The 144,179-nt window shown below is 39.6% G+C and overlaps 8 protein-coding genes across 9 annotated transcripts in view; 5 read left to right on the top strand and 3 right to left on the bottom strand.

Moving 5' to 3' along the window:
- Positions 1 to 6,186, bottom strand: part of si:ch211-112c15.8 (tumor necrosis factor receptor superfamily member 1A) — an 11,401-nt gene extending 5,215 nt beyond the window's left edge. The window contains exons 1-7 of the mRNA XM_062426648.1: positions 6,172 to 6,186; positions 4,949 to 5,051; positions 4,845 to 4,859; positions 3,976 to 4,128; positions 3,804 to 3,828; positions 1,165 to 1,298; positions 733 to 909 (exon numbers count right to left, since the gene is read on the bottom strand). Coding sequence (XP_062282632.1) covers positions 733 to 909; positions 1,165 to 1,298; positions 3,804 to 3,828; positions 3,976 to 4,128; positions 4,845 to 4,859; positions 4,949 to 5,051; positions 6,172 to 6,186 — 622 coding nt within the window. The remainder of the gene's footprint in view (positions 1 to 732; positions 910 to 1,164; positions 1,299 to 3,803; positions 3,829 to 3,975; positions 4,129 to 4,844; positions 4,860 to 4,948; positions 5,052 to 6,171) is intronic.
- A 3,726-nt stretch (positions 6,187 to 9,912) lies between these two features.
- LOC133988199 (zinc finger protein 362-like) lies at positions 9,913 to 20,861 on the top strand. 2 transcript variants are annotated; one of them, XM_062427765.1, is made up of 9 exons: positions 9,913 to 10,008; positions 12,333 to 12,396; positions 12,707 to 12,929; positions 13,509 to 13,613; positions 14,529 to 14,847; positions 15,689 to 15,913; positions 16,574 to 16,652; positions 16,809 to 16,967; positions 18,643 to 20,861. In XM_062427765.1, the coding sequence occupies exons 2-9, from the start codon at positions 12,334 to 12,336 to the stop codon at positions 18,757 to 18,759; spliced, it is 1,290 nt and encodes a 429-aa protein (XP_062283749.1). In that variant the 5' UTR covers positions 9,913 to 10,008; position 12,333; the 3' UTR covers positions 18,760 to 20,861. The 2 variants fall into 2 exon arrangements, with proteins under 2 accessions (XP_062283749.1, XP_062283747.1); XM_062427763.1 differs by having other exon boundaries at positions 12,680 to 12,929.
- A 208-nt stretch (positions 20,862 to 21,069) lies between these two features.
- On the bottom strand, positions 21,070 to 35,829 carry LOC133987328 (coiled-coil domain-containing protein 30-like). The gene is made up of 26 exons (XM_062426647.1): positions 35,780 to 35,829; positions 34,783 to 34,988; positions 33,536 to 33,718; positions 33,273 to 33,393; positions 32,782 to 32,972; positions 32,317 to 32,391; positions 31,675 to 31,831; positions 30,330 to 30,445; positions 30,127 to 30,245; positions 29,835 to 30,027; positions 29,495 to 29,593; positions 28,920 to 29,048; positions 28,506 to 28,643; positions 27,979 to 28,157; positions 27,506 to 27,770; positions 27,235 to 27,357; positions 26,516 to 26,686; positions 26,061 to 26,270; positions 25,614 to 25,771; positions 25,303 to 25,468; positions 24,633 to 24,754; positions 24,385 to 24,526; positions 23,659 to 23,795; positions 23,219 to 23,336; positions 22,882 to 22,946; positions 21,070 to 22,667 (listed from the first exon to the last, which is right to left on the bottom strand). Exons 2-26 carry the CDS (start codon positions 34,801 to 34,803, stop codon positions 22,460 to 22,462), a joined length of 3,606 nt encoding a protein of 1,201 aa, XP_062282631.1. The 5' UTR covers positions 34,804 to 34,988; positions 35,780 to 35,829; the 3' UTR covers positions 21,070 to 22,459.
- A 2,281-nt stretch (positions 35,830 to 38,110) lies between these two features.
- LOC133988048 (epithelial membrane protein 3-like) lies at positions 38,111 to 40,610 on the top strand. The gene is made up of 5 exons (XM_062427575.1): positions 38,111 to 38,164; positions 39,114 to 39,202; positions 39,303 to 39,405; positions 39,505 to 39,645; positions 39,980 to 40,610. The coding sequence occupies exons 2-5, from the start codon at positions 39,125 to 39,127 to the stop codon at positions 40,156 to 40,158; spliced, it is 501 nt and encodes a 166-aa protein (XP_062283559.1). The 5' UTR covers positions 38,111 to 38,164; positions 39,114 to 39,124; the 3' UTR covers positions 40,159 to 40,610.
- A 357-nt stretch (positions 40,611 to 40,967) lies between these two features.
- zmynd12 (zinc finger, MYND-type containing 12) lies at positions 40,968 to 46,918 on the top strand. The gene is made up of 8 exons (XM_062426646.1): positions 40,968 to 41,107; positions 42,841 to 42,970; positions 43,423 to 43,594; positions 43,698 to 43,867; positions 44,113 to 44,235; positions 44,329 to 44,425; positions 45,152 to 45,297; positions 46,796 to 46,918. Exons 1-8 carry the CDS (start codon positions 40,968 to 40,970, stop codon positions 46,916 to 46,918), a joined length of 1,101 nt encoding a protein of 366 aa, XP_062282630.1.
- A 4,343-nt stretch (positions 46,919 to 51,261) lies between these two features.
- rimkla (ribosomal modification protein rimK-like family member A) lies at positions 51,262 to 65,563 on the bottom strand. Its single transcript, XM_062427578.1, has 5 exons — positions 64,871 to 65,563; positions 55,994 to 56,224; positions 54,082 to 54,168; positions 52,552 to 52,755; positions 51,262 to 51,782 (listed from the first exon to the last, which is right to left on the bottom strand). The coding sequence occupies exons 1-5, from the start codon at positions 65,031 to 65,033 to the stop codon at positions 51,262 to 51,264; spliced, it is 1,206 nt and encodes a 401-aa protein (XP_062283562.1). The 5' UTR covers positions 65,034 to 65,563.
- Positions 65,564 to 82,066: 16,503 nt separating this feature from the next.
- LOC133988089 (forkhead box protein J3-like) lies at positions 82,067 to 132,266 on the top strand. The gene is made up of 11 exons (XM_062427631.1): positions 82,067 to 82,426; positions 103,521 to 103,595; positions 106,652 to 106,735; positions 112,850 to 112,951; positions 116,698 to 116,856; positions 122,062 to 122,275; positions 125,509 to 125,793; positions 128,041 to 128,142; positions 129,991 to 130,263; positions 130,934 to 131,062; positions 132,148 to 132,266. The coding sequence occupies exons 1-11, from the start codon at positions 82,067 to 82,069 to the stop codon at positions 132,264 to 132,266; spliced, it is 1,902 nt and encodes a 633-aa protein (XP_062283615.1).
- A 3,363-nt stretch (positions 132,267 to 135,629) lies between these two features.
- On the top strand, positions 135,630 to 142,846 carry si:ch211-156j16.1 (uncharacterized protein LOC564557 homolog). The gene is made up of 2 exons (XM_062426645.1): positions 135,630 to 135,786; positions 142,392 to 142,846. The coding sequence occupies exons 1-2, from the start codon at positions 135,723 to 135,725 to the stop codon at positions 142,844 to 142,846; spliced, it is 519 nt and encodes a 172-aa protein (XP_062282629.1). The 5' UTR covers positions 135,630 to 135,722.
- Positions 142,847 to 144,179: the final 1,333 nt, after the last annotated feature.

The raw sequence follows: 144,179 nt of genomic DNA, 5'->3' as shown, positions 1-144,179 counted from the left end.
TCAGTTTTAGGGAGCTGGGAGACTAAACCAACAAACCATTTAGATAAACTATAGTAGTAGGATTTTACTACTTTTTCCTTGTTTTTTACTCAAAATGTCACCATCTCAAATACACGCTCAAGCGGAAATTTGATCCAAAATTTGAGTGGACAACTCAAATTACATTTGGAAAACCCTTAGCAACAAGCTTAGCAACAAAGGATACAGAATGGACAGCCATTTGTGGGCATGTGCAATGAACTGACATCTCCTCATCAGCACGTTAAGAATGTTAAGAGCATTCTGAAGCTTTAGCTTTTGACTAAGAGGGAGAATTTCTACATATGTTTACCCCAGCTTTGGAACTTTGACCATGTCTAACATCGTAACAATATATAAATTACAGAAAATCAACAGTAATAATCCACTACAATGTAATTAATGTATCAAAAGTAAAATTACTCATTATGGGGATCAATCGTTGATGTGTTATGGGATTATTATTACAGATTATTTCTGATTATAATAACTAATTTCAACCCTTTCGTAGAGGCCTACTGTATTTTATATATTAAATTTTAATCCCTAAAATAACTTGTAACTGTCAAACAAATTTGTTGGTGTAAAAAAGTACAATACTCCTGAAGTATAAGATGCATAAAATGAAAGCATTCAAGTAGAGTACAAGTAACTCAACACTGTACTACAATTTATTTGAGTAAATGTACTTTTCTACATTCTACCACAAGTTACCATTGAATTCGGGGTCCTCTGCAGGCGGCGTCATGTCTTTATTTGGGCACCAGCAAGGACAACTATCTGAGCCTCTGAGCCAGTTCCTCATGAAGATGATGGAGAACATGATCCAAAAGAGCACCGCAACTATCACCATGGACAATCCGAAATTCATCAAGATCAAATAGCTTGCTGCTATGGAAACAGAAAAAACATGGTTATAACTTGTCATCAATTCTGACATAATTCTGTCTGGAAACAGTGATGATTAAACATGAGGTGAACTTGAGTCATATTTAAAGATAACTACATACGATATACAACATAAATCAGTTACTATGATAACTAAGTGGTTAATATTAACCACTGACATGAGTCATAAAACTATAAAACCACAGGTCAGCAAGTTGTTCTGTCTTACATCACTTGTTAAAATACAATAGAACTAACAGTCATCTTTAAGTTCATAAACCGCAGGATTCGATGGTTTGTTTGGCGATGTCGTAGTTGTAGGTATGGGTCTAGTTGTTGCTGATATACATTTCCTCTTGCATTCTGGGTTTTTCTTACACTTCTCAAAATCCCTGAAAAACATAGAGATCAATACAGACAACATATTTCAAATCTCACTTTTGTAAAAAAAAAAACGACCTTATGTGCACAGTTACAATCCTTTATTCGCAATGCTACACTGACAGTCTCCACAAATCATACATGGTTTAGTACAGTTTGTAAGGTAACATTTTAGAAAGTCAAGGCCACTGAGAGTTTACCTTGCGAGGCAGGTGTATTCGTGAGATCATAACATCACAAGATCACATGAGAATCAGGCTTCAAGTTATGCGCTTGTGTCCGAACCAATCATCGTCACGAATCCAGTTGCCTCGCAAGGAAAGACAGTGATAGACAGGTGGTTCATCCAATCACCTGCAAAGTTTTGTTTTTGTTTTTTTTAAAGCACCCATCTTTTTCTAAACAACAACTATAAGTACAATGTAAGCATCCACACTTATGAACTATAACGTCTTGTGAACAGCGATGTCAGGGACACACTGTGTACTCCGGCTGTGTCGGCAGCATGGTCGGCAGCATGGTCGGCAGCTAATGAAACTAGATATTGACCTATTACTGCAGTATTTCAGGACGCTAGTTGCTGTGATCATTCAGTATTTACAGACCAATCTGACGTTAAAGTGCAATGTGTAAAGGCGAAAAGACTACTAGCTTTTATTGAGCTGTGGCAGCGACACACAGTATGAGCACTGTGTGTCGCTGCAAAAATTCGTGCAAAATTCCGGAAATTTTCAAAGTTGGAAACTTCCCATGGGATTTAATGGGAATTAACGGAAATAAACTGGAAATTTACAAATTTGTATGTTAATCACATGCACATAGCACATTACTTACTGCAGGGGGGGTCATAGGGAATATGTTTATTTTACTCAACATTTATGTTTTAGTTTTTCAATTAAATAGTTGAAAAGTTCTAATCACAAATAAATCAGTCAAATTGTCATTTAACATTTTTTTTATTAGTTTGCATGCATGTCTGCTACAAAACAAAATGTTTATATTTATGTTTGTATACAGTCGATACAGTTTGTATAAATCCCCCCAAATTTCCATATAATTCCAATAAATTCCATAACTCCCATGAAAAGTTTCCAACTTGGAATATGTCCCAAATTCCCCAAATTCTTCCTATGGAAAGTTTCCAGAAATTTACCAGGAAATTATTTGAAATGTTCCACCCCTTTGCAACCCTAATGAGCACAGCTCTGAAGCCCAAAAGATTCACTAACTTTGGTGTTTTTCCACTGGATAGAACAGAGGAATCCAGGACACTGAGCTTGGTGAGCCTTACAGTGACTTGTGTCAAATATTTGTGCACAGCGACAGCTCTGATGAGTTTTTGGGATTCGAGTGATCATACAGCTACACACTGTATCAAATATTTAAAGTTACCGTGTTCTTTTAAAGGGTTTAATTGAAACTCATCGCCTCGCCCGAACGGTTATGAGTTAATAGCCTACCTACCAGTCCAGTTCAATTAAGCAAAACATTACCGGTAGTTAGCCTACCATTAACCCAACACAGTGTTTCAGGTTTAATATGTGTGTTTTGATGGTATTTCAAATAAAAGTCAATTGAAAAAGATTTGGACTAACTTGTATAAATGTATGTGTTTATAAATGAATAGCTACTGGTGCATTCAAATAAACCAGTATTTAATAGGAAAGCATTTTCCCACATGACACCCCCTAAAATAAACTGCGTCTTATTTACCGTTTTTTACAGTTACTGACAGAGACATATTGGGGGGAAAAAATCTGGAAATTTAGGACAGAATGGCAGACATTTTCCCCAAGCTGAAACCATCCTATGCTGAAAATATATTTTAGATCAAGACAGTTACACAATGAAAAAGAGCTGTTTTATTTATTTTTCTTTGAATGGCACAGTTGACTCTCTAGCTATATCTGAGCCACTTTCATAGGAATTTGAAATGCTTTGGAGAAGTAGTACACAGTATCGAAATGTGAGTCATTGCACTGAAGGACGTCTGTTGGCTCAGAAATCCGACAAAGTAACTGCACACTCTGTTTAGTAGCTCTTAATAATGGTAATATATCACAAAACATTTCATTTGAGAAGACGGAGTCAGTGAAGAGTTGCCATCTTTTCTTGATTGTATGGAAATGGGGGGGGAAATTGTATGGAAGAATACAATTTGAATATTCTACATAGAATATTTAAGTAATAAAAGTTATAGTACTACAAAAAAAATAGTTAAGTATAGCAGCAGAAAAGTAGAAAGACAAAGAGATGGTGATGATAAGATATCAGTACCCCTCCCCCAAAGAAACAGAGCCAGACTTATTACATTGAGGAATACGATCCTTTCCCCTGCTCACGATTTTTTAGAATTTATTACTGCAGTATGTTAATCAGTCTGATTTCTGTCTTCTTTTGTAGTTTTCTACCCAGCGCCTATAAAAACTCTTTAGGTGTGTGCACCCTCCACTCTCTATTCATTTAATAACTTAAACATATCTAGGTTTTATCAGTTTCATTGTAAAATCACTCACCCACAGCTGGAATCTGTCTTTTTACCTGGAAGAAAAAACAAACCATTACCAGTGTGATTCTGAAAAACAAACAAAAAACACGACTTTCTTTTGAGTGAATGTAATTTCTATTTAATGAGCCAGAATATGAATCAATATGGTTGCTGTGAATACTAATATCTCTTTCATTTACCTTTCCCAATACAGGGGCATGGCAGGCAGTTCTTCACAACATCAGGGTGGAACCCAATTTTCGTGTCATTCCTCCTCTCATTGTAATATCTATCTTTACAGTCACACAACACATCACTGGTAGAGGTGCAGGGATGTATTTTCACATCGCTAACTGGGGGAAATTTAAAAACACAACCTTTCTGTCTTAATCCACAGCATTGACACACACCGCTAACAAGGCGAGCACAGGATTTCATTCTGTACAATAAAGTTGGGAAGCCATGAGTTGATTCAAGAATTATATTAATCATTTACCAATTGCCTCAGTCAGCACACAGCTAATTATTTAAAAAAATTATACTACAAAACTATGGCTTTGTTACAGAACTAACCTTTTAGACAAAATCCCATTTAAGATGAGAGTTAACTAGGAGTTACAATGGGAATGGCACATGGGGAATGAATTCACGTGTCGCCATTATCCAACAAAATCATTCATTTCAGATCTACTGTGCAACCTCAGTGAAAAGGACACATACACACTTGCAGACACATACAGAGGGTTTTACATCAGATTTATTTTCACTTCTGTCTAATCTCAAACCATGAGAATTAAAAGTTAATGCAGACTGCGACATATATCTTCATTTAAATAACTATAAACGTTCAATAATGTAATGTCTTAGTAGAATTTGACTTCAAAAGTTCAGACAATATCCTGTAATGACTGTATGTTTATTTTATCCCTAAACTCAATTAATAGTATTTGAACAAGATACTTACGATCGCATGTGCCACACCTTAAGCATTGGCCATTGGTGTTTTCTATAGCTGTGTATAAGCCACTTTCACATTTTTTACATCTGTGCTGTGAACCTTGACAGTTACCTTCGCTATGATATCCTAGAAAGCAGCAGGGAAAGAGGTTGTGTTAACAGGTGATAATGCCAGTGTAACTGTACAACATAAGGGCATTTTGTGTCATAACTTACCAGGTTGGCACTTATCATGACATTGTTGATCAGAACTGGTCTGTTCTGTCCCCTCAGTGTAACTCTGTCCAATGCAAAGGAAGGCAAGTAGCAGTGTGCCAACCTGAAACAAAAGAAGAGGTTATAATAAAAAATAATAATGACCTGTAGTACTGCGAGTAGAGGAAACTGCTGGCAAATCAACTGAAACTCGCTCCCACGTCATACAGCTGTAGTGGTGTAGTAACATGGCTAAATACAACTCTTTAAGTCATTACATAGGTATATTTGCTTATTAATCTTCATACATCTTTGATATCAAGCGGGTTATTAAATATGTATATTGTTCGATTACGTCCTTAATCCAAGGTTTCTGGGATTGTGGTCCAGTCTTTTCACAGATCACTCACACACACACACACACCTTAAACAATCTTATTCACCCATGAAAAAAGTTTTACTGCTACTCAGATGGAGCCTATAAATTACTCTAAACCGTATTAGTCCATGCCCGATGAATATTGATGAGGAATTAACCACTTCATTTGCTAACTGAAAGCACATTTATGATACAGTATTTGTGGAGAATGTTTCTCTCCCCTTTGTTGCCTAAGGGATCTAAGGAAGAAGCAGCTGCATTTTTATTAAACATATAAAATAAAACACTTTTGCAATAGGTACATTTCCAAGCACTCTTCAGTCCAACTGTTCTGCAAGGCCTTAAAAGATGGAGAATTGTGTTTTGACAAAACTCCTGACCTGTAGAGAAATATACTTTTTAAAAAGGTCCTTCCATCTCCGGGACCTAAAACACCATCAAATGGATATTGGCTGCCGAATAATAATATATATAATTTGATAGAGTCAACTCTACATCCTCCAATTAATTGCTACCAGAGCTGCGACAACATTACAGAGAGCCCCATTAATTCAGATACATTGCCCACTACAACTTTTCAGCACTACAACTGTTTTCCAGTGTTTCCGAACTGAAACATTGAACAACCTGAAACCCTGAAATTGTATAGATATACTGTATATCTCTCTTTTACAATATTCAACATAGTTGGCTGCAGATCAGCCCCTAGAATCAAAAACTGAAACGTTTGTTTGATCATTTTCATTCAAAAGCTCCTGCTAAGAATACTTATGATGAATGAATATCAATTCACAGAACTGTCATTAAAACATCCTGGCAACAAACATACAGATGGTCCAATTAAAACATCTGAATTTTTACTTACCAGGACAAAGTCCATGTTCGAAGACTAGACCTTGAAGTGATTAAACAACCAATTTAAGATTACTGTGGGTTTGTCTCATTTGAAACCAAAGTACGATCATCACAACATCACCAGGCGAGGACACACACTCTAATTTTAAGCCATCTGTAGATTTCCTTCAAATCTAGATCATGTTAAGTGTTAGAGGAAGCCTGCGTGTTTGTGGGTTAGAACTGACAGTTATTTGGAGTCTTCAGAGAAATGGTGCAAGGAAGAGGAAATACAATCAGATCACCAAACACTTCTATGGAAAGCCACCAGTGTCGCATTCAACAGGCTTTTAGTGCAGTCACACGTCACTAACCACGTTCCCCATGCCCTGTGATACTAGGCGTCATGACAAGGCATTTTATGGACACCTGGTTACATATGTAGAGTCAATCCAACAACTCATCCTACCTACAAGTATTGTCTGTGCCATAGACCCTGATGAGTGTGATTAAGGTAGTTTAGTTTGCAGAGCTTCACTAGCTTATTGTGCTACATATTACAGCCTCTTGACTCTGTAATACATTATAAATTCTCAAAGATCTTCAGTACAAAGTCAAGAGGTTGTGATGTAGCAGTCGATGGTGAAGATGATAAAGGGTTGCACTGGTGTCCACTTTCCAAGCCCCTGGACAAAGAGTGTGGGGAGGAGGTGGTGGAGGACATGGAGGCAGCACTGTCAACCAGCATCTGAGTCTCTAGGCGACATGACAGGCATGGAGGACTTGAAGGGTGGCACTGACAGTCAGGGCTTAGGCTGATGATATGTGGAACCAACCAACAAAGAATCCAAAACAGCTTCACTAGAGCTAAAAATCCTAAGTTTCAAGATTTAAAACATTTGAAACATACAATCCAAACCATGAAAACAATTTTTTTTAAAAGCTATGAATGAATTCTTAACCTGGCACACATGGTCACATTTTGCCTGACGCTGTTGTGAACGTTTGTGAATGAAATGTGAACAGTGCCTTGGTTACTGACACATGACAGTGTCAGTAACCGAGGCACTGTTCGCATGTCATACACACCCACACACAGTGACACAACTGTTGGTGGCAACGTCAGTGAAGTTCATCTAATTCCATGTAGTTTAGACAGTGTCAGATACAGGAGTTTGACGTAGGTAGGAGTGGTGTACCGACAAACATTGACAATGACATTCTGTAATGGTTCAAAAATAGTTCCAAAATTAAAATTTGTAAAGCATTTTGAGCTAGTAGGACAGGTGAAATATGAACACATTAAATATCTTAGTTAATATAAGACATGCAATGATTTTCACAGAAACACGCTGAGTCAATACTGATGTACAACAGTATTTTATTAATATAAACAAAACAGAAAAAAGGACCTACTCCTTTTCAAACATGTAATATTTAATTTATGTTGTTTGTGAGAATTTGTTTATTGAGTTTGTTGTATAGATGTATTGTTTATTTTATTTTATGGTTGTTTTGATTTGGGTTTTTTTTCTTTTGATCTTGACTTGACACTAATCTAACCATCTGATGCACTTTACTCCAGTTTTCATTGAGTAACATAATATGAAATGATTGTCAGCTGACACTGAAATTCAATTAGCATCCGTAGGCCATTCCTTTTAAGAGGCTGACACACAGATTATACATACAGATACATATATGACACTTTTTTATAGATTTACATAACACATCCCATAGTCATGATGAACACACATATTACATATTGTCCTCTGGATTCAGATGTCAATGAGCAGCACACTGATCTTGATTAAGCAACAGGACAGACTGATGTATAAATGAATTCTTCAGCCTGTTTCGTTTAAATTGAGGGACTATCAATGTATTATTAAATTGCCTATAAGGGGGAAGAATTTGGTATTTGCAATTTTAACACATTCAAGGAGTCAGAAGAAATAGTGTTAATAAGTCTGAGCATGTTCTTGTCGTGAGCTACTTGAAAGGAGTGTACCACAGGTTGGATAATAACATGGGCAACTCTCACTACTCTCTCTACTAGCAATCTACATGTTTTTGTGCAGAGTAATGCACCGCTAACATCAAACATGAATGGGCCTAAATAATGAAAAAAACCTGTAATGACCAATGGAAATTAAATTTCTTTAACACACTGCTCACAACCAATTAAAAGACAACATACATAGTTATGTTGCACAGTGGAACTAGAGAAGTATCTGAAGTGCTTTTGCTTTCCAGGTGGATCTTTAAATTGGAAGAGCAGCACTCTGTCACATCAATCTGCTATGGGGACTATTTACTCCACAAAAATTGATTTAAATCAAGTTGATTGAAATCAGTACCAATAAATTGATTATTTTCGATGACAATGATCATTTTCTTGATACTTCATGGTACTGAAACTGGACTGTAGTGGAATTACATCAATAATTGGGATAGTGTCTCTACTAATTAGTTAAAATTCTGATTCTGTTTTTGACATGTTCACTAAAGACTATGTTAACATGATGTTACACCAATAGGATGAACAACGAGTACAAAACAATAGCACCTGACAGGAAGGAAGTATTTGTTGAGCTCAAGTTCAAGAGGAGTCTAGACACCTAAAACCAGACATCTGGTTGATATGTTGATGTTTATGTATGGATGTCTACTTGATAGGCCATTTTTCAACACTATTTTAAATGTGAAGCAGTTCCTCACTACACAATGAAATACCTGCTTTATTTAAATAAAGTCACTGAATGCTGTTAAAACAATGTCTATGAATGTTCATCTAAATTCTAAACCATGTGTTTATGCAGGAGATATACTGTATGTAACCTGAAATTTAAAATAAAAACTTTCACTTTTCAACCAAATTTAGCCCAATTTTAAGAGCCCAACTGTTATGTTCGGACAATATTATTGGCCGATATTGGCTTATACCAGATATATATGGGTGGATATGTTGTCCAACACATGCAATATTTTTTTTAATATTTTAATTCAAGTTTTTAATTTCAAGTTTGTTTTATTTATAGTTATTCATAATTATTAAATTCTCAGTTAAGTTTACTGTTTAAGTGCACTGATGTCATTTTGAACATTAAGTTTATAATTCAACTGTAAAATATCATGCCTCCATTACATATCTTTGTCACAAATGTGATGTGAACTTTTTGCCCCCTAATATCTATATTGGCATGAACCAAAAAATCCAGTATTGGGATGCTCTATTCCAGACGTCTATTTTGATGCAGGTGCATTGACATTTTGAGAAACTTTGTATTTGAACTCCACAGCATTTGTCTGATACATCAGACAAATGTTTTTTCTGGTTTATATACAAATGCATTGCTTCAGATTAACAATATGTAAAGTAAACACCAGGAGCAGATAGACACGAATGCATCAACACTCTAACTTTGACTCATTTGACTCTTTTTCCTTTGTACTTATTGTGCAGTGACCACGTCACGTCAGTGTGATTCATAGTAATATAATGGAGTTACATTGTGATATTGCTATTTCAGCATTTGATTTCTACTTCCACCCATTGAGAGCCAATCCAACCCAAACACACACCGAAAAAACGTTATCGTGCTTTTACAGAAATACACTGCTCATTAAACGTGAACAAAGCATTAAAAATAATCCAAAGCAACATCGAAACATGTTCCTCTCTGTTTACGTGTGTGTGTGTGTGTGTGCGCGCGTGTATGTGTGTACTGTACTGAGCCTGCAGCAGCACCCAGAAGTGAACAAAGCGACCCGGAAGCGGTGGTCCGACTGGAGGCAGGCAGAAAGAACATCAACCTTTTATATTATAGCTGTGCTCGCAAGACAATATCTGCAATCAGGACACAAGGTATTTGTGCATGTCTTCTCGCCTCTTCACTGCTGTGCATTTGTCTGATAAGCGATCGACTCCCAGATGTGCGTGCATTGTGCACAAAAATGCAACCGCTGTCCTTTGATTCGTCCAAAAGTTGCAGAATGTGGAGGAAAAAAAGGCAGCCTAAAAGTGAAATTTGGTTAAGATGGCACAGCGTGTTTCTGCTGGCGAAACATTGTGCGCCGGTTTGATTCTGACCTTAACGCGTCGCTACGGTTGTTTTTTGGTGGTGTTTGGGTCGAGCCTGCGTCTGGTCCGTTTCCGTGCTGTTTTTTTGCAGGGCATGGTTGTTGTAGGAAGTGTCAGTTTTTTCAAGAGGTGGGGAGGCCGGGCTATTCAAACCTGCAATTCGCCGTAAACAATCATTCATGCCATTGACATGATAAACACACCTTTGTGTCGGCTTCGGGCCCCCTCTTCTCCTCCAGCAGCCTCCTCCATGACAACACGTTCATGCTTCTAAATTTTTTGGGGTCTGCAGAATATGGCGTCCCGCCTTATAAAAATAAGGCTGCCATTTTTGTTTCTCTTTTGTCTGGAAATGTTTTAAGAAAACTGTCTGAGAATGTCTGAGTCGCACCGGGAGGCTCGATGCGTAACAATCCTGAATCGGTGCGCTTCCAGAGAGGCTCTGAGGCTGCAGACATGTCCGAAAAGTCAAAGAATGCAAAGTTTTTTTTCTTTCATTGCGTTAATCTGAGATTTAAAGCGAGGTGCACTTATTTTCAGGAATTCATTGTGAGACAAAAGGAACAGAGGAGCCAAATGTCCAGACTGCGCGGCTCTGTCAGACCACAGCTTTCTATTTTACGAGTCTCTTTATATTTCTAGTTGACATTTAGATGTTTTGCCTGTGTTAACTTAAAACAGCATGGCTAATAGTGACAGTCTGCAGGCCTGATTTACACACAGCTATTAGCATGAATGTAACACAAGTTCATACACAGTTAAAAATGCATATATCTTTAAATAACACTTCTCCGTTTTAATATAATCTTCACTGCAGATATTTAATACATATATTTTTTTAAATATCTTAAACCCTGTTCAACAAATAATTTTTGACTCAAGGTGAGTTTGCTCAGTTGTCATGGAGATAGTTCATTTGACAAAATCCACTGAAGAAGGCAGTGAGATGCAGATGAAAGCTGTTGAAATCTAATAAGTGAACCTTGAGTGGAGATGTTGTATGTCAAACTATATCCAAGGTCAAGAATTGAACTTTTGAAAAATCCAGTTTTATATCATTTCAAATACCACCTTAAAAGTATGTATTACACCTGCCTGTGGTAAAAAGGGCCAATTTTACATTAAGCAGACATCATTTACACTTGTCATAAAAATACTAAATTACCTTTATTTGTTTTAAAGGGAAATTAAACAATGACACATATATGTCACTGTCCAAGCCTCATTAATAAACAATTAGTAACTACTATGTAGCAGCTTATTGGAAAAAAATCCTTCCATTGTGCCTTACTGTGCCATTTGTGGACTGAAACCTGCCTGCTTCTAAGCATGGGCCATATGGATTAAATGATCTTTTCTGGTGTAATTTTTGTCATAATTTTCATCATATTGACATACTGTATAATAATATCAGAAAATTAATTATAAATATAAATATATATGTATATACATCTATGGACAATTTCTGGTTTATGCAGCAAATTAAACTCCTGACAAGTCAAGATATCTCATAGGGGGAAAAAAAGAAATCTAATATTATCATTTATCAGTCCTGTTCATTGATTTGCAACACTGTCTGCAACCAAAGATATTAAAGGGAGAGTTAGTATGTTATAAACTGTATGGCAAAGTATCTGACAGTTGATAAATGTATGTTATATCATGGTATGTCATCATGTAATCCAACCATACCTGTATGAATTGTCATAAATCTGTCTAAATTTACTTTACCATTGGGGTTATAAATGTATTATTACATTTTCGGAACTTGCTGTTATCTGCTGTCACCAAGTTTCAAAAGTGATTTGCTTATGTGAATGTGGTGGAAATTAATGAAATGTATATGCTGTATAGTGCTAAAGGAACATATTCAATTCAACAGAAAGTCTGTGTTTTAAATATGCTTTGAGTGTCATCATTTCCATCTTCACAGTGAAAGTCTGTCGTTATCTGTCACATTGACCTCCCTGTCTGTAGTTTTTTATCAGAATGTTTAAAGACTTGAAACTTGAAAAACAATGTCACACCTCCTCCAATTACCTATAACCTTATTCATTTAGAGTAACTCACATTTGAATGTCACTGAAACAAGTGTTTTTTTCTTTCAGGATGGCAGAGCCCCGATTTAACAACCCGTATTTCTGGCCGCCCCCTCCATCCATGCCAGGCCAGGTAAGTCCACTTGTAACATTTGATTACTGCAACGTTTCCATCTTTCATTGCCATTTGTTTCCATGTGTGAATGTCTTTTCAGCCATTCAGCTGTCTGACAACGAAACAATTACTCAGAATCTGTCACATTCTTCTTGTAGATTTAGAAAAACATAAATAAATAAATGTGTACTATGTGCTGGTCAGCCGGTGTTTGCTGACATGGGATGTGTTTTTGGGGGCATGAATGACATTCACACAAGGTTGCTGTTTTCTGTTGAGCATGACCCGTTAACCCTTTCAGCTGGATAACCTGGTGCTCATTAACAAGATCAAGGAGCAGCTGATGGCCGAGAAGATACGACCCCTGCACCTGCCGCCTACCTCCGCCCAGTCCCAGCAGTCTTTGCTGGTGCCCACCTCATCCCCGGATGGTGGCACACAGCACGGCATGTCAGTGCAAAAGCCTCAGCAGGTGCCGGGCCACCACCAACAGCCACAGGGCTCTGGACAGCCAGACATCGCTTTGCACGCCCGCTCCGCCTCCAGCTCTGGTACAGTCTTTACTTTGTTGTTTGCAAGCCTCAGTGCTGAATATCAACACTTTTTGAGCAGAGACCCAAATGTGTCAGTAGCATCAAATAAAAACTGTCAAGCTTGGTCAAATGTTTAGACCTGTTTACTTTGATCAGATATTTTCTGTTTAAATCAGGAATCTTTGCTAATTTTAGAAGGTGTGTCAAGACAAAATGAAGTAATGATGCACCAAGAAGTTTGGCATATTTTGTTACATGAAAAAAAGAGATTTTGTGAAGAAATAGATTTATAGGAAGGTATTAAAAAAGGGTAATTGTATAGGTAATGGTAACAAAACTCTGATACCAGTATAGGAAAAGTTTCAACTTTATCCAGCCCTTATTTGTAAATAAATCAAATATTGAATGTGAGGTAAAGAGCTTTTTACTAACATGCATTTTAAAGGTCTGAGGTTTTGTTTTTTTCATCAAATACTTTTAATTATTGCACTGTGCAGTATTCTGAAACATGAGCTTGATGCACTATAAGGTATGTCTGTAGCAAGGCATTATTTAAATTTTTTACTGATTAAACTCCCATCATCTCACGACTTCCAGATGGAAATATGGACGATAAGTCAGCTGTGAAGGCCAAAGGATTGTGGGAAGACTGGCATATGAGACAGCTTGGTGAGCAAGCTGGTCGGATCAACCATCGCTCAGGTACTGTGGTCTTTGCCCCTTCGTAAAAAACTGAAAATATTAGAGCTACAAAGTCAAACACATGGAAAAAAATGGCAGCCGGTGGTGTAGTTAAACATGACAGCAGTGGTCTAAGTTGTACTGCCAACATATCTGTTATGGTAGAATATATACAGGCACACATGAAGAGACAACTAATGGGACATACTGGTGCAAAGGTCATATGGTAAATATTTGAAAAATGTTTAACCACACTAGAGAGTGTAACAAAATTGGTCTTTGAAGGTTAATATGAATAATTTATGAATGACATTGCTTAAAAGCAAAATTTTGGAACCTTCAGGAAACCTCACCTTACGTATGAAACAAATGTATCTGTCTAACTCAAGTGATACATGCTAAGGACACTCTCATAAACGCTTATTATACCATATCACTATTTTTTGCAAGTTTTAACCTATTTTTCTACAAACAATGTATACTTCATCACAGATTATCATTTTGAAAACTATGCTGCTGGATTTTAAAAACGTCCGCGTATATTTTCGACCATAACCAACCTTAAAACTTTGTAGAGTTGTGGAATCCCTCACAGTGAACATCAAGTCTGCTTTGATTTATTGCAGATCGATTTCCATGCAATGAGAATTTATCTAGAAAAATATTAATGCAGCAACTTTCATGACTGAGCTGCTAACTAATGTTCATATGATATGCAAATGAATGGAAACCAATGGCTGCCTGAACAGTTGGAAATATTCACTGTAAAACTTAAAACCATGTAGCACATGTTTAAAAGGGGTACTCAGAAATGTAACGTTAGTGTGATTGCAGTTAAAAAGTCCTTTTTAAAAGAATCAAAAGCCTGTCAAATCATTTGTAGTGCTGTAGCAGCTGGTATTTCTGTTAAAACAGTCCTGGGTCCAACCACCGCAGGTCTCGCTCCTTCATCCCGACCTGACAGCCACAACACCTCAGAGGCTCTGACCCCCACAACTCCAACCTCCAGCAGCCAGATCCGCCTGGGTGGAGCCCCCTCTGTGAACATCATCTCTGGGCTGGCTAGTGGTCCTGGGATGGACCACATGAAGGCTGGAGGCCTGGCGGGACTGTTGGGCCCCCCACCCAAGGCACCAAGGGGACGGAAGAAGATCAAAGCTGAAAACCCATCCGGTCCTCTGCTAGTGGTGCCCTACCCGATCCTAGCCGACCAAGGCTGTGTCACTATTGCACCCAAGGAGGGCAAAACCTACAGGTTGGATGCTGGCAATTGCTACTGTTGTTTTCAGGCTTCAGGCAGATGTTTTTACCGCATCACAGGGGGAACGATATTTCCTTTCAGTGCTGGCCTTGAAAAGCCAATTCACAGATTTAATTGTGGTCTCCAAAGGATCAATAGGCATTTGCTTGACACAAGATAAGTTTTAAGTTGGCTGCAGATGATTGAGAGTGCTCCCTGTCACAGAGACATCAATATGAACCCATCTATCACCCAATTGGATGAATGCCTCATTTAATGGACAATCAATTGATCTTTGCTTGCTATTATCACTGGGAAAACATGACACATGTCTCCTTATGGGTTCTGAATAAGATTTAGGTGAGAAATAAACCACAAAGTTGCAGAAATATGCTTTCTTTTATATCTATAATTCCTGTTTAGGATCAGGAGTTTTTAACACAGTCACTTCATCGCCTGAATGGTATGGCTTCCAGCAATTCTCGGCAGTTGCTTTGACAAAATGTTGTAGCAAAACTAAGCTTGCAAGATTTACACTGGCTTTGTGAGGATCACACAATGCAGTAACTAATTGGATCCTAAAGCATTACCTACTGTTTTTAATTTAATCTAGAATGAAACTCTGACATCCACTGGTTCTCAGTGCCACCTCTGATTTGAGCATACAGCAAATCAGAATTTGCAATGTTTTTCTTTATTTGTTTTGAAAATAATTAAAGTGGTCTTTGAGTGGGGGCAGCGATCAATTAATACTTTCAAATGTTAATGCGCTGTGGAGTCTCCTTAATGTTTGAGACTGAAACTGCCTGATCTGATTATTTTTCTGCAATTTTGTGTCCTTTTTATTGTCACCAAGATGCAAAGTGTGCCCGCTCACCTTCTTAACCAAGTCAGAGATGCAGATCCACTCCAAGTCCCACACAGAGGCCAAACCACACAAGTGTCCCCACTGCTCCAAGACGTTCGCCAATGCCTCCTACCTGTCCCAGCACCTGCGCATCCACCTGGGGATCAAACCCTACCACTGCTCCTACTGCGAGAACTCGTTCCGTCAGCTGTCACACCTGCAGCAGCACACCAGGTCGGTCCAGCTGTGTACACAAAGCAGGGCAAGTTATTGTTAAAAACAGCCACTGCAGAGCTACTGCTAACTCACTTTTCGCCTTGAGCCGATTATTACGGAAGTATATTGCTGCCATACCAGAAAAATAAAAAATCTTCTTTATTACGTTATAATGTGAAACTCAGACTGTGATGGCAGCTCTTACGTCAGATCAATGAATGAATGACCCTACTTTAAGAGGGTCGGACTCATTCATCCTTCTGTATACAGAAGGGTGAATGAGTCAGACCCTTCGTATACAGCCCCATGCATTTTAAAATCCTTCTCAGTGTAAACATACTTATCACAGTATCATCCACTGTGCTCAATAACAGCAGGATCTCTTCATGTCTCAACCCAAACATTAAGTACAACTTAAATCGTGTGTAAATGAGCCACATTCCTGCACACCATTTCCTCAATCAAATATCACGTTATAATATGATAAGTTTCACGTTATAACGAGATAACGTGATAGGTTTCAGGTTATACCGTGATACTGATGCTTTTTTATTTTTTTGGCATGGCAGCAATACGCTTCTGTAAATTATACTGTACTTGGACAACTGAATTTAGTTGGAGTACAGAATACATTGTGGATTCACTTTGATAAATTAATTGTTTGTTTTTTTGCCACAGAATCCATACTGGCGATAGGCCTTATAAATGTGCTCATCCCGGATGTGAAAAGGCTTTTACCCAGCTGTCTAACCTCCAGGTCAGTACATCGTCGTTATTACTTACAAGAACTGTTCATTTACGCAGGTGTAGACGACAACTACAAAAACAAAACAAAAAGTAACTTAATTGCTTTAACTGATTGCTATTACAACACAAAAATTCAGATTTTTGACCCGTGTTTCTTTCCCTACAGTCTCACCAGAGGCAGCACAATAAAGACAAGCCGTATAAATGTCCTAACTGCTACCGTGCCTATTCAGACTCAGCATCGTTGCAGATCCACTTATCAGCACACGCCATCAAAAACGCGAAGGCCTACTGCTGTAGCATGTGTGGCCGGGCATACACCTCAGTGAGTAAACCACAGTTTATCTGTATGTATCTTTAGCTTGTAGCTTTTTTCCAATATGTCTTCAGACAGGCTGTTGTATGTGATGGCCTTTGGTGATAATTTGTCTCTCATTACCTGAAACTAGATGTGTTTCCTGTTTTTGATTTTTAACAGTAGGCTACAACATGTTCTTGCTCCCACTCAAACAAACAGACAAGATTTGACTTTTGTGGTATAGGGGGTCTACCAGGCGCTAATTTATTTAATAAATTTGATTTTCTCACTACCACCTCCCATCTCCAAGTATTGCTTGAAGCCCAATGTATCACTATAGTGCTGAAATGACTGATTGATTGATGCAATCAACATAAAATGACCAGCAATTATTTTTATTATGGAATCTTTTTTATTTTTATTTTTTTTTAAGCACAACATTCACTGGTTTCAGCTTCTAAAATGCGAACATTTGCCTTAGAACCCCTTCCTCCAAGTGTCTGGGAAAGATATTTGTACTGTTGCAAGATTTCTTACATGTCTCTCAGTCCCTTTCACCTGCAATATATTTTATATATATATATGTATATGTATGTTGTGTAGTAGTAGCTACCGATCTGTTGTGGAAGGAGGATTTGCACGTGATTCAGAAAAGCCTCTCCAGCATGAAATTAGCAGCACCTGTGCACCCCCTACTGAAGACATGTAACTGCAGCTATGCTTCTATGATAGTAAACTGTAACAGGCAATGCAGCAGAATGGGCATTTTTGACACTTTATAGACCAAACGATTACTTAACATACTGGCACAGTAAATTTGGAAATTCAACTGTGGTTACTGATAAAGATGAAAACTGGCTGTTGACCAATCTGCTGTTTTAATCCAGGCTCCACTGACAGATTTCTTCACCCAGTCACATTTAAAACAAAGCTCTTCACACAGGACCCTTCACACCCCCACCATAGCTCATTCCAACTCCTCCCATTAGACTGTTGTTATAAAATCCCTCTGGCCAGGGCAAATATATTTAAAAAAAAGTCATTCATTCCAACTTCTGTTCACATGATAAACAAGCCGTGAAGAACAAATATTTGCTCTTTGGCATTTCCTACACCGCCATTTACTTTTAGTGACTAAAACGTCTGCAAAGTGAAGATAGTTTCAAAATAATGCCATGAAAAGGTCTTATCAATTAATATCATACAAAGTGCATTAAAAAACATAAATTAAATCAATATTTGTTTTGAGCACACTTCGCCTTTAAAACAGCAGCAGGTCTGCTCGGTACACCTGAACACAGTTTTTTAAGGTACTTCAGGTCAGTTGTTCCTGCATCTTGGAGAACTTGCCGCAGTTCTTCTGTGGATTTAGGCTGTTTCAGTCGCCTCTGTGTTCATGTAATCCCAGACTGACTCATGATGCTGAGATCAGGGCTCTGTGAGGTCCATACCATCTGTGCAGGACCCATTCTTCTTTATGTTGCTGAAGATGGTTTTTTATTACTCTAATCACCCATCAGATGCCTCTCTGGTATTGATGGTATTGTAATGATGGATAAGAATCTAAACTGTGTATGTGCCTGTTTTTGTTACACGTATGTTTTTATTCAATGTACTGTATACACATTTAGACACATTTTCATTGCCTTTGAATTAAGTTTTTCTGGTTCTAAAAATGGCAATTTCATTTTGTCTTTCGTAGGAGACCTACCTTATGAAGCACATGTCCAAACACACAGTGGTGGAGCACCTAGTGAGCCACCAGTCGCCCCAGAGGACCGAGTCCCCCAACATCCCCATACGCATCTCCCTTATCTGAGCTCCCAGCTGCTCAGCAGCAGGTCAGATCAAGAGTCTAGGTTAGGCTGGAGCTTATGAGGCCCTGCACTCACGGCCATCTACATAAGGCTTACATTAGCATTATGACAGCTGACATAAGCATTCAGTGCTAGATTCAGTAAACAGGCTGCCTCCATCCGTCTTGACACAGGTGGTCTGTCAAAAATGAGCACAGCGTTATTTTGTGAATGTAACAATACGGCTAGATGTTGTCCGGAGGATCGAGCGGCAAAGAATGTCTTGCGTCAGATTTAATAAGCACTTTCGTAAGCGTCATGTAAACTGCCGGATGCATTGGCCATCAGAAATGTTTTAGTTTAGTTTTTTTTTTCTTTCCTCTTCCATCAAATGGGTTTCCAAAATGTGCCAGATGATATTTGCCCTTAAAAAGAATTGAGAAAGTTGAAAAATTGTTCACTGGGTGTATTCTGGAGACATCCAAAGATAATCTTAAAGCACTTTTAGGCCTTGTGGTTTTGGCTCAAATTGTTTAAATCTTGTTGGATGAAAAATGCCAAAGGGCATTACTTGTGGCAGCTAAGAGTACTGACTGTGTATAAACAACAGTCTTTTCTGTTACTTTCTTTGTTTCACTCACATTTTTGTGTAAGTACACATTTACAGGGTCATCTAAATTCGAAGAAAGGCAATCGGTAGATGACAATTTAAACATTAATGATTGTATTAAGAAGTTGTATTATTGACTTGAGGAGGTAAGAAATAGAGCAACAAGGAATAGGGAAGAAAGATGAATGTTTTTTGTTTGTTTTTGTTTTTTTGTTTTGTTTTCTTTTCAATATCTTTCACTCCATATTTGACTTCAACTTTATGGCACCTTTACGATCATACCATATGATCAAAGAAACACTGCTCACGACATTCTCCTCACGTCCCAGTAACCAGTGCCATATGAACCTTGTTGAAAGCAAATCTTATAATAATATGCGTCTGTTTTTTCATTTCAGTTAAGCTTTGATTATTTTTTCGAAGTATTAGTTGCAGAGGTTGAATACATTGCACATGTACCAGTGCCAGCTCTACTCTACTCAGCCCTACTTTTAAATATACTTCAGCTGAACTTCTATTTTACTCGAGTAGTACATTTTAACCCTTACCATTGGACCAAAATGTGAAGTTACTGTACAGCTCTGACCGTGTTAGGAGTTTTTAAAAAAAACGTTAATAAGCTTTACCCATTTGGAATAAACTGCAGTATATGTCATATTCCATAGTCCTATATTATTAGTTAATGTGGAGGTCATGCTTCTCCTTTTTGATTTTTTTTCTTATTAGTATTCTTTTCATTGTACACAGTATTGTTTGTTGTATTTTTACTGTAACGTTAACCTCTGGATGGTACTAATAGGGTACCCTGTATTCTTCAGGGCACTTAAGAAAAGGTGCTACGGCTAGACATTACGATGGAACTGAGAATAATGTAAAATACATATACAGTATATAGTATGTTTTCAAAAGAATAAAAACTTATTACTCAAGCCACTGGCCTGAAAACAGACATTTACGCCAACAACAGACCCTGCCTCTTCAACTTACTCTCTCTCTCTCTCTTTTGAGATAATGGGAAAATGTACATGTTGCTGTACTGTAAAACATGTTACTCATTTATAGTACCTATTTTTAAGTTTTCATAAACATGTTGTTTGGGTTTTGAACTTACTGTAATTATTTTAGTATATTCGTATGTTATTAATATTCATGTTTTATATCAGTTATTTACATGTAAGCCTTAACTGTTTTATCATCCTGTTTCCATTACTCTGTATTGTGTTCTGCAGTATTCAGTCGTGTAAACATTTTTTAAACATTTTTTCCTTCCGCATGGAGTTCCTGAGCTGTAATCTGTATGATAACTGTTTAACCCATGTTCTCTATGAAAAAAAACTATTGCGTAGATTTATTACACTTTTTCCTGTCTTGCATTGTGGTTTCATATACAGTTTCTAAACAACTAAATATGCACAGCCAAGACTGAGAAGTTAAACTAAGGGTTATCAATGTTTAAAAAAGGAAAAAAAGCTTTGTATCTTTACCTTGTTTAATAAACAGACTGTTATAAATTCATCATTGCTTGCTTGATTTGTATTAAAGCTGTTTAGGACATGTCCATTACCTGCACACAAAGTTTGTTTTTTAAGAGAACATGATTGAGGGGAAAAAAATCAAGCATTGTGGTTGTGATTTATTAACCTTTATTTATGAAAATAGTTTGTTTAAAAATCTATTTACAACAAATTTCAAAGGTTCTTGTCGGTTAGATCTCAGGTGACATGTCTCGCAAATAGGCTTTTATTAATTGACTTATTCACGCAGCAGCAAGACAAAGTTAAACACTTCATCATTTCAGGCACATCGAAGACAAAGTATACAATAATTTCCACAGTGTATAACTATTAATGCAAAATTATAACAGTGGTATGAAATAGAGTGCATTTAATCCCATGTAACAAAACAAACATCTCTCTCCACTAACTCTCTTTATGGCTAAAATATTTTCTGATTGAGCCTGCCTGGAATAAACTATTGAGGTTGACCAATGTAAAAAAAAAAAAGATCGAAACACAAACTTCTATCTGCACCTAGTGCCCATCCAGCAGCTTGCTCCTCATTGCTCTGTTATACCACACTTGTGGTACAGCCTCTCAGACACCATCGGAGGGCAGCACAGACACCAGTCTTTTTTTATTCGAGAAGGCCTTTTTCATTTGAACTCTTATTACTATTTTGTTTATGCTGTGTGTTCTATGTCATTAATACTGCAGCACTTTGTATTTCACTTTGAATAAAAAGTGCAGTACAAATGAAATGTATTATTATTACTATTAGTATTATTATTATTGTTATTAAACACTGGAGGGGCTTAAGGAGTGACCTCATCTCTGATCTCAGAGAAGAGCCCAATATTTACACTGTGGCCTAGTTTACCACAGTCTTCACACATTATCAATGTTTGATATATCAGCATGGATTTATAAAAATGTTGTTTGATGGTTTGAGATTTGTTTTACTTAAAAAAAAAAATCCATAAACATACAATACCATAGACATTTTTTTTCATAGAAAAGACTGTCAAGCTATACATTTAACTGGGGGGGAAAGGCGCACCATTGATATCCCACTTTTGAATTCCTCTGCTACATTTTCCTGAATGTAAACAAAGTCACAAGTAAAACTTGTTATAAAGTGCTCAGTTTAAACTAGTCAAATCTTACTCATGAAATGTCTTCTTGACATTTACTGCACTGGCGTGATATACATTGTCCTATCATGTAACATTAGATAGAAAAAAACAATAAAAATCTTTCCCATAAGCTTTCAAGCTTTAGCTTTAGTAAAGTGATGCAAACAATCGATCAACTACTCAGTCACAAGCTTCGTACATACAAACATGATTGTGCCACATTTTTAGCTTCCAAAACTAAGGACTGATCAGGGCATCCTGTTTCCTTTAAATATGTCATAAAAGTATTTGATTGAATCTTTTTTACAAATCCCCCAAAACACAGATATCACCCTGAGCAGAACTGCAGTGGAAGCCCCCTTTGTATTATTATTCTTTTTTTTCAAGGATTATTAGCAGCCTACATATCCTTTCACTCCTTTGTTCTGATTTTTGTCTCCTGTGGAGGTGACGGATGTTGCAGTACTACCAACTCATCCTCTCATACCTCATCACTGTTATTAGCGTTCCCTTCTGTGCCTTTGGTGTCTGGAGGAACAAATGGGGAGGTGACATTCAGGTAGCCCTGCTCTGATGGCTGTTGTGCGGACACAGATGCTCGAGTGCTGTCCACCACTGCACGATCGGCAACCTTCACACGGCAGATTGCGTCCAGGATGTCCAGTGGGTCGCACGAACCTGATGTCAGACTGGCGATAACAGAGTGGGGAGACATGACAAAAAATGCACATACAACTACACTCCTTAATGTAGTCAAACACTACGCGTGTGAATACTTTGGAAAGAACACAACAGAGCTTTTTAACACTTTTTTCTTTTAACAAAAAAATTAAGGTAGACCACAAATAACAAGTATAGTGATTGTTTTCTAACAAAGTGTGAGCTTTCCTAAACTTGCCTTACCTTAGCGTGGATGTATGCAGGATGCCGTCACAGAGGCTTTCAGAGGGGAGCACTTTGTTGGCATTCTGTTAAGCATTTGAACCATTAAACATCAACACACATTGATTTTCAGTAAAAGAAAGGACATGTCACCCATTTTACATTCAGTCAAACCTTTGTGAAAACTTCTATTCTTACTATAGAAATATTAAGCATCAGCAGTGATAAATTGAATTCAAAATTCTTCATCTTTAATTGCTTATGTTGTACAAGCCGTTTTAGAAAAATTAACCATGTGAATTTTTGGGTGGCATGTCTCCTTAAGACTTCAGGCATAAAGATCTTTGCGTGGTGTTACCTCCAGGGTGTAGAACGACTGAATGTTCCTCAGGGTGCGGTCTAAGGAACTGACTTGATTGGACAGCTTCAGCGTTCGATCCTGTAGTTGTCTGTTTTCCACTTCTAAAACCTTGACCCTGGAAAACAGATTAATGTTCACTTGCGCTCACAATATCAATATGTCTTCACCAGTGCATGTAAATGATCTCTATTTCTTGTAGAACACAATAACAGACTACACAATAACTTCAACAACATGAATTACTGCAATGATGAGATACATTAGTTATCTTAACATGCAGTATGTTGATTTGATATCCAATCCTAGTACTTGATGTCCACTTGGGGAAAAAAGTACTCTACTTAACGAAATACTTAAACTGCCAACTCAAAAGAAACAACTGTCAAACATCTGATCAGCAAGTTTTTGTAATTTGTTAGTGTGATTCTGTATGATACCTGTGTTGAGCTGTGGATGCGGCCCTCATGCCATTGCTGCCCATTTCCTCTGCCTCACTTATCTTCAGCGACAACACCCTCTTCTCCTCCAACAGCTTCTCATTTTCCTCCACCACTTTATGGACCCTCTCCTTCTCCTGTAGGGCAAAGTACATTTTAGAAAAATCAAGAGAGTGATTGAAGAGAGCGGGTGGCACTGGTGAGAACAAAGTCGTGAATCAAACAAACAATGTTATTTTCTGATCGTTTCACAGTTGTTATATTCTAAAGCACAAATAAACACATCCACAAAACCCCGCAGGACAGTGCCACATTGCTGGATTGTGTGTGAATGCAGAGCTTCACCCTTTCCACTCTGCTCTGCCTGTGTGTACCTCAGCCCCACCCTCGGTCAAGCAAACACACAGACCTGAAGCTCTTTATACATCCACCAAACAAAGACAGAGGCAGAGTGGAGCAGAGGAGAGATACAGACACAGCGATTTAACCTCGTCCTGACCTCAAACCCTGTGTGCTGATACTAGCTGATCTTGAACAATCTTGCCCCAAACTGTGAAAACTATTTTGTGCTTTAATAACTAATTCCTACTTTCATTTCAAGAAAATAAGGACAACACAAACATCTTTTACCGAATATTTAGAAGCAAAAGGGACACAAGCAGCAGGAAGTGTTGCACCTGTTTCCATACCATTAGTGACATAATAACTGTATAGTGACATCATCACCTTGTGTGTGATGCTAGAGGCCAGCATCAGGTCGTTCTCCAGTTTCTGAATGGTGCTGTCCCTTTGTGTAGTGGCTTTGAGAAAGGCCTGCTTAACCTGACGCAGCTTAGTCTTGTGCTGACTCTGCTTTTCATTGTACTTCCTGGTTGGAGGAGCAGAAAAGCATGGGAAAAGCAACCACATCTCTATATCTTCATGTTTCCTAATTAGATTGTGCTATGTCCTGTACATGTGTAGGTGTGTCTAACCTGACGTGTGTGTCCAGTTGGAAGAGAATCTGCTGCAGCTCGGCCTGCAGTCTGTCATACTCCTGCTGACTGGCTGCCAGGTCCTCCTTCAGTCTGTGGCTTGATGTCTGGCTGTCTCTCGCCTAGAGGATACATACAAAACATTGATTTAAATCTAAATTCAAACTGGATAAAACACATTTTTAAGCTTAAGGGGACTTTTTTTTAATTGTTTAAAGCCCCTATAAAATACAGTTCGAGCCACAATACACATTGTAAAATGTGATCAAATTGAATTGATTGAACAGCTTGAAACTAGAAGTATAAAGTGACAGAGCTCATAGACTGTATAAACATTGTTCTTGATATGAGCTGTCAGCATAACACCTCTGAAAAAACAAGGTATCCCTTAATAAAACACATTTAATACATGATGAGAACTTGTGCTTTGGAAATACAAACTTTTCAAAACAGGGCGGAAAAAAAGAAAAAAATCAACTGCCCACAAAGATGTGATCCCACTGAAAAGCCAAGTAAATTCTGAGAAAGTATCAATGGATACAAGTTGTAAATCACATCTGATCATAATCTCTGTGAAACAGACATATTAGGAGTGTGAAGGATGCTTCAGGTGTCGAAACACCCTGCAGTATTAATGACATCTGATCAGCTGTTGTACACTGTTCCACACCTCCTCTCTGGTCTTGTTAAGCTCAGCCTCCAGGATGGATAGACGGGTGTCCAGCTGCTGGGCACGGTGACTGAGCTCTGCATTTGTCCTGGTCAGAGACCCCTCCTTCAGCCTCAGGGAGCGCACCTGCTGCTGCAGCTCTTCCTCACGCTGCTCTAACAGCTTCCTGAAAGAAGAATGGAGATGGATGGAGGGAGGGGAAAAACACTTCTATGTGATGTGAATCAGCTATGTTCCCTAAAACTTGCAATGTTGGTTGTGACAATTTTTTCTACTAATGAAACTAAATCAAACTGGGCAGTTTGTGTAACCTGGTGATGTGCTCCTCCTGCTGCTGGGCTCTCAGGGCTGACAGGGTGTCAGACAGATCCCTGCTGTCCCTCTCCAGGCGGCTGCTCTCACCAGCCCGAGCTTCCTCCATGCGCAGCTGGTGCTGGGCATTCTTAAGCTGCTGTTGCAGCTCCAACACCTGCCATCACAACAGAGACACAGGCTTCAATCAGTGAGACAGAAATCGTACCACAAATAAAAAAATAAAAAAAAGGTTATTTGCGATATCATATCTTGTGCTGTGCAGCATTTTAAGGACATAGGAAACTACACTCCAGTATACAGGCTTTCATTCCAGGCAAAGACTATGACAGGGGATTTCACCGATAAGCAAAACCTCAACCATAGAGGAGGAACTAAAATCACCTGAGGCTGAATTGGTCTAACCATAGAAACACCAGGCAATGATTTCTTGCCACGCCACTGACCTTCTTGTCAGCAGCAATGAGCCGTGCCCTCTCAGACTGTAAGTCCTCCTGCAGACTGGTAGTGGTGCTGCGGTTTGTGGAGTTGCGTGCCAGATCCAGCTCCAGTTCCCTGATTCTTTGCTGCTGATGTTCAGAATCAGCTGTCTGAATGTGGACGCTCTGGTCCAACTGGACCAGCTTGGTCTGAACCTGCTTCAGCTCTGCACAAAGCTGAAGGAAGCATAATGAGTCAACAGAACATGAACATAGAAAAGGATGCTGAACACCAACATAACCCTAACCCTAACTATTCTATTTTTTGAATAGCGTTTTTCTTCCATGTAAACATTTTTATTACAGTTTCAGTTACGGTTTGCTTAATATAATTAGTAATCACAGTGATTAAGTCATAAGTGTCAGATTTAAAAAAATAAAAAAAAACGGAAATTCAAAATGTGCTGTAATCAAATACCAACTTTGAGTTTTTCCTGGTCCAGCAGGGTGTTGTGTCTCTTCATGTCCATGTTCTTCTCCTTCTCATAGCGCAGCTCTCTCTCTGCTGAGGTGAACAGGCTCTGCACCCTCTGCAGGTCCTGCTTCATCTGTTTAGCCTCCTCTGCCTTCTGGCTCATCACTAAGTCCTGGGACTAATGAGAGAATCAAGAGACAGGACTTTGTTATATTATGCAAAAGGAGAATACAGATGTATTCATGTGGGCAGAAGTGTCTTCAGGTAAGATTTTTTTTGGCTGTTATGGGATCATCAAGTTGATCCCATGTACTCTTCATAACTTTATCTAAGAGTCCAATTCTGTAAAAAGCATGATACATCATTGGAACCGGGATGCCTGAAGCATTTGTGTAATCCACAGCATTTATCACAAAATATGTGAAAGAGAGGAAGATTGCCAGAAATGCTACAGGCTAAGCTGTATTATTGCCACTTCATTCAGATCACAGATTGTCAGTGACATTAAAACCATCATAAATCATATCTCAAATCGTCTATTAACCGAAGTATGAATGCACAATGAAGCTTCCACGATACGAAGAGTAAAGCAATAAAAAGCCAATCATATAATAAACTGAAATTTAATCTACTGAATACATAAGGAGATGTAAGAGATTTTACACTGAGCTGCAGAAACAGTATGGCTGTTTGGGGATGCTAATGATGTCTTAGGATAAGATGTACCTTGATTCGTGCCTGGCCTTCATTGATCTGAGCCTGCAAAGCCAGTTGGTGCTGAGAGGCCAGCTGCCGCTCCTCCCCCAGCTTGGTCTGCAGATGATTCAGCTCCCGCTTCAGACATGAAAGCTATGAAGACAACAAACACGTAGCATATAAATCATGTATGATCCTGGCAGAGGAAACACACAATTGCCTTCCTCTATAAGCAGGACAAAAATCAAGATTATCTACTGAATGGTGTCTTTGAGTTGGTGGCAAATGAACATGCAGTTACCTGATCCATGCACTCATCTTTAGTCCTCTCCACTGGACTAAGCCTAGACTCTGTGTGAGTTGTGAGCAAGTCCGACTTTTGGTTTCTAAGTGCTTCCTTTGTCGAGGAGAGCTGCTCTTGATGCCACTGGAGCTGCCCCTTGAGCCGTTGTATCTCGAGCTGAAGTCTCTCTCTTTCCCCCTCAGCCACTAGCTTCTCCTGGAGACTGCTGCTCAGTTTGGCCTGGAGCTCAGCAGTCTGCAGCCGCTCAGAAACCATTTCCTCCCTGCAAAGTAAGTACATGTATGCAAAACAAGTAAGCTCTACTGTGCCAGTCCTATCTTGTGAGTGGCCAAGAAACAAGATAGAAGTACCAGTTGCGGCATTGCTATCATGTCTTTCCCAGCACTGCTCCATCTCTATTTCAACCCCCAGGTTTCAAAAATACATCTGCATCATACTTTGGGCACTATGAACTCTAAACTGACAACAACCTAAGTGTGTTGTGTGCTGTCTGGAGGCTGCTGAGTTCCACGGTTAGCCGGTCAGCCTGGTCCTGCAGATGGTCAACCTGCAACTGGTTTTCCCGCAGGTCCTCCTGGGTCCGGTTACTGTCCTTGTAGTGCTCTACTTCACTCTGGAGTCGGCGGTGGGCGCGCTCCATCTGAGCTACCTGGCAGACAGAGAGCCAAAGACAGAAAGATGGCCACAAAATTATTTTAGTGGTGTAAATTTCAATACAATGCAAGTTTTAGCAAATCATGTACATTTGCTGTGAACTCATGTTGAGATATTTTCATGTTGTCAAGTAAACTTTCCTTTATTAACACTGAATATACATATATATTATATTATGTTCACATTTTAACATTCACTTCACAACACTTTAACAACTGAAATAGACCTATTAAACATTATGCTCGACTAGTCTACTTCGTACTTTTTCCACTTAAACCTAATTTTTATCTCTAATTAAATATTTTCTGTAGTTTATAAATATTCAGACAATAAACAAACAAACCTTTTCCTCCAGAGTGGCCTTTTCCACCTTGACTTGGTTGAGACTCTTGATGAGTGTTTTCCCTTGTTGGCACTCTGTCTGAATACTGTTGACCTCAAGTCTCAGCTTCTTCAGCTCTCGCTCACCTATCTGCAAAGCCTTGTATGTATTCAGAGTGTGGAAAGTGTGTACTGTTAAAGAAAATGTGTAGTTTGTAATGGGTTATAATTGACAACTATCACACATCGCATTCGTTTATTCCATCCCTGTCAAGGTTGCACATGTTTCCAGTGAATATTTTTATTTATAATGTGACAAAAAGCATCAGGACAGAAATTCTTGAACTCTAAATTGAATTGCACACGCTCGTGTAGCTGTGGAGTTGTTATTCTTTCTGCAGAGTCCGTTGAAGCATTAGATATATGTGGCGTTTACCTCCTTGTCTTTTTTAAGTGCGGCCTGGGCAGCACTGAGGTCCACCTCCAGCTGTTTCCTCCACTCCTTCTCCTCAGTCAGACGAGCTTCTAACAGAGCCAGTCTCTCCTGGCTGCTGTCCCTTAGGTGCTTTGTACATGGTGAAAGGGGAGCACAAAGGTTGTAAGGTTATACGTTGAAATGAAGTTGAAAATATATAAATTTGAAGTCAATTTAATCTTCACACTCTGATGGTTAATGTTTAACATTATTACTGTTTTTAACATTTAACTTCTATGTATGGCAATCTCAGAGGAAAACTTTGTAAGAATTTCGTTGTATAGTAAGACTGGTTTATATTTTATTCTATTTGAGTTGAGAGAACACTTTCCTCAAATTGTATACCCGTCTTGATCATATTATTGTTCTTGTGCTGCTTATAATACATAAAACATTCTCCTTCAGAGGGAGCTTTACATAAATCATGTATTTAAGTTTGTGCAGTTGAGGTCATTGTGTGCCCTGATTTTTCTCGCTACATTGACAAACTGTGTAATTAACACAGAGGAAACAATGATTATCAAATTTTGTCTTACCAGCTGTAAGTAGGACTCAGTGGTTTTGACCTCTTCTCCGTTCTTTAACAGTTTTTCCTGGGTATCCTGCTTCTTCAGCTCTCCCTCCAGGCTTTTGATCTGCACGATCAGTTCACATCATTACTGAGACTTTAGAGAGATGACCTTTTCCAAGCTAGGACCTAGACCAAATTATACTGTCTGCATTTTTCAAATCAAGGACAGGCATTAATTCATATCTGCTTAACTAGCTCTCTTCAACTTCTCAGGTTTCAAAATCAATGTAATTATTAATAAATAATCCATCAGTCCAGGTAATACTCATATAGATTGAGAGGAACAATTGAGTACTGCCCATTACCCTCCTGTGCAGTCCCTCCAGTTCTCCCTCATGGCGATGTCTCTCCTCCTTGCTGGCATTCTGAGTCTCCCCCAGCAGGGACTCCAGCTCCTCGTTCCTCTCTTCCAGCTCCTCCTGTTCCTTGCGTAGCCTCAGGAGTTGCCGTTCCAGCTCCCTCACTTGTACAAGCCTGTCTTCCATGGCTGCACGACATCTGACAGAGAATGATGATGATTTACGTCAGACTGACAAAGCCAACATCAGTTCATCACTGTATTAACCAGGATGCAGTTGTTGAGGAATTAAAATGTACCGTTTGTGAATGAGATCCTTTTCTGTAGCTGACAGATCATTTTGTGGATCACTGCTAATGTTCTTGTCTTTTCGATCTTCTTTGGCAGCAACATCTTTGTCTATATCATTCCTTGCCAACTGGACAAACAAAACAGCAGACAATGCCAAGCTGCAACTTATCGAATTTGTACAATACATATAAATCATACATAAATGACAAACCTGGTCAAGGAGATTGTTCTTCTCAGACTCTATAAAGCGCACTCTCTCCCTCAGAGCTCTGTTCTCTGCATCCAGTCTGTCATTTTGCTCTTTGGCTCTCTGCAGCTTCAACATATCTGCGCAGACACAAAACCATTACCATGAAGATATAAAATATATACTATATATTAGACAGGATTTCTTTTCTCTTGGCTTGGCTTTCTAGACCGTTGACAAGATTGTAATTGCGTAGTAATTTTGAAAATAAATGCATACACAATGGCTGTCAGTGGGAGGTGGCAATTGTCCAGAATGAGAAAGAATGAGTTGCAGATTGTCTTGTTTAGTCCTTACAGCAAACCATATAGAGCATTTTAACTAACATACATTACATCAAGCCAAATCATGAATACATGTGGCAGCTGCTTTATGATTTGATTGAGCCTCCTGAGAAAATATGAAGATTCAGCCAAAATACTACCAATATGTCCAGGGAAAATATCTCTACATGCACCAGGCTGATATTAACATAAGGGAATAAATTAATGCCATATTTTCAAAGTGCAAGAACCAGTGAACATGCACATGTTAAAGTAAGTAAATCAACCAAGTAGTGAGGCAGTGTCACTAGCAGTAACTTATATCTAAATAAAATGAAATTACGATTACATGCAAACTCAACACAGCGAGCAGAATCAGAATCAGTAATATCCAAACCATATTCAATCCTACTGAAACAATGAAATGCTTCAATGCTAACACAATTTTAGAAAAGTCCAAACAATGTGGCCGGAGTTAACATCCCACACTGAATGTCAGTTTTTAAATTCACACTCAAATCTGTCTCACCACTGTGTTTCAGTTTGTCCACTTCCTTCCTCAGGTTCTCTACTTCTTGGACCGTTCCCTGAAGCTCTGATCCTGAGATCATAAGCATATTTTAATAGGAAATATGCTTTCTGCATATTTATGCTTTTTTATATGCTGTTAATTACTTCTCTCAGTTTGCCACAATAATACACTGAAAGACCTGACACACACTAACAGAGAGTGAAGTTACTAAGTTACCCTATATTGACATTTCAACAGAGGAAGAAATAAAAACTGGACAGACACAACACCACTTGTATGTGGACAACAAGCTGGCTGGACCTATCTCTGGGGTTGCATGTATAAATCTGGGCATTCCTGGTTCACCATGTCATCATGTGTCTTTCATTACAACCACTCAAGCAGCAACGATATGCAAAAACAAAATGCAAAATTTGAATTTAAATGTATATAGTCTTTAAAAAATATTACATAAACATCTAACTTAGACTCATGATTCTTTGAGGGACACATATTGCAAGTCTCTTCAACATACCACTTGGGTCTAGGTTGTTATTTTTAGCAACATCCAGCTCATTGTTGAGTCTTCGGATATCCTGATGAGCCATCTCCAGCCTGCTAGACGCCTCTTCCAAGTCCCGCTCCAACCTCTGGCGCTCACTTCGCTCATGGGAAATCTCTTCACTGTGGGCCTAATGTAAAACAATAAGGCATAGATGGTTAAAGTGGGAGAAGTATAGCAGGTGAAAATATTGGCAGGTAGACTTGGAGGTGCAAGTGACCCAGCATGCTGTTGTCAGAGACATGCAGTTTGAGGGTGAGATTCATCATTATAGCAGGCCTGGAGAGAAGTGAGAGCAATAAGTTAATAACTTGTATTTCAGCATTACGATTCACCTGCAAAAAGAAATAACTGGGACAAAAAGTATACATGCTGTTACCTGTGGCATGCCTATCCACCCTGTGCCAGCTTGCATCAATTGTTAGAAAATTACATAACAGATATGTTAAAAAGACATGCAGTGTCGTCTGTATCATGGTGATCATGCACACATCGTCAGCATGTTATTTTCAAAAGCAGTACCACCCTGAAATGAGCCAGTAGTGCCCCTGTTTGGCTTTTTATCGCAACACCTGTGTTAGTTATGTTAGTTGTAGCCATGAGGAGGGAACCTACAGGGGTAATATTGTGTTTGCTCTGACCAGACCTGCGCAGCCCAAACAGCTTCTTCCATGGACTCTGAGATGAACCCTGCTGAGAGGAAAGACCAGTGTGTGCAGAGTCACACCAGACAATAAATGAGTAATTAATAAAAGTTATTAAGCACAGAGGAGGAGGAGGAAGGCACCACCCCAATTTCTTCCACCAGCAGCACAAACAAGAGACAGAGACTCACCTGAACAAGATTATGTGGTCTCTGCATTTGCTTAGGATGGTTAATCATTACATTCCACTACACATGAAGCCTTTAAAACAAGTTCATTTGAAAGTAAGTATTAACAGATACTGTAAATTCATTGTTCAAGATGATAAAGTATTGTATTTTAACTGGAAGTCTGACTGACATACTATATTCACACTATCATGTATGGTTCCTTTCCTGATAGGGAAATAGTGGTCTGATGTAGGTCAGTCCTTTACCTGGAGGTGGACCTCCCTCAAGTTGTCAGAGAGGCTGTGACTGTCCATCCTCCTCTCAGCAGCTTCCAGCCTCTCCAGCAGTGTGGCCCTCTCCACCAGCAAGTAAGCCACCTGCTCACTGGGGGTGCTCAAGCCCATCTCCCCAAGGTCCTCCTGGGCCAACATCTCCGCCAGCTCTTTGCTCTGGCTCTCTGGAAGAAAGGGGAGTTTTTACTGGTCAGTAGTTTGACAGGCAGGACTGTGAAATAACATTGAAGATAGGATAGAGGAATTAGAAGTATTGTTGTATAGCAGCAGACTTAGCATAAACACAATTAAATATCCAGCTGAGAGAAGCTATGGTTTTACATACTACAGATTTTAAAACATACAAAGGAATCGTAAGCTAAGGTGTGTATAAAATATTCTGCTAAGGAGTTCTGTGAAGCCAGACTAGGCTGCAAACCAAAAGAAAGAAAGCCAACAATGCACTCCAGTCACACTGTATTCACCTTGCTGTTGTCTGATCTGGTGAAGTTCTTGTCGCAGTTGTTCATTGTCTCTTTCATAGCCCGCAGTCAGACACTCACGCTGCTGCAGCAGCCCACGAATATGTGCAACATAGCTCTCCACCTGACAGACAAAAACACAAATAAGCACAGTAGTTCAAATGAAAAGGAGAAGCACAGTATGTCAATCATTCACAGTGTGGTCAAAATTTCTGTGACATCAACAGCTGGTGGACTGAAACATCAAATACTTCAAAACGTCTCACCTCCTTCATCTCATTGGCCTGCTGGGTACGTACAGTGTGCAGCTCCTGGGTGGCGGACTGAAACTTTGTCTCACTGTTGAGCAGCTGCCGCCACAGGTGACGCTGCCGCTCATCAGGACTGGAAGCTGGAGGCAAACCATCTTCCTGAAGCCGCATAGAAATCCGGTCGAGCTCCGTCAGCACCTGAGGACCCAGAAGAGTAACTGAATTTTTTGTGTCAAGATAATATTTTTTTATTTTTTTTTAAATATCTATCTATTTATCTATCTATCTATCTATCTATCTATCTATCTATCTATCTATCTATCTATCTATCTATCTATCTATCTATCTATCTATCTATCTATCTAACAGTGTGTTAAACGTATATTAAGTTAAAGCTCATAGGACTGTATATAAGGTGAAGTAGCTCTCAGTGCTGTGTTGAAATGATCTGCCTTTTAAGCTCATCTTTGAATAAGTATACAGTTTGTCATTTCAAAGCTTTGTTAATTGTTGCATATGTGTCATATTCAAAGCTGGATATGCACAGCATTTCCTGAACTTTTGTATGCATTATGCTGTTATATACTTCTATATGCTACTTTTAAAAAAAATGTGTCACACTACCACACTTGCAAAATGAAAAGCTAAATATATTTACTTGTGAATTACTTATTTTTATTAAAAATAAAAAAGATTTAACAGTATCCTGTAACTACAGCATTGACAAAACTGTTCAACATCAAGGTTGTCAGTCTTGCTGAAAAGTGATCCGTTTGTGGGACACAACATCAGAGTGACATGCCAGCACTACACACCTGTTGCTGAATTCAATACTGTACATTGTAGACTCTGTAACCTGAGTAGGCCCCCTATGAAGCAGTAGACGACCACACGAGCGGTCACTACTCCAACAACATGCAACGTATTGTCACAAGCTCGGTATCAAGTCTCACGTGCCTCTTGTACTTAAACATCACAGTAAATGGTCTATACGCTTACCGCCCTGAACCAACTGACTGACTACAGGATCAGACATTTACAACAACCATCCTGGTAAATGATTAAAGTAAATAATATATAGCTGACAACAAAGTTAAAATTGACAGCAGACAATTTGGCCAGTGGACAACAAGCTTTTGAAAAGAAGAAAGTAGATTGTTCACACCTTGTAACATAAATATTTCTGCTGTTGACCACTGGCACTAAGCATTTGTGACTGGTGTAATGTTATCAGTAAGCAAATTAACAACTATGAATGTTACCTCGTCATGATCCATGGTCATACATTAAGCTGGATGAAGCTGCATCTGTGAGTGATGACTGCTTCCCTCAGTGGTGAAAGTACTGGCTCCAAACAGCAATATAGCCAAGCATCTTACAGAACACAACACAGTAGATCTTCCAACATAGTCACTCCCATTGTTGCTGAAAATTCATCCATGACAACGTCTCCTGTCATTGACATCCCCTGTAAAAGATGAGACACTTTAGAACAATGCTGTCATGTTAGGACCTACAGCCACAAGCTTAGAGATTAGACTAGGTGCTTCAGCTTAGACATGTACGAGTACTGGACAGTTTAACAGCTGAGTTACATTGCATCATCTGTGGCCATGCAAAACTTCAAGCTGATTAGCTATGTTAAACACACTGCTGCTTTATCATGAGAAATTTAGCATGGACAGCCAAAGGGGTATCATCTCTATCTTATATGAGTGGGTCCTGCATTTGGGAATCCTGCCTTTAACAGCATTAAAAATATGTAGCATTTCTGACATTGCGAACAATGTCGCTAGTTTACCTTACGTGTGGTTAAAAATATGTATTTTACAGCAAAGCATTCTCTCCAAAATGTCTGACGAGGAGGAGCAAATGAGGGTTTTTGTAGGGCAGCAGCCACTTACATTCCTTTTGGCCACGCAAACTCACTAGTCAGAAAGAGGTGTTAAACTAATAATTACATTTTTGCAAATAACGTATTGTTATAATAAGTACAATTGGTTGTAAATAACCAAAACTAACAACTGTGACAACCTGCAGCGCTAGCTAGTTAGCCAAGTTAGCTCCAAAGTTAGTATACTTCACGGTAAGATACGCTAGCTCGCTAACGGTAGCCATAGCTTACTCCATTGGCCGCTTAGCAGCAACTGGTGAACATTTAACGCCTTCGTTGTGACAACTGAATACTTACGTTTAAACGCTAACTACTATGCAGTGATGGAGTCAAGTTTGAATTGAGTAGTGAACGTTTTAACTCACCTATCAAATGGTAAAAGCAACAAGAGAGTCAAATGCTTAGGACAGGCGTGGTAGAGTGAATTGGCTTCTACGAGTACCTAGGCAACGGACCGTACCATTCAGGGGATGCAGGGGACAGGCAATCCCAATTTGGTTGCAACTAATTGGTGTTAATGGTGTTCGTTATAGATTTTTAAAAATTCAAGAAAATATGATTGTTGCAAATGACTAATGAGAAAACTATTTGTCACAAGTAATAATCTTTGAGTGTGACTAATCCAGATTGGGTTGATCTGGGGTTTAGTTTGTGGCAATCAAGCGTTCCTAAAGAACATCTGTGTATCATGCATAACATGCTGTATAAACTGTACTTGGTGGTTTACCATCGATTATACAGCCAATGGTATCTACTGGGCATTGCATTTGGTCTTTGGCGAAGATTTTCTCAACAATTTATGGATGCAAACGCCAGGGGGCGACAAATTAACACTGCCTTTTTTGTATCTGGCGATGCTGGAGTTTTGTTATGATATATTTAGCTCAATCGCCCTGAGATATTTTATAATGCTTTCGTTTCAGAATTAATTGAGAGATACTGGTGCTAATAATAAAATATCAAGCAGATTCTCAAATTCTTTAATGATTATCTTTTTTTTAATAACCTAGATTTAACCCATACATGCTGTTTGGGTTAAATGTGACCCATTTTTAAAAAATTGAAAGCAATTAAAAAACACTAATTATATTCTTTAAGCGTGAATATATTAAAATTGAAATATTTTTAAATAAATCTATTTTTGTGCAATTATACATTTTGTGTTTATTGAAAGGGATTTTAAAGTCATCAGAGGAGGTCAAATCAAGGTAAAGAGTGGTTATGGGGAATCTTGAAACAGTGAAACTACAGATTGCCATGTGTGTGTTTCTGTAATTGGGACAGTGGAGATAGATCTCAAGGGGGAACTTGACACTGCCATGAGAACTGCAGGCATTCCTACCATATGGCTACATTAACCAGGGTTCACACCATAGACTGTAGGTTCACACCCAGGCAGGCTCCTAAAGAGTTTAGGTTTTACTTGAAACAGTAATAAAAACTGTGAATAGGCATGATCAAATGTGGTGTAAATACAGTAGGGTCAAAAGGCACCTTGACACTGCATCTGCATCTGAACCTGCAAACAAGCCCATGCAAAGTAACAAATCCAACCCATCAATTTCCTGGCAACCAACTATTGGTTGCCCAACATAGTCCTCCCTATAGTCAAAGGTAGCTTTGGTAGACGGAGTGATTTGATGGATCTGTTAATCCAAGATGAAAAACAAGGGGCCAAAAGAGAGGGAGATACAACTTCTGTAGAATCTGCACAATGAAAAAGGACTGTAAAAGTGATGTTTTCTGTAGTTTTGTTTGTTTGAAATTTGCAAACCAGCTTGTTGTTTTGGTTTTATTACTAATACACTCAATGCAGAATTAATTGTGAACAAGCACATGTTTATTGGTGGTTTTAATGATTATAATGAAACCCACCATTTAAAAATGTTGTTGCATCCTTCACTTTCAGTAATATTCATAGAAATAATTATAGCTGTTATGTTCTCCTGTTGTAGATAACATGAGATCATAAAATAGTGTGACTGTGAATATATATAGATTATCTCTACAAACAAATAGCGTTAAACCTAAAGGAAACAATCGCTCTGCTCTCTGAAACATTAAAAAAGGAATAATCACCCATTTATTCTACATTCCCCAAAGTTCAAAATTTTGGTGTAGGGATACTTACTCAAAAATGACCCACTCAATACTGTGAAGGCTCAGAATATGAACAGTATGTAAGGGTTAAATAATTGATGTTTTGAAACTTGATAGTTAGTGTTTTGCTTTTACCTCCATTGATTCTATTCATGAACTGCATGTTGTGTCCCGTCCAGATGTTCTCCATGTGACCAGCACACTCTGAATACTCTTTATGTTATGCTGTGCAAATGTGAGCTATGTTGCAGCTATGTGTTTATTTTTCATATCTGACCAGTCAAGAAGACCCGGATCATGCATGGATACCATATACTATATGGTAGAATGATCATTATATGCACCAAAGTGCATCCCAAGTGGACTGTTCACAGAGGAGGTATTTTCATGTGGTTTTACGTGCTTCCACTGCCCATGGGTGTGTCCCATTTAAGTCTTTTTTTGGATGGTGATGTGCTGTGGGACTATGAGGCAGAGTCGCTCCACAGAGGAAATGGGCGTTCTCCTTGGAAAGTTTGGGTGGAGTGACCGAGAAAAATAAAGGGGGTGTGGCGAGACTTGAAATGAGAGGACCACCTAGAGGGGCACACTGTTGCAGAGTGGTGAGACTGCCCCAGGGATCTGATTCAGAGGAACACACAATACCAAGGGTAAGTAATGCCATTTTACATGAAATATTAATGAATATCTTGCTAAATCATTGTTCCAGTGGATTCATTTCAAACCAAAAATGCCATTGTGGTGACTCATACATACGACACATATTTTGTGTATCATAGTGCAGTAACTTCTTTTGATGACTTTGCAACAAAACGAAGATGATGGATTTTACATATACATATATGTATATATAAGTATTTTCTGATTTGTTTTGAACCATTTTTTCACTAAAATATTACCTTCCTTTCCCTGTCTTATGATGGATGAAATCTAGTGTAATGATATAATTTGACCCACCGCCCACTCAACTGGACCTCTCCTACAGATAAAGATCTACACAGACAATTTCATATTTCCCCTTTTTCTATTTTTTTCCGCTGCATTTCTTCTCATAGTGAGCTGAAATTACTGGTCACTAGAGCTATGATAGCCTTTTAAGTATTTGCTTCTGCACTGCCACTGTGTGTATAATGTCAAATAGCTTTTAAAGTCACAGGCCTTTCCTCAGACAATTTCCTCTAAGTTTACAAGTAGAGTGGCTATAATGAAATCCAAATGTAAGACTGTTCACCCTATGCAGTGAGAAAAAACAACCATTCAGAGGGGGAGAGAGGTTAATTGGGTAAATATTTTGGCTCCCTTTAGATTTCTATGAGCCCGCCCATGCACAATGGCAACACACAGACCAGTCAGAGAGAAGTTTTAGAAATAACTCACTGCACTCTGTTTTGAAGTGTGGTCTTATGTAACACAGGGTATACTATGTTCAGCTACTCAGACTTTCCATTTTATGTTCTAAGGTAAAACAGAAAAGTTTCCTAACACTGATGTTCACACTGTGGAACCAACAAACATGTTAATTTGGTCACACGCTATTTCTGTGCTAACTGCAGTGTCTGAGGGAACCTACATTTGAACTGGTCTGTTTGTTTCTTGCAGGGAGTCTAGAAATGGCATACCTGCTTATGTTTGTGATCTTGCTGCATCTCATCACACTGGCCATGCTGTTCATTGCAACCATGGAGAAGGTAGTGTTAAAATTTTAGGACACAATGTTCACACACTTTAACCACATTATTTCATGCAACATATCCATCTGTGTGTATCATGTCCAATCTCTCTTTAAAGTCCTGGTGGGTGTGGGATGGGATGGAGAACTCAGACCTATGGTACAACTGTAGGTTTGACAACTTCACAGGAACCTGGTTGTGTGCATCCTCCAAAGAAACTGGTAAGGAGTGACTTCTAATTCTATACCTCAATGAAAAGGGGTTTACATAAACAGTAGTCTACCAAAGGTAAAATTATGAGAGCTGTTTTTCTTTTTCAGAGTGGCTTCAGGCAGTTCAGGTCCTGATGATCATCTCAGTGGTCTTCTCTTCGGTCTCCTTCTTGGTCTTCCTTGGTCAACTGTTCACCATGTCTAAGGGTGGACTCTTCTACTTCACTGGGCTTTGTCAAGTCTTTGCAGGTAACAGTAGAGTGAAACAATGTGCCTCCAGCATGCAATCTGTTAAATAATAGTGAATCAGGTATACATCTGAGGCCCATAGTGATCATACATGTGCCCATTAATGCAATCTATTTTTTGAGTGTCTATATCTGCCATAGACTTTGCATGACATTCAGATATCAACATTTCTGCAACAAAGTTTCAACAAAAAAGAAATATTGTCATGTATTCATGTTGTTATGCCCTCCCTTTGTAGATCTTGTATTTTCACTTTACTGTGTATGATATTAATAAATAGGTAACCTATATGTGAAAATAATACTGAAACAAACATCATATATGTTTTGTTAAGGCCTGACAGCATTTACTGCAGCTCTCATCTACACATTACACAAGAAGGAAATCCTTCCGGACTCCAGAGACCTGACTACAGGGCACTTTGGCTACTGCTTCATCCTAGCCTGGGTGTGTGTCCCTCTGTTGCTGTGTAGTGGGGTCATATACCTCCATCTGCGCAAGAAAAAAAAGTGACCTGAAAAAGGAAAATGTCAACAATATTAGAAAAAATAAATAAAACTGGCCTGACCTCTTGTTAATCAGAAATGGTAATTTTGTAGGCATCTCATCAGATTTCTCACAAATGCCTTTGTTATGCTTTGTTACATGTAATTGTTGTACTGTAAATACTGGAAAATATATTGGACATACCATAGATGAAATAATGGATTATCTTTTAGCAGACATTAATTCTTCGACTTATAACTCCAATATATGCTCATTTTATGTTTTAAAACATTTTTACTCTACATGGTTGTTGTCCACTGCTGTCCTGTGTTGACAAGGGTAGTCGATACCAACGCAACACTATGTATTTTTTGTTAGTATTGTAGTATTGTTTATCTAGAAAAGTGGAAATATATATATTTTTTGTACCTAAAGCTTATCTGTAGAATAAATTCAATAGCTGCTCCTAATAAATACAACTGAAGAAACACAACTCGTGTAATTCCTGTTGTTACAATCAACATCTTCTTAGTACACCCTAAATATTTCTTTTAATAATTACATTTAGACATGCTATTGTTATTAACTACATTTAGAAAAGATGATAAATGACCTACACACGTATAGTTGTTATTGTAATGTATTTGTACCACATCTGTTCTTGCCATTTAGACCACATTTTCAGGACTGTACCAACAGAGAGGGAAACCTATGAGGTCGTTGCCAAGCGACCGCAAACTTAGAATTCCTCAACAGGTAGCTTTAGCCTAGCCAGTTTGCTCATTTTATTGTTGAAAAAGTGTGTTAACCCGTCACAGAAACGACTGCTTGCGATAATGGAAGCTGAACCTCAGGATGTGAGGACAACATCCAAGATTATTCCTCTTGCGTTGCCCAAGGGAACGGAAAAGTTGTGTGAACTTTGTCAAAGAAGAGCGCATCTGCAGTGCAACTGGTGTCGGGTCACCTTTTACTGGTACGTCAAGACTGGTTTACCCTGAAACCTCCCGGTCGCTATATGGCTGTTTATTTAAAAGAGCATAACCTACCATTTTTACAAAATAGTCTGGTGTTAAATATAATCAACCCATTTATACGGTTTGGACGCTAGGTGGCAGCGTTTACCATGTTTCTTGAAAGCAAAAAAACAAAACAACCCAGCATGAAGAGCGCTCATGTGAATGTGTTGTCAGGAGGGAGAGGAGCAGCTGGATATGAAATTACCTCAACGGGTTTTTTTCATGTGTGCATGTGACTGTTAGGGAAAAGGCTGCCCTTTTCCGACAGTATGAGTCAGTCAAAAACAACCTTTTAATGTGAGCCAATATAGGCTTTGGCGTGTGGACATCACAGCAGAGGCATATTGCAGAACATAAGATGGTGCTCGTTTGCACAGTGGGGGGAGTGAAGAAGAGCATGTGGTGACATCCTGTAGGGATTTATCTAGTCTCAAGGGATGAGGCACCAAAGCTAGCCTTTGAAAGAGAGCTTACAGCCACTTATTGTGCTTCCTTCACTCTTTGCCTTAACTATCACACATTTCAGTTAAAGTAAGTAGTAAGTAAAATGTCAGCTTACACACCCTTAAACCGCACCTAAAGGGGGTTTCACTGTTTCATTTGAACTGTACCAAAAGCAATGTTATCAGTTAAGACTGTATTGGGATCCACATAACTCGTTGCCTTGGTAACAACTACTCTTCCTGGGGTAAGAGTTGAGTAAGCTTTTGTTCTTTGTCAGAGCAACATCATTTTTTATGGCTGAAAATAAAGAGTGTAAAGCTATTACATTGTTAGGGGTAAAATGGTTTATTGGATTCCTAATGAGTCATAACATATTACCAAGCTGCTGGCTGACTCGTACAGTCTAATGTTTATGGTGACCCCTTGTTAGGCAGACTGAGTATGTATGCACAGAAGTAGAGACAAGGATGTGCAGTGGTGCTGTGTCCTAAGAAGACCCTTTGGTTTATGTGTGTCTGCACGCTTGTCTGTGTGTGATACACACACACACACACACACACACACACAAGTTATGTCAGTGCTACTGTTGATGTGACGTGGCCAGATCGCTGTCTGCTCGCTTCTCCTGTCTCAGATCCAGAAATACAAACAAACTGAACTGAGTGAACACATGTGCTCCTCAGTAGAAAAAAAAACCCTTAAGGAAAACCAGGACAGTTTCCACACCAGTGTGCAGAAGAGGAGAGCCAGATGAACAAAATTACAGACCAGTTATGTAATGGCATACAATTTAGTATGCCCTCTGTGCACTCAGATGATATTTTCTAGATGAGCTAGACACTGCTTTGGAAACATTAGCAGAATTCAAACCCACTGCTGTACCAAAACATTTCATAGTTAGGTCGATGGGACACATGATCGTATCTGACTGGCAACCTGAAGTCAGTCTTTTCACACTTGAAAACATACTTACCGAGGTACTTATAAGTTGCAGCTCAGCTGTTCAGACCATATCAGGGAAATCAGGTTCTTGTTCAATATCTGAGCCAATATCACTCACTTTATGCCAAGGGGAGAGATTCCATACGCAGAAAAAATGCAGGTGTTACACAAAGCCACGAGGACTCTGTGAATCTAAGGTAGCTGAATGGAGAGAAGGAAACTGAGATTTTGTCAGTTTTGTGATACAATATGATTTAAAGTTGCAGTCCCTTCTTTCATTTGGTCTTTTTTTTAAATTCCTCAGTGATGCAGAGCACCAGCAGGCTGACTGGATAGGAATCCACCAGAGGATCTGTCAGTTGCTTCTTCCCATTCGTACCCCAACACTCTTTAGTCTCCAGCGGGCTGGTCGCATTGAAATACAGCTTAAAAAGGTGAGGATGTACATGAAGTGATGCATTGGGATCATGTATGGTAGAAAAGGTCACATATACAGTGTATCTTGTTTGAGTCTAGTTTGCATTTCTCATTGTCAAGTAAAATGTCAAGAAAATCCTGAACTTTATCTCTGGGCCATTTCTGAATTTTCTTCTCAGAAATGTGTCTAAAGGTCCCAATTCTTTAGTGTTATTAGTGTTGTTCCTTTCCTTTCTTTCACTTTTCAAGCAAGGAACACATTGGAATGTTGGTTTCCGGTCTAGTCAAGGAGCAAGTTTTATCTTATATAATGGAATATGTGTAGAGGCTTATATTGAATATGCCCTGTGGTTGACGTCTGTAAATAGGAGTGGTTGATTTCATTGCCCTATTATGAAATATTCCTGCAGCCAAAGTCTATATCTGACAAATTAACATACTATTACTTTGGGTTTGGCTTCTTATTCAGGCGGAGCTGATTGAAATTTGCAGGTTGGTGGCTGAGAGCAAGCTCTCTGAGGGGAAGCACCAGGAGGCTATGCCTGCTGCCCAGTTCTGCCTGCGATGTTCCATTGACGTGCACGGCCCCAGTACTGTTCAACTGGTCCCAGCCTACTTGCTGCTGGCTGATGCTAATATGGGTGAGGAGGGAGCATAAAATTATATATCCTGCTTGACCTTTCTTTTTCGTTTGTTTAATTAATTACTGTGTGTTTGTGTGTATACATGTGTTTGTGTTTCCAGGTATAGGAAATCTAGCTCTGGTGGCAGAGCTCCTTTCCCAGGCCGAGTGGGCAGTGTTGAAGAGCCCAGAATGTGGTCATGCAGTCCACCACAAGCTGCACAGGAGCCTGGGCCGCCTCCACACAGCGACAGGAAACCTGGAAGAAGCTCTGCTTAATTTTGCAAATGATGTGCGTGTCATAACTAGTAAATTCACCAGAAATTACTTCAGTATATGTTCAAATTTCAAAACTTTTATAACTTTATTAAGACGCAAAATGCCAAAACTCTGTTTCTGTGTTGTCTTGCTGCTTGTAAATGTATTTGAAGATGTGTGCCATAAACACTGTATTCTGATGTACAATTTTCATGTGTCAGGAAATGTAATACTCAACCATCATATCTAAATAGACCTTGTAATTAAACTGATTTCCAGATATACTTTGCCAGTGAGGAGTATGGTCTAGATAGCACAGTCACCTGTCGTGGTTACTTTCTCATGGCTGAAGTGTTTGCCAAACAAGGGAAGATGCCGGTCGCTCGTTCCTTGTACTCTGAGGTAACATAAAACAGCTCTGATGCTATTTCTCAATATGACCAAATCTATTTTTGTTCATGTTTTATGGTTTATTATCCCGTGTTCATATTGTAGGTGGCACAAACTTGGCACTCCCATCTGGCCAAAGTCCTCAAAACCCACATCAAGAATGTCCAAAAAAATCCCAACTTGTTGTTGGAGCCCTCCTTTGGTGCGTATTGTCACATCGACTACATGCATATAAATGTGCTCTTTGCGCCTTTGAGAGCTGCATCCATTGCAGAAGCTGTAGAATGAAGTTATATTATGCCAGAGTGTAAAAGACATGGTAATACAGGTTTTGTTTCAAAGTTTAACAATAAAAATAAGAACCATAAATTTAGGTTTAGTTGATCTATCCAATTCTACCGTACTATTCAAACACAGTGATTAATCAGAAAATGATATCACCAACCAATCATGTACTGCACCTGCTATACAGCAGACAGATCCATTGGCGTATCACTGAAAAAATAAGGTCAACAGTGCTATATTTAGCTGAGCTGTCTTGCTGTGCAATCCGAAAGCTAAACCCCAGATTTACGCTAGTATGCTTAGTGACTGGAGACCACTGCTGACACATCTTTGGCTGTGCAGCATCCGCACCACTACACTGTATGGCAGCTGCTGCCCTACATATGATAAGCCTGTTAGCTGCAATGCAATTTCCCAGGTTATCTGGGATGTGTCATTGGGAAAAAGTGGGGGTGGGAGGTAAAGATGCTCACACAAACTATACAGAAGATACATTTTACATCAACCTTTACATACCTCATTCATGCAGTCTGTTTGAGAGCTGTGCGAATAAAATGCATACTGTAGGGTTTTCACTGTGCAAGTGTGTAATGGTAATATGCTGAAGTACTTATGCATCTTTATCCATTTGTCTCTAAATCAGACAAAGCTCATCTAGTTGAAGTGGACGGGATGTTAGGAACCATTTTGGAGTTTGAGCAGAATAACTCCAGAAAAGACTCAGCGCAGATTGCACTGGTAGCCCACTGCCTGGCCATGCTGTGGTTCCTGGGACGAGATGACCTCAAAGTGAGTCACCTGACAAAGTTACAGAGTTTGACACATTAACCCAGTTCCCCATTTACCTCTTGTGCGCTTCCTTTGGTGTGCCGTTTCCATAAGGGATTATCTTTAATTGGTAAAGCTGTAAGGATGAGGAGGGATTTAGCTGGAGTTGATGCGACTGTCTTAACACTGATTTCTACCTTGGTCTCTAGTCTCTTTGTAAAGACGCTGGACTGAATGAGCAGATCTCTAGTGTGTTGTGCGTGTGAGAGAACAGGGCAGTCAGGGTTTAGTGAATTCATCCATACCACTGTTTACATAGGAAGCGCTGCACCAGACAGGTGACTGCCACAGACTTAAAACCTTGTCTTTAAGTTCAGTAGGTCTGGATGAGATGATATGGCTAAGCACAAGTAATCTCACTGTCACAGTAAATCAGACAGTTACACAACTATAACAGTACAATCTCTTAATGTATTTTATTACCTATTGTCATGTTTTAAAGGGGGGGTTGTTGGGTTGTTGGTCTGGATACTTTTACTAATTGCTACACCAGAGCTCTAAAACTACAGGATGAAAAAAAAACAACTTTTCTCTAAGATCAACATGTTCAGCTGTTTAGGCTCCAGTGCCAAGAGGAGCCAAAATAGTTAACAAAGTGACCTCCTGTTTTAAGTGGAAGCTTAGCCTAGGTGTGGGGGTAATAGGGCTCGGCATTCCAAGATGATGCTAAAGTTAACTAGCATTTTTGCTCTCCACTGTGAAATCTAGGGTATCTGAATCGTCTCCTTCTCCTTATATGTACCGAACTACTAAGTAAAAACATATAACTAGGCGAGTTATAATGACCACTTTTCCTCCGTTTATGTCTGAGTGTGTGATGGTAATTTTGGTTTTTAGTATGACTTCTGCTCCTGTTTTTGTCCATATTATGGTTCCATTTGTGGGTTTCAGTGGTTTAACTGTACTTTGAAAAGTACATACTGTAACTGTAAGGACACAGCTGTTAACAGAAGGATGCCATGTGATTGTGAGGGAATTGTGGTCAAATCTTTTCACTTTCTATCTGTGATACTTGGTGTTGGTTTGTAAAACATTACATCAGCCTTGTATTTATGGTGCTTGAGAGGGCTGTGGGTGGATATAACACAAAACACATGAGTAACAGTGAGTGACAATGCATGTTTCCAGTTTACAAATCCTAAGAAACTAAAGTCATGCCATGAACAGCATATCAAACCTCAATTAACTCCACATCTGCTTCCATCTAAGCATGCATGGTTTTGTTAGCAGCGTCAAACAATATTTTCACATCCTTTTTATTATTTTGTCTCACTTATAAACGATAAAGAAAAGTGTAAAAGTTGAGCAGATCAGGTTGTCAGAAGGGTAAAATGGTTAAGTTAAGATGGCCGGGTAGCATTCCAGTGTGCAGTGATATTATATAAGTCAGCTTTACTCTCCCCGGAGAGTCTAACAGCTGCAGCTGCTGTGTTTGTTTCCGTTTGTGTTTGTGTGCCAGGCACTGGGATTTGGCAGCACGGCTCTACAGGCCAGCCAGCTGATACCAAACCATGACCTGACAGAGTCCATCCAGAGCCTGCTGCAGCTGGTGCAGACAGAGCCACATCCCCGTTGTGACTAGTCACCGTACCTGCCCTGCCCATCCCTCTGCTCGGTAATCTGTTCCAGTAGGACAGGATCTCTTTAACCGCACACTGATTCATGCATGTAAATATGAGGCACCATTGAAATGATAAGAAATAAAAACATTGATGAGTCCAGAGCTAATGATGTCTCATGCTTTATCCAGATGTTGTGAATTTGTACTGTAAGTGGAAAATGAAAAAAAATATTCAGCTGTGGTTTTAACATGCAAGGACTACTAGAAGAGAGGACTGAAAAGTTTTTAAGAGTTGGAATGAAATGAAATTTAAGCAGTAATGGGACTAGACATTCATTTTGAATGACTCATCTTTATTTTAATCTAAAAAAAAAAAGAGGGTATTTACATCATTTTGCACATTTGTGAATTACATGATTTTGGAATCCATTTTGTAACACTGTCAGAATGAATAACAGAATAATGGTGAGGGCATTTGCTAAAACCTTTATTTATGCAATGTTACACAACACGTACCAGTGTAGCAGTCCAGAACCTGTGACCACCTTAATTCTTCATATGCAGATATCATTCAAGATTTCTATTGTTTATATATCAATAGAGAGCTGCATTCACTGTAGCATACACATTGCATTTTCCTCCCCCAAATCAAAGTATATTGTAAACCTTTAAGCAAACCTCAGCTTCACTCTGTTATCAAATGAATCCGACAATTGTGAAATCCTACAAATTATATACAATTCTGAAACATTTATTCTTAATATCAAAACAAAGAATCACTTTTAAAATCATCTCACTACTAGTAGAATTAGTACTGAATTATACAACAAAGTGTTTGTTTTTTGGCATTTAGATTCATTTTTATGTGTTGAGATGCAGCAAAACATGGAAATGCTCTGATTTCCTTGTATTCCCTTTTTCATTTTTGAGCCAAATATACATTAGCAGCAGTTTGGATTTAAATAGTAACCTTGTGCTCTTTTGTGTTGTACACAGTGACCAGTCCAGAGGTCCCTACACATTGGTTTCTGGATGGCCAAGCACCACACAGGCCAACACACTTTTTCATGATACACATGTTTTTTTCTTCATTCATTGAGTCACAAGTAGCTGGTATCCCGGCTTCCATGCTTCATATCCACTGTTTTATGACCACTGATCTATAAAGACCAAGCAGATGAAATCCCATCTGAGCTGAGACTTTTGCTTGACTATGATCCTCATCTTTTTCACTGCTCCTAAAAAGGGAACCTGACAATGAAAAGGCATTTTGAAGATTGTTAGGGCACAGTTAAATGAACCTTGAATGGCTAGATGTGCTCTTTCTGCATATGGATGCTGGCTTTTTAATGCCTGAAAGGATATGTGATCTTTGCTTTACATTTATGTATACAATGTGGAATGACACAGGCTTCAATACAAAGACACAGACTTCAAAAAATAGGGGACGACAACAACTGGAGATAGTTCACCCATACAAGCGTTTATATTGGGATGTGACTTGTTGATGATTGCGCCCACCGGCCTTTACATGTCAGAGGAGTGGACATCAGGGGATTTCACAGTTTGTTTGTTTGTCAGATACTTTCATTTTATAGATACCGGACAACATCACAGTAGTGTAATTGGTGTTATTCTCTCAGTGGAGCCACTGTGATCATTCGACAGCGGACTTCTTAAAAATACAAGCTGCCTTTCCTCTTGTTTGGTGGGTGTAGTTTTGGCACCCTCATGCAAGCCCCTGTTAGATTACAGACAGTTAGTAAAATTCGGCCCACAAAAAAGGAAAATAAAATCAAGCTTCACAGCGGTTTTACTTTATTGAGACAATATTAGTGCACACAAACCACTTTTTTCTTTAAAAATACCATAAATTAGGAAGAAAACAAGGAACAATATAAAACAAGCAAGGAAAAAAAGTGCATGTTAACCATGGTATATACCACATCCTCTTATACTGTAGTTTACAACCTTTTTTTCATTGTTGTTTGTGTATCTTTTCATCTGCCTGTAGGTGTGTGTCATGTTTTTGACATGTCTGTATCTTGGATGGATATGTCGTGCCTTTGGGGGTCGGGAATGAGATCCAGGCTGCTTCCCTGAGGTGTGTTCAACTTGACAAAAACAAAATATTCAACATAATATTTTTGTGTCAACAGAAAGGGTTACAAGCCCAAAACACGGAGTGGAACAATTTAGGATTGATACATTTGTGCTTTTGATCAGAGCTGTAAATGAATCTTAATGAATGGCAGTTACCCCAGTGTACCCCACCTCTGTGTTGATAGTTATTTTAGAGGGTGTACTGGAGGTTAATCAAGAGAACAAAAACCGTAAACTCTTGGCCACTGAAATCCCTGGATTTTTTTTTTCATTTTTTTTTCCTAAGGAAAGAAAAAGTAACATTCTATTCAAGAAGACTGCAAAAATATAGTTTCCGTTTTGTATTTGTACATCATGCCAACATATTTTGTGGGTTAAGATATTCAGTTGCTTATCAAAAAACAAGGTGAAAAAGTAATACCTACAAATCATATGACCAAGAAACTGCATCTAACTGAGAGTTGTTAGCACCCAATTTCAGTTTCAACTTTTTCTAAATTGCAGTTGCTTACAACAAATGTATCCACAATAGCTTATAAAAATGTCAATGTTGGCAGTTATTTCAGCCGTTCCAGTTTCATCAGCTGGATACGAGTATGCACCTTAGCTAATTCACTACCTAAATATTTACAAAAAAGCTAAAAAGAAAATTAAAAAAAATAATACACAACTACCTTTTTAGCTCCTAAACATAAAGGGAAGGAAAAACCTGGTATATCAGGGGCCATTTTAAAACCACAAGGATCCTGGCTGATATGTGATGTATGTTTAAATATCTGTGTCACCCTATGGCAGTGAGAGATCACTGTTTTGAGGTATATTTTGCTTGCAGGTGTAGACACAGCTTTCACACTCTATCGTATGTGTCCTAAATGTGTCATCTGAGCAAGGAAAAGAAAAATGCATTTGTTTATCATAAAGTGCAAGACATTAAATGAATTTTAAAAAGCAGCAGAGTGCTGCCGCTGGTAAGGCTAATCAAAGAAGCTATCAAGGAATGTAAAATTAAAAATCGAGTAATGGCACTCATTTTCATATTCCAGGTTGTGACTCTTAAACAGAATGACTATTTATTATTTCTTCTACCTCGCACTATTTAGGTCAGTTTTGCTTTTGTTTACATTAGCCTGCTTTGTTTATGGTGAACAAGAATTGATTTATGGTCACTGTTAGCACCCGAGAAGATTTTCTGGTGCTATGGGTATGTAATCTAAGTCAATAATATTCTTGTTTACACATGAAAGCCAAATCACTCTAATATCATGTCATGCTCTTATTCACTGTTGATGTAGCAGCCACAGTTTTAAAATCAGAGATCTGTGATGCAAAACTGGGATTTTATGAATTTTAATAGAGAGTTGTTCATGTAAACCTAGTAAAATACAATATGTATACATTCTGTTTAGGTTGGATTTACTTACATGTAGTCATTAACTTTATGTAGTGAATAGTTAATTCATCTCTTATTTCACATATCATGAATCATGAATAGCAGTAAATATGACGTTAAAATTCCTTCATCTCCAGTTGCTGTAGGATGGTCCCCATCCTGTTCTGTGTCCTTGACACGAGCACTACATTTGCTACATTGGAACTGACAGTATAATGTGCCTAGCCTGGGGTTGTGTTCCTCACCCAAGGAGCTAACCATTTGAAAAAAAAACAAAAAAACACTCCATTTTGCCTCCAACCCATCTAACCTGACTACAGTCTCAGAAGGAAACCCTTTTTATGACAACATAGACTCTCCTTTAACTGTTAGCATATTATGAGGACAAAAACTTGGCAGGATTCCTTTGTGGGAATCCAACATCCACCCCAAAAACCACAGTCAACTTTCATCCTCACTATTTTGCAAAATAGATAATAGGAGAAGCCAATTTGGTGATTATCTTACAAATTAAATATCCCACTTTCGCCACCATGCTGCAGTGAAAGCTTAGTTTGGATAGTGGGGTTTGCAGTATGTCAGTAGAGGTGCAAAGAGAGGAGAGTCAGGGGAGCAGCCTCAGATCTTTGATTTTTGGAGGGAGTTAGTATGCGAAGGCTCATGTTTTGGTGTTTGGTGTTTGTGATTGTGTCTGTGTGTGTGGTCTGTTTTTCTCTGCTCTTGTTTTGCATTCAACCTCCAAATGTTTTAATAGCTTTTGGATTGATATGTGTTTTCAAAAGGAATGCATGTTGCCATGCGCACAGGTGTGTGTATGCATGTTTGTAATATGTATTTGTGGTGTTTGTGTGTGCGTGAAGTTGCTTGAATCTCACTCAGTCAATAACTTGATCTCATTGGCAAGAATGGTGTTGAAGTTGTAGGCTGGATCAGGGAGGTTGGGGAGATCAGGAAGGGCGGGTGCCGAGGCCTGGCGGGGTGAAGACTGGGAGGGCTCGGCCAGCTCTGGGTCGCTCTCGCTGGAGGTGGAGCCCACGCTCATGTTACAGACAGCCTCGGGCAGGGAGCTGCCGCCGGTGGGCACAGGGCAAACTTCAGGCTCACTGCTGGTCTCGCTGGTGCTCGAAACAACAGACAGCAGGGACATCTTGCGTGTGAGGCGACTGGGGAGCATCGATAGGGCGTAGTCGGCAACAATGCCTGCCACATCCATGCCACAGGCCTGGTCGAAGGCAATGAAGCCCACGTTGGCATTTGCCTCACAGACTACAAACGAGCCATTGTTGAGCTGCAGGAGGTCAATGCCGCACACATCCATGCCGAGGATGTTGGACACCTCTGTGGCCAGCTGCTTCCCCTGCTCACTCAGTGGGCACATCATACCTATACCACCTAACAATCCAGCAAACAGAGAGACATCAAGTCAATATACACCACAGTCTGTGTCTCATTCAATTCACATTAACTGAAACTGAGCAAAAGGACAGCTTGATTTTCATCCAAATTAGTCAAAATTAGCAGTATTTAAATCTACAATGAGTCACGAGCAATCATAAAATATATATGTTGATTATTTGAGACATCATTTTAAATATTGAATATAGTATCAAATACCACATCACATCCACCTAGAGTCAGCGCAAGTGTCAACATGGTCCGTTACATAAATGCAGATTAATCTGACGACTGATGTCCTGAATATGTCACAGTGCATTACAGCCTCAACTAAACCAAAACTGCTCATGCTCTGACATTGAAAATCAGTCTCATCAGCTGGAAGGCTGTGTCACTTAACATCTCTAGGGCAGAGTGAGGACAAGCTTGTTTATTTGGCTCTGTTTCTAAATACTGATTTATGCAGCAGATGGAGCGTTACACTTGATCATAAATTTGGAGAGATGCTTTGACTGTTAATTAATGTCCTCATACGTAGGACAATCAAAGGGTTAGGCCCATCTATTACTTTTAAGTGTTTAAAAAACATTGACACTGGAAATTGCCCCATCTCTAAATCATTTTACTTTATTATGTAATTAATAGCCAGTTTTAGCTCTCCAACAACAGTAAGTATATAATCAGTATATTAAGAGTAGACTCATTACAAAATTGTCTCATAGTGGTCTATAGTGTGCTAATCTTTAAATCTTGAGTGTGTGCTTACCCAGGGAGCAGTTGCTCTGCATGCGCCCATCGGTAGAGCAGCGTAGCATGGAGCCGATGACACGGCCGCCCACCAGGACCACCCGCACGTCACGGCCATGAGACTCCTTGATATACTCCTGAAACAGGTATGGGGTGTCATGGCGGATCAAGTGACACAGGTCTGTCAGGTGATGTTGGTCCCGTGCCAAGAATACAGCCTTGCCTGCGAGAGGAAAGGAGAGATACGTTGTTGTTTTTTAATTAGCTGATTTTGAAACTGTTAGGATAACTAAACATGTTGACATTAACATGAACATAAGATGCATGCAGGCTCTAATGTTTGCAACACAATAACTAAGGTTAGATAACTTCCTCAAAGTTTTGCTAACAAGTAGCTGCTTCTGCTGACCAAGTGTCATGTCAGTTCCCGTTCCTCATATAATGGATAAGGCACTTCTCTTAGGGGCCAAAGAATTGCTTCTCACAGAGGCTAGAAAATGCCTGTTTTAATTAGCACTGCTTGGTTCAGTCTCCTTATTATCAAGCCCTTTGACCCCTGTTCCATCACCAGGGAAAATCATGTGATTGCTGTATCTGTACGTGCACATTGTGTGCAAGTGATAATCCAAACAAGATGACAAGACAATCCATTTGTCCAACTACAACGGATGTGAAGATGGAAAGTGGCAGGCATTACGTAACACTTCACAAGACAAAAACAAGACAAGCAGGGAATTAATGTGGCATGGCTCAGTGAGACACATGACCACCAACAGTTTGTATTGATGGAACTGAAACACTATTTTGAATGTACACCTAAAAATGTTTAACAATAACAATATGACACATTTGGAGCACATTTCTATTTTTTTTATCTACAACTTTTAAAAAATCTTAATGCTCAGGGGTGCAAGATCTCTATCTAGTAGACCAATTCATACCAAAGACTCTTAAGCTTTTGAAACAGGCTTTTATGTTTACTCATGGAAAGAAGACAAGCTGGACTTGAGCCAGTGTCAATGGTCAACCACAGAGGGAAGGAAGCAACCCTCAAGACGCTGACCTCCATAAAAAGGGCCGAATTAGTGGTTGACCAATGGCTGCTTTCCCTAATAATGTGCTATGATGGCAGCCTGGGTTAGACAGGGCCCATTGTTATTCCTTCACACAATAGCGGAGCCATTCAAGTGTCGATAACTATGAATAGAAAAGGGCTAATGGGTCAGCAGACACTGAGAGTAATCACTACGAATCCAAAACATTCATGACAAGGAAGGCTCAAACTTTCCCCCTGTGAATTCAGGCAGAATGAGGAAACTAGCATCAATTTGTAAGATAAGCACAAAATCCTAGCAGCCATAATGCAAGAATGATAAGCTTCTGTTTTGTGTTGGTTGCAGCACCACAGTCCTAATCATTTAACACTCTGTCAATGAATTTCATATAAGGGTGGACTGAGCTGCCATTAGGGGCCTGCAGTGTGCACATTTTTGAGGTGTGGTGTAGTGACCAGAGCAGGTGACAATAAGAAATAGACTGATTGGCTTACCCCTGTGGCCACGTGCATTCTTCACTACCACTGGGTAGCCCAGCGGCTCTGCTTCGTCAATCATCTTACGGAAGTTGTCATGCCCTCCTGGGAAATGCCCACACACACACACAAACACACACACACACACATGTACCCACACAGAGGTGTAAAATGTTTACAAAAATTGACCTTTTTTTGATAGCATGGTTCACACATTGCAGCTGACTTAGCAGAGTTGGGGGGGGGGTTCCCATAGCAACAGAAATCACCCAAAACAGTGAGGGTGTAGGAGTGTTGTCCTGTGCTTATACTTATTTCCCTGCTAGATTCATGAGATTGGAACTGAGCAGTCACTGAAGGGTGCACTAATGTGAAGCAGCTGACCATATCTGACATTGATTCATAGCGGCGGCTTGCAGCAACGGATGTGCTGCAGCTTTCTCTGCTTTGGCTCAAGAGGCGACTGAAAAAATGCGTAGAAGATACTGAAAAATGGAGGTGTTAATATTAATAATCCATCTCATCTTTTCTACCTGTCAGGCATTCAGTCAAGGGAGCAGATGTTGAACTACCCTGTCACATGGCTTTTTCCAGACGCAGTGATTCACCTATGGTTTTAAGTGAGATGGGGGTGGGGGGTGGGGGACAAAGGAAGAGCGAGAGACAGAGCGGACTCCAAACGTGGGTCTAACAGTGCTGCTGAGGTGGAGAGCAGGAGGCAATGGCGTCTTTTATTTTGAAAAGTCATGAGGTGGCACAGGGTGGGGCATTGGCGGGTTGGGGGGTGTTACATAAGCTCTCCAGCCGCTCTGCATGCATCGCCTGGCCTACTGTGCAGAGAGACGAACGGAATGTAGGCCAAACACCCCCCTCCTCTTTCTTTCTCTCTCTCTGTCTGTCTGTATCCTTCTCTTTCTGCTCACACAAACATCACAGCGCTGTGGACTTTTTGGAAAATAGAAAGAAATATGTGTTGTTGGTTGTCAGCCTTTGTTTGTCTTATAAAATCAACCAGCTACAACAAATAAAAATAGCAGTATGGCTTGTGTTAAGAGCCATATCCCCACATATCCTTCCTTTATCAACAGAATAGGATAACACCTTTAAAGAAATTGTTGATGAATATATGGTTTATTATAGCTGTGAGGATTTAACTGTGTATGTAAACAGGATTTTCTCTCTGTTGCGCTAATTGCAGTAACTGCAGTAATAGTGCTAGCTGACTAATCTGTTATACAGGCACATATGGACTAAAACCTGTGGTGTAACTAATGTGATTGAAATTTAACAAAAACACACACATTTCAACTACTATTCATTTGTAGATGATGTGCTAACACAAATTTAACATTTACATCTATTTTGTTTCCCTACAGTCTTGTACAGTTTGTGTTGACTCTGTTTAACTTAATTCTTAATAAAATACTGAAACACTGACTGTAGCAGCAAGTTTTCCATTTAGTTGTTAGTAAACAGTAAATGTGATGGAAACAATTCACAAAGAAACTGATTCATTCACTTTTTGAAGCTGACAGGGTCTGTGGGACTTAAAAGAGCTTTCTCATTGGGTGTTGTGATGGTCACCTCTATTAGAGCCAGGATGTCTGTGTTGGTTTGTTTGCACATTTGTGTGAAACACTTCTTTTATGTAGTCTGCTTACAGTCTGTGTTGTGTAGTCTGAACAGAGCCCCAAGAGCCCCACATAAGGGACAATGCAGTGGGAACTCTTTGCAGTACGTGTAGTATATGCAGTCAACAAGCAAACTTCATCTAACTCAAGGCTGTTGTACTGTCGTATCAGACATTCAGCTGACTTACTGATTACAGTCATGGAGAAGCACACTACTTCAGACGTCTTAGTTACATCAACAGAGTGCTACCACAACACATCAATACTGTGAAGAAGATAAATGTCAAGTATTGATTTACCGTAGGAGAAAGTGTTAGGAAGAGGCACCCCATGGCCCGCCAGCTCTTGAAAGGTCCAGAACTTGTTGACACAGTTGAGTATGGCCTGAGGCCGGTTGATCAGCCGGCAGCCCATCTTCTCCAAGTGGCGCAGCACAGTGATGTCACTATCTGACTGCACCCAGGGCGTGGGCACGCGCACCACCACCACCTGTGGATAGGATGTCACCAATTCCTGCTCCACTCGCAGACCTGCATGGTGAGATGGTGGTTGGGAGAGTGAAAGGAGGGGTGATTGGAGAATAGAGGGCGGGAAAGGACAGATTAGACAAAAATCCTGTATTTTGTGGCATACAGTCTAGTCTATATTTATACAAGTAAAAATTAAACCGTTGTGCCTGAAACTCATACAGATAACAATTTCCAGTCCAATTCTAAGCCATTAAACAGTCAGTTTGTAAAGCAGAGCCATCAGCCAACATCTGGCATGCCAGGTTAAAGTAACAAGTCATTATTTACAATGTAGCTCTCCTTACATGCTAAATGTCATATTTACAGTAGCTGGAAACACTGTGAAAGGGGCTGGAGAGTTTTTGAGTCCATCAACTGCTGGTGGAAAAGTTGACTTCGCTGATGGAGACTGTTTAAGGACACTGTTCCAGTCATCACCACACAGCTCTGACTGCGAGCTGGCATTTCTACAGGAGCAGAAAGGGACAGCCAGCACCAAGGCTGGGTGTGTTAAGCCAAGAGTTTGGAGCCTGCCCTGGCTGCTGATACGATTATTTACATGCTGTCCATATCCATATACTACTCTGTTGTGCTGCCAGCTCCTCTGTGTGTGGGCCAAAACTCTCTTCCTCTTTGAATGAGAAAGAGATATCCTTGTATACATGCTGGCACTGGCAATGTAGGGCAGTAGGGTAGGGAGAGAAACCCCAAGGGTGCATCTTGAAACTAATCACACATGAACACTTCAGGGAGAAACAACAAGTCTGCACTGTATGTAACAAAAGATGTGTTTGGTTAAGGTCTGAAGTCTTTTCGTTTTAACACAATCTAATCAGCCTTCCCCTAAATGAAACTGTCAAATCAAATTTAATCTGGTGTGGTTTTGTTTTTATTGAAAATCAAATTGACATTGGTTTTCAATGTCTCAGCCTGACACCAATTGTATTATGCAAATGTAGGCTATGTAAAGACAATAGGCTAACTGACCACATCTGAATAGGTCACTGACCAGCCATTTCAATTCACCACAGCATGTATAAACCATGGAGAACAGGGGACACTTCACAGAGATGGAGCAATACAGCTGGTATGACACAGTATAAGCTAACTTTTTATTCCAAAAGGCTAAGAACTGACACATTTGCTAGCCAACATTTGCATCACAGAATAAAATTTTGAAACGACAAAATATTGGCTTGATAGCTGCCAGACACAGATGGCAAATTCGCCAGCCTTGGCCAAAGATTTGGCAGCATTTTACTAGTGACTGGTGCTACTTTGTCACCCTGGATGAGAAGAGGAAACGGTGACAGACCGGGAGATTTTTAAGCAGGCGATTTGACCCAACAGCTCATCAGGAGAAACAGATTGGATGATGTCAAAAATGCACACACGATATGTAGAGGAGAGAGGGGAGGAGAGATTTGTCACTGGAACAGCACTTCATCTCGACCGTGACCTGAATTTCAGCCCTCTTACTGGCTCACAATAGTGACAGCGCCACTGGCTGAGATCATCAGAGGTCACGGAAGGGAAGCTTGATACTTGCTGTATAAAAACACCAAAAGACAGCTATTGGTGTGCCGACGGCATCGAGTCTGCACAGTGTACATTAGACACACACTATGGGTGGGATTACCACTGTTTAGGGTAATTCTGTGTACATACAGCAAGACTGAGGAAAGAGACAAAGGCAGCAGGCAGAAAAGGTCAGGGATGTCTTGTAGCCTTAACATGGAGGAAGCCATGAGAAGGACGAGGAGGAGGAAAAAATAGGTGCATGAAAAAAAGGAGGAGTATGAAGCCACTCCTTTTTCTCCTCCTCTTCCCAATCTCAATACAAAAACAGGCAGATTCACTGTCTCCCCAGCCCTATTTAACACTTTGACACACAGCTCTGATTGTGCAGCCACTAAGAGCACTGTGAGTGGTGTTACAGTGGGAAGTGTCGGGGGAGCTGGTCTCATGGTTTTTGACAGACAGTATTCACTGTTAGCTGTCCTTGTCTCTATCTCCAGGGGAACCAAACTGAGACCAGTGAGGCAGCCAGATGAATCAGTCCTATTCATTCGTGCAACTGTTTGTGTGCTCTGCACTGTCCGTCATGTGATCACTGTAATTACATTCAGAAACCCTGCTGGCCATTTTGGTGTATAACAAAGGCAACATAGGTTTTTGTGTCGCAACGACTAAATTTAGTGTGGTGTGACCTGTATATAGTTACAGCTGATGGTTTTTTTTTTCTAACCTCTGTGACAGACTGTAATGTTTTCATGGTTCAATGGACTGTATATGTGGGTCCCATTTTCAATCTGACAAAGCTAACAAGCATAACAGGCATTCTATGCATACCGTTGCAATGTCACAAAGCAGGCAACGCACGTTTGGCTGGTGGGTTCTGCCTGGCTGGTGGGTCCTGCTAGCCCTTAAATTCTGGGTATCATGTCTAAATTAGCTGGATGGAGTAGCAGGGTTCCCTGTTGTTTCCTCTGGTCCACTTTGGGCCATCAATGTCTTCAATGGTCAATTTGCATATCTGTCATCAGTAACACAATGGATAAAAACATTTACTGTAGGCCTACTGTGAGGCCTACAGTAAAAGGCCTACAGGCCTAAAAATCATTTGTTCATTGACACACAGGCCATGAAAACCTGCACATCTCTTGGAATCAGTATAATAAGTAAGCAGTCTCCTCACTATGAACTGTCCTGATTAGGATTTCATGCTCAGTAATTTTAGGACACTCCAGTGATTATTCAAGCTCATGCTATCCTATAAGCCATTGTAAAACACATCAAGTTCAGGTTTATTTGTCAGTCAACCACACATGAATTCACACATTTAGTTCAAGGAAGCATTGTCTCTACAGGGTCCAGTGCAAGTCAAATACACGTATATCAAAGTCAGACACATTAGCCCCCGGTCAATGTGGCTGTTAGAGTGGCAAATTTTATGAGTGGATAATTATAACCACACTTAGTTGACTGCTACTGTTTATTTCCCACCCTGTCTGCTGTCTGCTCAGATATTTACAGTATGTGCACTGACTGAGGCAGACAAGACCAATCATGACAATGCAATGATGAAAAATGCCAAAGATATTCCTGAAAAGCATATAAACAGTTCAGTTCAGTTCAAAACATTAAAAAGCCAGAGGAATTTTCAGATTAAACAGGTCAAAGCCAACCCACACTAACTGTAATTGATGCGGCCATCTTTTATGTGTCTGGTTAAGGGCTGGGAAGAATTTCAGTATTACTATGTACTATCTTTTTTTAGATGAATGCATGGCCATATGATGATGCTTTAATATGATGACATCAAATTTTATTACCTAAATTGATAATGTTCTGAAAAGTAGCCAACATGTTTATGATGCTTATTTTTAGGCAACATGCAGTTTAATGCAGTAAACATCAGTTTGTTTGGACAGTGTTCGATTTGCCATGCACAATACACTAGTGATTCATGCAAATCACAAAATAATATATATATATATACACACACACATACATATATACATACATACTTATACATATATACATGTATGTATACATTTGCGGTGTGTACAGAAAAATACATTACAAACAATAAGACCTATTAACACTATTAACTAGTAACACACACAGTTATTTGTTACCAGTTTTGTTGTAAGAAATGAGAGTCTATATATTCAGTATAGTGAAAGACTACTGCTAGATATACTCCAAGCATTCCTCAATGGCCATTTCTATATTTTTGACATAATTCTGGGTAGGAAATATTTTAGGCCCACCAACCATATAGAAAAAACTACACCACTGTTGTTTAAACTGATGTTTTCTTGGTATCTAAAAATATGTAAATGATACCTATTTACCTTTCAGAGTGACTGATAATAGGGGTTAATCAAGAAACTAGAGAGCACACAGTTGCCTCTTTTGTCACTGAAATTCAACAAGTGATTTGTTATTTGGTCATATACAATAAAGGGAAAAGCTTAACATTCACAACAGATTTAATATGGCGCTAAATAATGTTTTCATTAAAAAAATATAAACAACCAATCATCTTTCTGGATGTGTCAGTTGATAACGTTGTCAGTAAAATATAAGCTACCTGTCTGGTTGACACAAGTTCATATATTGTTTAATATCATTCAGAGTGTGACATTAAGTTGTGTGACCTTGTGTTGAATGTGTACTTAAGAGCCAATATGAAATAATAAATGCTGCTGTTATGCTGCTATATATTTTTGTGGCGGCTTCTTATCTATCAAGGGGGAAAGCAAGTATTGCAAGTCTCTTTGCCAATACCAATAAAATGGTCGATATAGCTTGTCCACCAGAGAGTGCTGACATGTTGGTTAAACAGTAAAATGTCCTTTTTAAAGCTACAATATACAAGTTCAGCATAGAAAGCTAGCACTAGCATGAGACTCAAGAGTAACCCACTCTATCAAGGTAATTATGTTCGTTAATTGAAACACAAAAGAAAGTCTGATCACAAAACCATTCAGCATAAACTGCAACCCAAAATTTCTATCATTCAAAAATATGACAAAGACCTATAATGTGAAATGCAAAGAGATGTTGATTGCATCTATGACAGCTTAACAGCTTGTCTTTTGGTGTGCGTTTCTAATTCTTCTTTTGTGCTGCTTAGTTTTTCTGAGTTTGATTATCACGGTAAATGTTTTAAACAAATGTTTCAGGGGCGAGGATCCTCTCTGTTGCTCTTCTATTGGTCCAGTAAACTGTCAGTCATATCCTGCCAGGAACTCTGGGAAGGGACAACAGAACTCTGATACAATTTGCATTTGGCTAGTAGCGCTCCTAAAAATGCTAAATGTAAAATATTTCCTATGTCAACCAATATTACTCCTGACATTGTAAAAGGTTCTTGCACGTTAGCTAAGTCTTAAGTCTACAGTACTCTGTAAGCCACAGCAACATCAGCTTGTTTCCACTGCATGAACTTCAGGGTAATTTTACAGGGCCGGGGCCGTTGGTGCGTGTCTCCATAGCAGGAACCTCCCCCGAAGGACAATCTCCCCTGGAACTTTTACGGGGGCTAACCGAGTCTCTGCCTCGGGTAGGTACTCCATTCGGCCCCGAAAAGTTCCTGAGTTGGGCTTGAGGTTTACTCGGTGCTGATTGGGTATACTCAAAGTGGGACGTGGCGTCAACAGAAAGCGCCAAAATAAGCCGCATTTTTAAAACTCAGCAGAAGACGAACAGAAGTAGAAAAAGCGTCTACACCGCCGGAAAAAAGTCGACTGTCATGTACACCAACACACAAACCAGAAACGTGGCAACCACCTCAGCTCCTTCATGTTTACCTCCTCATTGTCGTTTTCTTTGTTATGTTTTCGGCGAGTCGCCTCTGTGATGTCACGGTCAGAGTCCGGTGGGTCCTATCTGGGTCCTATCTGGGTCCTACTCTGCTGTGGAAACACAACAGCTGAGAGGACAGAGTGAGAGGATGTTCCTGTAAAGGTCCCGCCTCCTAAATTTTACCAGGAACTTCCTGAAGTTCCTGCAGTGGAAACGGGGCTAATATTGATAGACGGCTGTGAGTTCCAACCCCTGACTTTGACCTTCTCTGATTGGCGAGAAGGTCGCGGCTCGCTAAAAAAACTTGAGAAGGGAATATTTGTGTAGTGCTGCCAAACTGTTCAATAAACCTGGATTAGAAGCCTTAGACTACACCTCTCTACATTACAACACGCTTTGGGGCTTATTTTCAACTAAAAATAAAAACAATTACATACTGTAGGTTTATTATGTACCTTAATCATAATTCTTAGAAAAAACAAATATAATCCCCCATAGTCATGGTACGAAATAGCGTTTGTAAGATTGACAGGCAACAGCTTGCAGATGTACTTCAACTTAATAGCTATACCATATTGTTGATCATTACATACTATCATTGCTCATAAAATGCAGCGCCTGTGCTTCATTAATTCTCAGACAAGGACTGATGTTAAGCTACAGTTACTCAACCTCATGTGTTACGTGTTGATGCTAATGTTCCAGCCTCCCGTTTAATGACATAGGGGTGTTGCATTTATCATCAATTCATATCCAGTCCTCTCTTTAAATGTCCCCCAGCACAAATCATGGGATGTGAAATGCCTCTAGCTTTGCTGAATGCTGGGTTTGGCTCCTTTATGTGAGGGACCATCATTGGTCATCCAAACATAATAGTGTGTGGGCATGTGCGAATTCATGTGCCCTCCTGGGGACACATTGAACTCATTGACTTCAGTGTAAAAGTTGAACCTCAACTTAACTTGAGGGCACACAAATGTGACCCGAGAATGTGAAACCTTTGAAGCAGCAAGCTGTAAATGTGTTATCAGTTTTAGGTGTGTGATTGCATTGCAACTCGTGCAAAAGCAAATACCATGTGTGTATGAACTTTATGTGGTGATGGTTGTTAAAATGCCAACAGCTACAAGTGAGGATCAGTGCTAGTATCAAAGTCCCATATGTTTTTTTTCTTTGAAATGCCATATATCCTTTTTTGGGACAAATGTTTCCTGTTACATCCTCTAAACTTTGTTGGTTTTCACTTTCTGAAATGGCTTGTTAAATGAATATTACCGGACACAAATATCAAATTCATACACATATAGTTCAAATGGTATTGCACCCAAGACAAAGCGGACAGTAGGAAGTTACTCTGACCACTTATGGAAGTGGTCACTGTCTGAGTCACTGCATATGTAGCTGCATTTCCTGAGGGTTGCCTTAAATTGTCGTAACATGTCGAGGATCGTTGATTGCCTCTGGTGCTGTATGTTTATGCTCATCCATATGAACTTTCATATAGCCTGAGAGGAGCGCAACTTTACTTTAAAACTATGCTGTCAAGCTACCAATTGCTGTATGGATTTTGCAAAGGAAGACTAAATACAGGCGCATGTAACGCTAGGTGTAAAGGGCCAACATGCACATCAAGACCCCAACCACAGAGTAGGTACTCTATGGCTTCTTGTGTAGCAAGTGTCTAGCTCAGCCTATCTGTCCACTGGCTGTTAATCTGTGACAGCGAGCCAAGGCTCAGAAGACCTTTACTGTGTGAAGATTTGGGGCTGGCATGGATTAGGTCAAGCTAACTGCCCTGCTCTAGTTGTGAGTATTTTCCTTAGCTATAGGTCTAGACAGCCGTCTGCCTACCTGTTTGTGTTGCCAATATTCTCTCCAATTCAGGGCATTGCCTAGATGTGTTAAGCATCCTGTACTATACATAGACTAGACTTCTGTAGATTGAATTATGTGGGGATGGTAGCAAAAACTACATTTGAATGTAATTTTCACAAGGTAGGCATTCTGTCTCAATTAATATTAGCTCATGTTCACATATATTCCCGTGGCTGCAGCCTACTCTGGCTTCTGAAATGCATGCAATTTCTTAAATGCCATCATTAAAATTTAGAAATCCATTGTTCGCATTCAGAAGTCCATGTTGAGTATAAAGCCTTGCCACGACTGAACTGTACAGTATACCCCATGCAACAGTATGCAGTCTGAGCAGTATTACCCATATTCAGCCCACATCTTCTCCAAACTATTCAGCCTCTGCCAAAGCCAGCCTACACCATTTATGTGTTAATTGAGACTTTACACACCTCTCATTTGGTGACACAGCCCCACTTCACACACCGCCCTGACAAATTCCATGCAAGTCTGTTTGTTGAGAATTCCTGCTGTTAAGAGTGATGGTAATAAGTCCTCCTGAGTCAATCCTGTGACATGTTCTCACTTCATAACAACATGGTAGGACAAAACGGTACCAAAATTATTAAGAGACTGATGGAAGATATGTGTATCCTGACACAATGTAGATCGCATAGACAAGGTAATATACACAGAACACCTGAAATATAAATAGATTAAGCAGATAACATTATTAATTGGTGTCAGTTATTAATAAAGCACCAACAAAAGACAGGTCTTAGTTGTGGCTCCACAGATGCCAAATTTGCTTTGTTTATTTATTTATTTTACTTAAGTTTAACCTGAATACTTGTTTTGGCTCCTAGTTAGAGTATTTAATCGATTTTAATTCATAACTGGAGGGGCTGGTTACATTTTATGTACATTTACTAGGCTGCATCCTCATCAATTAGTCTACTGGCAACCCTAATGTGAAACATAGTAACATGTGTCTTACACCTTCTTGGCTATTTGGAAAGGAAAACTGATATGTTCCAACATGAAAATCCCCTGTTCGGTTTCTTACAAGGACACATGTGAAAGAACATGATGAAACCTAACAACTTCAATGAACGAAATGTGTGGTTAATTTGCATAATCTCTGTGTGATTTGACTAAGAAATACCCCCAATAATCTGATTAATGGATTTCTATAATGTAATCTTAATCGTATCATCTGCTGCATAGCTGGGATTGCAGCGTGTTCAGCAGCATTTGAACCAAGCATCCTTGTTTCCTTCAGCGTGGCGGCAGTCTAGCTGGAAACTGGGTTAGGCGGTCACGGTGGTGCTTACACTGGCCCTCTCCTCGCTTCACAGCACATGCAGCCCCCAAACAATAACTGTTAGCTCTTAGCATTGCGCACCGCTGATCTTAAATAAACCAAGTTGCGCTGCACCATTAACTTGCACATGTTACGACCAGGCAGCTGCTGCTTTTGTGTACCGGGGTAATACTTGCCTAATTGTCCCTCGCTGATCGTAAGCACGATTTGATCCATGAGAAGAGAGCGGAATTCAACATCTTCGTCGGCACAGCGCTCCTTCAGTGCCCGAAGGATCTGAACTTGTGGATACTCCTGGCTGATGCGCCGGTCGGTCACGAACCAGATCCGAGAGCACATTTTGGTTGCGAGGATTTAAAAAAGTTGAAGAGAAAAAGAAAAAAAATCCAGCTGAAAACACACCGTTGTAGCTACGGCAGGTGTCGGGGGCAGCAGTGGGGGAATAGCACAGAGATGCTCACACAATGGAGACCTCGGCGGGTAACGGTGCGAGCAGGCTGTGATGTGGCTAAAAACAGGACCACGGATAAACCGCTGTCTGGGCCGAACCGGCTATGATGAATACTCTTCTTTATCACCTTTGCTTCCCTTCATTTGCAGCCATTTAGTCCTCCCAGGACGGAGTTAACTTAGATGAGCTCAGACCGCGCCAATTCCACACAAGCCAGCCGAAAATACTGGTATTTTTAACCGCAGAAACTTATCTCATTAAAGCGAAACAAAGCTCAAGCCGAACCGCTGTTATCTCTTCCACTTGCCACCTCGAAACTATCAATAAAAAGCTTCCTGTGAACGCAGCAGCGGTACGGCGTTGCAAACCGCAAAGTCGTCGGTTTGTTACAATAACCTAAACAAACCTAAAACGCTCCGTTTGGCTGCTGTTCAGGAGGGATTGGTGCTGAAAAGTGCACGCTGTTTTTTTTTCTGTAGCTCACCCGCGCGCGCTTCGTTTACAACTCTACTTCTCCGCGTGCCCGTGCAAAGTCGGGGCCGTGGTGTATGAGGAGTTAAGCCTGCCCACTGAAATCAAAAAAGTCTGGCCGCAGGCAGGCAGGGTTCCTCTGTGCTTGGTAGCTTCTAGTGGAGTATGCACCCTTAGTGAACATCCACTGTTCGGACAGGAAATGGCACAAAAATAAAAACAAAACGCACAAAATCTCTGTTGTCAGGAAAAAGACCACAGCACTATCTGCTGTCACAGATACATGTTGATGTTTAATGTTCATTTGTCAATTGTAAATTATTCTGCCAATGCATTAATATCATAGTATAGTAGTGTCATAGTCTTCAACCTGTTAAGCAACACTGCCCCACCTGTTGGACACTTTCGCCTTGTTGGCATCATTTTCAGGATCACTTTGACCCATTTTGACTTCTTGGTTGTAAAATTTAAAGAATTACCTTTTAAATGACACCAGTGTTATTAAAAGGATTGAAGACAGTAACCTTATTTTGGATACATTATTGTTATGTGTGTTTGTGTATGAAAATGTGGTGCTTGATAAAAGGTTAAATATAGCAATGTACATGTGTCAACATACCATGTAAAATGACTGCCTCTTCCAATATAACAATAATATTGATGTATTCTGTCAACATAGCACATAGTGATTAACTCTGTCATTATAGCGATATTTCTTGATTGATTCTTAAGTGGGCCCTAAAGCTTATTAATACTACAAACACTACAGACACAAACACATGCACATTTTTCCTTTTATTCAATATTCAATATAATAACTTTAAAAAGCAAACACACTTTGCACCAAAGTGCTTCACAAAGCCAGTCATATGTGTGCACATACAAGCATAAAAAGTGCTAAATTAAAATAGAATTTAAACACAAATTTAAAACCCAAATAAATCAGATAACAAATAAAAAACATTAAACACAGTTTAAACACTCTCAGCCCCGACTAACAGCCTCTGGCAGGCTATTCCAGAGCTGAGGGGCCACTACAGAAAAGGCCCTGTCCCCAGCCTTTTTTTCCCTGAGCATGGCATTGCCAACATGCTAATTTGGGAGGATCTGAGGGGTGTGTTGGTGTTGCAAGGGGTGAGAAGTTGTGAGATATATGGGTGTTGTGTTAAATTTGATGCAATTTGGACATGTGATACGTTTAATAAACAAGTCACACTGTCACTGTACGGCTCTTGAAAACAATTCCATGATAATCTGAATTTTGCAAGTGTCCTTGCCTAATCTCTAAACATTTCTCAACAAACCATTCCCGTTCTACTTGTTTGTACATCTACATAAAATCATTTTTTCTGTAAACGTAGAACTTGCCAGACTAATTGTTGACATGTTCCTGCTGTCATCTATACAAAAGTCATGTCTATACTCTCTTATTAAATGCCTCTCTGCTTCAGTACCTTTAGATTTTTTGCCTGATTTAACTCCCAGCTTGTTGCCTGTTGACTTTTGTAGTAGAGTAAATGTATTTAACTGGACCAGCCATTTTACAGTGTCTATAACCTCCTACCCCCAAAAAACATTTTTAATATAGTTGCTCAGTATGTGTTAATATATCTTTTGTTTTTAGCAGTTACATCTGTTTAAATCATTTTTTCCTTTCTGGTCTGGGAGAAACATACTTTCATTTCTGTGTTTGTGAGTAATGATAAATGACAATAAAGGAATCTTGAAGCACAAAGAAACCTTGTCATATCATTGAAATGTCAGTTTGCGAGTCTAATAAAACAGTGTTGTTCTAAACGTTCATAAACTGTAGACTAAAGATGATTTAACTGCCCTCTGGCAGAAGATACAGGCTAATAAAAGGTTCAAGAACAGTTTTTTACCTAAGAGCAATAGTGTTGCTGAATGCAATTAAGGCTTGAAAAATGTGTCTGTGCAATAATCTGGTGAACATGAATGACATGTTGCATGTGAGGTGTGTGCTTGGTATTTATGTTTTTTATTTATTTTATTTTTCAATCCTAGTATTAATGTTTTTATCTTTGCACTTTCATAATTTGCACTAATAAGGGGTTGCATCTCAATTTCGTTGTACAATGTACAATGACAATAAAGATCTATTCTATTCTATTCTATTAATGAACGCAACAAAGAAGATGATACTGCTTTAAAACAGTACTTTTTCTTTAAAAATCGTTGCAAATGGCTGGGAGCCTTCTTCAACTATGTGCGCACTCCAGCGAGGGGCATTCATGTCTCTGCATACAGAGGCAAGCATGACTCGGGATACACCGGCCCCAAAATAAAGGGTTTGGACAGCCATTAACCAATGAAAACTCGTAAACTGTTTCATTGTCCAAACAGCACGCGGAAGGTGTGGGCGGGTCGCGGGCCTGCCAACCAATGACGGAGGTCTAAACGGCATGGAGGGCCGAGCCCGCTGAGTGCGCGCGGAGTGCCGCGTGAATCTGTGCATGGAGTCTGCAGTGCGCACGAGACTGCGCACTTTCCGAACCGGTTCAGACCAGACAGTGGGAGGATGGTTTGGCGAACACCGACGGCGCTGTCTCTATGCCGAAGTGGCAGGAAATGAAAGAAGGTCGTCACAAAGCAAAGACACTACCCACAATTTCTTCTGTTCTACATCATCTTTATAAACCGAGAGGAGTTTTTTTTACAATTAACTCCAGTAATGTTCAAATGTTGGCTACCGTGTGTCGGCCGAGTGGAGGGAAAACACTTCCATGTGGAAATAGAGCGAAAAGATGAGAGGCACATTTCTCTTGGTTCTCCTTCGCTCTCTCTCTCTTTGCATGTGCGCATCTTAACCTTATACGAAGGATAGATCCCATACAACTTGAGTATTCAAATGATAAACTGCTATACTTGCTTGATGTTTCGCACATCAAGTTGAATGACCGGTCGCTGTGTTTTTGTCTCCTACGAGCTACGGAAAGCCAACTGGATCAAACCGGGCAAAGCCAGTCGTATGGTACTGGCCAATCATCAAGCAGGGGAAGGCGCCGGAGCAGACACATTCCTGTTGATAAACGTCGGTCAACCACAGACAGACATTTTCTGCTGCAAGACCTACCTCCCTTCTTATTGGTCATGTTTACACCCTACAGATAAATCCTCAAAGATGAACTGAAATGATAGTTTTTGTAATGAAGTGTAAAAAGTAAGTAGATTAACACAATAAAGAGTGACTTAATTTGCTCAATACAAGCTGACCAATGTTTGTATAAAAAACAGCACAAAATGCACAAAACTTATAACAAAAACTCTTAATAACGTTCACAGTTTGGCATCATGAGATGAACAAATACTGCAGTGTTATTGGCTGTAATGTCAAGCCAGCACCCCAGGATAGCGTTTTCCAAGGATGAGGGCATGAGCTGTTTATTTAATGACTTGAAGTGTGGCAGTGTTTTTGCATGGTTATTCACAGTTTCAAGAGTTTAAATAAATGTGATTAGGTCATTTAAGGCACAGTGATAAGTGCACATGGGGAAAAAAGCTTTCAATATATAGGAATATTGTCTTAGTTTAAAGCGCACTCTGGTGGTGGATTTACAAATTACAACTTTTGGGGTATAACATTGCACACGTTTTCATCTCTTCTTTTGATTTTAAATACTATTTTCCACTAAGTTTTACAAGGAAATTCAGAATGATTTGACAGAAAAACTAATAAAAAATTTTGAAAAATAATATGTAATGAATTGTTTCTCATTTTAAAATATGTAACATGTACAAGCCTGTGTTGTTGTGCAGAGTAATTCGGCCCAGCAATGTTTCAGCCAAAGATGGTAATTTATGAAGAAATGGTAATATATTAAGAAACAGTCTACAGTCATGCACATTCCAGTTTACGACTGCTTTGAAAATTAATCATCCATTGCAAGCACCCCCACCATCCAGACGAGTGCAGCACTGAGTTGTTCCTAAGCCTAACACAGATATAAGTGGAAATGGATCTATGTGACAAAACTCATGGATAATTTGTTCCAAGTCTGACTTCATGTAGGAGTGTTAAAGAATGCATTCATCACATATGTTTTACCTAAACACTAGGATACCCTCCAGACGTGTGGCTATTGTTTAAAAAAAATGATGATAACATACCAACAGAGCACTTCATTCAATATCCATCATGTGAAGCGGGTAGCATTCAGTTGCGTAAAATGCCACCACTTCTCCCAATCCATATTATTTTTACATTATTTACATACATTTAGGAAATGTTGAACTTATTAAAAATATGTATTAAGTAACTGCACATAACTGTACAATGAAGTATTATCATTACAGACTGTATGGACTGTAGCTGCTGCAGTAGTGGGTCAATCACATGTTGCATTAAATAAAAAAATGTGATTGGCTGCAAGTAACACCATACAAATAATTAATTTTTCTAGATCTGGGTCCAAATAGATCAAATACAGGTATTGTTGGTTTCACTACTATTTGGTACTAGATTATTTCAGTCGATACCACAATGGTATCGAGCACTGATACCTAGTCTTATTCAAGACATTTCAAAATATTTTTTGAAAACTACATCTATGAATATGCAAATATTTCTTAATTTCTTCTCTGAAAAGTCCAGTTTAAATGTACAGTATGTGCATTGGAGACTTCATGGTTCCTCATCACTCTTGTTTGGACCCCTGTTGGCTTCAAAGCCAGGTGTGATGTCACAAAATCTGTTCTTACTTACATATTTTAAACTTAGATTTAAGGGGACCTTCTTCTTTCAACAGAAGTGTTTGTAAAGACCCTCCTGCATGTGCATCAGTCTACACAGTGAAGGCCAAACATTCAAGTTAAATAGCAAAATGCTTTTTTGAGTGGAGAAGGATGTAAACCCAGTTACATTTCAAAAATATATCAAGCATATGGCTAAAACAGTACTGCAATGTGCAGTCAAGTGAAATATGCTCTTTTCTTTGTATAGCACCTTTCAGCAACTTCTAATTCAAAGTGCTTTTCACGAGACATAAAGAGGTGTTTCAAACAGTCATGCCTCTCCATTTTCACTTTAAGTGTTTCACTCTTCATTTTGTATCTAGATGCATGCAAATTACAAGCAAATTACAAGCTTTATGGTGGGATTACAGAGTTAACTGTTTAATAACTCTACAGCAAACATCTATGGAGCCAAGCAGTTTTAAAGGGTACACTTGTACACTTGCCAAGAAAAATGTCTGCATACATTTAAACCTGGCCTATGCCACTGCCATGTCTCTTTCATACTTGCATGCTCGTATTTACTGAGCTACTTCCAACTAATTCACAAAGTTAACAATTTATAGCATAACTCAGATATAAGGGCTGCTCTTAAAGGAGCTAACATACTGTAACAGATACAGCTGTTGTTCATTGTGACAGTGCAGCAGCTCCTCTCTCCATACAAAATATGCCTTTGTTGGCTGTACTTTTAATTCTCAGAAATTAACTGTACATGTACACATGTAAGTAATTGTGTCTTGCGGTTGATATCCTCTCAGTCAAGATCTTTGAGGGAACTGCATATGCATAGCTGCGGGAGAAAAGTGTGCATTGACATCTAATATTTACATGCAAAACATACAAATAATTTGCATAACATTACATTGGGTATATGTTTGCATCCTAGGGAATAGTTGTCTGTGTGTTGTGAATTCATGATTAGCAAAACACAACTGCTCATGTTTTTGCATTAGGTGCCCCCATAGAGTTTGTAGAAAAAGGAAAACTGTAGGCTATTCAATCTAAATGCTTAAAAGCAACAGATTCAACAGACATCACCATAGTCTAATGAAAGATTATGCATTGAAATATATCTTGAAATTGTTTGCTATTGAGTTAAAATGCCAAAGAAATTAGTGCATTCTGCCTTTAAATTTTCAGCTCCAGCAAGGTGCCCTGACTGATAACTTGTCCAGGTGGGTGCGCTGTGTCTTCAAATCAGGGCTCCCCCAATAGTTCATCAACAAATTACAGGTATGCAGTCTAACTGAGGAATACCTCAACTATAACACAATGTGTAGCTAAACATTATTAATGGACACGTTTCCTTGCCTACAATTATTCTGTTTTTTAGTGTCTGACAAACAGACAGAATTTTCTACAGTTTTTCCTTTTAGTGAAACAGTCATTGTCATTGTTATAATAATTTCTTGTAATAATAATATGCATATGAATAATAGGCTCCATCATACCCCCACATATTATCACTCTATCATAAAACTCAGTTTAATCGTAATGATGATAATAATAACTATTATTATTTTTATTTTTAGGCTATAACAACAGCATACTGACACATAAGCCATTCATAATTATAATAGGTCTTATTATATCCAAGTAGAATCTCATTAATATTGAAATTGGGGACTAGTTAAATGGACGTGATTTCATTTTTCCTATTGTGGTGCATGAATTTATCTCCAACGTGCTCCGGCTGGCGCTGGAAGTAGTTCCGGTGATTTAGCAGCCGAGCGGAGCACAGAGACCCGGGCTGTTCGTGCTGCTGAGCGCAAACGAGAATAGCGGGGTCGTGTCCGCCCGTCATGACAGTCGAGTGACCACAGCAGCGGTCAGTGTGACGGCCACAGAGCACCGTACGTGCGCCCGGAGTGACATCGTCCACACACCGCTGGAGCTTTTGTCTTCGAGGGAAACATTTTCAAGTGCACAAGAGGCGTCTGGAGCTTCTGAAACCAGTGTACAAAAAAAAACTGAACCGGTTCATATTCACCTACGACGGTGAGTAGTCCGTGCAGAAGAATTGTATAATTTCAGTCATGTGAGGATTCGTGACAAATAATTAATGGAAAAGAAGTGCTGTGGTTTTACTAAATGACAAGTTCGCTGGCTGTCACAATATGCATGCATACAGACACTGTAGCGTTTGTCTTTATCCCAAATCTCCGTCAGATCAAGTCAACTTCTATAAGTTTGCAATACTAGTCTTACAGCATTCAAACAGCGGGGCTGGTAGGTTGTGAAGAAAGCTCTGTTTAATAAAACAATTATCGAAGTGGTGAATTGAAGTGGAACAGCAGACAGTTTTTGGCACAGCTGGAAAGACTTTTGGAGTGATAACAGTGGAAGCTTATAGAGCCTGACCGAGCAACACACCAGCTCCAGGAAGACTGAGAGTCCAACCACAGTGATGTGTTCATGTTGGGAGCAGCGATAATTAGTGTCATTAAGGTAAACTATGTATTGTTTTATAACGGTTATTAATTAAAAAAAAAAATAAAAAAAAGTTTAGAGGACGTGAAACTCTTTCACTGAGGGAGAATTAGTCAGATCACTTGAAATAATGTTATTTGGAGGATTCAGAACTTTGTTTCACAAGATTCATTCATTATATTTAGGTTCATGAGTACTAAGGTGTCATTGACAGTATAGCATAGTTGTTAATGACATTTCTTTTTTGTGTGTGTATGTATGTGTGCATATATGTCTAGATTTTCTACAGTATGTGTGCATGGATACAATTATGCATGTATGTGTCATGCCATGCCATGCAGGTTATCAGTCTTCACTCCATTTAAAGGATTTTCAGAGGCTCCATGTGTCTAGTTAAGATTTATAAAGGACATTTACAATATTAGGATGTAAAACATAAAGTCAGACTTGCACCTTACAAACTGATGTTAATATTTTGTTGAAAATTAACATTAACTAACTAAATTAAGTGCTCTGTACATGGACTGTTAATAGCACAATCTTTATCTTTAAGTAAATTGGGTGAATTGTTTTAATATTTTGACTGTTGAGCTGACGCAGAAAGAAGATACTGTGGCTTGTCGGTTCTTGAGTGCATCTCTTTTCAACAGTGCACGCAGGTCACTTTTATCTGCTGTTGATGGTGCATTTATGCTCAGACGCTATAGATTTCTTTCTCCATAGGCCGCCTTGATGGATCAGCATCGCCTCTTTCTATGAAGCGACCATAACCTTACTGTGAATGGTGACTATTTTATACTGTAAAGGAGTCATTATCTTTCATCATACTGCAGTGTGGAGAGCTATACTATACAGTTTCATCTCTCTGAAAAACACATAGACAAGGGGAGGTGTGTGCGTGTGTGTCTGTGTGTGTGTTTGTGTGACAGACTGGGAAAGCATTTGAGAGAGTACCCTGCTCCTGATTTGGATGCGCCTCTAATTCCTATCAAGATGAGAGCTGTCTGAACAGATTTCTCTCATCATTATTTGCTCTGAGATTTACTTGCGCTTGTAAATGGTGTTGATTGAGGGTAATTTGGCTTTTTAATTGCTGAACAGCTGCCACACTCACTGCTGATTGCCATTGTAGACTTTCTCAGTAGATCACTCATAGACCCCTAAATGCCTCATTAAAACGTTATGCAGAATCGCATGAAACGTGAAGAGAAGGAACCCTCATAATGTTTTACTGATTTGTGTTTTATCATCGGAAAGGTCGTTGTAATTATCGTCAATGTCAGCAAATGCAATGCTAAGAAACGAGGGTAGTAATGACTTTCTGAAAGTTGAATTAAGGGCTATTTGTGGATACACTACATGACTCTCTTTGATAAAGATGAACCCCATATGCTACTATATGAATCAGTAATGGCTGTCAGGATTTTATGTTGTCTCCCTGCATATTCATTATAACTCGTAATACGGTAGACTATATTCTTTTTGTGTGCCTTCAAAAGTAATGTTGGGCAGCCAGGCTGAGTCTTCTCAGTACATGCCAAGAATGATTTGCCGCCCAATTAAAACATGATGGAGTTAAGTTTTATTTAGAAGCAAACATATAGTTGTATTTGGATATACATTTATGACAGAAATTGTGAGATTGTTAGTCAGCAGTGGTAAATCTTCTGGGTGGCTAACTCCTTCTGCCTTGGCAGATGTTTTCAGGTGTTGTGGTGTGTGTGTGGGCTTAGTGAGTTAAATATTTCATTTTAGATATGTGTTTAAGTACATGTGGAATCGAGACACAATCCCGGTATTTCTGTGTCTGTGCAGTGTAATAGGGAGTTCATTTTATTGAAAAACGCAGCATGATTAACGCGCGTCACCCAGACATCTTTTTATCACAGCTCATAACTAAAAAACAATCTCTTTGACATGCTGTGCAGGAAGTGTTTGGCTGTCTTAGCCACATAGTTGATCCCATAGGCTGTATACATAATCTATAGTTGATTATAGGATACCTTTTCATGCTGCTGCCTTTATACATAGTCTGTGTTTAACCTTGGAAAGATCCGTTACTTAAGGACAGTGGTGGAAAGTAAATAAGTACACTTGCACCATTACTGTACAGGTTCTTATACTTTACTTGAGTATTTCCATTTGATACTACTTTATACTTCCACTCCACTACATTTATTTTACAGCTTTAGTTACTTTTCAGATGAAGATTTCACACAATGAATACAACACATTGTTCAAGATTAAACCAGTGGTTTCCAGCCTTTTTGGCTTTTCACGTCTTACAAAAATCAGTGTGTAGTCTGGGTCACATTTCAGATGTCTATGAGTTGTTAACAGCTCCACCATATAGTGATCCCCCCCCCCATCTAAACTCCTCTCACATGGTTTCATTCAATAAATGTTGAAACGACTAGCTCCATCTCCAGTAGCTACAACAATAACATGCTGCTTACTGCTTAATACTGAAGCTTACTGCTTCAGTATTAGCTTATTGCTTCAGTATTCATAATCTAAACATGTCATATATAATAATGTATCAGTCAAAGGGACAAAATGAGTACTTTTACTTTAATACTTAAATTACATTTGGCTGCTAATAGGATTTTTCATGCAGGACTTTTACTTGTAAAGGAGTATTTTAACATTGCTGTATTGGTACTTTTACTCAAATAAGGGATCTTAATAATTCTTCCACCACTGCTTAAGAAAAAAAATTACTAAGTAAATGCTTTTAGCAAAACACCAACACCCACACACTAATTTGTACAGATTGATGCCTGGGAGATGCCGTTTTTTACTCTTGTCACTGAACACGTTAGAACAGCTCTGGGGAAAGTGCCTTGCTCGAAGATCGCTTGTCAGCAGCGATTAAAGGAGATGCCATACGTGCCATTTGCCTCATCTCTAACCACCTCCTGTAATTATCAGGCCATTTCAACATTACCTGGTCATCGGGTCATTTTAATTACCCAAAGGTCATATCAATTATCACTTGTATAAAGCACTGGTGTGTAGGATTTAGTGGCATCAAGCGGTGAGGGTGCAGAATGCAACCATCTTGAAATTTATGAAATATGCGAACGGCACTCTCTTGAGACAGTGTTTGGTTTGTCTGTACAGGACTACTGTAGAAACATGGCAGGCTCTGTGGAAGCAGTTTATGTGAATATAAAGGGCTCATTCAAAGGTAACGAAAACACAGAGATTCTTATTTTCAATTTAGTATACACTAATTAAAACATATATGAATATTATATTCCATTTTCTGCCAATACGTCCGCTTAAATCCTACACACTGGTCCTTTAAATCATTGTTTAGTCAAAGTCATTATTGAAATGATCTGATATAAGAAGTAATTTCCAGACCACTGCAACTGAGTGGATGTGAAAACCTCCATCCCCTGGCTGTTAAATATTCTGCGTACACAATATGAAATCAGCTGCTCCTTAGATGTTGATTTGTCTTTAACTGTATCATAGCAGACTCCTCTGTCATCAGGCTGACGATGCATTAGAGCAAACTTCCCCTCTTTTTAAGTACCTTTAAGTTCTCAGTGTTCCCAGGCATTGTGATTTTTGTCTTGTCCCCAGGAAAGTATACATAATTTGAATTCAAATGCAGCAAATCCTTTTATCTTGTCAAAATCCCCTTTGATTCTGTTAGGAAAACATTGCTGTGATTTGAAAGAGAAAGATGTAAAAGATAAGATAGGGGGTGATCACTTTTAAAGGGCTGTCATTTGGATTGAACTCAGCAGCGGTGCTGCCAGCAACAGGACTTCAGTTGTGAACCCGGTGTAAAGCCTGTGTCTTACACAAGCTGAGAGTGTTGTTGCACTCTTCTGGTTATGTTTTAATGAGTAACAATTGTTAGCCAATTTGCATGTAAAACAATGTAATTATAAACAACCATCAAAAAGCTGTAATACTTCTAAAAAATGTAAATTACTCTCCATTATAAAGCGCAACAAAACCTAAGCTATGCCTCCGAGCCAGGGCCTCTAGGTTTTGGATGCTTGCTTCCATTATTAATGCTATTCACAAGCCAAACTTTTTAGGTTGGTGCAGTTGGGCGCTTCTATCTATAATCTATTTTTGCTGTAAATTAATGAATTTTTAAAGAGGAGTAGTCCTCGCTGAATAGGGCTGGATGTGGGAATGTAGTTTGAGTCGTGGTGACGCAGTGCTATAGCCCCCTTTACTGTGCAAAGCATGAGTTCACAAACAGCATCCCATCTCTCTTGGGACCTTTCGTTGGGGGAGTTTGCCGAAATGCTGCACTCCTATGTTTTATTTATGACAAAATATGCCTTTTTAACTTCGCCGTTGTCAAAATCTGGAATTGTGATAGCTTTTTCTTAGTCGACAGTGGTAAGTCTTCTGGGTCGCTAACTCCCTCTACCTTGGCAGATGTTTTCAGGTGTTATGTTCTGTGTGGGCTTAGCGAGTTAAATATTTTATTTCTAGGCCTACGGGGATTCAGTGGAACATATGATTTTCTTGCCTTTTTTCAATCAGATTTTCTTTTCAGACCAGAGAAAGGTGAAGTAAATACGTTCTATTTCATTCAAGATGCCACTGAATTTACTTGGTTGACCAGCCAGCAGTTAAAAACCGCTCATGAAAGTGTTGTTTTGTCATGGATAAATTATGTCCTCACTCTGTATTACTTGTTTTTTAAATGCATTTCTTCCTTTCAAGCATTAATTTGCCTGACCACTCGCGTTAAGGACTAAGGCCACAAAATGTATCTCAGTTTGAAACAGTGCATTACATCGGTGCCTCTCCAGGTCTCCTTTGAGAATAAGTTGACAGTATCAAACCATAATTGCTTAACCCAGCTCCATTGAGAGATGAGCAAGCAGCCACCATAAGGGCAGCTGATTTGCCTTGATATCTCATAATTGAACCTTTTCAGGGGTATGTTTTCTGGCACTGAAGCAGAAAGTAATTAAGATGTTCAATACTGCTTTTTGGACCTTTTCCTCCCTCTTTTGAATGGCCCACACTCCTAGACATGACAGCGCTCAGTATGCTTACAGACATTCTTTTGACACATTAGCCTTACCCTTGCCAAGGCAGTCCTTCCCAGAAACCCCCTCTGCTCGGCACGCTCCGGGTGGGTATTTTGTCATTACTTCATTTTCCTCTGAAAATATTTTGATGCCTCTTTCCTTTGGCTCTACCCCCCCCCCCCCCCCCCATCCCCCGTCACTCCATTCAAAGTTCTCTATTAAAATGCAGAACTGTAAAGCCTCTCAGTCTAAAAGCCTGCTAGCAGCGGGAGACTGTTAGCTGTTAGTGATGCATACAGCTGAGTGAGTGCATCACAGCTACAAAGTCTAATGGGTGAATACATTCAATCACACACAGACCCTCAACTCTTTTAAAGGGACAATGTTCCCACTCATGAAAGCTCCAACCATACTGTGTAGAGTGATGTATTTAAATTCTTTGGAGGAGAAAGATTTCTTGGTCATAGACATCCAAATCCCTGTTCTCCCTTTTTCATTAATGCTTGTAATCTTTTCTGGAGGTGCCAGCTAATATCTCACAACTTTCAAGTTACTAAAGTTAACTTTTAAATGCCTTTCTTGTCGGCTAAAAGATAAAAATCTCAGATGCCACATGTTCTCTTTCTGCCAGATTTTGAACCTCTTTTGATACCTGCTAATGTTAGCCAAAATGTCCGTCTCAAAATGTATGTTCCCAAACACATTCGTACAACAAGTGTTCCGACTATTTAATCAAACACTGCTTTTCTGTATGATCAGCTGCCAAAATATCCCCTGTTCACTACTTTTATTTCCTATTCAACTACAGCTCTTTGAAATGTGCCTAGTTGATAATTTGATGTTTCTAGCTCACATACAAAGTTGCATGGTTGACTCTTATGGGCTTTACATTTGTATGTGCTTGAGTTATGTTGGTTGGTTTGGCTATTTTCAGGGACAAATTTCTCAGCCATAGTTAAATTTACCATATCTGTTCTATTTTATTTAATTGTTTTATTTGTGAATTAAAAGAGAGACATTTTGTTGTTATTTTTAGATACAACGTGAACTTTATAATCTGGTAGTTAGTTTTTTTAATTAGATTCCTTTTTAAATTGTCCTTTTTAGAGTTTTAATTGCTGCCATGATAACATAATAACAGTTAATAATAAAAGTATAGTGTTTAAAGTAACGCATGTATTTAATAAGTGTTTTTTTAAATAATGTTTTTCGGAGGCTAAGTCCATTGCAGAGGTAACCCTAGTGCCTTTACAGACTTGAATTGCTATTGTAAAGGAACATTTTCAACATTAATAATATAAAACTAACTCAGACATGTCAGTATTAGTAGACACGACATTAAACAGTCTTCTGTGCGTCTTTGAAACACTGCTGGAAGGGGATGAAAAGTGTCTTCAGACAACATCACAGGCAGACTCGTCTGATACCCATCTGAACCTGACAATGATGTTGTCATCTTTTCCAGGCTACATAAGTGAAGTAACTGAAGTATGCCAATCATGAATACATTAAGGAGATGGTAATAGACAGTATGGATATTTTAGTGCAATTAGAAAACCATAAACAACCTGAGATGAATAAATTATATTTTTGATAAAGTATATTAATATTTTGTTTGTTTTTGTTAGTTTTGTTAGTTGGAGCTTTTCTTATTATGGTGGTGGCTCTCAAAGAGCATCAGCAGTCTTGAATCTATTCATACAATATAAAACAATTAAATTGTATAGTAAATTGATAGCCCTAAGATAAGTAGAGATGCATTGTATGCTGTCTGCTCTTCAGTGATCATTTTTCTCCCCTGATACCAAACAGGTCTCTGAGGCCGATGTGAAACACAGCAGATATCAGAAACAAAAGGCTTGGTGCTGAGGTTAGCCCAGTCACTGTGGGACCAGTTGACTGAGTCGACTTGGTCTAATTGGTTGCGTCTACCCACCCAGCAGGGACCCTCTCCCCCAGAAGCCAAGTCATGCCCCTCCTCTTCTCTCTCCGCTCTCTTCTATTACTCATCATCTCAACGCCTCACCAGGCTAGCGGTGCGAAACTACACCGTGCCGCCATGCAGCCTGCCCACGCTCCCAAACTTCTCAACAACAACAGCCATGGCAGCACAGCAGGTCGGGGCTTGTGGCAGGCTGATTTGCAGCTTGAGCCTCCTTTTAATGAGGGAAAATAAGTACTTGTTGTTCTGTGTCTTGTGTGTCACCACCCCCATCCCCACCTACCCACCACCACTACAACTAGCAATGCTACCTTCCCTTCAGCGAGAAAAAAAAAAAGGTGCACTAATTAAGATTGCTTCCTGGGATTTGGAAGAGGGGGGTTGGCTATGGCTTTTCCCACAGTGGCAGGGCCTTGAGGAGGAGATGGGGGTGGTGTTGTGCAAGAGGCCTCATCGGGCATATCTCTTCTCTCAGTTCCTCTTTCCTTCCCCTAGTCCCACCGCCTGGCTTGTTTGGCTTGATGAGTCGGCTGATAAACATTTGTTTTTTTCTGCTTGTAATTAACAAGATTTTTTGCAGGAGCTGAGTATTTCCCTTCTTCATCTTCCTGGTTTATTGGGGTCTCTTGGGGGATTGGTGGAAAAAGAGACAGAGGGGTTTGTGTTCCTCTTGGTAGGCAGACTCATTGAAGTTCTCCCACCTTGATTATATACAGTGAGCATGAATGGAAAATGCGTGGGCCAATAGGCTCTGTGTTGTTGAAGGACACATGAAGGTTACTGTATGGGATGCAAGATGAATTTTTAGATGTAGATTTCTGTCTCTTTGGGAGGCTAAATCTATCCAGCCATTGTTAACTACTGGCAGCATATTATCTATTCGCCCACAGTTTTTTTTCCCTTTCTATTTGCAAAAATTGTAGGTTTACCTGCATTTCACAGAATTTAAGACATTTATCTTCCTAAGCAAGACTATTTTTTGTTGAATCAGAGAGCAACATATTCGCAAAAGATGGGTAACGGTTATATGACTTTCTCAGTCCAGTAGTGACATATCTACAAATGATCTGTGACCGACTGAAGTATAGAGCAATTGATGAGTAACTTAAACTCACATGTACCAAATGATTGTCTTTCTTGTGTCCAGAATCATGCTAAAACTATTTTCAAAGATTCCACAACCAAAAACCAAACTTTCTACTCTACTTACACAGGACACATTTTCAAGTTCAGCGGAACTCTAAAAATAGCGATCAAATTAAAATGTTGAGGCTTCTTGATTTTTTTCATTGTTTGTGTTTGTCTGAGAAGGATCTCAGGAGGAGGTGGGTTGGGGGGTATGGGGGAACGCATGGACTTGACACGAGAGTGAGGCACGTCGAGAGTCAGAGAATGAGAACACGGTGTGGGGGGGTGGGGGGTAACATAGAGAGGGAAAAGGGACGAGCCTTTCAGCTCCTCTAGAGGGTTGGAATTCCTCCCGAGCTGTCCCCCCCCCCCCCCCCCCCATTTGGCAGACACTTGTGAAAACAATTCCCCAGCTTTTAGTCACTCTGCAGATCCAATTGCCATTTCCACTTTGGAGGGTATGAGAGTGAGCGGCAATCCAGATAGACAGAACACAGAGAGAGAAAGTGAGAAGAGTTTTAATCGGGTTGGACAGATGCCGAGGCCAGTTGAGCGGTTGCACGATATTAATATCTTATGAAGGCTGTCTGGCAGAGCAAGCTCACCGTCTTGTGTGGTTTTGTGTTTGTGCATTGCAGCAGCGGCCATTGCAGTGACTAAATGAAGAACTTGTGAACATGCACGAGGGGAGGACTCTACCTTTCACTTCGGTGACTTCCCCAGATGCTTTGGCCCAAAGAAAGATGGAAAGGACTGGGAAGAGTAAGACACTTATCTGATACCTAGTCCCCTGTATTGCTTTGCTTCTCACTGTTTGATTAAACTTTTGTCTTAACCACAGCTTACATGACAGATCATATTTTATGCAATGTTAAAAAGCAAGTGGTATCCATGCAAAAATATTTAGTTCTCCATTATACAAAGCTACATACTGTAGTCAGCCACACACTGTATGTGGAAAATAATGTGCAAGTTAACATTTGTGTTTCTCTGCCAAGTGTACTTTCTGCTCCAGTGAAAGCAGAGGAATAAGCGTAGTAAACAAACTTCCTGCCCTTCCAGATTTGAGCCAAAGCCACTGCACAGCACCCATTCAGTGAGCCAATAAGAGATCGTCCACACGCCACGTCGCTTAGCCGTGCACCCTTCCCCTTTGACCCCTTGACTCATAAGCACCATGACCTCTGAGCTGGAGAGTAGCCTGACCTCGATGGACTGGCTCCCCCAGCTCAGCATGAGGGCGGCCATCCAGAAGACGGATGCAGGCCACCACCACGGCCACCACCATGGACACCACCACCATGGTCACCATCACGGCCATGGGCCTGGCAAGAAAATTACCCATCTGGACCCAGGAACAACACTGGACCAGGAAGAAGCTGCACAGCACAGAGACGGTAAACCGCCGTACAGCTACGCCAGCCTCATCACCTTCGCAATCAATGGCTCACCACGCAAACGGATGACCCTCAGTGAGATCTACCAGTGGATCTGTGACAACTTCCCCTACTACCGAGAAGCAGGCAGCGGCTGGAAGGTAAGAGGAGACAAACGAAAGAGATATTATGTGATTTAAGATGTTGTTCAGGGGGGTTGAGCTCCAACAGCTGGTTCCAATTTGGACAAATACCCGAATTTGCTAAGTTCTCAAGGCTAATATATCTCTTACGGACATATTTTAATCTCTTCTTGTTCTTTTTTGTGAGGAAAGAGCAGAATAAAAAAAACGTTTCTTTTGAAAAATTGGCAGCAGCAAATTACATTAACTGTAGCTAATTTTCTTGACAGCTCTCTCTTATACAACTCTATGATCATGGTTGGACTGCAAACTGTTTTTTCAGGTCAAAAAGACCAATAAAGATGTGTGTTGCCTCAGTTTCCAAGTAGTTGAAATATGCCAGTTATAGTTTCACGTACATATCATAACAATAATTTAAACTTCGTATTAGGACCTCCAGTTTTGTAGCAATTAGCTCTTGAAAAATAAGGTGGACAAAAGTGAATAAAGGACGCCTACTATTTTAATGTTATATCATGTCATGATGCTTATCTTATTTTCAGGTGTAGTAACTGGTGGTGTTTCTACCTTCGCCCAACATCTCAATTGAATCTTTGATTTTTAGTCAAATCATTTATAGCTCACATATAATGGAAGCTAAATTGAAATTCAATATGGGATTTGGAAGACTTTGTATGTGACAAGCGGATTTGATACTGAATTCAGATTTGATCAAACGCTACTGAATCCTAGCCCTATTATTAGTGCTGAAAATACACAAGTCTGATACAGTGGTTGCCTTGAAGAGCATAGAAACATTTAAATGAACCAGGATTGATTGGCAGATGCGTTTCCTCTCATTCAGGCCACATTATTAAATCCTTATGTAAATGTAGCTATGCAAATCCTGGCTAATATGAGCGGAAAGGTGGCTGTGTTATTGGAGACAAATGAATAGATCCCTACGGTTGTGTCTTGGGGATTCTCTACCTTATTAGTGAAGAAGGGGATGGATATAGTCCTTCCACTGACACATTGAAAAGGCTGTCTGCAAACTATCAACTTATTCATCTAGCTGAGAGCAGGAACATTTTACTTCTTCTCTCATTATTTCTCTTTCTTTCACTTTCTATCTTCATCTCCCAAGCACTTGCACTCCACCGCCCCCCTCCTCTCCCTTCTCTGTCTTAGTCACACACTCCTCTCCTCTCCTCTCTTCTTCTTTTCCTTTCACGAACCTGTGTTTGTTCCTCGCCTATAATCTTCTACACACCATTCCCCGAGCGGAGATGCATTCCAGAAACTGAGACAAAAAGGTTATGATACAAGCCAGGTTGTGTTGGCAGCGCTTCTTACCTGCACGTAGGATTCAATCAATTAGTTTTCTGTTCAGAGAGAGAGGATAGGGGTTATTGAGACCATTCAGGCTTTCTCTCTCCGCAGCTTATGACTGCTTTCTCTTTCTGGTTGTATTTGGGTGCCAGGATGTTTTAGTATCCCATAATTACACCTCTAGATTCATTGATTTGTGTGTGCGGCTGCATTCTAGTAGCATCATTAAAGCACTATACTGGGTTTTATTTTCACATGTTCTGGCATTTGTCCATGAGATCAATGCAGGGAGTTTGTAGCAAGGAACATAACTCAAAGTTGTGCGACTTTCTACTGAGGTCATGGCCACATAAACAATACACAAAACTCTATGGGATATGCTTCTTAGTCTACAACAGACTCTAAGATTGTCAAACAAGCTAATTCAGACCGTCCCATCTATTTTTTCTTTCTATTTAGATATCAATAAAGAGTTTTACACGTTGTAAAATATTTTCACAACCACTGACTTGTGCACAAACTGACATTTTGGAAGCTGGTAAAGTAACAAATTAAACACATTGTAGTATTTGAAGATAGATCACAAGTCACATTTCTGTGTTGGTCTTTGAGAAAAGGTTGTGAAGTTTCGCTTCCTGGATGACCCGAATCAACACAGTGGGGCTTGTTTTATACCAGCCATGGCCGTCACAGGGAAAGTTACATAAGTCTGGTTCATTCCAGTTCAGGTGATTGCTGTCAGCTGTACACAGTGGGACGCAGACACTGAGATTGTCTGGCTGCCACGTTAGGCAGACATTGTGGGCTCACGTATACACACGTTGCAAGTACACACTTTGAAATGTGTGTTTTCTGAATGTACCGATTGAGGGCGAACACTTGAGCTTTCCCAAAATGCCTCATATGTGGTCCGTCGTGTTTGCCGTCTCCTTCATCCTCTGCCACACATGCGTGCACGAACACACACTACACAAGCTTGTACACCCACCAAGAGACTCCCACTAAGGTAGGCAGTGTACGTGTGCGGTCTACAGATTACACATGGGGAGCTCAGCAGGAGAGGAGATGAGGGGGGTGGAGGGGGATAGAGAGGAGACTGTCAGAGAGCAGAGGAGAGTTTTACTACCCAGCACACGCACTCCGTCTGCTCTGTATGATAATGTGAGAGTGCAGGAACGGCAGAGTTGAAACCAGGACAACACACAGTCATACACAATCACAACACGCACACATACAAACACACACACACACACACACACACACACACACACACACACACACACACACACACACACACACACACACACACACACACACACACACACACATTAGCTTCCATCCTTAGAAATCAGGCTTACTTCATGTGGTGCATCGACACACAAACACAAGGACACACATACACGTATACGCACACACACTTTCAAATGCATTAAACGGCCAATCTCTTTAGCTGTTATAATCATGTAGTTTTCCAAGGTCATGAGATTTTTGTCTCAGCAGGAAATGAATTTGGAGAACTCTCTTCATCTCAGAAGTAACGATGAGAAACTTCCTCCAGATCTGTGGAGGAGGTGTAGACTCTGGAACAAAAAATCATGAAATTAAATAGCACACGCATGCATAAGCCATTTTTTTTATGAAGTTTGCTTGAGCTCCTAGATTAATCTTGTGTAACATGCATGCAAAGCATTTCAGTTTTTACAGCTAAAGGATACACAGGAGTGGAGATACATTATACTGGAGGGGAGTGCAAACTGTGTTGCATCAGGCTGCATCATTCCAGCATGATTTTGTATCACTAGAACAACATTATCTCCCCTGTTATCTTTCTTTACCAACCTCTCCCTCTCTCTCTGTCTGTCTGTGTCCTACTCCATGCCCTGCTCTACTTTCCCATGCCCTCTGCAGTCCCCTTTCACACCCACGTGTCCCCCTGCTCTTGTGGCCCTCAGGCCCACCTTTACCTCATCTTATAATGAGCATGCAGCAGGAGACCAAAGGCACACTGAGATTTCTCTTAATTGCTTTCTCTCTTGTCCCTGATTGGCCAGTTTGTGACAGTGAGTCAGTAAGTTTTTGGTGTTTTAAGAATGTGCAAATTTGGATTTTAAACTTATAAAAACTGACTGAACTTTAACTCTTGCCCTGTAATATTTTTGTTTAATATTTTAAACCTCCATTAATTAGCTTAATAAGCTTTTCTTTTATGCCGTTTTATTTTTTTAATGTACTGTCCTGATTTGTTCTGCTATAGGCTGTTTTTATGATTATTGTATTACTGGGTGAAATAATACATTCACCTTGGTGGAAACTTGGATTTGGATAATGGGTCAATCAGTAATCAATCAATCAGTAATTTATCTGAAAAAAAATTCCAAACATTCTTTTGTATCTTCTTGGTAGCTTCTCAAATGTGTGGATTTGCTGCTAGAAATCATCATGGGCTACTGGAACTGGTGGTGGTATTGATCATATATATATATATATTACATTTTAAAGACAATGTATAAATATAATGTATTAATTAAATGAAAATATGTTATTCTATAATAAAATTAATTTTATTCTATTCTGCTCTACTATATTCTATTCAGGATGAGTTTTATGATGGGAAACATTGCCTATTCAAAGCTCACCTTGCCATTACATTGATATTTGAAGGCCTTCCCATCATTTACCATTTCAGAGATGCAATCTAGACCTGTATATTCACCAAATGGCATGTTGTAGTCTGTGCTGACTAACCTGCTCTCTTGTGACCCCCGTCGCCTCAGGCTAGCTCCCATGCAGCCAGGCTAATTGCCTGCAAATTAGCAAGGCCTAATGTGACGTTGTAAAGGGCAGCGCTACCACAATGGCCTTTGGCCTTTGGCTGAACACCACATGTCACAGACAATCACCTGATATGAATCAGCACTGGGCCATTATTCTGGCTCACATCCTCTCCTCCCTGCTCTATGGGAGATCTGCGACTGAGCACAGCGGAGGTCGGCGCACAGTGTCAAGTGTATTTACGTATGTGGAGGAAGGCACTCGTCATTGGCTGCTTGGAGTCATTATGTGGCCGTAGCTGCACAGAGGCTCCTGAGCTTTAGTCTCATGAGCACAACTAAAATTTCACCACTGGGCTGTGCTTATTGTGATTCGGGACAATCTGTGGAATATCTGTGGAAAACACAGCGTGCAGTGTTTTTGTCTGTTCATCTACGCTATGTAGTGATTGTGTTTGTAGCTGTGTGTACAAGATGATGCTTTTTTGTATGTAACGTGACAATTATGTACGTGCTTGAACAGCTGCATACTTGTTTATGTGCACTTTTTGAGTCATTTTAAACGTGTCTGATAGGGGTAGAAAATGCCACAGCCGTCTGTTTGTTCTAACCCACCTCTAACTGTGTGTTTATCCCCTCGTCACTAAGTAACACATTCAGAACTGTAACCCAGCATTCCCAGTCTACATGTCATGCTGGACCAGTCTGCTATCCAGATGTTTGCGTGTGTGTTTGTGTGTGCATGTAAATAGGTCTCAAGATCAAATCTCCCACTTGACATTGTGTTGGTGAAATTTTTGTATACAATATAGATTCCTTGTTAATCAAATTCAACCTTATCTCTAAAATGATTTTTTAGATACTTTGCTCTCAAACCTGAGAGCTGATAGCCAATCTAATTAACCTTTAGAAAACAAAGTCCCAATATCAGTTACAAAAACAACAATAATTGCTCGAATTCAGCTTTACCACATCTTCACAGTGCATTTCTGAAAGTGTTTTGGTGTTTGAAGTTGTCATACTGACCAGATCACATTGGAAGCATAAATATTTAACAGTATAGATAAGACCTTATTACTAGAGGTAGAAAATACACAATCTAAAAAATTCATGAAAATTGGACTTCTTTTAAGAGCTTCAAGTCACACAATGGTTAAGCATGTTGCCATTACTTGTGCTCCGTTTGTCATGTTGTTACTGTGCCGTACCAAATAGTCAACAAGAGGTTAAATATGATTGTCTCAATCACCACAAGACAACTTTTCCAGGTACTTCATTGCTGTAACATGAAAACATCTTGAGTATTTATCCCCCTTAGACCTTTCCACATTTTGCAGTGTTACAACCTGGAATTCAATTTTATTTTATTTGGCTTTTTACCACTTGATTTATACAATGTGCATAAATACCTTTTGTTGTGACAAACAATAATTAAGACAAAAAAATCAGACATCTGTTGGATGCACAAGTCTTCAGCCCCCGGAGTGAATACTTTTAATGCAATTACAGTGGCAAGTCTTTTGGGGCATGTTTGTACCAGTTTTGCACATCTAGAGACTGCAATTTTTGCCCATTGTTCTCGGCAAAATAGATGGAGACCATCTGTGATCAGCAATTCTCAAGTCTGGCCATAGATTCTCAATTGGATTGAGGTCTGGGCTTTGACTGGATCATGCTAAGACTGTTATATTCTTTGCCTTAAACCATTCCAGTGTAACTCTGGACATGGGGTCACTGTCCTGCTGGAAGGTGAACCTCCACCCCAGTCTCTGTCTCTTGCAGACTGAGGCTGTGTCTCAATTCAGGGGCTGCATCCTTGTAAGGACGCATTTTAAAGCCGGTTACGTCACAATACCGCGCGAAGGCCTGTCCCAATTCGAAGACTCCTCAAACGCATGCTCAAACGCAGCCTCAAAATGCGTCCTTGTTTTCCCTGTTTTTTAGGATGCACCGCTACTATCCTTAGCGGCCTCATATATCCCAAGATCCTTTGCGCGCCGCTGTTCAGTCCCATAGATATCTATAGAACATGTGTTCCATATATATCTATGTGCAGTCCCGCGAAAAGAACAATGGTTGTTATTGTTAATAAATGTTTATGTTTTTATATGGTATTGTTATAAAATAAAAATATTGTTAATTGTTACACTTTGTCTTTTCCATTTAGTATTTACAACTTAAGTACAATTTATAACAGGATTAGCAAACGGCATAAAGTGCTACTGTTCAGGAACAACAAGGGATTTAATATTTTCTTTTATTAGCAAAGGATGAAACTTAACTCTACAAGTGGGCAGTCTTAACATTTAACTATTTACAAAAAATACATCAGAAATAACTATTTACAGATTATTATTAGAAAATTATGTACAATTTACAACTATTAACAAAATATGTATTATTAAATACAACAATACTAAAATTCCAAATGATTTACAATAATAAAAATAATAAATTAATAAATAATAACAAATTAATAAAATAAAAAATAATGTAATAGGCTGAGCAGGAGTCCCTGGCAGTGCTGCTAGGCTGGATGGGATGCCACAATAAAGACCCTGGTGTGGTCTGTGGTCAGTGGGACATCATCTGGGCTGGTATTCAGGGTGTTTGGGGGTCTGGTCTCCACTGTCCACTGGGGTTGGTCCGATGGACAATGCCTCTCCCCCCCCCCCCCCCCCCCGTGCAAAGCGAATAATATAAAATTATCTTAACCAAGGTCTTAAACGAACGAAACGAATTATATTAAAAACAATAAAATTCAAAATCATTTAGATTTATAATTAATTAAACACTCAAAAATTTGCTGTGCAAAAGACATTCACGTGTTGCTTCTGCTGCCGCCGTCATCTCCGCTACCAGTTCTGCTTTTATATCACTTAGCTCAGGTGGCTTTATGTGGTCCCCTCGGTATCTTCGGTCAAGCAGTGTTGCTTTGCGCATCATCCACTGGGTGGCAATGATAAATATCCGTTTCCTTTTCTTCTTTTTTTTTTTTTTTTTTTTTTTTTTTTAAATAACATGAGTAGTATTTGAAATATTTGTTATAATAATGAAATTATATGATACTATTATGACTAAAAAATAATAAAATATGTAACATCTCCAACCACCACCACCACCACCTCTTCTTTCTTCTGTTTGTCTTATTCTTATGTGTATTTCTTCTTTCTTCCGTTGAGTTTTTCTTCGTTTTGTCTTCTTTCTTCTGTTTGTCTTATACTTCTGTGTGTTTTTTCTTGTGTGTGCCTTTCGTGTCTTATGGGCGGGAACAGCTTCTTACGCAGCTGGTGACGCAACCAGGAAATGCTTCGAAGGCTAGACCGTCCCATTTCACAACGGTTGATGCATCCTTCTGAGGTTCCTCAGTAGCTCTGTCTTCGAAGACCGCGAGGCCGCGTCCTTACAAGGATGCAGCCCCTGAATTGAGACACAGCCTGAAACAGGTTTTCTTCAAGAACTTCCCTGTATTTGGCTCCACCCATCTTGCCCTCAATCCTGACCAGTTTCACAGTACCTGCTGATTGAAATCACCACCTTGTTTCACTGTGGGGATGATGTGCTCAGCGTGAAGTGCAGTGTTGATTTTCTGCTATAATTAACAATGAACAATAAAATGAAATGTTATTGAAATTACAGTATGGTTTACTGCAATCACAGGAGGCACAGTATTTCTTAAATATAAAGATGTCCTGGCCTACATTTCATGTTATATAGACTTAAGAAAACATCTTTGTTTGGTACAGATCCAAGCAAAAATCACATCAGAATCATTTTAATGTTTTACAATTAAAAAATGGAGTAATAAAATTATCATTTCCTCTTACAACGCAAATCATATCAAAGTTGCAATATCAGTCAAAATAATCGCAATAAGATATTTCTTCAAGATCATTCAGCCCTAGTTTCCACCACACACATCATTTGTACCAGAGCCAAAATGTTTAATTTTGGCCTCATCTGACCAGAGTACCTTCTTCCATATGTTTACTGTGTCTCCCCCATGGCTCATAGCAAACTCCAAACAGGATTTTTTTTCAGCTTTCTTCTCGCCATTCTTCTTAAAAGGCCAGATTTGTGGAGAGCACGACTAATCGTTGCCCTGTTGGACAGATTCTCCCACCGGAGCTATGGCTCTTTCCAGCTCCTCCAGAGTTACTGTTGGCCTCATGGTTGCATTTCAGATTAACATTCTCCTTGTCGGTCCTTCTTGTGGTAAATTTGCTGTTGTGCCATGTTCTTTCCATTTCTAATGATGAATTTAATGATGTTCCGTGAGAAATTCAAAGGGATAATTTTTTTTTATAACCTAACCCTGCTTCTCCACAACTTCTTCCCTGACCTGTTTGGTGAGCTCCTTGGTTTTCATTATGCTGTTTGTTTAGTAATGGTCTCTCACAAACTTCATGGAACATGTGTATTTATATTGAGATTAAACTGCACACAGGTGGACTCTATTCAACAAATTATGTGACTTCTGAAGGCTATTGGTCACACCTGATCTTAGTTAAGGGTTTCACAGCAAAGGGGGTGAATACATATGCACTCAACAATTTACTATGAAACCCACACCCTCCACACACACACACACACACACACACACACACACACACACACACACACACACACACACACACACACACACACACACACACACACACACACACACACACACACATACACACACACACACACACACACACAAGAACATTATGGACTACTTTGTGTTGGTCATTACTGACAAACCCACTACTATTCAATTTAATTCGTGGTTGTAATATGATAAAATATGCAAGGCACAGTATATAGCTAATAAAATAATCTTTCTTTCCTATCATCAACAAAATCATTTTCTTCATACAAAAACAATGTTTCATAGGCAAAAATGTATATCTGCAGACATCCCATTTGCAACAAATTGTTCTCCCAATTTGGTAAGTTAAAGGTCAACTGTGAAACTATCATAGCCTAAATTTTTCTGCATGTTATGACATTTCTTTATGAATCAATATATACCAGCGGCACCCTCCCTCCACCACATTTTTTTAAATATTTATTTATAATAACTGTTGCTAACGTTTGACGAACAAATTTAGATTATCTGTGTCATTTTTAGGCTCCCTCCTCCCTCCACACACACACACGTGCACGCACATAGCACACACATACATGCAGCTTTTAATTATGCTTGTATGTGAAACACTGCTAGAGCTTTTAATTACATACTAATCACTAATAGCAGTCTCAGTGTTAAATTCTTAATTAAAACTGAGGAATTTCTCTCACTATCTCCTCGAGGATTTGGCACCCATCCAGTACCGCGTTTCCCTCTCTAACCAGCCAGGCCTGTAGCACTCTCCATATGGCTAATAATAGGCTTAAGGCTGGTTTTCCGAGCACTCTGGAATGCAACAATAATACCACAGAATGAGCTTATTAGCTAGTCCCTGGTTTTTTATCCCAAAAAAGAGACATGAGCCTTTTTTTGTCAGACTCCAAATTACAACAGTGCTATTTTACTTTCATAGAAAAGAGGAAAAACAGTAGATGTTTTTTTTTCTGGTAGAATTAAAATGACAAAGTTAAAGAAGCCTTGCACAAGTGCATTGGATAGTATATGCATATGTGCAAGTGAAACCTGTGTGGTGATGTTTTTTTAGAAGGAAGGCCATTCAGATGAATTGGACATTGGAATGTTTTTGTCTAAAAACTAGTCTGACTGTTAACTGACCAATTGATTAAATTTGTAGAGTTTTTCACAATTTAATTTAATGAAAATATAAAATCTACATGAAAAAAATAAAACTATAAAAACTGCCTTTTCAGCTGTTGGTAATTTAGTTAGTTTGTCCTCTGGTTACATAAAACCACTGAGGCATTGCTCTTTCTTTATGACTACAACCACACTAACATGGTGTAGTCTGAAAACACAGTATACATGTGAAAACGACACACCTCCACACTAGTACTTTCAGGTTGTTTTGGTAGGGAATAGAGATCACTGTCCACCCTGAAGCACAGAAACAAGACGAAAATGGCTCCATCTGTTCTTCATACTCTTTGGGTCGGCAAACAAACTTGTGCATCACAGTTAACATCTGCTTAGGAGTGGACCAGAAACAGTCATTACTCTGCTGAATCTCAAACCTCTAAACCTCCATTTGGTTCACTTACACTGTAGAGCCAAACTCACAATTTATTTGTTCTCATTTATATTCTGTATTCAGACAACTGAGCAAGCATGAGAAATGTGACTCGTAGATACTGTTAAACCAGATAAACAACAGCTCCTATGCTACTACACTGAACTAGTGGACAAAGTCACTATTTAATGAGAGGTTATCTGATGTATTACAAATGAATGTAAACTGATGGGCTATACTGACCATTAAATGGAAGAATCAGAGAGACAGTGTGACAGAACTTTGGCCTCTTAATTTTACCACCATACAGTCCCAAAGCTCAGTTTTTGAGGCCAAAATATAGAGAAAAAGATTTTTTTCTTTTTAGATTTTGATGACTGAAGTTGGAGGTATGCTTTAAAAGAAGTGGTTTATACAACGTCTCCGACCATATTGGAAGGCAATAACAGTGCGCATTTTCAGTCTTGTATACACTAAATGTGACCGAGAGCTTGACAGAGGAGTTCAAACCATGCTGACTGTCTCACCTCTACACACCTGGCCTGTAAAATGGGCTTCAAGAACCTATTGTGAAGTGTGTCACATTACACCCCATCTTCCTTGTACCAGTCACCTGGATATAGTTTTATATGTTTGATTGTTTTGAGCAGCGCTAGCTTTCCTAATGGTTTCCCATGACGCTGTTGTATACAGTATCCCACAGTGTTTTGTCTGTATTGATCTGATGTGCCAGGAAGATTTCATTCAAACAGCCACTCCAGACAGAACAAAATACTTAAGCTCAAATACAGTTTACATTTTGTTTTGCATTGCTTTGAGTGGTGACTGTGCTGCCAAAGTGTTCATTACTTAAGTGCCCTGTCATTCTTGTAGAATGGTGGATTTATTTATTTACTTTTTGGTTTGATTTATAAGGCACCCCCAAGGGTGTGTCCATCTGACAAGCACTTTGGTTGAAGTGTGGATTTAGTTGTTTTCTGTTTCCTAACCAGTCCAGTTTCAGTAGACATGAATGGAGCACAGTCCTGAGCAGCTCAACACAGCTCACTTCCATGTAGTTCAGAAACTCACTATGGAATTGTTTTCATGCTTGTCATCAAGTATGAATGAGAATAGAAAAAGGAGGCTGTCAAATATTATTGGGGTGCAGAGCAGAATCAGGGCTCATCCTTCCCTGTTCTCTCATCGCTTTTACCGGAAAGCCGTGACAGAAGCTGTCACTTCACTGCAGCACTCTGAAGGAAGTGTGCCACCATGACCTCTCGGTGCACTGTGAGCTAGTTTGGTCTTGTTGTTATTTTTGAAATACTATATTGAAATAACAGCTGATAGGATTTCTCTTTCTAAATCAGTGGTGAGATGAGAAATCCTACTAATGTGACATGGGGAGGATGGTAGTTAGTCAGTGAAGTATACTTCTAATATTTGGCAGTTTCCCAATTAGATAGTAAAAAAAGATAAGAAACTACATTAATTTGATGTTTTTTCTTTTTTTTTAATGAATGGTCACAAGCCAAAAAAGTTGCTAGCTTAGGGCACATTTTTCTCCAGCAGGGCTTGCCGGTTAGAATGATACACTGCATTTTAGTGTATTCTTCCTTTTTTAAAGCTGCTTGTGATATCCCCAGAGACAACAGCAACCCTACTTCCACCTCGTTTGAGATGTCTTTGTTGTCACGCACTCACACACATATACACACTCACTCATGCCCTTGCTCTCCCTCTATTTTCAACACACAAACATATCTGTAAGCAGATATGTTAGACTCATGCTGTAAAACATGCACAGGCACGAACACACACACACACACACACACACACACACACACACACACACACACACACACACACACACCTTAACACGGATGAACATGTGTGTACATAACTGCACACAGTCACAGGGACATGCACAGGTGCACACACACCTGCCTACATACACACGTATACGCAGGTGCAAGCAAAACAGAGTGAATACTGAGATACACACAGCTGCATGCACACACATGCAGGCACATCCACAGTGTATAAACACATACACACACACACACACACACACACACACACACACACACACACACACACACACACACACACACACACACACACACACACACACACACACACACAAACCTCTCATCTCATAGATGACTTGTGTGAAGTACTTCAGTGAGGGAGTGAAGAGGGCGGGGGAAGGGTCCATCAAATGAAATGAATATGTATTAGATGGGGTTTGAAGTAGTGACTTGTATTCAACCCCGCATTCTCACGGAGCGTCTGTCACTCCGTCACCATCAGGATATAATAAGGTGTCTCAATGATGCTCAGAACCCAGGAGACTCTCACATCTATGACATCTGTCCGTATGTGCGCGTACCCCCACACTCCCTCTTCTAGCCGACTCCAGCTTTTTACTTCTTTGTGCCTCTTGTACCCTCCCTCCTCCCTGCTCCTTCTCCTCTGCTTTGCCTTCAAACTTTACCACATTTTACCCTCTCTTTATGCACTGTATAGGTTCAGCTGAAAGTTAATAACATCTCCTCTATCTCTCCAAATATCCATTCCTGCTATATCTTCCTTCCTTTCTCTCTCTTGTTCTGTATTGTGGTGCCACAATACATTTATCCTGAAGGGCATGGGAGAGACTCTCCTGAATGCTGCTGCGTGGGTGTGCATTGGTGTGTGCACGTCAAACTCCATTGGCCCCCCATAGGTTAATACCCCAGCCAGCAAACCTTTGGCCCCATGATCTTAGTTTCCCTGCAGACACAGAGTTGAGCAGTTTTCTGTGGGATTTACACAGCCACAGACATGAATGGTTCCTTTCTTACCTTGTACAATACAGACTCACAGCCAGCCACATCAGTGAATTTATTTTCAAACAAACTTACAAAGTACAGTTTATCTTTTCACCAGCCTCTGCAGCTCACACATCTCCAAAAACTACAATGGCCCAGTATATTGGATTTCACCAATGACTTTAAAAAAATATGTACGTTGTCACTGTGACATCACCCATTGGTTTCTGGACTGCTGTTTTGAAGCCTTGATTTTAGCAATTTGACCTTGGCCTTTGACCTTTGACTCTTGGATTTGACTGTCGCCATTTTTTATTTTTGGAGCAAGAAGTGATCATATTTGAGTGAGGGAGTGTAGCTGAGCCTAGTGCTAGCTGCTAGCTTGGTTAGCATGGGGCATTCAAAGTCTATGGTTAACTGTGATAATTCTAATGCTAATTTCCGCTTGTGAAAAATAGGCCTAAAACCATTCAAATAAAATGTACTTACAGTACTAGAAATACTGAACATCCGGGTTTTGCCATGGTTATATCATGTAATGTAATTGATGTTGTCGACGTGGTATTAGCTTTTCAGCTAAAACATAGCCACACTAAAGCATACCTGACTTGAAACGATTTAGACCATAAACTCATTAGGAAAGGGTCTACCGGAGAAATAATTCAAGTGAAAAGTAGGGTCATTTTTGGATACACGGCCATACAATCAGACTTCTATTTGCAACCACTGGAGTGGCTCCCTGCTGCCAGTTAGACAGAATGCAGGTTTAAGTTGCCTCTGCATTGGCTTCACTTTTCAGACCCGGAGCTAATGATTAAATTTCACAAAGCAGTCCACTGGCACTTGTTTACATCTCTGCATTTGTTTTAAGCTGTCCTCTGATATTCATCTATTTCATAAACTCAAACTTGAACCTTGTCTAAAGCTTTCCACTTTTTTTCATATTGTCAACAGATCTTAAGTGGATAATTTGTGCTTTTACTTATCTGTCTTCATGTTCAATGTTCTCTACTTTCTCAAATAAAATACATTACTCAAGTAATGGCAAGGCCCGAACAATAGCCAAGATAGAGAGGGTGAAACCCACAAAATGATTGATATCTGTGCTGTTATGGCAAGCATAATGGCACATCAGCATTATTTCTATTTTTACAGCATTAATTCCATCAGTCAAATGATGGAATTTGCTTCACTCAGCACTCTGTTCCACATTTCTATTTTTAACAGAAATACTATTCCTACTCACTGATTGTGAAATGTAGATTGCTGCTTCTTCATCATGAAGAGCAGCTGTTAAGCTGCTGTTAATGAAGCCCAACACACTTTGCAGATGTTTGACAATAAAACCCTTTCTGGGAAGAAAATAGATCCTATGAACTGCTGGAAGGGTGTTAGCTAGATGTTGAGATGTTGAGTTTGCATTATTGAGCAGAAATTAAGGAGATTTCTTACTTAATAAAATAAAGCAATAAAAAGGCCTATAAGAATAATCCCTCAAATAAACTTTTAATTCATGTTTATTACAGATTTGCTCCTCAGGAGTTTTGAGTTTTATGCACACAAACTTCAGCCTTTTTATAAAAGAATCACTGGACACCTGATATACTGTAAATCCCTCCTCTTTACAACTTTAAATCTGTAGGTTAGGTTTTGAGTTTCCAGTGCAACCAACTTCTGTGTTTTGTTGAAATGGGACAGTTTTTGTCACCTCACTTGTCAAACATGACCTTTCAAGACTGTTAAATTCAATTTAAAGGAAATGCCATCTCATGTTGCTCCATTGTTTTTAACTCAGCTACCATGACCCAAATCTTCCAAACCTACCCACTTATGTAACTTCAATCTTCCCTGCGTGCGCGCAAATACACAAACACACACACATACGTTTACGCAGCTCTCCTCGTTAGGACATTGCATTAACTTCCATTCATTCCACCAACCATAACCAATTAATGCCGAACCCTAACCTTAACCAGGAACTCAGGAATCACCATTGTCTCATTATAACTTGCTTGTAAATGGCTTTTGTTCCCCATGAGGACTACTGATCCCAACAAGCTAGATGTTTATACTGGAAAAGGTTCACGAATGGTTACAAAATACACACACACACACACACACACACACACACACACACACACACACACACACACACACACACACACAAACACACACAGAAACAGACACACAGCTAGTGTCCCGCCTATGGCCAAAGTAACTTTCTGACTCCTCTGACCTGCACCCTCCTTTATCTGCACATACTGTAACCAAACATTTCTGTCAACCGTCAACTTCATCATTCCTTCTTTGATCACTTTCTCACACATCACACACAAACACACACACAGTTGTACACTACTACCCCCCTATTTCTTTTCAAGCCTAAAGCATGTCCCCAAATCCTGACTTTTTGTCACACATCACATTATATCACATTGCATTTTGTCAAAAAGTCAACCATGCTTATCAAGCCCGCTTTATATAACTAACCTCTTCAAGTCCAGGATCCTGCACCCTACGTTAAGCAGCAGCAGCAGCAGCAGCAATACTCCTTATCACATACACAGTTTATATTGTACATAGCATGTAAACACTGTATGCAAGCAAAAAGTCCCTTATGCTTAATAATAACTACATATCAACGGTTGTTATGACTTTATATTGCAGTGACATAGCTCTTGATGTCCTGTCTCTACAAATTGCTGGTTAAATCAGGAGGCACCATGGGAGCTGTACACTTAGGGCCAAATCCACAAAGAAGAGATTGCAGCCGCTAATAGTACTGTGAATTGCACAGCATTTGCAACTGCAATCTGCCCCATTTTAAGGTCTTATTCACAAAAGATTTTGTGCTAATGATATGCATGCGCAAACATGGCCATTAAGTTTCGCAGCTAAGTGCAACGTTTCCCTTGTTTTGCGTCTGATTGAGTGAGCACAGTGGTTTCCAGTGTTTTAAGCTTTCTGTACATTTCAGCACACAGATTGGTCAATAATGAAAAACTGCAGAGGGCACAAAAGCCTCAAATTGTGTGGCTTTAAATAGCAGAGGTGCACACACACACAGAACTCTCTAGAATCGTAAACTCATTTTCATGTATTTTTTTTATTCTTTTACTTATTTCAAATCTATAACATAATCCACTGAAATGTCAAATGTCAAAACAGTCATTAATGTGAATCTGAAACATTTTAGATTACTTTCTGAATCTTACAATAATGTTGTTCAGGTGCGACTGAACGTATCCAGGATTTTGAAGAAACATCAATACTGATGTTCTGTTTGTTGTCCACAGCTGGCTGTGTGTCACAGCTGGCTGCAGCATCACACAGGAGCTGAAATGATAAGTGGGTCTCCAAACTGGGAAAGAGGCTGTGCGCAGTTACGCACGCAGCACAGCAGAAGTAACTTCATTAACACCAGATAGGTAATTAATGTTTTGCGGTCTGCAGATTTCAGTTTTATATGATGGAAGTATTTTTAATAAAGCAGCCCGTTACTGTATCGATGAATCCTGACCTCCATCAGGGTTGTTATTTTTTATTTTTAAATCCCGAGATAAGCACACAACCCTGTTTGATCTCCCCCATGTCTGGCTCTGTATTTCACCCTTAATATCTTTCAATATCAATTCTGTATCATTCAAGCCTCACAAGCTTGAACATTTAAAGAGAGAGAGAGTGAGTGTGTGCACTAAGCGCCTATTACACCACCCTAATTACATGTAGCAACTAACGATGGTCTTTGTGAATTGGACTGTTTTGCTTATTTGTATAAAAGGGTCCAATTTTGCACTGAATGCATGAATATTTTATAGTTTACATACATGCAAATGGAACAGGCGCTCAATGACGCTATTTCCTTGGCAACGCAGTTTGTGGTGCATTTCACCCTTTGCAGGTGCATCTTTTTGTCTCATTTGCACAGGTTTAGCAGCCGCAACCCTTTTGTGGATTTGGCCGTTAGAATAGATTGTAGATTGAGTGAATGCAGGTGCATTGTAGTCTGCACTCAAAATTACATACAATACAGTTATGCATATGTATACACATACACACTGAAACAAAAACAAAAAATTAGTCCATATGATGAAACTGAATCTGTCTCTATATACACATATATATCTATCCTATCTATCCTATGTATCTGTAATCTTTGTCAGTGTAGCTCACCCTGTGGTAACCTGAGTAGATGCTACGTTCCAGTTAGGTGCGGCTGAGAAGGTAAAAGGCCTGTCACTGGTCAGTTGAGTTGCAGTAGGGAATACAGTAAGTGGCAGATTGCTGTGAGGCTGCTGATTTTATTTCCTTATTCTTTGCTTCAGATAAGTTATTTTTGTTGAATTTTCTGGGGTTCATTTTTGTGTCTGTTGAATTCATATTTTTGTTAATAAATATCACCTTCTTTTGCACATACTCTGGCCTACAGAGCTGCTTTTTTAACATCCCTTATAAAAGAGTTCAAGTTTGTATACAAATATAAGTGCATGAAAAACATAAAGTTTTTCTTAACCTGTAGACCACACTGGATTCAGAGATGATGTCTTGTGTGTGTGTGTGTGTGTGTGTGTGTGTGTGTGTGTGTGTGTGTGTGTGTGTGTGTGTGTGTGTGTGTGTGTGTGTGTGTGTGTGTGTGTGTGTGTGTGTGTGTGTCTGAAATGACTCACTAGACTGCTGCAAACACTGATTTACTGTGTTTACAGACTGTTGAGACATTTTTCTCACAGTGGAAACACTGAGCACATATGCTGTGTATAGGTTTTTTTAGCTCTTAGAAAATCTATGGCCTTGAACCAGAAGTCTTCTTCCTACTTTTCACACAAACACAAGCAGACACACTCGCACACGATGCCTTTGACTGTGTGATCCATCAGCTACTGGGCAGGAATGGCATGGCCCCAGCCTGGCCCAATAAGCTCATTAATCAGGCAGGGCAAGGAGTGGGTGGAAGGAGGACACAGCAGTGAATCTTATTATCTTACTTTGCAGCACTGCTAATCAGTAAATTTATTGATGATGACTATTTCCAGTGTGACAAGATTACTGTTTCCATAACATGTAGGAAAGGCATTTGCACTTATGTATCGGCATATGAAATGCAGGCTTAGACTGATGCCTTCCAGGTGGAAGGACAGTCTCCCTTCTCACTACACAAGTACACACATGCACACACACAAACCCACACATTTTCCTACTTGAACATGTACGTCATTACAGCTAGCTGAGGGGGGAAATTCTAGCTGTTGGGTTTTTTTGTTCTTGTTGTTCTTTATGTCCAGCTTCCTATTATTGACAAGAAAAGACAGGCTGTCTGATATGTCACTGTGTGGGTGTGCATGTATGCATATGTTGCATATGTAGGCTATGTGAAAGGGTATAGGCAGGGTGTATTAAAATTAAACAGTCTCAATGATCAGAGTATAATCATACTGTTAATGGATACCACAGTAAATCCAACCATAACTGAGCAGAATTATAATTGTTAAGGATTGTATACTGAGTCAAATATCACTATTTTTGTAAAAAAAAATTTTTAAATCAACATGTATTAATATAATTCTGATGGTATTCTGAGGCAAGCTATCGGAGCTTTGTAGAGATAATGACAGTAACGTTTTAAGAACAAGCATCAGATAGAGGCATTCATTATTATTTCATTTAAAGACAATACTGAAATAAGAAATAAGCTCAGAAATCTTTGTCACTAAGATCTAATGTAGCTTTTATTATAAGACCAGAACATGATGGTTGTGTCGTGACATCATGATAATATGATATCCAGAATCCCAGATAATATTTTGACACAAGAATACATTTTTCAGCCACATTTGCAGATTGGTTGTATGGATGGTAATGTCCAGTAATTTGTTCCAGACTAAAACATCTCAACAACTATGGGATGAATTTCCTGCACAGAGGATGAATTCATATGACTTCAATAATTCCTTGACTTTTCCTCTAGCGCCACCAACAGGTCAAAGTTTCTATTTATCCAGTGAAATATCTCAACATCTGCTTGATGGAACGGCACTATATTTTCTACAGATATTTATGGTCTGCAGTCTCTGAATGACTTTGTGATGCCTTGACTTTTTCTTATAGTGTGAAATTGTGGATTTAAGTGAAATGTCTCAACTGTTCAAGGGAATTCCATGAAATTTGGCCCACACATTCATTGATCCACTTTAAACTAGAGCCATCACTAGATCAAAGGAATCATTTGTCCAACACTTTGGTTTATGACCATAAGCTAAGATTGTTATCATGAAAAACATTATACCCCCTACACATTAGCATGTTAGCATGCCAACATTATCTGAGCCATGGACCCTTGTTGCATGTCATACCCATCTCTCTCTCCCAATTAACTTTCACCTGACAAGGGGACTGGTTGATCCACTGGCTGAAAATAATTTGAACTAGCAAAAATAATAAATTACCTTTTTAGTAGCTAGCAGCAGACCGGCGGCAAGTCACAGTTTAGCGGAGTGCAACAATGTTGAGTAGCTGATGTCCTGAATGGTAAACAGTACAGCAAAAGTAGGAGCGCTTGGAACAGTCTTTGGCTGGCACTTTTTCACCTCAGACTGCTCCTACAGACATAAAAACATATAGTGTGCATGTCCACACTCTATAGGGACAAACATGAGTAATTTCCTCAGAACCATCATGCCAGATATTTTGTTGATTCTTCGGAATTTCGGACCATGATGTAGAGGTTAGTAAAGTTAGACTGCTAGAGTAATGGGTGGACTAACGCCATCTCCTACAGGATAGTTTTTGGAGCAGATGGTTGCATTTTTGTGCCGAGATGGTGGCACTCCTCCCTGCCTTTTTCATCGCCCAACTGTCACGCAGTTCCTTGATGGACGGCTGCAAAACAGCCAGTGACCCGCTAAGTAGAGCAGCCGAAAACTGCCGGAGCATTTCTCCAGGAGGAGCAGGACGAGGCAGAGGTGGACCAGGCTGTTATGGTTTGCTAGAGACAGAGAGAGAGGCTGTTTTTTGTAGGTGAAACAAAGATAGTGTTGAGCAGCAAGAACTCGGGAGAAGGAGCAGAGAAATTCCTCCCATCCCTCTGTCTTCTCCCCTCCTCCTCCCTAGTGGTATTAATTAGCAGCAGCAGATGAGTGGAGAACGGCAGCCTGAAGGGAGAACAGGTTCATATCAGGTTAGCTTACACTGTTTGTGGGCTCCCTCTTTCTCTCTCTCCCTCTGTCTCTCTCTTTTTCTCTCACATGTACACAATACAAACAATAGGAGGTGTTAAAAATTGCAGAAATGTCAGTTTCTCCTCATTATGGCCAAAACCGTGGATTTGTTATATGCTTCAAAAATGGCAGTTTTCACGGAGCCCAGTTTAACACCCTTCTAGTCTGAACACACCCCTTCACATATTCAATAAATACATTTGAACTCGGAGTACCCCAAACTGGAAAGAAATGGTTCAAAGCCTGACTTATTTGAAGCTCTAGCTACTACTCTGGGTCACATGCTCTTGTTCTAAGTAGCAACTGTCTACATCGTCAGTTGATTTGTGTTATGGAAGAATGTGACGTTGTCTTTTACTCTGGGGCACGGAGGCGTTATAGATTGTTCACAGATTTTTGGGGGAGTTTAAAATGCTCAGGAATTCTGAGCAATTCAACCAAAGCGATTTTCCATTCTCAAATTGTTCTGTTGAATTTTTTCTACCCACTATTTCACAAGAAAAAAGGAAATACTAAGAGAGAAGTCAAAAATTTGGTGAAGAGTCACAAGATGATTAATGATTGACAATTAAACAATTATTTTTTTGTTTAATTGTCAATCATTAATCATCTTGTGACTCCTCAGATTTCTCTTCATCTTGACCCCCAGATTGTGAACCACCGGTCTAGAAAACAGAATATCCAATCTTCTGTGGAAAAAGGACAATAACTGATTCTACAATGAACACTGTAGACCAGAATCAGTTGATAGTACTGTATAGTAAAGTCATTTGAGTGAATTTACTGTAAGGTTACTCCTTGGCTAATTGTTTTTCATGTTAGTACTTTTATCCTGCATTTTCTTATTCTTTCTTTCGTTCTCTGTCTGTCTTTCCCTGCAGAATTCTATACGACACAACCTGTCCTTGAACAAGTGTTTTCTCAAAGTGCCTCGCTCCAAAGACGACCCTGGAAAAGTAAGTATTTCCTGAACAATGTAATGCGACTGAAAAGCTCAGCTTGAATGATGGTGCGACACACAATGAAAATGCAAGCCTATTTCAGCGAGCTTACAAATAAGGCTGAGGAAACGGTGATTACTTTTCACGTGTTTAGACACCCTCGTGCCACATGTGTACGCACAGTTGTGTATAAGTGCACCAAAAGACACACGCACCAGGGTCTACACTTAAAAGCAGTTTGTAGCTCCATAACTGGCTGTGCTGAATGCCTAATGCCGTTTTCTCTGTTTTCTGCTGCTCTTCTGATATTGATTCTGCCAAGTAATAATGTGGTACAGGGAGTAATGAATAATAAGTATATGTAGGTACACTCCTTCAGATGCGAGGCCGTTCACGCATCTGTTATGCTTTATTAGGCTCTGTTTCACTCTCTTCTCGTACACACAGACACACAAAATCAGAGGAAGCTTTAGATATGTTTCACCATTGCTACTCCTGCGGTTAGGAAGCAGAGTTGCCACGGCCACTTCAGCAGCGCCAGCTTGATAACAACAATTTGTCAAGTCCTTGTTTGTGCTGAATCGAAGGAATTGCTCAGAAGAGGAAAGTATATAATTACAGTTGATCACTGAAGCATGCCCTTACAAGATTTTTTAATAAAAGCTCAAATGTCTGCATTTCAACTCATCACAGGGTTAAAGTGGAGAGGCAATCCACCACTTTTACTAAAACTGACAAGCCAAAAGTTTTCACTGAGTGCTCAAAACTCTATTCATTTTTTTAGGGGTTGGTGGGAGGAGGGATTTTCTCCAGGCTGTGGGGATTTTGGAGCCATTGAAAAATGAATTAGGGGGAAGAAGGTTTAAATAATTCAAACAAAATCATCGGGCTAGAGTGGAGGCCTATAGTCTGCAAAAGCACAAAGAGAGCGGCTCCCCCCTGATTAGCCTGACTTGGACTTGACCAGCACCTTAATTCGCACCTTGAATCGAAGTGGTCAATATCTCAGTATGGGGGGGAGGTCATCTGTGTGCAGAGAAGTTGAATGTACATGGTCTGTTTGAAGCCGCAGAGAGAGGAGAAGCTAAATCATGCATGTGCTAACGTTAATTGGCTGTGTACTGTTCAGTGATGTGGGACTGAGAGACAGGGGGAGGAGAAGAGGCAAAGATGCGTGCGTGCGTGTGTGTGTGCGTGTGTGTGTGTGCGTGTGTGTGTGTGTGTGTGTTTGTGTGTGTGTGTGTGTGTGTGTGTGTGGCCTAGATGAACCTCCTGAATTCTGTCTGCAGCTTTGGACCTCCCTGGGAAAGAAGAGGAAAAATGAAAGGGGGGTGTGGGGGGGGGGGGGGGGGGGGGGACAGACCAGGAGGAAATCAAGGACCTAAAAGCAATTGATTTCCTCCTCTCTCATTGTATGTGTTTATTTTGGAGGCTGCTGTGTTTTAACGTTGTGTATCAAAAGGATTTCAGTGGATTTTCTGGGGGAAGGCAGCAGGAGCGTGCACCACAGGAAACCTAAACCTAGAGGAAACTGATTGGATGCATAACTGGAATAACAACAGATATCTGATGCAAGGGAGATCCATCTACTGCACTTTTTTCTGTTTAGTGACACTTGTTTCCCCCTATTAAAGGGACAGAAGCAGCCTCAGAGGGGAAAAGTGAGAAAAAAGAGGCTTAATTGTACTCACAATAGGAAGTGATACCTCATTACAAACAGATGGAAACGTTGTAAAGAATGTGATGGATATAACCCTGGCATAGATGTAAATTGACACATAATTTCAGATAATAACAGATATACGCTGTAATGAATAATGTAATTGCTCTATCGCCTACCACCTTTATTTGAAACATCATCTAAAGCAGTGGGGGAAAATGTTGAAATTGAACTTGTCAGAAAATGTTAATGCTGTGTATGAAAAGACACCGTCCAGGTTGTTTTTCTCAGGAAATTAAAGTCCTTCAAGGTCAGTAAGCTTTTAAATGTTTTCTATCAGAGTTTTGTGGCTACTGCCTTTTTTATGTTGGGGTACCAGCATTACCACCAATGATAGGAACAGGATAAACAAGTTGATTAAAAAGGCTGGATCTATAATTGGTTTGACTAGTGATTTGTTCAAAAATATTTGAGAGGAAGGACTGAGGAGAAGAGTTCAAACCCTACTTCACTTTGAAGGTCACCGCATGTTTGCAACACAGTAAAAAGTGTGTTGAGTGACCAGTTTAAGATGCCAAGATGCTCCACCACAGAACGAGGAGGTTTTGTCTCCACAGCTGTGAACATTTTAAATGACATACAATACTTCATGTTTCCTGAAATATTTGTAGTGTTCTTGACATAAATTATAAGGTTTCATTTTATATCTATTGTGTTTTTTGTCTTTTTGTTGACATTTTTTAGTTTGAGTGTTAGTGTTAATACTGTTGTGGCTGTATGCTTTTCATATGTGACTGGTTTCTTTGTGACTTGGAATGAATAAAATGATCTAAAGAGGTGGGAGAGTACCTGATTAAATTTAGTGCCACATATACAGGGATTTTTTTTATTTTAATTTTGGAAAATCTTTGTAATTACTTGTTAGCCTCCACATCTGTTTACATTCAAAACATTACTTAAAATATACACTGCTGTAGTTCAAACCAACAATGTAATTCAGCAGTCAAGCTACAAAAATAAGATTCAGTATTTCTAACACAATAATACATGAATTGTTGAATCCTGTACAATATTTCTTGCTAGTAATGAGTACCTTTATGCTTAAAATATGAAGTACATTTGTGTATTTATTTTACAGGTACCACAAGAAAATGTTTAAATTCAGTACCTACACTGGTTATGGAATCTTTTTTTCTCCCTTTGGTGTTGATTATTTCATTGAAGTAATTATTTGAGTTTATTATTGAGTACTTTTTTTCACTACTGACTCCTTATTAAAGACAGATAAAAAAGAATATGTAAGTGCAGCTAAAGCTACAGAGTAATCAAAAGCGCTAGATAAATACACAAACAGAGCAGCGTCCATCAAACAGAAGGCTTAACTGTTTGTATTATTGGGGTCAATCTACAGGGTTCCTACTGGGCCATAGACACCAACCCTAAAGAGGACACAGTACCCAGCAGGCCAAAGAAGAGGCCGCGATCTGGAGAAAGGGTGAGTACAACTATACTGTATATGATATTCCTGTTGACTTTGAGCACAATAGTAGGTTAGTATTCAACTGACATCAGTATACTGTAGTTATATCCAAAAGACTTAAACATGTGCAATTTGAGATTTTTGCTGCCATAATAATCTTTCCTCTTTGTTAGCCTCCCAATTCTCAAATAAATCCATTCTTCACTCCAGTTCAAGCTTAATGTCCACAAAGTGGCAGAAGGGAGCATTGTTTGTGGAAATATTCATGATGTACCAGTGTGAGAAGGCACGTGAGCAGAAAGACAAGAGACTGAGAAAAGCTGCTCCATACACCTGAGATGCAACAGAAATGTCCAGATATCCAGTATGTTCCCTTTTTCCATGCTATAATGATGTCAGGATAGACCGGGAAGCTACCTTTTTTAAGCATTAAATAAATAAAAATTTTAAATCAAACAAAAACCGTTTAATTCTCTGGACAGAGCAGTGATGTGATACAGTACATCAAATATACAAATCATTTTAAAATTAAAAACATACCAGCAAATTCCCCTGGCTGTATTAAATAAGCCAGGTTATCTTTGTGGTGTGCCATTTGATTGATATTGACTCACTCACTACTGGACCTCTCCTAATGGAGAAAGCTGGAAACATGGCTGTGCCTGACAGAGATGGCCCTTCACCAGCACATGTGCCATTTTATATGTGCCATAACAATTCTCATGGCTCTCTTTTGAGGTATGAAGACTGGGTTAGTGTCTGTTTTATATGCATTTTCCCTCACTTCCACACAGTAAGTTATATATATGGGACTATAAAGGAACAGTATAAGGTGTATAACAAAGCTTGATTTACAAGATCTTTAACTTTATATAGTATTGCTCTCTCAAATAAATGTAATTTTAGGAGTTTGCTTGTTAAAGGATTACCAAGGATTATAAATTTAGTTTTACTTCAAGTCAGTTTATTAGAATCAAAACTACTCTTTAGCATTTTGGATTCTTTTTTTTCTTTTACTTTCTTACTACAACAAAATACATTTGTCTTATATGAAAATAATGTTTTTATTATTTTGTACACCTCACATATATTATTTATGTACAAAATAAACAATAATGGGTCTAGCACTGAGCCTTGGGAAACCCCAGAAGTACCTTCAATAGTTGTGAATTAAAATTATTTATTTGCACATATTGATAACTATTTTCTAAGTCATTACCCCTCTAATGCATGTCTTTATGATGTCTTCAATAATACATCATGGTCAGTAGTATTAAATAATCCTGGAATATACCCCTGTATATTCTTTATTTTCTATTGCAGTTTAGACCCATATTGCTTTTCACACAGTACATTATGGTTTGGGATCAAAACATCTGGTCTTTCATTGAATATTTTCCAGTATTTTAGAGAATTGTTAGAGCAAAGAAACATGCCTATAATTAGATCATCCATGTCTTTCTCCAGCCTTATATGTAGGTATGACTTTAGCGGTTTCCATTTTGCTTGGAAATATACCAGACTGATTACAAATATGTGTTTCACCACACACTCAATAATAATCTTCTTAGCTAAATTATGTCCAGTATTAACAAAAGAAATCATTAAATAATCTTCAACTAAATTCATATTATTAATAGTTGTTAATTATTATGATTAGTCAGCAAATAGGTTGGGTAACCTGCTTTTCATAATGTCAATCAGTACTTTCCATGTATTTTTAATGTTATATCTGTTGTCCCCTGATAATATACGATAATAATATCCCTTTTGCTGCATTTCATAACACTCAGTTTATTTTTTAAATCTTTTGTATGTATGTTCTACTTCTTTGTATTCTTTTCTTTAAAAAATCTTCATGTATATATTTTACATGCATTTGTGTTCCCTTAGTTAACCACAGCTTTTAAGTACATTTCTGTTTCACTGCTTTCTTTTCTAAAGGACAATATGTTTTCATAGAGAGCAATTATTATAGACAAAAATGTCTCATAGGCTTCATCTACATCTTCCACATAGACTATATTCCAGTCTTGTTTCTATAGGTCTTTTTTGAAAGAATTAATTGCACCTTTTGTTTTGTGTTTAATTAGTCTGTTCATTTTAATGACTTCATTGGTCTTAATGCAGCTCTATAGGATTGCAGAGACTAGTAAATGGTGACTTGCATCATTTATAAGTAGTCCACTTAATATTTTCCTTTCAATAACATTGGTAAATATATTGTCAGTTAGTGTAGATGTTTTTCTGCTTGACCATGTAATTGAGTGATACAGACTCATACTGTACATCGAGTATGATTTTCACATGGAGATAAATGACATCTGTCAAAACTTGTCATAGGTTGGATTTATTGTCACAACATTATATAACATCATATTTCATATTCATGTCTAGGTTGGTACCGTTCAGTCTTTTTATAAATCCCATTAGCCAAAGTTCTCTTATCAGCATAGCTTTTGCTTCCTCAGGTGATCCATTCAATTTTATCGACACTTTGCAGTTCTTTGTCCACATTGTTTGTATTTTGTTTTGCTTTTTTAAGTTCCTACCATGCTTACATCATCTTCTTTTTAGTTGGATGTCCATTCAGGTACACCTCAGTCCCCCTCACAGCTTACAATATTCGGCTTTGATAAAGCACATTACAATTATCAGCTTTGTTTTACTACCCTTTCTAGGAAGTGTATGGCAGGCTGAAATGGCATTGGTCTGTATATTCACAATTTGGCTTTTAAAGAACCAAAACACCTGCTTTTCCAAAGAAAGTAATTCACTCAATAGAGCTTCTTCATCTTTTCTGCCAGCTGTAGCCTGGGCATTGCTTTTATGTCTTGTCTTGAGTCCTCTTATAATCAAATCATCCCTGCGAGTATTGTCCCAGATCATCAACACATCACTCCGATCTGCAATTTTTCTGTCCTTCTCCTTGATAGATGACTTGAGGTCATGGACCTCCTCCATTTGTCCAAGCAGTTTAGGTTAAAGTTAAGAGACTTTCTGATCTCCTCCATCTCATCCTCGTATGGATGGGTTTTCTTTTTTGGTATTTTCTTTTGTTGTTTTTCTCCTTTATTTTGTGTCTTGTGATTTTAAAGTCATTTAGATCAAGTTGGATTGACTTGCATGTAAATACATGTTAACCAGGTTCTTGGATATACAATTTTCAAAATGCCACAAAAACAGCAGATGTGAGAACACAAAAGTAGGAATGAAAATCGGTTTGGGGAAACTGATTGACAGCGGCCAAGGTTATAAATATATGTAACTCTGCATCTGCCCACCAGAATGTGGCTGGTGTACAGTCATTAACCCGAGGATCTGAATACAAAGGCAGACCAGAGTGAGCTCGATGATGTATCACAAGTCTGCCGTCACCTCAGTCTGTCTACATCTCTGATGTTTTGACTCTGTCTCTGACTATTGTAAATAGTATTCTCCTTAGCAGATTCAGCATTCAACAGATTGAATTCCTTTTTGTCATGTCAACAGAATTTACGCAAAGTGATAACTGTGCTCCACGGCTGACCAGAGTACACACTTATTTCAAAAGGCTGCTGTAGCAGCTGACAGCCCAAACACAAAGACATGATGACCTTACCTGCTCAAATATATGCAAATACATACCAAGACAAAATGAATAAAGTATAAAAAAAGGTTGTTCAGTGATGTTACTTCATGATGCGTATTAAATAATTGGATGATAAATTGACATGAGTATCAAAGCAAAGGTTGAGAAACCATTCAGTGAAATGAGCTGGACCAATCACAAGACCTGCTGGGTCAAAACATCATCATTAGCTGCTTCCGGTATGCTGTTTGTTGCATACTGTAGATTTTTGTATCCAGTAGCTGATCTTCTGAGGGTTTAGTGAATGTTAACCTGTCTATCTTTTTATTTCTTTAAAGAAAACCTGCAGACCCTTTCATCACAGTGTAGCACGACTGGTCATCTCCCTGTTTTTTTCCTTATCCTTCACCACCTCTTCTATATCTTGATCATTATCTTTCTGTCGGTACATTTATCGGTTTGTCTGCCACTCTCTCCCCTGTCTCTCCCTCTCTGCCTGTATACCTGCTTTAGCCCTCTCCTCTCCGGGGACCTCAGGCAGGTATGGAGTGGCAAACTGCACAATTACAGTTTCTCATCGAAGGTAAAAGATAAAGAGGGAGAGATAGACAGTGAAAAGACATGTAGCAAAGAAGTAAGAAAAGAAAGGGTGAAAGAGAGAATGCAGGAAAGGAAAAAAAGAAGACATCAAGGTAGAGAGAGCAGAGAGGGAAAAGTCAAGCTGCAAGGGAAAGGAGGGAAAAAGAAGGAAGAGTAGTAACAAGAAGGAGTGAAGGGAGGAGGGAGAGTATTCTAGGCTTGTGTTCCAGTTAATTACCACAGAAGGCCCCGGGGCTGCCGTTAGACATATTTTCTTCACCAACGATTTTTTTTTTATTACAAACATTAATTAATTCAGAGCCTTGTCATCTCGTCTTACATGGATGGGCCCTTCGACCCCTTTTCTTACGCCTCACTTACACCGCTGGCAGACACACTGCGGGCTGTCACATGGGCTAAGGAGAAGCAGGGAGGTTTTAAGTGCTAAGACTTATAGCAGTGTTACCGTCTGGGGGAAAAAAAGTGGGCTAAATATGTCGTACTGTTTTATTGCACCTATAGCTACACAGTCAAAGTCTTTAAAGTCTTCTGATGACAGCGGCTGTGCAAATGAAAAGATTTGAAGTTGGCAGCGGGGCTAAACGTCAGCTGCATAAATGCATTGTATAAATGTGTAGACAGGCAGTCTACACTTAGTTTAGTACCTGCGTCTCTGGTGCCCCCAGCATAATCACTCTCTTTCATTGCCTGTATGCCTCTCTGTCTACCTGTCTATCTGTCCTTCACCACTCAATTATCTCCTCTACCTATTCTTCCTCCTCTCCCCCGTCTTCCACAAGCCTTCCTCACTCTCTCTTCACCTCTTCATTGTCTTCTTTTTAAGTGCCTCCACCAGGGAACCGACAACCCGTTTCCTTGGGAGTTTATCATAAATTAAAGATTGTATTGTTACCAACCAATCCTCTTACTGTAAGCAGTTTGGGAAGGCAGGCAAGCTGTCTTGAACCCTGAAAGGAGTCAGACAAGGAAAAAATATCGTCCTCCTCTTTTTATTTTTTTATTTTACGGGCGTCAAATTAGCCCCTCATCGATCGTTGAATAGTTCCTCATATCCTCACACTCAGTTAACCCTGCTTTAACTCTTTGTGAGGACATAGAAAATGAACCGCTGCTGAATACATTTTAGATGGTTGAATAATGCATGAGGATCACTTGATTTATCTTATCAAGTGCAAGTGATGTGTCCACTTTCCATGCTGCTTAAGTGTCCGGCACTTTAAATGAAACACGCCTCAACTAGTTCACATAGTTGGAGCCTTGGGCACTGTGGTGATTCAGGAGGCTCAGCAAAGAATCATGAACTTGCAGCATTCAGGCATTCCTTATAACCTTTGTCGCATTTAATTTCCTTCCTCATTTTTACTGCCACTCTCCTCTGCATATTTACAATCAAAGGAAAGTATGTTTGAAGTACTTCTGCATGTTAATTCATATGCAACATTTAAAATATTCTTATTCATATTTGACCAGGCTCACTTCCATATAATTGTAAAGATAACTCTTAAAAGAAAATACTGCCTACTCAGTATAGCTGATATGGGTTTGTTTAATTCTATTGTTCACCACATTACTTCAATATTCTTATAATGTTTTCTGTAAATTACTGGCTGTAACAGTTCACTAATTTAAATCAATGTACAAGTCGTATCAGTACAAACAGCTTGACTTTGGCCACAGCTGATATCCAATCAAAGCCAAATTCACACAAACTTCTCTGTGCTGGGAAAGCTCCCTATGAGGACATTCTTGATTTATTTTTCACAATATGTGTTTTATCCCATCTTGTTATCAGGTGGTTCAATGAAAGTTAATGTCATGTGACTTCAGCCCCCCCCGAATTTGTTTGGGGAATGATCAAATATTGTGAGATTTGATGAGTGTTTGAACAATCTCAAAGAAGCACAGAAAAATCATCATACATAAAAATGTTGTCTTGTGTTCTCTCCCTCTCCTGCCAGGCGTCTACCCCTTACAGTCTGGAGTCAGAGTCGCTGAGGATGGACTGCATCATGTCTGGAGGGGTGTCTCCCACTCTGGCCATCAATGCTGTAACCAATAAGGTAGGACATAATTAGGAAAGGTTTGTTATTTCCAGTGCAAATAAGACCATATTATTCTGATTCAGCAGGTATTATTAAAACAATACAAAATAGAGCAAGATGGCAGGTAGAAAAGATTTACTTCACCAGACATGTATCTCAGGGTGCAATATATGACCATTATTTCCTCCAATCTACTTTATTTACTGTATGGTAAGTGGTGAGAATATTAATTCCTGCATCCTGCATTTGAGCTACTCAGGTAGGAGAAACACGGATTGCTGTAAAATGTTTGGCTGCTCGCAGGCAGTAAATACTTTGAGTTGTGCATCTTTAAGTATTGATACTGTATTGGAATGCTGATTAGTTTTTAAATAAAATAGTATAAAAGTAATATTTCTACTGTTCGGTAAGCCATATCAATTTGGATTTCACATTACAAACTGCAGTTTGAAAAACTTTGCTGCACTTCTGACTATTAACTCCAAGTTCAAAAATGATGTTTTATATTCCACAGCTAGAAGTATGAAATACAGGGTTGCAACTTCAAGTTTGACAGAGTGTAAGTCACGGAGTAGATGTTGTAATTTAGAGCAGTGGAGGAACACAGCCACTGGTTTACCATTCTCTGGACAGATCCTAGCTTCCAAGAAACAAATCAAACAGATTCAAATTGAAAACTAGCTTAGGAGATTTGCAACACCATAAAGAAGAAATGACAAGTTCCCATATTCAAGGAAGAAGTAACAAGGTGTAGTGGCAGAAGTACTCACATCCTCTACTTAAGTAAAAGTAGCAATACCACAATGTTTAAGTACTCAATTGCAAGTAAAAGTACTGCTTTTAAAGTCCTGCTTTTATGTAAAAGTATAAAAGTATAATTTTTTTTCAGAATTATTGTTTTAATCCTTAATCTTAGGAAGTAGAAAGTCACGAGTCACTGGCAAATAAGTGTAGTTGAGTGAAGTATCAAGTATAAAATGGAAATATTTAAGTTACTTCAGTACTATACATGTACAGTACTGGAGTTAATGTAATTAGTTACATTGCACCACTGGTAATAAGTTGGCTACTCATATTGACATGAGCTCATAGGTGTAGGTTAATTACTAAACCATATATATATATATATATAGTGTGAAAGGTTTAGTGATAACTGAGTGTGAGCAAGGATGGTTGAGCATCAGTGATGCAGGACAGACATGTTTCTAACAACAACACAACCTCTGCCTGTTGCTTTGATTTTGAAGACATAAATCTGAGGACTGGATAAGCCTCAGGTGTTAGACTTCTTTTGAACTAACAGCACCCAGTACTGAATTTGACTCATATTATGCTCCAGGAGCCACAAATATTAAATGCAGGAATAGTAGAAACTACCACTTAAATCTAATGAATATGTATTTCTTAATAATGTGTAATGATTTTTGACAAATTAATTATTTAAGAAGATGTAGTCATTTGCACTTGTTGCTGAGAAAAAAGTGTTGAACTTGTTGAGTTTATTGCCCTCCCGTTCCATCTGAAACAAGATAAAATAATGTAACTGAAGTCTGCTCCAGGATATAATGAATACTGCCTGGATAGAAAACTGCAGCAGAAGTCTGTTTTTCTCTACCATCATTAGCCTGGCCTGTTTAACAAGTCTTCACTTTTGCACACAACCTTATGCAGTGACACATCTACACACACATACACAAGCTGACTAAAAAGCTGCACTGGGTGTGACTGTCTGTATAAGGTCAGAGATCAAGCAGCGAATGGGACCTTTGACACTTGTCTGATCAGGCGTGCGCACACACACACACAAACATACACACACACACACACACACACACACACACACAGAATGATGATGTGTGGTACGCGACCCCTTCGTCTGACCCCGACGAAAGAGAAAATTTGTCCCTCCGCAGCAGTAGCAGCTCTCATAACTCGGAGTGTTTGGTCTGGACGTGATGTGAAGGTCTGGACTTGACAGCTTATTCCAGTTTTCCACTCTGCTCCTTTCACAGATCTTGACTCATACTTCCCAGACTTAGTCAATATGAAACACTTTGATCCTTATTTTTCAACACTGTTGGAATATGATTTTTATATTATTCTCCTTAGCACTACATAGCCACATATTTTCTTGATTTTTATAATATAATTCTATAATTTTATTGCTGACAAATGTGATTTATCCCATAAAATATAAAGCATTTACTGGTTCTGCCTCCTTTAATGTAAAATGTTGCTGTTTTTACCTATTTTATATAATTGTAAATTTAGTATATTTGTTTTTGGGCCTTTGTTCAGACAAAGTAAGACAATAAATACAGTATGGAGGAAATTTAGAAAATTGTGCAATAGTAGTTAAGTAACTATGTTATGACTGTTTCCTAAAACACTACATGAGCTATGACAATATTGAGTTATTTTGCAAAGCTTTCCCCAGTTTTATTAGATACACAGACACATTAATCATGAAGTTTGACAACAAAAAGCAAAAGTTAATCACCCTTATCAGGCAGCAGGTGGAGAGACAGCATACATTTTTTCTGTTTTACTTCAAAAAGGACTAAAACTTGACTCGTCTTAGTCATCACTACATTTTGAAACAATGATTCAGAGCAGGGTGAGAAAGACCTTGATGGTAATAATGCTGATGCCAACGTCAATGATACGTTCCCACATCCAGACAGGTGGCATCCTGCAGGCACAGAAGTGCGTCAAAGCCTTTTCAATAACACTTTTGCTCACTGATATTCTGTTTGCTTTGGAGAGCGCCTGTTTTTCTGAAGCAGACATTCCTAGAATATGATACCAGGAAATTAGGATTAGATTCAGATATTGTAATGTTTTTACGGGAATTTTTTTTAAGAATGTGGTGAATTAATGTAAAAAACAATTTTAAAGCCTGCATAAAAACATTATTAGGTGTTTGTCCGTTTTTTTTTCTTTCCCAAGGCGTAGATGTGAACCTCTTCTTGTAAACTGCATCATCATTTCTTTGCAGGTTCATTCAGTGCAGTAATCACAAAATCTACCAGAAACAGTTCAGCATTCACACTCAATAAGCTCACTATTTAAAACACTTGTGTATCCTATAGTAGAAGCTGTACAGGGTAGAGCACCGCCCCAGAGAGCCGTTATTGTTGTCTCACCCGAAGGCTATATTTTCACATTTGTCTATACAATTAAATGTAGCCTGGAGGTAATGCTAGCGCTCGGCTTCACAAGTACTGACAGTCAAACTAAACAGGAGAAACATGATTCAACCTAATCCTGAGGCATTTCTTTTAAAAGCTTTGTGATCTGTCACTGCAAGACAATATACACTTCCTCTGAAGCAAAAACATGTGTCTTCATTGGTGCAAACTCTCAGAAAATAAATACATTTCTGAAATAACCCAGCAGTTTTGGACTGGTCTCTGGGTCAAGACATTTAATCAAAAACTCAATTTTTACGTCCTCTGTTTTCACGCAGCAGCAGCGGCAGGGCTAATTTACATAGACCAGCACTTTAATTTCCATATTTCCTCATGAGTTATCTCACAAGTTAATGGTGCATGGGTAACTTCTTGAGGTGGGCAATGTTCACTTTAGTCTGGATATGAATTGGCAAATGGACAAAATGAGGGAGAGTAACATGGACAAATAAAATCATGAATCACTGCCTTGAAGGAGTTTACGTGGCACTTTGCCTCAAAACGTTGGCCCTGTATAATAGCCTTTATTGTTATGTTTACGTGATTGGGGTGTGTGCGTGTGTGTGCGTGCAGGTAGCGCTGTACAGCCCAGAGGCAGAAGGCAGTGAGAGTCCGGGGAGTCTGGGCGGTAGCCTGAGCAACAGTCTTTCAGAGCAGAGCTTGGCGTCCGTCAACCTTAACAACCTGAACACCGCCGTCAGCAGCGGCAGCAACGTGCACAGCTACACACCAGTAAGACATCTTCTTTATTTTTGGTGACAGCCTAATGATTAAGAATTTCTCCTTTCTTATGTCTGTCTGCACAAGGACACCAGCTGACCTGACTTGTCTTGTTTAAAGACACTTCAGCGCAGAACCAGTGCTTTTCCCCACTTTTCCTTTACTTTTTTAACCACCAGTATTCAAACTAAAAGGGATTTTGTGTTTCGTTTTCTATGTATGATTTTGAGAAAATCGGGATGAGTCAGTCACTGGTCCAGACAGTCACAGTCAGTACAGAAGGTGTCTGCTACACCCTTAGCAGGCTGAGGATGTGGTAACCCGCTAGTGACATGGACGCTGGATGTACAGTACACTGCTGAAACGCTCATTTTCTGTTTGATGCTCAGACTTTGCAAGCAAATATGTTTTCTGAGGTCTTTTGAGAGCACATTCAGTTTGCTTAGACTACATATTAATTATTCTGTTCACTATCAGAGTACATAAAGTTTGTTGCTGCAATAAAGTGATTAGCTGATAGGCAAAAAGTCCCAGTAACCAGATTCACTCATGTCTTTTTACCCCTGCAGAAAATCAGACATTTCAGTTATGCCCACTTACTTAATACTGAATAATTAAGAATAGTGTCTAAGTAGACCATTTTTTTGCTGTTGTTGTCATTCATACTTCATATTTCAGTCAGTGTTTCCCATATAGAGAATTTATTTTCACAGCCTAACCAAATCCCCCATCTATAAAGATTTTTGTATTTATTATCTCTTCCTTTCAGAGGTGTGGAAATGCAATTTAAAGTGCAGATTGATTGAAAACTATGTTGCCTTCATATGCAATAATTATTTCGTTTCTGAAGTGAATGTTGTTTTCTAGCTGACTATCAATGCTCCCCTTCACCCCTCAGGGTTGAATGCCACAAATAAATCCAAACCCCTGATAAATGCTGGTATGCTCTGATAGAAGAGCCTCTATCCTGAAAAAAATTAACATCAGAGTCACCCCTTTGTGTCAGTGTCTGCCAGTTCACCTATACCGTCTCTGATGCATATAAATGACGTCTGACCACTCCAGTATTAACACATTTAAAACGAAGGGGCAAAATTGTACAAAATTAAAAAGCAAATTAATTCTGTCACCCAGTAATTAAACACTGGGATTGTGTGTGTTTCGTTGCCTTTTTAGGGTCAGAGCCATGTGTGTGTGTGTGTGTGTGTGTGTGTGTGTGTGTGTGTGTGTGTGTGTGTGTGTGTGTGTGTGTGTGTGTGTTTGCGTGTGCGTATCAGGTATTCATCATGTTGTGGGGACATAAATCTATTTACACAGACATCTTGTACTGATTCACCTCCCTTATGGAGACAAAAAGCAAGTCCCCTTTATGTAAATCATTAATTTTAGGTTAAAGATATGGTTTAGGGTTTTGTTAAGGTTGGGATTAGGCAAGTAGTGTGCATGTTTAAGGGTAGGATAAGTGTCCAGGAGATGAATGTTGGTTGAAGTAAATATCCCGGAAGTGACTCAGACAAATCTGTGTGTGAGAGACTGTGTTATTTTTCGTGTCTGAGGCCTGAGCCAACAGAGGTAAGCAGCAGCCACCCTTCTCACACTAACCATGGCTTTTTACCATGTCCCATTTACTGTACATGCACACACACAAACACACACGCACACACACTCAGTGAGGTTTATTTAAAACAGGGCTGTCCTGTGCTGTCTAGTTGTGGTGCCTACGGTGTTGGCTGGTGTGACGTACACCCGAGACTTGGCAGGCCACTGATACACCGAAAAAAAATTGGCCCAATTTTTTACTAGCTGTTTAAATGATTCCTCATCTTACAAAACAAGGTCCTTCAGCTGTTTGAATTGATTAGTCTCAAGCAGTGTGTTTGTGAGATGATAATAAGTTGCCTTTTTATGAAGTAGCGAGATGATCCAACCCATCTGTCAGGATATAAACTGTCCCATGCTGAGTGGTTTAGATTTAGAACAAATATTTAACGGAAACAGCAAACAGTTTTTCACAAGCTTATCAGATGCAGGAATTTATGTCTGGAGCAGGAGTCCTTGACCCAAGACAGGCTTTTAACAATAATAATGATAATGATTTCACCTTGAATAGTCACGTTTCTCTGGTTAAAACAAAAGCTGGTTTGACTTGTAATGGCAACAGGGCAATTTTCGCATACAGAATATAAAAGATGTCAGTATGTCACTTTAAATCGTCCCCAGTTCTTGAACTTTGTCAACATTTCACTGCACACTATGAATTAAAAAAAATTAATGAATAAATAGGTAGATACATACATGTATAGTATTCATAAATGCAAATATGCAAATACACATACATACATAGATACATACATACAACCACACTTTGGTCCATTACAAGCTATCTCAAAAATAACTGCCAGATGTAGTATTGTCCTTGGATATTAAATGTATACATCATATGCATAATGTATGAATGCATTAATAATTTACACTATGTTTATACAGGTGGTTTTCTTGATGGTCTGGAAGAGCAAAAGAAAAACAGACTGTATTGAAGAGAATAACAGGAGATCAATCAGTAATTTATATGGATGTGATCAGTAAATTAATTATCTTAATGATTTGGATGGAGATTTTCTGTATTTTTCACATTTTAAACAAAGCACATGTGCAGACCCAAACCAACAATGAACTGGTCCTTCTTACAAACCATACACATAGTATTCCTCTGTGCTGTAAACCTCTCTCCCTGCTCTGTTGTTGTCCACAAACTATTAAAAAGATGTTGGTGAGCCACACTGCTGCACTGAGTGACATGGTACATGGTCAAAGGTGTTGATATGTAGCACAGCAAGCTAACAAAGCTCTGTAAACCTAACGTTCTCACTCATGTGCAGTATCCTTACAAGGCTGAGTGAAAATGCTATCACTGTTATAAGCCTTTGGAGCGGTTTCTTAACAAACTAACATGCTGATATGCTTGTGACCAAATGCAGCGGTGTGGCTCATTGGCGTGTTTTTAATAGTTTTTGGACAACAATGGAGGTCTGCAGCACAGAGTAATAACCTATATCAGACTTTAGGTACACACACAACACTTGTAACTAGGATCAATTCATTATTTATTTGGCTCTGCACATGAGATTTGTTGACAGTAAGGAAAAATATAGAAAATCAACAGCTTTATACCTTTAGTCCAAGTGAGCAGAGGATCCAACATCATGCCAGAACCTGCATTTTTTTAATGCAGTTTTATTTACTTTTATATTTCTCCATGTGTCACCCTCAGTACATGCATGCTCCCAGGTGATAACCCTTTGGGATCAGGAGGACATTTCCCATACTGCTTTGTGTATCCCTTTATTCAATTTTTGTTTCTCTCTATGCTATTATTTCATTGTGGTCATTAAATTTCCATTCAGTTTAATCCAATTATGGGGACTTTTGATGCACTTGTAATGTGTGACATGTTTATCAAAGTGTTTGTCCCTTTAAACTAAATATAATATAATTTTAAAGGCCAGTCTCGGTCCAAAAACATTTGGTCTAAAATTATAGGAGTGCCAAAAAAATCACAGCACTTCATTATTTTTCCCTTGTAACAGCTGCTCACCTTTTTACCATCAATCACTTTTCCCCACTCACCTCCCACCTGCATTAGCAAAGGTCAGTGCAATCTCATCTCGTTAACCTCTCATTTCTGGAGGCCATCTTTTGTTTTCTTCTTGCCTGCATCACCTCCTCCACCCCTCACCCTCCCCCTGCATCGCTTCAGACCTCATCTGTGTGTCTGGTCCGGTGGGATCAGGGTTAGTTCTGCCTCATTACCTGGCGCAGGTGATACACTCCTGACTGACGGTGATTATTGGTGGCATCACTGGCAGAGATCTCAAAGACACTGAGATAGTTGATGGAAACGCTGCCATTATTGGGTGGAAGTCGATGTGTGGGGGGGATGTGTCATGCTAAGTTGGCTTATGTTTGCGGAGGCACACTTTTCAAAGCAAATTGCTTGTATGTGCTGGGTGGATGGTGAGGAAGATGACAGCTGGGATGAGATGATTGAGGGTGGAGGAAGACAGGCTGCATTCACAATATGAAATAGAAATTTGAAGCGCTGTATTTTGTTTGTATGAGTGCCAGCAAAGATTTATTTTTAATTGCACTAAACTGAATTAGGTATCATTATACCAGATGAGAGAATTACAAAAATGATTTGTAGAATTAATTAATGTTGAAATTGAATTTAAAAGGCACAATTGAAAAATCAGCTACTGGAGACAATTGTCCAGGCAGGAAGGCAAGGACTATATTTCCCTGTGTGTTGAATGACAGGCAGCGGCCCACTCCAGTGCTGGCATAAGTGGCCTCAGACTCTTCACTTGGCTGGCCAGGCCATGTGCATCATTATATCCCTGTCACAGTGAAGCTGGAGGTTTCACTCACCGTCTTTTGAACTGTCCTTCATGCTACCGCTGAGTCACAGTAACTTATGAAAGGTTACTCATATGAATGACAGATTTACTTAGTGGCAACACTGACAAAAATGTGTCTCCATACAGTTGTTCGTGTCAGATTCACTCTAACAAGCTGATTCAACTATTTTGATAATCAGTTAAGAGTCTTTTTTGCTCTGACTCCAGCTTCTCAAACGTGACTATTGTCTTCTTTGACAGTAAACTGAATATTTATCATTGTGGACTGTTAATAAAACATTTGAAGACGTCACCTTGAGCTATGGGAAACAGTGATTGACATGGTCATCATTTTTCTGAAATGACCTGGATGACTGATTGATTGAAAATGAAAATAATCATTAGCTGCAGCCCTACTGAGTGCTGAACTCTGATTCCTCACTGATACAGTACTGTTCAAATGTTTAAGTCCTTCAACCTCCCTCGCTTCCACCTGTATTAGCATTCAGTTGGATGTAAATGTTTCTTTAAATATGCAACCCTGCATGTTTTTTTTTGTTTTGTTTTTTGTTTTTGTTTGCAATGGTCATATTGGTCTCATTGAAATGAATGACCCTGTTTAAATTTATTTCATTTCACGCAGTGCTGATGTCGGTCTGATTGCAGCTGTACACTTTGAGCTGCTTTGGAGATTCTGCCTTTGATATATTTTTCTGAAACCAATAGCGCTGATCTATATCAGTAGCGCTGATTTTCCGTGTCTCTTTCTGCAGCTCTCACACTCCGTCTCTCTTCTCTCTCTACTTTCTGTCTCTCAAAGGTGAGTAGCCACTCAGAGCCTTCATCCCAGTCCCTGAGCCTCCAGCAGCCTGCCCAGCCTCCTCCACCTCCCCCTCCTCCCCCACAACCCCAGTATGGCTTGCCTGTCCCAGAGTCACGGGACAAGCAGCTCCTTTTCTCTGACTTCGAAGACCTCAGCGCTTCATTCCGCAGCCTATACAAGTGCGTCTTTGAGCAGTCCTTCTCACAGCAAGGTGGGTGTCGCCCTTCATTTTTATTGTGTTTATCTGTTCATGCTTGCCCTTCCAACATCTATATTGACTCATGTTCGCACAAAAAAACAACAACATGTAAATCTCTGTCAGGCTTCATGCTCATAATTAACTGTCAAGCTTAAGCTCCTATTGAAATTGCGCTACAAAGAATTTAACATTGTTTTCGTAGCAGTAACAGCCTTCCTGTATTAATATCAACCACACACTACTCCTACTCTATTGTATTTTAATAAACAATCTGTTGTTCGCATATCTGCATTTTACGGCTTGCTCAGTCAAATGAGTAAAGGCAATTAAGAAGAAGAATTCAACAGAAGGAGAAAAAACTCACAAACACATCTGCAGTCGAGCAGAGCAAAGGGTTCTGCAGCTTTGATAGGAGCTAATTAGATTGGTTCTAAAGTTTGTGAAGCATCCCGCTAATTGCTTCCTGAAGCTTTCAGGTCACCAGGCCTCCTCCCACTTGGACCCCCCACCATCCCACCACCCTCCCACCACCTTCCCTCTCCCTCTTTCTTCTCTACGCACACATTCACGTATGTTCTGTAACCGAGGAGATTGATGCGCTCTGTTGAGCTCCGCAACTGCTGTCTTGATTCACCCTCTGACAAGGTCCCTTTCAAACTGTGGTCAGGAGTGCATGCAAAGAAAAAGTTAAGACAATGAGAATACTGATTGGAAAAATAGATGTAACGCAGAGACCTACAAGGAAAAAGCAGAATAAAATGGATTTAGCAGCACTTGAAAAGAGCCCTTAAGTGTGAGGCTCAGCAGGAAACCATGTCAGTAGTCATTGTATTTGAGAATTTGAGTCACAATGAGTCACGCAGACAGTGGAGCTCATCGTCTCTTTTGGTAAATGGTAAATGCATTGGATTTATATAGCACCTTTTCTAGTCTTATCAACCACTCAAAGTGCTTTACAATACCTTCACCCATCCACACACATTCATGCACTGATAGCAGAGGCTGCCATGCACGGTGCCAACCTTCTCATCAGAAGTGATACAGCACTTCCCATCCAAAGCACCCCAAAGTGTTTCTATGCTTACCCATTGTAACACACACACACACACACACACACACTGAGATTTGGGGTTTATTACCTTGTCAAAGGACATTTTGAAATGAGGACTGGAGGACTGAACCACCAACCCGCTGATAACTCTACCTCCTGATCCACAGGCACACCTGTAAAAAACTAAGAGCACACACCAAACTGTTAACTGACTCAGGTCACTTCTGTCATTTTCTGTTAGATCTACATCCCCATAAATTGAAGCCCAAACAACAAAGACAACAAAAACAAACCTTCAATTAATAAATGAAGGCTTGAAATCACCAGTTGTGGCAACATGTAAATATCTCATTTAATAACCTCACTCTACTTTCCCTTGAGCCAAAAAAACAAATTAAACCTCAATTCAACTTAGAACAACTTTATTCGTCCTGATGACAACGATTAATAAAATAATAATGAAACTATGAAGGAAAAAAACAACCAAGACATTTAAAATCTGTGTGTGGTATTCCAGTAAGTAGTAAATAAATAAAGAGATGAAACAATGGCCATGAAGCAATCTTTAAAGACAGCAATAAAGTACTGAGTAGTACAGACAGCAGAGTGGATAAAAGACTTTGAATGAAAAACACTTTTACAAGCAGGTAAAGCAAAACAATTCCCAGATGGCAGCAGTGAAAATTCACTCACTAGGATGTGCTCAGATAGCCTCAGTATGGTCATTGATTTCCTTATGATTTGTTGGTTACAAAAATAACTGAAGTCCTCTTGTTTCACTCCACAGATCTTTGAAGAGATCTTAACAGCACTGCTCAGTGATCTGTCCCTCAGTGATAACCTATAAAACCATCAGATAAAAGAAAAGGGTCTCAACAAAAGTAAAAACGACTAAAGAATAAATTTACTGACTGAAACAAGTGAAGTTTCTGAAGGTGTTTTCTCTGCTGGCCACACCTCATGATCATATATATAGATCATATCATGTTTACATCCAACCTTAATTGATTGTTGAACACTGTACTAAAGTATAACTTTAACTTTTACATTTAAATCCACTTATATAAAATTGTCACTGTACCATTTTTAAAAAGTCAGGAATTTAATAAATATTCTCTAAATCTGGTACCAAGAAAAAGACAACAATGCATTGTGCACTCTTGGGGTGCAGTTGTGCAATGAAGACACATCCATTCATAAGAATCCTCCACTCGCCACATACTAAGAGAAATGGATGAGGAAGACAAAGAGAGAGAGAGTGTGTGTGTGTGTGTGTGTGTGTGTGTGTGTGTGTGTGTGTGTGTGTGTGTGTGTGTGTGTGTGTGTGTGTGTGTGTGTGTGTGTGTGTGTGTGTGTGTGTGTGTGTGCGCGCGCGTGCGTTTGTGTGTGCGTGGGTGTGCATGTGTTTCAGACATAGACAACATTTTCCTAACTAGCTCGCAAGTGCCACTGGATTAAAATCATTATATTGTTTAGCTCTGCTTATTTTTGGAAGATTCCCAAATTATGGTCATTTGACTAGAATTTAGACTGAAACCAGAACTGAAAAATAGGAAAAATGGTGCAATTTACACCCAGTGATTATCTTAATATATAGTTGTTCTCAGTAAAATCAAATCAAGAATGAAAAACTTGAGGCAAGACAATATCATCTGCTACTTTGTCTGTGTTTTTAAGCTGTCTGATCCTCAAAACTATACTGCTGTCATTCCATTTTATTGGCCCTGATAATTTCATCCTGTACTTTTCAAGAGATCACTTTACTGTCTGTGCTTTGGGCATAAGGAATATGCTGTTATGATTTTATGCACAGTGATTTATAAGCACCAGAAACTGAACCATAAAAAGAGTGTTTGTTTGTGTTGTAGTTGCTCCTTTTTAGTGGATTAAATTATTAAATCAGCCAAAAAAAATGAAGCTTCAGGAGGGTGATAGAGCCCACTCTGGTGACACTGACACATGATTGGGTGTGAATATGTGTGGAAAAAGAATTCTGGAGAAATATTAAATGGCAAAGTGAGATATTCGCAGTTCAAGGTTGAATGAACATATTTTTCCCAGATCACAGCAGTACCTTTCATTTGCACCAATCCTCCAGTTTGTCCATCTTCTTACAAAGATAAATCCATATTTGTCTGTTTCATTTTCTTTGTCTTACCTGTGATAAGTTGTGGTGTCACCCTTTTCCCAGCAGGCTTAATGGGTATGCCCGGGGACTCCAGCCAGCAGGCCCGGACCGCCTGCTCATACCAGCATTCTCCTGGTGCGGGAGGAGGGAGCAGCCACCACCACCAACTCAACCACATCCCGGCATCACATCACCCCCACCACCCTCAGCAGCACCTCTCCCCTCACTCCGCCCATGGCCAGCACCAGGCACACGGTCAACATGGCCAGCACCAACAGCACCCTGTTCATTCCCAGCAGCACCCATCTCTCTCACACCAGAGTCACACTGGACAGACCTGCCCTACAACAGGTGAGGATAGAGCTTAAGGCACAGAGCAGGATGACAGAGCTGTAGGTTCTGGAGTATTTAACACAATTTAAAGGATAGGCTTTCACTGATATCGTCTACATTTTTCAACTGTAGACCATCAGAATAATTAGAAATATGCTACTAAATGTCCTTTTGAAAGTTTTCTATAAATGATAACACCAATGATTGCCAATGTAGCAACATGGGAATCCTGGGTAAAACAGCTCTGTTTCATTGCTTTTGTGAGTTTGGTGTAGTTGATGGCTCTAATACTGCAGTACCCATGAACCTCGGTAGCTGTGGCTATCACCACATTTACATTATATCGTACAAACCTTAAATACAAGCAGCTAAGTGGGCAGAAATGTACACCTCAGCCTAATGAGCCTAAGTGTTAATGAGGTGGTAAAAGAACTTGAACTGTACATTATAACATTATAATGTAAATGGAATCAATGCACCAATTTTTAAAAAACCCTCTTTGTTCATATCTGGTTAAACCTTTTCACAAACCACAATAGATATGCACCACACTAAAATAGTCAATTTTCAATAGTCATTTCCATGTACCTGGTGTGACTACAGGACGAGCAGTGGGGATAACCATCTTGATTTAAAGCATTAATGCTTCAGAGGTGTAACAACGAGATGTTTTTCCTTTCTTCCCATTCTGATGCCATGGCGTGAACACAGCATTAGCAGAAGACTCTGCCACACACAGAGCCATGAAATCAGAGTAATAACATATTCTGAATATTTCATAGTTGCTGAATTGATCCAGAATCCAAAAGTGAAGTGATTCATTCTGCAGAGTGTATTAACAGGGTTTCCTCATAGTGTAATTGCTTCAGACAGCTATTAGCGGCACATGTACCTTAATTTTAAGCTTGGTGCTTGTGTGTTTTTGTGTAATTTACAATATCTCCTAACATTTTTATACACATAGTACTTTTACATTTCAGTCTTTATCAGTGAAGCAGTTTTTTTAAAAGCCATTTATTTTTATACAGATTAATCAGTTTCATATCTTTCCAAGCATTAACTATCAGTCACATTTATGAGAACATTTTGAAAAGAATAAGAAAAATTAATAGGACGTCTACTTTGGAAGCCTGAATGTCCAATATAATCATGTCTCTACTTTGCTGCATATCTTTTTACTGATTCTTGTGAAAGGAACACATTACACAAGTGTATGGTATAGTTTGTTTCATATTTCATATATATTGATGCAACACAGAACCAAACAATTATTCTACTTTCCTGATTCCCAAAGCCACAATGTTGTAAATGCAATTCACCCAACACATCAAAACAAGCCTGTCTCTGCACATACTCATTGCATTTATATTATACTCTTTCTTCTATAAGGTCCCAGAGCGTTTGATATTATGAGGCCGGGTATGGCGGCGCTTCACCGAGGCTTTTCCTCCTCATATTCCCAGTCTTTGTTTTTTTTCTCTCCCCCCTCTGTGTCTCTGCAACATAGCTCTCAGGCCGGAAAAAAAGGACTATTCAGATATTATTTATCTAGGTTAGTATTCCCCTCAACCAAGCTCAGGATGAATGAAAGCAATCCCTCTGTCTTTGATCCACGGCCTGAGAATGTATTGTTTGGTTTGTGGCGGTGAAGACGGTGAAAAGCATCTTCTCTTTTCTTTTCTTTTCTTTTTTTTTCTTTCTAAAAAGCAGAGCTGTGGCTGGATGCTTTTGGTGTGAAGTTACACCACCTTGTGGTTGATTACAGAACTTGGACTGGGGACCAATTTCTTTTATATTTTTAATCTATTTTTCAGTTCACCTGTTTCAGATAATTATTTTACATTGCCATGCTGCACATTCTCATATAGTCATATATGGATTCTTTGATTTAGTGCTGAAACAATGAATCAATAATAGAAAATGAATATTTAACATTTTCATCAAGCATAAATATCAAACATTTGCTGCTTCTATTGCCAGAAATTGGAGAATTTGCTGATCTGCTCTGTTTAACACATCACCTTCTACTTTTATTTTTCACCGTATTCCACTACACCTTATAGACAGATTAAATGTGACAGTGACAGATTCGTTGACAATGAAAATATTGATTAGTTGCATAATTTATTTGAATCTATTGTCTCGTTAAAGTCTTTAAGAAAAAAATTAAAGGTGTCTGTGTGCGTGTACGTGTACATGTGTGTGTGTGTGTGTGTGTTGTGCATGCGTGCGTGTCTGTGTCTGTGTGTGCGCACTTTCTCCCAGGCATGTCATCAGACTGGTACCCCAACCTGGACTGGCTGAAAGAGAGCTGCCGCATCGCAACCAGTTACAACTGGGCTGACGTAGACCTCTCCCCATTTCAAGGTAACATACACTTTAACACAAGTGTTGCCGTTGGTGTGAACAGCATCCGATATGAATATTGATAAAGCCATCCACAACAGCTGTTTTCTACACAGCGAGAACTGATCAAATGCTTATGATGCCAATCAGTTACTTTGATTAAACCATTATGATTCCACTCTGTGTTTTCATATGCACTCGCCCTTGAGGCACAATATCATAATATCCACTGTCGTAATAGTACTGGCCTAATAAAAGTCATTATCCTGCATCTGAGAGGTTGCCACTCTCCCTCTCACACACACAAACACACACACACTCAAACACACACACACACTGTCTCCCTCCCTCCGAATTGTATGATGTGAATAATCCAATTAGGCCCCGGCTCAGTAACAGCCTCTTATCACGGTCAGCGCACAAAGCCGGCAACATCCACACACGATGGATGATGACGGCTGGTATAACACACAGGTTTTCACTGCCCTTCTCCCTCCTCCTGAAGCGCTTGACCTCCCTCACACCGCCGTAATGCCATCCTCCACCATCCCTGGCTCGCGTCCAAAGAGCAAGGACCGATCCTCTCATCTCAGTCACCAACAAACACAAGCCAGATAAATTTGATTCAGAGAAAATAGAGTACAGTAGAGTGTAGTTTGCTCAATAGGAGCTTGGCTGTGTCTTTTGTTTGAACAAGTAGAGAGAAACACGACGCGTTTTAGGTTTAAGGGCTTGTTTTAATGTTGTGTCAGATGTGAACAGACCCAACAGAATGATGCCCTGTTGTAATGGTATAACAAGTTAGTGGGATTCTTATGCTGGATGTGACTTCACAATTATATGTTGAACTTTAATACTTAAAGGTCCACTAGTTATGCACATGGACGTCTGTTTACAGGTCATGAGAAGAACTTCTGCATATGTTAAAAGTTCTTTAAAGCCTCTTGTGGCTCCAGAGAGAGCTGCATGAAGTCTACAAATTGCTTCATGTGATGTCACTTAAGGCAACGTCAGTAGGGGCTGAAGTTTGAAAATGAATGAAATCTGGAAAGCGAGTTTACCAGACCTTTGTAACGGGTTGCTCCGCATCTCCCTTGAGGCTAGACGTTTGTGGCTACAGCTGCTTCTAGCATAACATACCTGAATCTGCACAGGCTACTGAATTGAGTCAAGGCATTGTGGGTAATGTGAGCCCCCTGGAAAAAGAATGCATTGAATGAAAAAGACAATATGTCTGTTTTTCTGCATTGATTTTGATCCTTTTTCCATCATGAATCTGACCATGTTTTAAGACTATAATGAAAAATTGTTTGTGTTTGAAGTTTTTCTCTGAGGTCGTAAGTGTGTTTCCCATGAGCCCTGCATTTATGAGGCCACGGAATTGACTTGAAATAGCCATTTCAGGCAAGGAAAGGCCACTGTTAGTCTGAAGTAATCACTACCACTGAATCTGAATCTTTCAAGATGGAACACTAGACACATAAAAATACTAGTGAATGCACTCATCATTTTCTGCTTACAACAGGGATCATGTTAGTCTGGTATTTTTTGTGTTTTTCATCCACACACATTTTTAATGCTCCAAACATTAACTTTGTAAATTCTGGTAGATACACACTGTTCCAATAACTTCATAACACCAAATATATGTCATAGAAAATGGCAACACATCATAACCTGCAAATGCCAGATATGTGAGATTAAGTTTTGAATGTAAATAAAGTTACAAATGTAGATATTATATTTTACTTGAGTGGAAAATGATATGGCATGTGGGGGGCACTTGTGTTCATGTGGTTAATCAGTAGTATTAGAATAGAAAAATGATTGTGATCTTCTGTCTTTGTCTCTTCTGTCCGTCTGATTCAGGCCTAAAGGAGAGCATGCGGCAGGCTGAGCTCAACAACTGGTCGCTGGATCCCGCCCAGATGGCTGACCTGTGTTCCTCCATTAACCAGTTCTTTACAGCCACAGGGGTCATCCCCCCTCAGGGCGCTGCCCACACGCAACCTCAGGTCCAACACCCAACACCACCAGAGGCACCGCAACACCCAGCTCAGCCTCACGGGGCCATGCACCCAAAGGCCAGCCAGCACAGTCAGCACGGACAACTTAACCAACATAATCAACACATTAGTACGGGTCAGTATACACAGAGACACACACAGCACAGCACCCACCACAGTAGTCTGGTAAAGCAGTGGAAGGGAGAAAAATGAAATAAGCTCATGTACAGGTTGAGATAAATTCACTTGGTATGATGTTCCAGTATGTACACTTCCTGATATTTTGAAAAAAGATATTAATTCCATATCTACTAGAGAACAATTATATTTATGATTATGGATGTAAAATCTGAATGTGTAAAGTGACTTCCTTTTCAGTATTTGCAATTTGGAAATACTCAAGTAAAATTGCCAGTATATTAAAATTGTACAGATTCACAGCATATAAATGTCCTCCCACCTTTGACAGTTGACAGTCTCAGGGACTCTTCACTCACTCACAGTGATGGAGGCTGGAGTTTAGGCCTTTTAGCTGAATTACAGTCTCTCTACTCAGTTTGCCATTGTTGGCCCATTATAGATTTACATGGGCAATTACATGGCAACTGAAGTAAATATATGAAGACAAGGAGATATTTCACTAGGTGGATATCCACTGAGTGACAGCAGATTCTGCAGCATACGACAGCAGTAAAACTGTGTGCACATTATAACAGCTCGCGTTCTGCAAAGACACAAGCACACGTTTGAAAATCGGGACACCAATCTGACGGTTAGTCATTGCCCTTTTGTCTGCTCTCCCACAGGGAACATGTACATGGACTCAAGACAGAACATTTCTTCTCTGATGGGCCCACCAGGTTACCCCCACATGCCTCCCATGAGCAACACGACTCCCACCATGACAGGTGACTCCTCCATTGCTCTCTTAACAGGTCACAGGTCAGTTAGAGGTGCAGGGTGTATATTTGTATGCAGGTTTATATCTATGCAAGTGTGTGTATTTCTCAGTATCAGTGCAAGTGCTAGCATCGGTATTATGATAGTATAATGACACCATGATCAATCAATCAATCAATCAATCAATCAATCTTTATTTGTATAGCGCCAAATCACAACAAAGTCATCTCTAGGCACTTTACACATAGAGCAGGTCTAAACCGTACTCTTCAGGTTGTTTTGTGTTTTGATGCAATATTGTAAATTAATTTAGATCATTAGTAGTTTCAGGAACACATTTGAATCTCTACCAGTTTATAAGTAAGTAAGTATATATGTATATGGGAATTACCAAATTAACTGGATCAATTAAGACAAATACTTTTTTTAGTTTTTGATCTGATAATGACAAACCTGAAAACACCATGGTCAACACAGAAGTAGATGTTTACAGCTACAAGAGAACACTGTTCACCACATTTTTCAGTATGTTAAATGGTCCTTTTGTAGTGAAGGCAGTGAGAAGTATGTTTCTGAAGATAAAGATAAAGATAAAAAAAATACTTACAGTATACATGATGCAGAACAATATAACACCACCAACAAATGAAGTATCAAATATTACCATATAGTTGAATCAATAACTGACAGTCTCAAAGATGTTATGAGCTTCATAAAGATACACTATATTCATTGGATTGCATTATATTACAAGATGTCGGGGTCATTTTAAAAGTAAAATTCACAACAGTGTGTCATTAAAATTACCAAAATACCATGTGTTCCCAGTATAAACCAGTGAATGAACATGATAATTTAAGACATGGTGAATTACAATTTCAGCTGTTTTAGATTTTTCAGACTTTTTTCATTAAGTGCAGATGTCCTGGACACGATCAAGAGCCAGAGGATGATTTATCCAAAACTTCTTTCTCCTTTTTCTGCATCTAACAAAATAAATACTTTGTTAAAAAAACTGTTTGTGGCAATGATATAGAATAAATATTGATAAGTCACTGTGACAACACTAGAATGTGTAACATTATCTATCAGTATTAAGGCTTTACCCCTTCATATCCAGCTCATCACAGCCAGCTGAGCCAGCAGCAGCAGCAACACACGCTGCCTGCCTTCCAGGTGAGACGCATGCTCACTGCAGATGACATCCAGGACGACTTTGACTGGGACTCCATCGTCTAAACAGAGTCATCAGTCGAACGGAGGGATGAAGAGAGAGACTGAAAATGACAAAGAGATATACAGACAACATGTGATGATGACATGTGAGGTATGGGACTGGCCAACCTGCTCCTTTCACCAGAGTGAAAAAATAGAAGACAATCCAACAGAAAACAAACGGAAAATAATTTGTCTGATCTCACTGGCCTTTTTTTTCTTCTGATACAAATGGATGATGAGTCTAAAGACAATCATTCAAAAATATTGAGACCAAGTCGAGATGTAAACACACATCGTCCAAAACTAAAGGACGTCTGAAGCTCTCTGAATTGTCTCATGTTGTGTCCCCCCAGTACCAACAAGGTTACAAGTCGCCAAAGTGTTGTCGAAACATCTGTGAATCGTTTTCTTTTTGTTTTCTTAAATCTTTTCTTAAATCTTTTGTGTTTCTAGCTACAACTTTTATCCCATGTCTGCAAATTGTCAGCGCTTGTGATTGAGTGAAGGTTACGAATAGAAAATGTGTTCCTCTCCAAACTGCAGAAAATGAATTTCACTTGTCATTCACATGCATTCAGCATTCAGCAGGTCCAAGTATTTTGGATATTTTCCTCTTTATATAACATTATTTTAATACCGGGCATCTGTGTATTTTTTTGAAGAAGAAAGTAATAATGTTGTACCTGTAACTTGAATCAGTGATAGATGAGTCAAGCACCACCTGCTGGTTAAAACAGGCACCTTATTGCTTCCTCTCCCAAAAAAAAAATTCTATGCACCACTATCTGTTCTCTTTTTATCTTTGTTACTTCACATTGGACACCAGTCATCCACTTTTTTACTTTATCACTCTAAATGCCATTTGTGTGTGTGTGTGTGTGTGTGTGTGTGTGTGTGTGTGTGTGTGTGTGTGTGTGTTTGTGTGTGTTTGTGTGTGTGTGTGTGTGTCTCCATGGTGCCATGTTCTCAGGGTGTTTCGCTCACATGCCATGTCAAACCAACACAAAGCCATTTACATGTCTGTATGTGAGGTTGCTGTGTGTTGTACGGTGCTGTCAGTGTTGACTTCTTGTTGGCAAACATCAAGCGTCCTGGTGACCGTGGTCAAAAGTAAAGTCTTCATTTGTCAGCTTATAAGCTAACTGATATCAAATACTGTGGAATAAGCTTTTCAGCAGCTCATGCAACAGCCACTAATTGAAATTAAAATGATATGCTGGCCAGACTTTGGACATTGTGAACAATAATCCATAGTTTTCTGAAAAATAATTTAGTTTTTCCAATTTTTATAATTTGAGGAAAGTGCTTATCAATTATGACCAGACAGGGAGGGTCAACCATGATTGTTACAATGCCTCATTTAAAAGAAGACACGCGTTTTTTGCACAACACCAAGCTTGATATCATCTAGTGAATGAGAAAAATGAAAGAATACAGTGAACTTTTTAATTCTTTGTTAAAATGGTAGATCAGCGATGGAACAAAGACTAAACAAAATGTTGTTGTTGTTTTTTTTTACTGTGATGTTTAATTTTGTCTGTATGTGCAAGTGTGTATAGTCCTCTTTGATTTTCTTAAGCATACCGCTCAGTGTAGCTCAAAAGATACTCATAAGAAACAAATACTTTGTTTGTATTAAGTGAGTACACAGTGAAACATGGGACCTTAAAGTGCTCTTTGGTTTGGAGGAACTCAGTGATTGTTAGGATGGTCAAAACAAGGTCTCATTGTAGAAAAAAGAATACTCTTTATTATTGCCATTAAATGCTGTATAACAGTGACCAGCATTATATATATATCTCGTATGTTTGTGTGTTGTTGTCCTTGTAAATAACAGTATGTTATTCCTCTGTTTGCCCTTGAAAAACATCGACTGATAAAAAGGAAAAAAAAGCAAATGGAGAGAAAGTATTTTGTTATTTGTCATTCAGGAGACACCGTATGTACATACCTTCAGTATATTGTAAATAAGTGATAAAAAAAAATTGGCATTGACGTTTTGTGTGTCATAGATAATCTGTGTATGGCAGTTCAACAGTTAAAATCTGTTTCAGTGTTTATTAAAATGTCATTGACCATTTTTACTGCGCTAACCAAACATCTGCTGTCGTTATTTCATCAGCTGTTGGCTGGCAGTCTATGAAAAAAACTTTAAATGATGCTGGACAAGTTGCTGAAGTGCTATTCATGACTCACAAATCTACAACTCTTCCCCAGACTTCTGAAGATTTTGTTATTATTGAGATAACATTTTCCTCCTTTCCTCTGTGCTGTTTTGACCCTTGGAGTGGGCTTGTCCAACAGGTGTCAGCCTAGTGCCAAGCAACAGTTTGTTCGCCGTCCATCGCATGTAAACTCAGCAGACCACCCATGCTTGTCTGTGTGAAAGTCACACGATGTTCTAACTGTATTTATGGCTCCTTTTCATTTGTAAAACCTGTTCAAAAAGCAGCTCCCTCTTGCTATCAGAGAGCAACCGCAGATGTATGTTGCCAATTTTCTTTGCTCGAACAAGATTGATGTTTTTAAATGATCAATACAGATGCATTACGGATGCTTGTTTCATTCACTGTTTGTTTTTAGTTAACATTGGTTTAAAAGAAAGAAAGAAAGAAACTGTGGCACAGCTTTATTTCATTCACTGTCTTGGCTCTTAACTATGTGATTAAGGATTATTTGAGACAGCTCAAAGCTCTGTTTACATTTCTCTCCATTCATTCAGAAATCCCTAAAACAGCTTGTTGCTTTAGCTTTCTAATTGTTTAAACTGGCCTGTAGTTTGAAGTGCCTGTCTTGTCTTGATAAATAAGTCAACGGTTTATTATCTTTATTTCAAATTTTGTGTGTGGTGTGTGTGTGTGTGTGTGTGTGTGTGTGTGTGTGTGTGTGTGTGTGTGTGTGCATGCTGCTGATATTGCAAGGTTTGCAAACAGGAGGGCTGGCTGTGCACCAAGAGGGCTGAAACCACCTTACTGCCCCTATCCACACACCCTCCTCCCAACCCAACCTGCCCCTTGCGCCTCAACGCGCCCAGCCCACCACCAGTACCAGCACCCCTCCTCCACTTTCAGCTCAGTCACTCACACACTCTCTTCTTTCTCTCTCCTGCTGTGTGTGCCAGTCCCTCTCTCTCCTTTAATTTCCTTGAATTGACCAGAGCTCATCTCTTTTCTCTTGTCCTGTCTACATCCCTCCACCACTCTCTTTCTTCCCGCTCCAACTGAGGGAGCTCCAGTTTGGTCCGTCTGCCTTCAACCTCCACAAGTAAAAAAACAAAAAAAGGACCTCAGACTGCTACTTTTCCAAACTTCCCCTAAAGACTTCATTTTCATTTGTGACCTTTTTTGGTCCTTCATCCTCCTTCTCCGGAGAGGTCGGCTGGTGTGTGTCTGGCGTGTGCAAGGGCTCCGGTGTCGTGCTCTTTGCCCCGAGGGAGTCCCTAAAGGTAGTGACTGGAGGAGAAAAGTTTCCACCACGATGAATGTTCAGCTGCTGCTCCTGTTGGCCCTGGCTGGCCCTTTCTGTACCTTCACACATGCAAGTAAGTAAACTCTCTGCTATCACCGTCCTGCTGTTAGCACACTGTGTCCCCCTCTCTCCATCTGCCTCCATGTGCCCACAGCACTCTTTGTCTGCTTTAATCCCTGTTGATTTTCATACAATAACACAATGGGGGCTGTTTTAAGATTGGAAAATAGGCCCAATTTTTATTTGTAAAGGTATAAACTAATGCTTACTAATAATTATTTCTTATTTTATTCAAATTGTTTAAAACACTTTATTTTTGTAATGTTTTTACTCTTAAATCATCACTGAAAACTGCCTCTGAGAACTGTCGGCTCATATGTTCCACATTGGCTGAGACTCCCTCAAAACTTTGTGGTGTTAATTTAACAAAGACGGAGCCAAGTTGTTAGCCTGTGTTGATTTTAATAGATGCCCGCGCTCTGTCTCACTATCTTTCTTACATTTTACACCACCTATGAACTCTGAGCAGCAAAGCAAAAAACGCAACAACAAAAAAAGAAAACAATTTGATTTGGAGACACAGGGGAGAAAAGTGATGTAATAGCAGGAGCCCTGCTGCCTCGTGTCTGTAAATTCTTGGCACTGGCAAAGAGAAGAAAGGAATATCCCCTGGAAGGCTCCCAAAACAGGGCTCATACACGGGGAGGGAGGGACAGCCGTAAACTGTAACATACACCGTACACATTTATATGAAAGTTTATCCACTGCCTCCTCTCACTTTACTCCTGACTCACTCTTTTCTCTCTTTTCCTCTGATTTCTTTTTCTCTACATCCTTACTCTCTCTTGCCTCTCTTACTTGCTGTATATGTTTTTTCTTTCTTTCTCTTTCTTTGTTTGTTTCTTTGTTTCTGTCTTTCTTTCTTTCTGTCTTTCTTCCTGTCTTTCTTTCTTTCTTCCTTTCTTTCTTTCTTTTTTCCTTCCTTCCTTTGCCTTGACCAACAGAGTTTGCCTGAGGGAAGCAGCAGGCATAGAGGGAAGGGGGTGTGGCTGAGGCCTGAGGGAACTGCAGGGCAGGGCTGGTTTGCGTGCGTGTATTAATAGAGGGAGGCTCTATATTTAAGAGGGTCATATGGATGAGAGAGGAGCAAGAGACAGGAAGAAGGGAGAACACTCAGTATGTGATGACCTATAAGAGGCGCCCCACCCTCTCTTACCCACATGTTGTTAGACCGTGCGGCGCCCCGCCCCTTGGCACTTACCCATCTTTGGTGGGGTATCAAGCATTACCACTTAAATCTCCACGCCCCCCCTCCCCTTCCTTCCTCCCCTTTCCCACTTCTACCCGGGTCTCTTAACAGTCCTCCGCCTCTCTCCCAACTCTTTGCCCCCTTCCCTTTTTCCAGCTTGATGAGTCTGGACCCCGGGGGACAGGGTTGGTGTAGAGACAGGGGGAGCAGAGAGAGGCTGGGTCTATTTTTAAACAACAACCTTTACCGGTCGGAGGCGACGTTCCTGCACCATTTCCATGGAGGTTTACTCTGAAAAAGAAAGTCCTTATAAATTTCCAGAGTGATTCTTCTCTGCGACTTCCAAAGAAAAGAAGAAACAAAGAAAATAGCTCTTTCCTCATCCATGCTACACAAATGGGGTCTTTTAACTCCCTTGCGCCTGCTCACTTAACTAGCAAACCCCATGTATCCTGTAAAACCCTACACCCACGTCCACCCCCCCTCCCCACCCAGTCTCCTTCTTAATGAGTTTTGTCTGCTGGTCCAATAACATCCCCGTCACATCTGGCCGTTGAAGGGAGAGGTCAATGCCCTTTGTGCGTGCCTGCTTCTAGAAATGACTCAAATGTTGCGCTCATACTCCAAATATGAGACACATGCCGGTTAAAGAGGGACCATGAGGAACAAGCTCTTCTCACGTCAACTGTGTCTCATTTTGACAAAACAAAAACGCTCAGTCACACTTCCAAAAATTTCTGCTAGGAGAAAGAAATATCTGTTTATAGAAGAGATGTTGCCATTTCAGCCCAGACTAAGCCCAAGCCCTGACAGTGTGCTGCAGGCACTTTTTATCACATGAGAGTAGGACTCCAAAAACATGACTAAATAAGTAGCAGAGCATGGCCCAAACCCACTCTGTAGAGTTTTGTGAGTGTGTGTGTGTGTGTGTGTGTGTGCATGTGTGTGTGTGTCTCCTCTATGAGTACCGGCACAAATGTCTCATATCTCTAGCACCTACGTGTGCTGCAGGGTGAGACATGGTGCAAGAGAAAGTAAGAAAAAAAGAGTCGCTGACTAAGGAACACTTACACAACTGGGTGGGTGTTTTCTGATGTGGGAGTTGAATTTGAAGGTTAGCAACATTAGAAATACATTAAGTGGCTGGCTTGATACATTTCTAGAGGTCATTAGTGTTGCTTTTATTTTGGGTGTTTTGTTTTGATTGAAAAAAGGAGAGGGTAAAAGTGATGCTACATCATGATCTTTTTTATTTGTAATTTCTACATCTTTGCTTACATTCCCTGTCATCCCTGTTCTGGTGCATTACATTTTAGGAATTTAATCAGACCTGTTAGACTTAAGATAAAAGGCCCACTTCATCTGGTACCAGTTCGTGCCACTGGTGATAGAGTCCAGATGGGACCTGTTGCATGTCCTCCTATCTAAGTTAGTCCAGGAGGGGAACAAATCTTTTCCTGTATGAGTGTAGATGCTCATTGTGTTGCCTCTGTGATAAGACTGGCTGAGAATGTTCCACTACAGCGTGTCTCCTGCTGCAAATCCCCAGTGTGCATTGAATGGCACACCCCAGTATCTCCACAGCTGACTCCTTTTGGTTTAGCGGGGGAGGTTATGCCGCGCGGCATCTCGTCATAGTGTCATAGTGAAGTGAGATGGGCAGGGCGCCTATCTCTCACATTTCCCTCCTCCAGTGCTGCAAAAACATTCCTGGGCTCCAAAGGTGGACACACTCCCTCACATTGTCTGTATGGACGCTTTCCCTCCCACACAGGACTGTGAATTAGTAGCTTTCTCACACATACACACACACACTCACACAAACAGGGGGCCTCAGTGACAGCTGATTGGGATCGTAATGGATGGAAGCTGCTACTCCCTTCTTTCCTGTCTCACACTGTATATCGTTGTGCCCCCCCCCCCCCCCCCCCCCCCCCCCCCCCCCCCCCAACTCACCCACCCACCCTCCTCACTCTTTCACTCTCTCTGGAGGTTTTATTTATGCCGGGCAGGAGTGAAGCCCCATGTGGGTGCCTCTTTTTCACAGCTTTTTGTTTTATTCCTTTACCACCTCTCTCACTTTTCACTCAGCTCTTTGCCTGCCTACGTTTTAAACTTCACCTCACCCTTCCTTCCATCTCCATCACTCCAGCTTTTTTTTGAAGTGAATGATTCACAATAATAAATATCTGTTCAAGATGATGAGTGATAAAATATGTTTTGTAATTTGGGTGAACAAAAGCCCTGTCAGAGGCTGAGACAGCCATAGTTTTACATACACACACGCCCATAAACACATGCTGTGTCCTTTGCTGAGTGGCAGGATGATTTCAGGCTGCTTCACGTGGAAATTGATACAAGGGAGTGCGTGTGGTCGAAATGATGTCATGGTGGGTAAAATGACCTGGGTGCACCGCCGACATTTTGGAATAATAAGGACAACGCCACAGTTACGTAAACGTTTCTCAGTCTAGGATTGAGAGAAAAGGAAACTGGAACCACTTCCAGCTCTGCGGTATTTCAGTTTTTTTTGTGTGTGTGCTGAGTTTTCACACAAGTCCACCAAGCTTTCATGGTTTCAAGGTGTCTAGTCATCACAAAATTCATACACAAAATCATGTCCTTGTCTACATGGAGCTCCAGTTGTCCTGTTCTGCATGTGACCCTGTGCTCCGTCCCCCCTGAGGATTAACAGAGGGTCACTTGCGTACATACTAACCACTTCACACAGGTTCACATCTTGCTGTGCGCAAAGACAGCAAATCAAAGACAGACCATGTTCACAATGAATTCAAGCAGCAGAAGGGACACTGGGCTGCTCCCTCGCTTCTCAGTTAACATACCGTTCCCTCGTAGCTCCCCTCCACCCTTTTTGCTTTCCCTCCTGCCTCCCTTTCGCTCCCTCTTTCTCTTTCTTTCTGGGGATTCAACCTTCTCAAAGCTTTCAGCAGCAACAAACCTATCCTTAGGGAGTGGCAGGGTCATGGAGAGGAAGATGGGTGAAAAGTAGTATATTAAAAGGAAAAGAGAGGAGAGGGACCACAACAGTCTCACCTTCTCTTACTTACTAATGCAGCTGTATTAACCCACGATAGTCTGCACATTGGGGAGGAAATACTACTCAGAGCTAATTGTGGGAACTGTACACATAATGAAACAATTGTTAGTCGAGGTTGAGGAGGTGATTACACATAGGCCATACTCTGTGAAGCATGGACCATTTTTATCATCAGTTACAGACGTTCCAAACAAACAGTCTCCATTTGAAAACCCCCTTCAATACTCAGCCGCTGTGGGAACAAATGTTTTGTTATATTTACCCTGCCTGTTGCTAATGAACACACTAGCCAGCACAGGACTAGGAATAACTGCACCGGTTGTTAGACAAGTCCAGTCATTCAGAGTTATTTTTACCCTTGTAAAGTATTTTCTATTATTTCAAGTATTTAGAACAATTGGAGAAAACTGGAGATTGAGAGAGCATGATGTCACACGCTAAGTTTAGAAGACTTGCATAGATGCTTGTTCCCGGTCTCTACAGTAAAAAAATTTAAAGGAGAAGCTGATTTTTTTTTTCTTTTCCAAGGAGAAGAAGCAATTTCAGGCCAACATCTTGTCAGTGGAAAGTTAACTGTAGACCGTAATTTTGGTGCCACACTGAAATCTACCTCCTTAATTTTGAAGCAGTGCTGTCCAGGCTAAGCTTTCAGTTGTGGCTGGGAGGATGTTAAACGTGGGGAGATGGAACTAGGGTTATTGGAGGGAAATGATTAGTTTGAACCCAGGCCCCTTCATAGTCCAGGCCTTGATGAAAGACAGGAGGATAAATACATGTCTTCATACAGTTGCTGAATACAAAATGGGAGTTTCCATTTGACTGCAAGCACAGACATCTTCTAAACTCTGACAAAGCATGTCTTTTAGATGTTAGATGGCAATTTTAAAAAGTTCACATTTTCTTCCACTCAAAGTCCCCTTACACTCAAAAATGTGTTTCTGCTTTTTGTATGTTTGAGCTCCACTGTGCAGAACGATGTATTTATTTCACATTCATCTGTTGAGAGTATAAAGTTTCTCTGTGCTCATTGAAAATCCAATGTTAAGGGGCGGGCCTCTGAGCACGATTTGTGACATCACAAATAATTGTGGAGCCAATCGTGGTCCAATATTCAACTTAAACAAGTTTGATGTGGAAACTTGAAGCCACCAGTGCACATACACCGAGATTAGACTTTTCAGTAAAAGAAGGAGATGTCTTGTGTCAGGCAGTTAAACTTTTGAGATTAAGTATATTTGAATATTTCTAGATTCTCGGATTTAGATGGGAGTTGATGTCATTTTAAGATTTTAACAAGACAATTGAACTTTTTTTTACAGAAAAAATATATCAGACACATCATTATTCAGAGTAGTTTACATACATCCTAAGACGTGTCTGTAGGGGATCTTTAAGATGGATAACAAAGACAGGAAAACAAACATTTTAGATTGAGGACATCTTCCTGAGATTGTCTTTTTTGTGTTTCTTTCACATCGGTTGTCGCCTCAACTCCACCCCTCATTAACTGCACATGTTAAGTGGCTGAGGGCCAACAAAACTTCCCGTGCTCTCGTCACACATCGACTGCTGCATCGGGGGCTCTCTCCACAGGAAATGAGAAAGAGGATGTGGCATTCCAATACGCAAAGTATGCCAGTAGTAAAGTAAGACAGGATGGAGGGGTGGAGGAATGGAGAGAGGATGTATGTTTTATGATGTCACAGGGTGTGGTGGTCATGCTGTCACGGTTGGCATGTGATGGTGATGGGAAAAGGGTTAAAAGGGAATGGGAGACAGAGGAGAGGTCTTGTCATGATATTGTGGTGTCAGTAAAGAATCTGAACATTTATCATGTTCAGCTTGACTATTTTGCCCTGATCTGGACAGACTAGTGTGCCAGCTGGAAGGCATGATGCTCTAGGTCAATATGAAGGAGAGATTGATCTTTAATATTCCAATTTATTGTACTTTCATATAGTGATGTTATTTAGTTCACATATCTAGATATTATGTTTCCCAGTTATTTTGTCTTTAATACATCTACATCAAGATAATGCTTTGCTAACTGCAATGTTATTTCATCCATATGGTCAAAAAGAAGCTTTAATTTGTTTTCATCACTGGAAGATTATACACATTACATTCAAGTTTTAGATTCATTATAACCATTACAGTGTTAAACATTTAGAAAAATATTGACAGGAATATTTCAGACTTGAGAGACAAAGAGTGAATTTTGCCAAACCAGCTTAGAGTGGTTACCCAGCAGCACCATTTAACACAAAACAAATGACAAAAACAATATGTAAATAATTATGATTATTACATCAACACCTGAGTTTGAACCCATCTGTGATCTCTCTACTAATTTCTCCCTGATTTTCTCCAGGCCCCACAGCACTCCCTCTTACCGACATACCTGGCACAGAAAGCGCTCCAGACCATGGCATGACCACTGACAGCGCAGTACATTTCAGTACAGAATTGTCTGCAGCAGATGATAGTACAGTTTTCACTGGCCCTCCTGCAACAGATCCACCAGCAGCCCCTGCAGATGTAACAAAGGCTTTAACGGAGAATGTCCCTGAAACGACTGCTCCCACTCTTCCTGAAACTACTGAGGAGCCTGTGGTTGAAACAGTAGCCCCTGCTGCGGCTTCTACTGAACCACCAGCAGCACCAGAATCAATTATCACTGATGCTCCTTCTGTGGAAACTGCAGCCCCCACTGAACCAGCAAAGCCTGAGGTCCCACCTGCGGCGACGGGAGCCGCCGAGGAAGGCCCGGGCGGCGAGGTGGTCGTTGAAGAGGGTGAGGAATACGTGGGGTGGAGATTTGGGTAGTAATGGTGGTCAGTATGAATTTAGGTGTTACGATTGACTGATATGATGTGATAGATAAGTCAAACACAGGTTTAATCTCCCCAAACATAGATTCATAGATACTGTAGACAGATAGCATTTGATTAATTCTAAGGTTAAAAACAACTCATAATGCCTTCACCAGTCTATGTATTAAGATAAAAACATCAATAACAAAAACAAACTGAAGCATTTTAAAGATGTGCAAGTCTTGTCTTAATAAACCCTCTCTTGTCTTTCTGTCTCTCAGAAGGCCTGAGCTCTGGCCAGGTAGTCGGCATTGTGATTGGCGCTCTGTTGGCAGTGGTCATCGTCATTGCTGTGGTGATTGCAGTTGTGAGGAGGATGGGCAAATACTCGTAAGTACTTCCCCTCTCCTGGTGAATGCAGACATTTATAATAACTTTGTGCAGTGACTCATCACTTGCTGGTTTCCTCTAAATATGGAGGGAAAATGCATAAGCTTTTAGTCACAGCTGACATATCCTGTGATGAAATAACACAGGCAGTGATGTCATGGATCTTGGAGGGAGAGTTTTGTGTGATAAGACGGCCTCGCATGCACAAACTGCATAGCATTTAGACCATAACTGGTGCTGAAAATATTTGAATGCAGACCCTCCCTCTAGAGAGCAATAAAGGTCCCACACCAATGACAGTATTCCCACAAACCCCACCCTTTCCACTGAGAATACTGTCATGTGCTGCATGTCTTGCTAATGATGAATGTTTTTTGTGTCACAGGTCTGCCAAGAAAAAACCTACGAAAAAAGACGTTATGGTTTCTGTAAATTTCCCACTTTTGATTCTTTCAACTAACCTCTTTAACGCCGCCTCCTTCTTTATTTCACAGACGTAACAGACGTCTTCTACCCAAAAACTACTGACAGAGTTTGACGGTTGTTGCTCCTTTTACTGGCACACAGTCCCATGGTCCATCAGGGAAAATTAGGCAATGATGGTGACAAGTGGCTCTAGTTGGTCTCAAAATGAGCTTGTTTATTTGCTCAGCGTCTGTCCATGTGTTCAAGAAGACTGGCTTTATATCAACAGCTGGATTTGATCCCTTGTCTGTCTCAACAAACGTGAAAGAGGGAGCTTGTGTTTGTCAGAAGTAGGGTGGCAAGTCAACACAAAGTAATCAACTTTGACATCAACATTTCATCTCAGGGACTAATTATGAGTCTTCCTGTAATTGTTTCTTCTTTTTTTAAAGATTCATTTCAAAGTATATCATCTAAAATTTCTTGCTGACTTAAGATACACTTTAAAAGGAGCAAATGTTGTCTGAAAACTGAAAACTGTCAGATCCCAT

The sequence above is a fragment of the Scomber scombrus genome, chromosome 10 (genome assembly GCF_963691925.1).
Source record: "Scomber scombrus chromosome 10, fScoSco1.1, whole genome shotgun sequence".
Classification (NCBI taxonomy): domain Eukaryota; kingdom Metazoa; phylum Chordata; class Actinopteri; order Scombriformes; family Scombridae; genus Scomber; species Scomber scombrus.
Note: the sequence above shows the minus strand (reverse complement) of the source record. Positions and strands in the feature narration are given on the sequence as shown.

What these genes read in the sequence shown, in the direction of transcription:
- LOC133988089 (XM_062427631.1), top strand. Translation starts at nt 82,067, where the DNA reads ATGACCTCTGAGCTGGAGAGTAGCCTGACCTCGATGGACTGGCTCCCC. An exon ending in CCAAAGACGACCCTGGAAAA is followed by an intron (nt 103,596 to 106,651) that starts GTAAGTATTTCC and finishes GTCAATCTACAG; the next exon opens with GGTTCCTACTGGGCCATAGA. An exon ending in GCAGTCCTTCTCACAGCAAG is followed by an intron (nt 122,276 to 125,508) that starts GTGGGTGTCGCC and finishes TTTTCCCAGCAG; the next exon opens with GCTTAATGGGTATGCCCGGG.
- si:ch211-156j16.1 (XM_062426645.1), top strand. Translation starts at nt 135,723, where the DNA reads ATGAATGTTCAGCTGCTGCTCCTGTTGGCCCTGGCTGGCCCTTTCTGT. An exon ending in CTGTACCTTCACACATGCAA is followed by an intron (nt 135,787 to 142,391) that starts GTAAGTAAACTC and finishes GATTTTCTCCAG; the next exon opens with GCCCCACAGCACTCCCTCTT.
- LOC133987328 (XM_062426647.1), bottom strand. Translation starts at nt 34,803, where the DNA reads ATGACCATGGATCATGACGAG. An exon ending in TAACAACCTAGACCCAAGTG is followed by an intron (nt 30,446 to 31,674) that starts GTATGTTGAAGA and finishes GTGTCTGCGCAG; the next exon opens with ATATGTTGAAGCTGCAGAGA. An exon ending in CTGAGTCCTACTTACAGCTG is followed by an intron (nt 29,049 to 29,494) that starts GTAAGACAAAAT and finishes CCATGTACAAAG; the next exon opens with CACCTAAGGGACAGCAGCCA.
- zmynd12 (XM_062426646.1), top strand. Translation starts at nt 40,968, where the DNA reads ATGGAAGCTGAACCTCAGGATGTGAGGACAACATCCAAGATTATTCCT. An exon ending in TGTCGGGTCACCTTTTACTG is followed by an intron (nt 41,108 to 42,840) that starts GTACGTCAAGAC and finishes TAAATTCCTCAG; the next exon opens with TGATGCAGAGCACCAGCAGG. An exon ending in CTCGTTCCTTGTACTCTGAG is followed by an intron (nt 44,236 to 44,328) that starts GTAACATAAAAC and finishes TTCATATTGTAG; the next exon opens with GTGGCACAAACTTGGCACTC.
- LOC133988048 (XM_062427575.1), top strand. Translation starts at nt 39,125, where the DNA reads ATGGCATACCTGCTTATGTTTGTGATCTTGCTGCATCTCATCACACTG. An exon ending in TCATTGCAACCATGGAGAAG is followed by an intron (nt 39,203 to 39,302) that starts GTAGTGTTAAAA and finishes CTCTCTTTAAAG; the next exon opens with TCCTGGTGGGTGTGGGATGG. An exon ending in TGCATCCTCCAAAGAAACTG is followed by an intron (nt 39,406 to 39,504) that starts GTAAGGAGTGAC and finishes TTTCTTTTTCAG; the next exon opens with AGTGGCTTCAGGCAGTTCAG.
- rimkla (XM_062427578.1), bottom strand. Translation starts at nt 65,033, where the DNA reads ATGTGCTCTCGGATCTGGTTCGTGACCGACCGGCGCATCAGCCAGGAG. An exon ending in GATCAGCGAGGGACAATTAG is followed by an intron (nt 56,225 to 64,870) that starts GCAAGTATTACC and finishes CTCACCATGCAG; the next exon opens with GTCTGCGAGTGGAGCAGGAA. An exon ending in GAATGCACGTGGCCACAGGG is followed by an intron (nt 52,756 to 54,081) that starts GTAAGCCAATCA and finishes TTCCTCTCGCAG; the next exon opens with GCAAGGCTGTATTCTTGGCA.
- LOC133988199 (XM_062427763.1), top strand. Translation starts at nt 12,334, where the DNA reads ATGGCAGAGCCCCGATTTAACAACCCGTATTTCTGGCCGCCCCCTCCA. An exon ending in CTCCATCCATGCCAGGCCAG is followed by an intron (nt 12,397 to 12,679) that starts GTAAGTCCACTT and finishes TAACCCTTTCAG; the next exon opens with CTGGATAACCTGGTGCTCAT. An exon ending in CCCAGCTGTCTAACCTCCAG is followed by an intron (nt 16,653 to 16,808) that starts GTCAGTACATCG and finishes CTTTCCCTACAG; the next exon opens with TCTCACCAGAGGCAGCACAA.